Source organism: Dipodomys merriami, unplaced genomic scaffold (assembly GCF_024711535.1).
Source record: "Dipodomys merriami isolate MVZ:Mamm:240054 unplaced genomic scaffold, mDipMer1.0.p SCAF_48, whole genome shotgun sequence".
Classification (NCBI taxonomy): Eukaryota; Metazoa; Chordata; class Mammalia; order Rodentia; family Heteromyidae; genus Dipodomys; species Dipodomys merriami.
The window spans coordinates 9,140,530-9,284,355 of NW_027206046.1; the positions used below are offsets into that span (position 1 = coordinate 9,140,530).

Here is a 143,826-nt window from a genome sequence, read left to right on the forward strand (position 1 = left end):
AAGGGACAGCACCCTGTCTCTGAGTTCAAGCCCCAGGACCAGTACAAAAAAAAAAAGTCGGCTACAATGCTTGGTAAGAAATGTACTCATTATCTTGCCCATGTAATTGTAACCCTCTGTACAGTATTTTCACAATTAAAAAAAAAAGTTAAAAACTTTGCACCCACAGGGAATACCAGTGTATTTACTTACTAGTACTTCCTCAGCTTGCTGAACCAGACGAGCTGTTTTGGCCTCCAATTCTGCATTCAAACGCCTAAAAATAGAAAAGCAATAATTGGGTTAAGCTGAAATCCCAATAAAAAATAAACGTCAGCAATAACGAGTTACTAAGTAATCTAATCAACACACTAGAAGATACACATGACGTTTTTATCCAAACATGAACACAATGATCAGTACTCATCTCTGACTTATGCAAGTCTTCCTACCTGTGCAGGAATTTGCAGGGCAAGTCTTAGCCATTCCACGGCCTTAGCCCAGGCCTTCAACGGAAGTGACTTAGCTGAGGAAAATTTAGGAAGAAGAAAGTGGGTGTGCTTAATTTTTCCTGCCCAGGCTGGCTTCAAACTGTGGTACTCACATCTCAGACTCCTGGTGGCTAGGATTTCAGGTATGAGCCACCAGTACCTAGCCTTATGGTTCTTTTGAAGATATAAAAAGCTGACAAGTCAAAAAAAACCTTGTTTTTTTCAGGCAGGAGAATCAGAAATAACATGATCACCTCCATCTCCATGCTCAGGTTGCCTTAATAGTTTGATAGTTTAAGAAATATACTTTATGTATATATACATTTTCTTGATCCATTCATCCACTGAGAGGAATCTGGGTTAATTCCATATCCATCAGAAAGAATCATATCGCCCTATTCATAAGGAAATGGAAAAAATCATATTAAGTGAAGTAAGCCATACCAAAAGAAACATAGGCTCCATGGTTTCCCTCATTGGTAATAATTAGTATACGCCTAGGATAGTCCTAGCAGAAAATTACAATAGCTCAATAGCCATGCATGACCATATAAAATGATGTTAATCAAAATGAACTCCAAGATGTAGAAACAAGAGGTTTTTGTTGGTTTTGGTGTACTGTTTGCAGTTATTTCTTTTTGCTTTCATTTTTTCCTTTGGTTTATTCCCTGCTTTTTATTTCGGCACCCTTTGTCTTGTATAGAAGTTTATCTGATTTGGAGAAGGGGAAAGGAATCACAGAAACTATTGGACCAAGGGTGAACCAATGCAACAGCAATACTCACCAAGACACTGTGTTGGAAATAAACTTTACAATTTGAGGGGGAAGAGAGTCAGAGGGGGAGGGAAAGCAGGAGAAAACAAGGAGGGGGGAATACTGTTCAAAAATAAATGTACTCATCACCTGACTTATGTAACTATAACCCCTCTGAGCATCACCTTTAGAATAAAAAATAAAAGATTGCTTGGTTAAAAGAACAATAAGAAGGTCAGGCGCCGATGGCTCATGCCTGTAATCCTAGCTACTCAGGAGGCTGAGATCTGAGGATCACAGTTCAAAGCCAGCCTTGATCAAAAGAGCTGAGGGACAATACCCAGGCCCTGAGTTCAAGCCCCACAACTGACAACAAAGAAAAAGAAAGAAAAGTAACCTAAGTGGATTTACTATAACAAACCATGCTAATTGCAAAGAAAAATGAACGAAACAATAGAAAAGCTCAGCAATGGAGTCTCTCAAAGAAGGCCACTCAGGAAGAGCTGGTCATTTCCCTGGAGAAAAAGAAAAGCTTGCAGAAATGAAGGACTAACAGGTTTTTAAGCAATAAAGGATAGGAGATCCAATAAAGGATAGGAGATCGAGCTGTCAAGATCTTGAAGGGGAACAGGAAAGCATTTTGGCTTTTTTTTTTTCTTTTGTTGCTTTGTGCTAGTCCTAGGGCTTGGGCACAGGGGGGTCCTGGGAGCCGTCCCTGGGCTTTTTCACTCAAGGCTTGAGCTCTACCATTTGAGCCCCAGCCCCGTGTCTGGCCTTTTGGAGCTTCATTGGAGATAAGAGTCTCATGGACTTCCTTGCCCTGGCTGGCTTGGAACCTGACATCCTCAGCTGTCAGTCTCCTGGGTAGCTAGGATTACAGGTGTGAGCCACCTGCGCTCGGCTCGATCTCGGCGTTTTAAGGGAATGGAATAACGTGACCAAATCTAAAGATCACCCGGGCTGCAAATGAGAGGCATGGAAGCTCACCAAAAAACACTTTTTTTTTCAGGAAGAGTTGCTAATCACGCTGAGAACGCAAACTCCCGCAGCTCCTTTCCCCAAACCTGATTCCTGACTCCCCACCCCCTTACCTCCTCCCCCCCAAAAAAATTGCTTTCCATTTAGAAAACAAAAAAGCACCTTTTTTTTTTTTTTTTTTTTTTTGCCTAAAACTCTGCAGCTGGTTTGCCCTTCATTTCCTGAGGCGGGGGATGGGGGGGGGGGAAGAAAGCACCCGAAAGTACCCAACGACCACTTCCAGGAGCTTGAAATTGACCACACGACTCTACAGTCATTCATTCATTCACTCATTCATTCCTACCCGTGAGACCTGAGATCGAAGTCGCCTTGTGCAAAACCTTTGCGGTGGCTGACGACGGTCTTCGACAAGCGTCGCTCAGTCATTGCTCTCCCTCCCTCCCCACTCATCCCCCCCTCCACTCCCCCACCCCTCCCCCACACCCCCCCCCCACTTCCAGGCATGCGCCGCGCCATTCACAGGTGAAAAAGATCAAGGCGGGGGGGGGGGGCTCTGGGGGAAGGAGAGAGCTTCCCAAGAAAGAGTCACAATAATGAAGGCAGCAGGGGAGGAGGCGGCGGTCCTCACTTGTATTCCTCCTCCTTGGCCAGCAGGTCCAGGCGCGGGGCCGCGGGCCGCGCAGCCCGGGGCGCGAGCCGAGGCCCGGGAACGCCGCCTCTCTGCAAAACAGGCAGAATCGTTCACAGACCGCCAACTGGACGGAGCCTCAACCCACCACGCCGCCCGCACGCAGGAGTCTGCCATTCAGACTGACCCGATCACCTCGGCTCCGTCCCTCCATCTTGACGCGACGCGGTTACCTAGGCGACAGCGCATCCTCGCGTATCTTCTCGCGGGAGTTTCCAGCCGCCTCCCGCCAAACTAGACCCACTTCAGGCTCGTGAGCCCAGAGCTGAGGCTCTGCCATCTGGTGGTAGAGATGTAGTACTACACGGACCTGCTCCCAAGGTCCACAGAGGATTGAGCGCTGGAACCTGGTATTTATTCAATTTGAGGGTGACAAGGTGTCAATCAAGGCAGGCGGGTCTGTGTATATCTAAGTATTAGTAATCAATGGGTAGGTCTATTTCTAGGGAATAATTAGGGAAGCTCCCTACCCTGCTGTGCTTTCCCAAATAGAAGTAGCCAATCCTACCTCATTTGTTTTGTTGGAAATGCACTTAAGGGTTTGGTCCCAAAGTTCTCATTGCCAACATTTACAGCATGACTAAGACATTAACTTGGGCACCGGTGGCTCACATCTGTCATCCTAGCTACTCAGGAGGCTGAGATCTGAGGAACCCAGTTGGGAGCCAGACCAAGCAGGAAAGTTCAGGAAACCACCGCAGAGCCAGAAGTGGAACTGTGCCTCAAGTGGTAGAGCACTAGCCTTCAATGAAAAAGCTCAGGGATAGTGCCCAGAACCTAAGTTCAACTTCTAATACCAGCACAAATAAAGAAATAAATATACTGTGAATGTCACCATCAAGAGACTATGTTGGAGACAGACTCTACCTTACAAGAAGATCAGTCCCAGTGAACTGCAGACAAAAAAAAAAATTACATCCCTCTCAGCACAACACAGCCAAAATAGAAGAATTCTTTGCAGTATTGAAGGAAAAATCTCCTGACTAAAATATAGACACTAATGCCGGCTCTGGGTAGCTCAAGTATTACTTGTTACACAGTATGAAAATGAGTCTAAGAATCTGTGAGGTCTTCTGAAGTCTTAAAAAACAATGCATCAGGAGCTGGGAAGGTGGCTCAGTGGTAAAGTGCTTGCCTTGCATGCATGAGGCCCTGGGTTCCATTCCTCAGTACCACATAAGCAGAAAAAGCCAGAAGTGGCGCTGTGACTCAAGTGGTAGAGCACTACCCTTGAGCTGAAGAGCTGAGGGACAGCACCTAGGTCCAGAGTTCAGGCCCCATGACTGACCAAAAAAAAAAAAAACAAAACAAAACAATGCAGCAGAAACTACATTGGCTGATGTGGAGCCAAATGTTCAATGTGTATGAAACTTTTAGATACTACTGAGGCCTTTCATCTATAAGGAGGCTGAATCAATGCCCAGGTTCTCTGTGTGGGTGTGGGTGTGGGTGGGGTGCATGTTCTAAAGCTTGAACTCATGGTCTGGACACTGTCCCTGAGCTTTTATGCTCAAGGCTAGCTTCTTCTTTTCCCAGTCCTGGTGCTTTAACTCAGGGTCTGGGTGCTATCCATGAGTTTGTTGTTGGTTTTGTTTGGTTTTGTTTGGTTTTGTTTTCCTCAAGGTTGGTGCTCTAACACTTGAGCCACAGCTCTGCTTCCAGCTTTTGGTGGTTAACTGGAGATCAGAATCTCAAAGGCTTTCCTCCCCAAGCTGGCTTCAAACTTCGATCTTCGTATCACAGCTTCCTAAATAGCTAGGCTTACAGGCATGACCATCTTGCTTCAACTGTTTTTAATCTACTGCTAAATTCTTCCCATACCTGTGACATAATATCTGTATACAAAATACTAATTTAAATTCAGCTTAGCTTGCTTCTTTCTTTCAAGGTAGGAGAACAACTTTTAAGAAAAAGAAACTTCCTGATTTTTTTTTTGTTAATAACATAGCTTTGTTATTTTGACAAGAATTCTTTAGATGTCAGACTCACCTATATTCAAATGTAAGGGCAAAAGCACTTTGAAGACAAATATAATTTATTTCTAAATTACTCAACCTCTGCTTCTACCAATACAGACAACTGCAGTGAAAAGGGATACAAATTTTGGCTGGCAATTAACTTTTTATAGGAGTTGGCAAATGCTATAGCTAAAAGAGATAAGATATGCACTTATTAATAATTCTTTTTCACTGTTGCCTTTAAAATAACTTGAAATTTGGGTCATAATGAGTGATTCTTGAAACATCCCCAACTAATTTTAATGCTCCAGCTTAAATAAGGCTGAAACACAATGGCTTCATCTTGAAAATTTGACAACGAAATTGATACTAATTAAAGCAACTTGAGCAATTTTCCTAGGGCTCTCAAACAAAACGGAACTCGAAACCCGGCAACAAATTAAAATGTCTGTCACAAAATTAGGTAATTAGAAGATCTTAAAAGAAGCATGCATACAATAAAGCATAAAGAAGGTAGTTTTACAAGATATTCTATGTGGAATATATAGTTCATGTGAACATTTTAGAAGATATAATGCCTGGTTGTATTTAGCAGGGCTGATGTGTATAGCAGCTTGGCTCTGAGGTATACTGGGACCTAAACTGGGGCTGAGACAGGAAGAGAAATTAACCAGTTATAAGTTGTGTCATTGAGTAGCAAGGTTGAGTTCAAATGGAAAATTCACCATCCATTCAAACTGGCATTGGAATTGGGCCTATTCCAATGGACAGAGGAAAACAAGAGAATAGAAGATGAGCTGTGTGCGGGTAGTTCACACCTGTCATTCCAGCTACTCAGAAGGCTGAGCTCTGAGGATCTTGATTCAAAGCCAGCCTAGGCAGGAAAGCCCAAAAGACTCTTATCTCCACCACCAAAAAAGCCAGAGGTGGGGCAGTGGCTCAACTGGTAAAAGGCTAGCATGAGCAAAAACAAAAATCAGGGACAGCGCTCCAGCATGGGTTTTTGTTTCGTTTTGTTTTTTGTTTTGTTTTGTTTTTGTCAGACATGGAGCTTGAACTCTGGGCCTAGATGCTGTCCCTGAGCTCATCAGCTCAAGGCTAGCATTCTACCACTTGAGCACCCAGCTTTTTCTATTTATGTGGTGCTGAGGAATCGAACTCAGGGCCTCATGCATCCAAGGCAAGCACTCTACCACTGAGCCACCTTCCCAGCCCTAGCCTGTTTTTTTTATTGTTGTTGTTTTTTTGCTAGTTAATTGGAGATGAAAAAACCTCATGGATTTTTCTATTTGGGCTGACTTTGAGCTACAATCCTATAATCTTAGCCTTCTGCATAGTTAGGATTAAATCCTTTTGTACAATAATTTACACTAATAATTTTTTAATTTAAATTAAGAAGAAGAAATAGTTTATTATTATGGAATAAAATAATGTCATTTATTACCAGTTAAGCAACTATTTATATATATTTATATACCTTTTAAATTTTTATTAATATTTTTTATGTGGTACTGAGGAATTGAGCCCAGGGCCTCATGCATGTTAGGCAAGTAGTCTACAAGTAAGCCACATTCCCAACCCTAAAATATATATTTATATATACAGTGTAAAAAAGTTTTTTTTGAGGGGGCGGGTCCGGTCATGGGACCTGAACTCTGGGTCTGGGCGCTGTCCCTCAGCTCTTCAGCTCAAGGCTAGCGCTCTACCACTTGAGCCACAGCGCCACTTCTGGCTTTTTTCTTTTTGCTGAGGAATCAAACCCAGGGCCTCAGGCATGCAAGGCAAGCGCTCTACCACTGAGCCACCTTCCCAACCCCTGTAAACAAGCTTAATATGAATATTACATACCTCACCATTGTGGTGTTCTAACATCAATTGTTCCTTTGTGTGTGATGTGTGTACTGATCCTGGGGTTTGAATTCAGGGCCAAGGTGCTGTCCCTTAGCTTTTTTTTTGCTCAAGGCTAGCACTCTACCACGTGAGCCACAGCTTCGCTTCAGGTGTTTTGGTGGTCAAATGGAGATAAGAGTGTCACAGACTTTTCTGCCTGGGCTGGCTTTGAACCTCCATCCTGAGATCTCAGCCTCCTGAGTAGTTAGGATTACAGGTGTGAGCCACAGTGCTTGGCTTTGATCCATCTTTTCTTAATGGGTATTAAAGAAATCTTCAGAAAATGTCTCTCCTTGTGAGTCTCTGTGTTGGTTCATTTGTGTCTTCTTTTTACTCTCCCAATGTAGTGTATATATTATCCCAGTTCTTAAACTAATCCTTAATGAAACAGACGTTTTGTTTAACATCTGCCACTACACAAATTCCAGTGTAGATTTTCTCTGGATGTTTGGGTCATACCTAGACATTGCCATCATATCCTCTCCCAGCATCTCAGCAGCTCTCCTGTCCTCTGGCACCTGATGGCTGGAAAACCAAGCAATGAGGTAGATAACATCAGCCAGGGTGACGAAAATGTAGACAAAAATTACCTGAGACGGGCTGGGAAGGTGGCTCAGTGGTAGAGCGCTTGCCTTGCATGCATGAGGCCCTGGGTTCAATTCCTCAGCACCACATAAGCAAAAAGAAGAAAAAGCCGGAAGTGGCACTGTGGCTCAAGTGGTAGAGCGCTAGCCTTGAGCTGAAGAGCTGAGGGACAGCACCTAGGCCCAGAGTTCAGGCCCATGATCGGACCCACAAAAAAAAAAAAAAAAAAAGAACTCAAGAAAAAAAATTAGCATGCAACTAACAAAAAAAATTACCTTCTTTAGGGGTGTGGGGAGAGGATGGGAAGGGGAAACAAAGGAGGAGGCTACAATGCTTGATAAGAAATGTACTCATTATCTTGCCCATGTAATTGTAACCCCTCTGTACAGTATTTTCACAACAAAAATAAATAAATAAATGATTATAGGCATGTGCTAACACACTAGGCCAAACCTTATTTTTAGATGTATGTCTAAATTATTTATAACTAGATACATTATTTTTACACCAAATTTAAAATTCTTTATCCGTATTTAAAGACATTTCATTCATTCATCATGTATTATAATTATTGATAATTCATACTTTCCTTTGTTCCATTTAGTTAAGTTGTCTGTGTGTGTGCATGTGTGTCTGTGTAAGTTCATCATGCTTCTGTTTCTTTTTTATAGCAATTTTTTTGTGATTAAGTGATTACATAAATTTCACAAATTTCACAGTATTGTGAGATAGTGATACCTAGTTAAAGTCACAAACACATTCAAACCTTCATAGAACAAATTCTCTTTATTGTGGTCTATAAAGTTTATGAGTTCTATGAGCTTAGATAATACAGTGATTTCTTCCACATGGGGTGATATGTACATTTCTTTCCTTTGTCTTAGTGTCAGCTGTTCCCTCTTTCCTGCTCATTCCCTCCCTCCCATGGCTGCCATTGAGTTGCTTAGTTCATTTTGATCAATGACCAGTGCAGCTGATGGTTCTCGCCCAACGCTTCTGTTTCTAAGATCACTATTTGCCCCATTTTCATAAGCATCCTGAACCTCTTTGGGAATAGCTGCTATAGAAGTAATATAGGTCTATACTTTATTTATAATAATTATACCTTTCTTAAAAGTATAATTTTAAGAAAAAAATGAAATAAAATTTGAATTTGCTTTTTTTCTTTCTCTGTGCCAGTTCTGAGCTCTTCCTGACACTTTATGCCCAAGGCTAGCACTCTACTTTCTGCTTTTTTTTTTTTTGAGGGGTGCTTAATTTGAGTGAGAGTCTCACAGTCTTTCCTGCTTAGGCTGGCTTCAACCGTGATCCTCAGATCTCAGTCTCCTGAGTAGCCAGGAGTTGTCTGTGTGTGCATGTGTGTGTGTGCATGTGTGTCTGTGTAAGTTCATCATGCTTCTGTTTCTTTTTTATAGCAGACGTGAGCCATCTTGCCCTGCTTTCCTTTTTTCTACTTATTAACTCTTAGATATTATTTCTTCTATTTGAGGAGCTTGGTGTCTCCGTAAATATGTAGTCTGTTGTATTTGATTAGACTTGTACTTTACATATAAGAATCCCTGTGAACTCTACTTCTGTTTAATTTGGGCTGAATAGTGAATAAAGTATTTGGGCTGAATAGTGAAAAAAGTATTTCTTTTGTTTTTGTGCCATCACTAGGATTTGAACTCAGGTCCTTGCCCTTGTTTGTTTTCTCTTAAGGCTGGAGCTCTACCACTTGAGCCACAGCTCCATTTCTGGCTTTTTGGTAGTTCTTTTTTTTTTTTTTGCCAGTCATGGTGCCTGAACTCTGGGCCTGGGCATTGTCCCTCAGCTCTTCAGCTCAAAGCTAGCGCTCTACCACTTGAGCCACAGCACCACTTCCAGCTTTTTCTGCTTATGTGGTGCTGGGGAATCAAACGCAGGGCCTCATGCATGCAAGGCAAGCACTCTACCACTTAGCCACCTTCCCAGCCCCACTTTTTGGTAGTTCACTGGAGGTAAGAGTCTCACAGAGGGACTGGGAAGGTGGCTTAGTGGTAGAGTGCTTGCCTAGCATGCATGAAGCCCTGGGTTTGATTCCTCAGTACCACATACACAGAAAAAGCCGGAAGAGGTGCTGTGGCTCAAGTGGTAGAGTGCTAGCCTTGAGCAAAAAAAGCTTGGGACAGTGCCCCGGCCCTGAGTTCAAGCCCCAGGACTGGCAAAGATGGAAAGAAAGAAAGAAAGAAAGAAAGAAAGAAAGAAAGAAAGAAAGAAAGAAAGAAAGAAAGAAAGAAAGAAAGAAAGAAAGAAAGAAAGAAAGAAAGAAAGAAGGAAAGAAAGAAGAAGAGAGGGAGGGAGGGAGGGAGGGAGGTAGGAAGGAAGGAGGAAGGAAGGGAGGAAGGAAGGGAGGAAGGAAGGAAGGAAGGAAGGAATAAGGAAGGAAGGAAGGAAGGAAGGAAGGAAGGAAGGAAGGAAAGAAGGGAGTCTCACGGACTTTCCTGCCCAGGTTGGCTTTGAACCTTGATCCTCAGATCTCAGCCTCTTGAGTAATTAGGATGACAGGCGGAAGCCACCGGCGCCTGGCCAGGGCGTTTGTTTACAGCATGAGGAGCCCTGGTCTGGACTCCTTGCTACTTCTTTCTTTCCACTTCCAGGCTGCTCTGGGTGCGGGACTTTAAAGGTAGACATTAGAAGCAGATGAGGAGAAGGGAATTCCCAGTGTCTGAATGAATCACTCTGGTCCCTCCAGCAGGCCCTCCTGTTCACTGAATTTGCTCTTTCTGAACTTGGCGCTTCCCCCAGATTTCTACTTTCTTGGCAGCTGGCAGCCTGTATTTGTAGTACAGTCGCTCTGGTTTTGTTTTTCCAGGGTTTTGATATCTCTTAAAACTACAGTGATGGTACTTTGGTTCCTTAGGCTTGTCACCAATTAGTCTCTCTCCGGCTCCCCACCCCACCCCCACCCCCATCTTCTCAATCTTTCCTGTGATTTTTCTAAGATTCCATAGAGGTATGTTTCCTGCAGTCTGACATCTTGATTTAATCTTCGGGCACAGGAGTTTTCAATTAACTCTTTCAAAACACCGTGAAATATAATGTCTGGGCGATAACCTATGATCTTGCTGTTTTCATTTCAAAACATTTTCAAGACAAATCCTAAGTATCTTTGACAAGGAAAGAAAACTCCAGCCTGCTTTTAGTAACCTCATGGAGGAGATCCAAAATGATAAAATGCCTTTCATTAAAAGGTATATTTAGTCATTTTTCTTTTTTATTTTTTTGTACCCGTCCTGGGGCTTGAACTCAGGGCCTGGGTACTGTCCTTGAATTGCTTTTGTTGCTCTAGGCTGGCACTCTACCACTTGAGCCACAGCTCCACTTCTGGCTTTCTTGGGGGTAATTTAGTGAAGATAAGAGTCTCATAGACTTTCCTGTCTGGACTGGCTTTGAACCTTGATCCTCAGTAGCTAGAATTATAGCTTTTAATACAGATCAAGGGAATCCTTAGAATGTCTAGAAAGTATAAGCCCTGACCACTGCAGGCATGCTTATTATCTGGGTATTTAAGTCCCTCTGAAAAGTATCTAGTCTCACCAGATGCTGGTAACTCAGGTCTGTCATCCTAGCTACTCAGGAGGCTGAGATCTGAGGATCTTGGTTTAAAGCCAGCCTGGGCAGAAAAGTCAGTGAGACTCTTCTCTCCAATTCACCACCAAAAACCTGGAAGTGGAGCAGTGGCTCAGGTGGTAGACTGCTAGCTTTGAGTGAAAAATCTCTAGGACAGCATCCAGGCACTGAGTTCAAGCCCAGGACTAGCAAAAAAAAAAAAAAAAAAAAAAAGTATCTGGTTTCATTTTCTCATAGGAACCTTGGTTTGGATTTTTGTTGTTGTTGTTGGTCCTAGGGCTTAACTTGGGGGCCTGGGTACTGTCCCTGAGCCTCTTTGTGCTCAAGGGTAGTACTCTATCATTTGAGCCACAGCATTGCTTCTGGCTTTTTCTGAGTAGTCTATTAGAGATAAAGAGTCTCACAGATTTTCCAGCCCGGGCTGGCTTTGGACTGTAATCTTCAGATCTCAGCCTCCTGAGTAGCTAGGATGACAGGCGTAAGCCACCAGTGTCCAGCTCTTGGTTGGGAATTCTTATATGCATAACCTGAGATTGTTCTTCTTCTGTTTTCTTGGAGGCATTTTCTGTACACTAATAACACTTCATATGAAGGCATCAACAGACTCTCTCGATTTGCTTTGCAGACAATTCCTCCCACCCCTCTCCATATCCTAACCCCACGCCCAACCCGGTCAGGCAACATTGGCATGGCTCACTATCTGTTGTGCCCCAGTTTCAAACTGGCAAGGTTTAAATGTCTTGCCATGCTCTGTTCAAAAACATCTCCTGGGGGGCAGGGACATCTCTGGGATTGGATGGGCTTTTTATCAGCTTTGAAAAAGTGATAGCACTGGATGACCCTGTCACTTGTCATTCTGAAGGTCCTTGTCTTCAGCCATCAGCATATTCTTCCCTTCCACTCTCCAACTTCCCAGAAGCAAAAAGGAAAAGAAATTCACAGTTATGGCTCTTAAAGAGTTCAACAACCAGGTGGTAGTGGCTCATGCCAGTAATCCTAGCTACTCAGGAATTTGAGGTCTGAAGATCACTGTTCAAACCCAGCCCAGGCTGGAAAGTCTATGGGATTCTTTTTGTTATTGTTGTTGTTGTCAGTTGTGGGACCTGAACTCTGGGCCTGGGAACTGTCCCTGAGCTCTTCAGCTCAAGGCTAGTGCTCTACCACTTGAGCCACAGTGCCATTTCTGGCTTTTTCTGCTTATGTGGTGCTGAGGAATCGAACCCAGGGCCTCATGTATTCAAGGCAAGCACTCTACCACTGAGCCAACTTCCCAGCTCCTCTGTGGGATTCTTATCTGCAATTAACTACCAAAAAGCCAGAAGTGGAGCTGTGGCTCAAGAGGTAGACAGATGGCCTTGAGTAAAAAAGCTAAGGGACATGAACGCCTAGGCCTGGGGTTCAAGCCCTAGCACCAGCACACACAAAAGTATTTTAGTTTTGTTTGTTTTGTTTTGTTTTTTGACTGTCCTGGGGCTTAAACTTAAGGCCTAAGCCTGAGCATTTTTGCTCTACCACTTTGAGCTACAGCTCCATTTCTAGTTTTCTGGTGGTTAGTTGATATCTTCATGCCAGTGCTAGTGGCTCTCTCCTGTAATCCTAGCTACTCAGGAGGCTGAGATCTAAGGATAGTGGTTCAAAGCCAGCCCAGGCAGGAAACTCCGTGAGACTCATCTCCAATAAACCACCAGAAGAACTGGAAATGGTGCTGTCATTCAAGCGGTAGAGCGCTCACCTTGAGCTGAAGAGCTGAGGGACAATGCCCAAGCCCAGAGTTCAAGCCCCACAACCAACAACAACAACAAAAAATCAGCCTGGAGCTGGTGGCTTACACCTGTCATCTTAACTACTCAGGATGCTAAGATCTGAGGATCATGATTTGGAGGTAGCCCAAGAAGGAAAATCTGTGAGATTCTTTTATCTCCAATAAACTACTCAGAAAAATCAGAAAACACTGGCCGGGTGCTGGTGGCTCACACCTATGGTCCTAGCTACTCAGGAGGCTGAGATCTGAGGATCATGGTCGAATCCAACTTAGGTAAGAAACTCTGTGAGACTCTTATCTCCAATAAACAACTAGAAAACCAGAAGTGGTACTGTGGCTCAAGCGCTAGCCTTGAGCTGAAGAGTGCAAGGACAGCGCCCAGGCCCAGAGTTCAAGCCCCACGACTGACCAAAACAAAACAAACAAAAAAAAAGAAAAGACGAAAAAGAAAATCAGAAAACACTGGAAGTGACGTTGTGACCCAAATGACAGAGCACTAGCCTTGAGCAAAACAGCTCAGGGACAGGGCCCAGACCCAGAGTTCAAGCCCCACGACTAACAAACAGTCTCTCAGACTTTCCTGCCTGGGCTGGCTTTGAACCATGACCCTCAGATCTCAGCCTCCTGAGTAGCCACAATTACAGGCATGGGCCTCCAGCGCCTGGCTTAAGAACATTTTTTTTGTGCCAGTACTGGTGTTTGAACTCAGAATCACTCCCTCTCACTCGGCCTTTTCACTCAAGCTTGAAGCTCTATCACTTTAGGCCCAGCTATACTTTTGGATTTGTGCTGGTTTATTGGAGATAAGAATCTTATAGACTTTTCTTTCTCTGTGTGTGTGTGTGTGTGTGTGTGTGTGTGTGTGTGTGTGTGTGTGAGTGTGTGTGTGTCGGTCATGTGGCCTGAACTCTGGGCCTGGGCACTGTCCCTCAGCTCTTCAGCTCTTCAGCTCAAGGCTAGTGCTCTACCACTTGAGCCACAGCCCACTTCCTGTTTTATTCTACTTATGTGGTGTTGAGGAATGGAACCCAGGGCCTCATGCATGCAAAGCAAGCACTCTACCACTGAGCCACCTTCCCAGCTCCTCTTACAGACTTTTCTGTTCAGATTGTTTTCAAATCAAGATCCTCAGATCTCAGCCTCCTGAGTAGCTAGGATGATAGCCATAAACTGCTAATGACAGTCTCTATACTCTCTCTCTCTCTCCCCTCTCTCTCTCTCTGTCTCTTCTGTCTCTCTCTGTCTGTCTGTCTCTGTCTCTCTGTCTCCGTCTCTCTCTTTGTGCCAGTCCTGGGGCTTGAACTCAGGGCCTACGTTCTCTCCCTGAGCTTTTGTGCTCAAGGCTAGCACTCTACCATTTTAAGCCACAATTCCACTTCTGGCTTTTGGTAATTAACTGGAGATAAGAGTCTCATAGCCTTTCCTGCCTGGGCTGGCTTCAAACCACAATCCTCATAATTCAACCTCCCAAGTAGCTAAGATTACCAACATGAACCACCAATGCTGGCTTCTGTTTTCATTTTTTAAGAGAAGAAGAAAAAAGAGGAGGAGGGAAGATATGGAACAGATCTTTTCCATATCTGGTAAGCCACCATAATTTATAGTAATGAAATGTACAGTCAGCACTTAACCAATATTTACCAGTGATTAAATTTGTTTTAGACTTCATTTTCTTTAGACAGAACAATCACCTATGAGTAACACGGAATATAATGTTGTCAAATGGACTTGTGCCTCCTCCACCTCCTCTCTCTCCACATATTCCATTAAGGATCTGGTAGCAGAACTAGCTCTGTACTACACATTATTCATCTGCCTGCGACCTTTCCTAGCAGACCCCAGAGCTCACATTCTTCCCTTTCCCTGAAGCCTTGCTACTTTAGGACTCTGCTATTTAATTCCTATTTATTCAAGGAGACCCAGAAATAAACAAACAAAAGGACGCCATCCACAGGCCCTGAGTTCAAGCCCCAGTTGTGGCACGAGATAAACAGAACAATAAAAATAAAATGCTTGATTGTGGAACACGATGAATTATACAAGACTCTAGGCATTCATATACTGTGAGACCCAAAGAAGAAACTCTTAGGAGAGGAACACAAAGTACAATGCTTCTGTGCCTCTGATCTTATAAAACAATACTTACGAAATGAACTCCAGGAAATGGAAACAAGAGGTTTTATTCTTCATTGCTGTGTTTGGTTTTCTTTTTGTCTTGTTTATCTGTCTTTGGAAGGGCACGATATGGAGGGAACAAAGAGTGAACAAACGCAGCAATGGTACTCACTAGATACTAGGAAAAGTAACTATACAACTTGTGGGTAGGGACAGGAGGGGAAAACTCGGAGACAGTGAAGGAAGGGGTGACATTGTCCAAAAAGAAATGCACTCATTACCTGACATGTAACTACAATCCCTTTGTATATCACCTTTATAACAGGTTTTAAAAAAGTGCTTGAGAGTCCTCAGTACAGGATTTCACCACCACAGGGGTAACACATTCTGAGAGGCATGAGGCTACACTTTTGCCTTAACTCAGAGTCTCTTCTCTGAATTTGCCAATAGTCACTTCATCCTGAACTCTTGTCATCTCTCCTGTCATCTCCCTGCTCTTCCCCCTCTCCTCTAAGGCAATTAAAGGCAAGACTGAAAACTCAATCACATGCTAAGCACTGGGACTCACATGTACTCTATTCCCAAATGTTAAGTGAGCAGTGTGTTCCGGCCTGGCCTCTCCTGAAAGGCTGTCCTACTGAGGCGATCAGATTGTCTCTTTGGTTTGATACGATCTGATATCCCAGTCATCTTGAAGTTGGACCTAAAAGTTCCAGATGTCTGTCTGCTCTGGAACTTGCTGGTCTTTTGAAGGCCCAAAGGCTCTACCACACACACTGGTGAGAGCCACTGACAGCGGCCATCAGCTCATCCACGCACCCTGGCGGCCACTGTGGGTAATAATGCTACTCTTTCATGGAACTCCTTGAAAATTCACAAGTTGCACTCTGAGGAAGTCAGCTTGGGTGACACCCGGGAGGGAGGAAACTTTTCAGAAGATACTTTCGGTTCTCAGCTTCCTTGTCTCAAGGTCTTTAACAGGTGGCAATTACCATCATTCTCTTTCCCCTTAAGGATCTCCCTCGTCCAGGGTGTAGCATGGGAAGCCACCAAGCTCTCTTAGTAATAAGGGGAAAAAATTAGAATGGGGGGGGGTTCCTAAAAATTAGAACCTAGGATCTAAAAAGATCTAAAAAGATCTTTTCATTTTATTTTGCCCATGATATAAAACTTGTTCCTAATGCATTTAAGACTTCCCAGCTTACCCCGAGCTCCAACATGGCCTGCAGACTCCAGATTGAAAGGCTAGCATTCTACCACTCCAGCCACAGCACCACTTCTGGCCTTTTCTGTTTATGTGGTACTGAGGAATGGAACTCAGGGCTTCATGCATGCTAGGCAGGCACTTTACCACTAAGTCACATTCCCAGCCCTATTTAACCTCTCTTAAAACTTGTCTCATCTGTAAAAAGTAGGGTCATAATAGTAGTATGGTATACAGAATTAAGGCGTAACATCTCTGATAACCTGCAAAAGGTGTCAGTTTGGCACACTGAAAATATTAACAAACACTAGCTATTTTAATTCTCCAAAGCTCATTATCAGTTTGGTCTAGAAAAAAGAAAAGGTATATAAGCAAAATAAATTTCATGAAGAGCTTACCATTTCCCAAAGTGGCTAAACTCAATTGTGACCTTAGGTTATAAAAAAGGCGTCTTAGCCGGGGACAGTGGCTCACACCTGTCATCCTAGCTACTCAGGAGGCTGAGATCTGAGGATCATGGTTCAAAGCTAGCCCAGGCAGGAAAGTCCATGAGACTCTTATCTCCAATAAACCACTAGAACACCAGAAGTGGTGCTGTGGCTCAAGTGATAGAGTGCTCGCCTTGAGCTGAAGAGTACAGGGAAAGCATACAGGCCCAGAGTTTAAGCCCACGACTGACAAAAAAAAAGGGGGGGGGTCTTGCTTGTGGAGTACAGTCCAAGCAATAAATATCTGGAGGGAAAAACAATTCCAAAAGGCAAATCTTTGGCAGAGCCTTGCTTTACACACACGTGCCTTCTACCCCACCCTTCACACACAAGTGCCTTCAAGCCTTCGCACACAAGTGGCCTCCACCCCACCCCACCCCTCTGCCTCCATGTACAAGCATTCAGGGTGAGTCTGGGCCTGGTGTCTTTGAACCAGGCCTGAGGACCGCGTGGCTCAAAACAAGAGGGTTTCAGGCCAACCCCAGGGAACTGAGATCTCAAAGGCCAGGCAATCCAAGCCAACCAGGTTCACTCCCCTCTAGGAGTCTAAAAGCTGGCAGAGCCTCATGCCCAGCTCAAAGTCCAGGCAAAGCAGAAGGTGGCCAGGAAGTGTGACAGATTAAAAGAAAAAAAAAAACCCAAAAAACAACCAAACAACCTGATAGAAATCATGTCAGAAAACATAAAGCTGACAGGTCCAGGAAAAAGATTAGTCTGAACTGAGCAGTTATGCCATCCGGAGCCAGAGGTCTTGGCTATGTCCAAGCAGATCAGCCCCACCTAGAAAGGCCACTGCTTCTGCTCTTCAAGTGGTGGCAGGGCTCCACTTGAATGGCACAGCTCTCTCTTTAAGTATGAATGGGAAGAGAGTGGTACAGTCTGGTTGGGCGTGGGGGGGGGTTCACTGGCTCCCAAGGAGGGGAGCTAGTAGTTGAAGCTGTGCCTCCTTCCATATTGCCCATGTGGGTTTTCTAACAGAGACAGGCAGGGGCCTGGGCTGCCAGCGACCCTGACAAGCCACCACTTGATCTATGCCTGACAGGCTGGGTTGCCTGGGGATCGGTCTACCAGGAGGGAGGGAGGGAGGGCACTCCTGGGGAAGGGGGTGGGGTGGGGAGGGAAAAGGGGCGGACAGCCATGAGCAAAGGCACGAGGGAAGAAAGAATCTGCTGCGCGATTGAGGATGGCATGGAGACTTCACTGATTGGAGCTAGGAGTTCTTGCAGGGGAATGGAGGCAGCTATGATTGGACAGCTAAAGTGGGGCCAGATTTGGAGGGCTTTGAATGCCCGACTGAGGAAGAGCCCTCAACCCAGCTCCTGACTTGCCATTTCTGTTCAAGATCCAATTCAAGGGTGGTTAATTCCAATCAGGAGATTATTATTGTTTTTTTGTTTGTTTGTTGGAGGTGGGGGGGGAGGGAAGGGGGTGGCATGCTGCAAACTCAGCTTACCTGCTTGCTTCAGATAGAAGGAAATCAATCCTCCCTGGTGCAGAAGTGGAGTGTGTGTGTGTGTGTGTGTGTGTGTGTGTGTGTGTGTGTGTGTGTGTGTGTGTGTGTGAATCATGTTGGTGAATGTCACTTGACTTGCTTTGAAGATAGCAAAATAAAAATAAAAATGCCATTTGCAAGCCCGATATGATTACATCTCCTCCAGCCCCCCCCCTCCTCCCACGAGTTGTTTCTCTCAGCCCTTCCTCCACGTTTTCCTCCTCCCCCCCTTCCCCCCCCCCACCGGGACTGGATCTCTGGCGGCGGTTTCCCAGCCCTTCCCCCCCACCAACACACACCACAGGGCCCTACCGCCCCCGTGCGCCCCCCTGTGGACCCCCCTCCACGCCGCGCCCGGCCGTCCACGCCCCCCCTCCATCCCCCCCTCCCCTCCCTCGGCTGAGCGGTCGGTGCTGCGCCGTCTGCGCCGGGCCGCAGTGCGGCTGCGCGCGCTGGGCCGCTCCGGGGCAGCGGCGGCCGCGGCGGCGGCGGCGGCAGGGCCCGGAACGAGCGGCGGCGGCGGTGGCCGAGGTGGCGGTGGCCGAGGTGGCGGCAGCGTGGTGGTGGTGGTGGTGGAGCGGAGCTGGGGTGCAGCAGCGTGGGGACCTCGGAGTAGGAAGCCCCCCCCCGGTGGGGGGGCGCGAAGGGAGGAAGGAAGGAAGAAGGCCGAACCCCCGGGGCCCCGGGGCCGGCGTCGTCTTGGGATTTAAGGGGGGCCCTGCTCCCCCGCACCCCTCCTCCTCTTCCTCGGCTTCACCCCACCCCTCCAGCATACCCCCCCCAAGTCCCGGCCGCTGACGAGAGGAGGCGGCGACGGGGGGCTGCGGGGCGCCGCCATGCTTCGGCCGCGGTGAAGCCGAGGCGCTCGGTCTCCCCGGTGATGTCCCCCCGGCGGCCGGCCGGAGCCGCGCACTCGAGCCCCGGGGTCTAGGCCTACGCTTGCTCCGGCCTCCTTCCTCTTTCCTCCTCCTCCTCTTCCTCCTCCTCCTCCTCCTCTTCCTCCTCCCCCTCCCCCCGCCGCCTCCCCTCCCCCCTCTCCCCTCCCCCTTCCCCCGAACCCCCCCCTTCCAAAGCCGCGATGGCAGAAGAACAACAGCCTGACGCCCATCAGCAGCTTCCCCCCGGCACCCCCAACCCGGGGGTGGCCCTGCCCGCGCTGGTGCCCGGGCTGCCAGGGACGGAGGCCAGCGCGCTGCAACACAAGATCAAGAACTCCATCTGGTAAGAGGATCTCCTCCATGGCTGGTGGAGGGGAGGGGAGAGGAGAGGGAGGGCGTGTGCGTGTGTGTGCGCGTGTAAAAAAAAGAATAAAAATAAAACAGGTCCAGTATCGTGGCTGCTGTGGCCAAAGGGGGGGGGGAGCCGAAGGGGAGGAGGAGGAGGAGGAGGAGGAGGAGGAAGGGGGGAGGTGGTGTGCATTCATTCAGTGGTGGGTTTCCAGGGTTGCAGATGTGTGGAAGCTTTGGGGTGGGGGGGAGCGGGAGAGGCGGGGGGATTTTGCAGCTAGCCACCTTGGATTGCTTTAATCCAACCCCTCCCCGCCCCCCCCCGCGCCCTCCTCCTCCTGCAAACTAAGGTGGTGTTCCCTCCTCCCCCCCCCCCACACCTCCTCAATTTCAAGTGCAGATAAACAAATGTTGGTGCTTTGGGCCGGGTCGGTGAGGAATTGGGTCAGAAGGCAGTCGCCGCACGCCGGCGGTGGCTTGGATGTGGAACTGGGAATGGGAAAAATGTGTTTACTCCCCTTTGTCGCCGCCGCCGCCGTCGTCGTCGTCGCAAGGGGAGGAAGATGTGTATTGTGAATTTTCACCCAACACACATTGTGCGTAAGAATATTCATAGGCAGCACAAAAGCTGATGGAGCCCTTCCTTGCAGTTGGCTTGGCTGCTGCGTGGGGTGTGCGGTGCGGGTGGTGTGTGTGTCTCCTTTATGCTCACGTTAAGATCTCTCTTCTGGGGCAGTGTATTCTTTGTATTGGTTGTGAAGAAATTGCTTCATTAATATAATTTTTGTGGAAGGTGAAGGTAGGTAGTGTTACACTATTTTTTTTTTGAATTAAGAAAGAAGGAATCAAATAAACGTCTTGCCATTTCGTCTATTTTTTTTTGAGAAATACCCTTTGCTATTCTGTATCTTCCTTGTATGAGAATTTCCAATATTTCCGCATTAGACTGAACTCCTGAAATAACTCCGGTGGGAATCTTCATCATGAAACACACTGAGTTAAGACCATCAACTGTAAGAGCCAGTGATCATGTTCTTTGAACGTGAACTTGGATTGTTTTGCAGGATTAACTGCTCTGTGTGTGTGTGTGTGTGTGTGTGTGTGTGTGTGTGTGTGTGTGTGTGTGTGTGTAGGAAGTGTAGCCTTTTAAGTGGAAAGCAATATTTAGAATTTGGTATAAGCTTGCTTTTCATAGGCGTTTTACAATAGAATTAAATGTGGTGTTAAAATAAAAGTCTTGATTTTTGAATGAGAATCTGGCTGGGCAGTCATTGAGTATGACTTATAAAATATCAAAACTGCTTACTTTCACATTGCCACTTAAAAACCGGCGTGTCATAAAGCCAGTTGGCATCATGTTTATGGTATTTACTCATTTCAAAACAGTCACATATTTTAAATACAAAATAAAGGTTTATTGTATAGTAATTTCCATTATTGTTTTGGCATGTGTCCATGTCGGCATGCTCTGAAGTATGTCAGTGCAGGCTTTACTAGTATTTTACTAAACAATAGTTGGCACGGGAGAGCTTGGTTTCAGCTTTAATTTTAAGATAAAGTTTAAGTATTTTAAGAGAGAATAGGTCTTGATAACTTGAATAGGTCTGCTAGGAGTTATGTATGTGAGAGAGAGCACACTTTATTCTTCAGTGGAATCCTTCAAGAACTCCTTCATAAAGCTGTGTTTTAAATGAAGAGATAGTTTCCTACATAACTATCAAAACCAATTCTGTTTTTTTTTTCTTTTTTAACCCCTGCGTAACGTAACAAGTTATCTGAAATCACAGTTGAATTGAACTCAACTCCATTCAAACAGTGAACCAACCTCCATGTTAAATGACTAAAAAAATCTTGTGAGAAAGACAAATCTTACAAGTTGAATTAATATATTTGAGTTTATTATGAGAACAGAAAGGGGAAAGAATATATATTGTTTAAAAATAACAGTAAATTGTCCTTGTGCCAGTGGCTTATGCCTGTAAATTTGTAATCCTAGCTTACTCAAGAGGCTGAGATCTGAGGATCTCAGATCTGAGGTTCCACACAAGCCAGGGCAGGAAAGTGTGTGAAACTCTTATCTCCACTTAACCACCAAAAGAGCTAGAGGTGGAACTGTGGCTCCACTGTGTGGAGCCTTGAGCAAAAAAAAGCTTGAGCACAGGTCCTGAGTTCAAGCCTCAGGACCAGCACTAAAAAATAAAAAAATAAATAACACTAAGTTGTATTAGGTACTGAGTATATGGGCTGGGGGTGTGACTCAAGTGGTAGAAGGCCAGCCAAGCCTGCACACTAGTCTAGGGAGCATGAGGCCCTGAGTTCAAGCCTCAATACCAGGAAAAAAAATAGATAATTGGGTAGTGAGTAAAGTGGTTGAATAATGACTACTAAGTGCTTTGTTGTGATTTTTAGTAAATTATTTAATAACTTTATTTTAGTAAATCATGGTTATGCATTCATCACAAGTATATTGCTAACTTTCATGTGAGGAAAAACTTTTTTTTGGGAGGGGGTCTGGTCATGGGGCCTGAACTCTGGGCCTGGGCGCCTTTTGGATCTGGTCATGGGGCCTGAACTCTGGGCCTGGGCGACGTCCCTCAGCTCTTCAGCTCAAGGTGAGTGCCCTACCACTTGAGCCATAGCACCACTTCTGGCTTTTTTTCTGCTTATGTGGTGCTGAGGAATCGAACCCAGGGCCTCATGCATGCAAGGCAAGAGCTCTACCACTGAGCCACCTTCCCAGCCCCTGAGGAAAAACTTCTGAAGTCTAGTGTACTTCACTTTTTGGTACTAGCTTTGAAAAATAATGGGCAATAAACACCTCGATCCCAAAATGATTCATTTAAGTTCTTATTTAGAATTATACTGGCCTATTTACTAACATTTAGTTTTCAACTTGAGAAGTTCTATTTGCACAAAGCATTTCTATGTAGTTAAAAGATTAACCTCAGAAGTATGTGGTACACATTAATGGATATATTTACTCTGTAGTCCCATAACCCCAGTTCCACAAGATAGGACTACTGGATTCAAAAGCTCCTTCACTGTCATGTTTGCATGAGAAATGGTATGTGTTAAATTTAAATCATTTAGAAATCATTTTAGTATAGTGACAATTCTTTTAGTTATTTCATTTTGTGCTTTTTGAGGTAATATCTTCTTGACCCATCTTTCATCACCTGTTATGTCCTGAGTGCTTGTCTTTTGTACAACTTACCATATCATCTTTTGGCACTGTTACTATCAAGAATTTAAAATTAGATTCAAAAGAAATGTGTCATTTAAAAATTATCAAGTGGTTTTGCTTTTAGGTTGATCATAGTTTCTAAATGACTGGGCTTGTCGATCACAAACAAGTTTGTACTTGCCCTCCTACTCTACAAAGTATAAATATAGTATGTGATGTAGGCCTTTGGCTGGACAATGAGTTATTTATTATCTCTGCTCACAATTAAGTTACTCTGTTTTATTAAACTAAAATGCTATTTGAGAAAAGTATTCCATTGTCATTTCAAGCAATAAATATGTCTTTGCAGAAAAGATTAAGCGTTCTGAGTTGAAGCTTTATTTATTTTTTTGGCGCCAGTCCTGGTGCTTGAACTCAGGACCTGGGTGCTGTTCCAGAGCTGTTGTGTTTAAAGTTAGTGCTTTACCACTTAAGCCACAGCTCCATGTCCAGCGTTTTGGTGATTAATTGGAGATAAGAGTCTCATGGATTTTCCTGCCCAGGCTGGCTTTGAATCATGATCCTCAGATCTCAGCCTCCTGAGTAACTAGGATTACAGATATGAGCACCGGTGCCTGGCTAGAAACAAAATTTTAAGAGTTGGAAATACTATGTTTTTAAAAATAATATTAGAAAACAAAGATGTTGCTAGCTTAATAGTGTTGTGTTAATATGTTTTGTGTTTGTGTTAATATGTCTGTGAATGCTTTCAACTTCAATCCAGGCTAAACGAGCCTTCCTCTGGGCTTCCTCATTCCCACTGCACAGACAAAAGGTCTGAATCACTCTTCACCCTGGGTAGGAGATTTATTTATTTATTTTTATTTTTGTCAGTCCTGAGGCTTGAACTCAGGGCCTGGGTACTGTCCCTGAGCTTCTTTTGCTCAAGGCTGGCACTCTACCACTTGAGCCACAGTGCCACTTCTGGCTTTTTCTGTGAATATGGTACCAAGGAATTGGACCCAGGGCCTCAAGCATGCTATAGGCAGGCATTCGACCACCAAGCCACATTTCCAGCCTGAGGAGATTTATTTATGAAGGTGTTTTAATACCAAATATATATGTGTATATACCATACATATACATACACAGGCTGTCAAAATGTTAGTATTTTCTAAATAGTAGAATTATAAAGTAAACTTTTTATTGTTTTTGGTCATCGTGGGGCTTGAGCTCTGGGTTTGGGCGCTGTTCCTACGCTCTTCAGCTCAAGGCGAGCCCTCTACCACTTACCACAGTGCCACTTCTGGTTTTCTGGTGGTTAGTTGGAGATAAAGAGTCTCCGTGGACTTTCCTGCTGGGGCTGGCTTGAACCGTGATCTTCAGATCTCAGCCTCCTGATTAGCTAGGATTACAGGTGTGAGCCATCTGTGCCCGGCTCTAAAGTAAACTTTTGAAAGAAAGTAACTAGAAAAACCCTATTTTTTCTTTTTGTATTTTTGTGATAGAGTTTTGTTGCGCAGTTTCAGCCTGAGTGGATTTTAGGTGTGTGTGTATTACCATGACTAGCTTCCGTGTCCTTTTTCTAAAGGAGGGAATACTCCTATTGTAACCAACCTTTCAGCCTTGTTTAACTAAGTTCTTTCATTTTCCTTGCACCCCAATAAGGATACTTTAAAAAAGTCATCAAAGCAGGCTTTCCCTTTCTCTTACCTCTTAGTCTTCCTATTTGTATTTTTTTTTTAGATGTATGAAAATTTGGGGCTGGGAAGGTGGCTCAGTGGTAGAGCGCTTGCCTTGCATGCATGCGGCCCTGGGTTCAATTCCTCAGCACCACATAAGCAAAAAGAAAAAAGCCGGTAGTGGTGCTGTGGCTCAAGTGGTAGAGTGCTAGCCTTGAGCTGAAGAGCTGAGGGACAGTGCCCAGGCCCAGAGTTCAGGCCCCACGACCGGACCCCCCCCCCCCAAAAAAAAAAAGAAAATTTGTATTTAACAAAAATATGCTTTTTTTTTTCCCCCTTTCCTTCCTTCCTTCCCCCCTTCCCCTTCTTATTGGTTGTAGGGCTTAAACTAAGGACCTGAGCACTATCCCTGAACTTTCTTGCTCAAGGCTAGCAGTCTACCACTTTGAGCCACAGCGTCTCTTCTGATTTTCAGCTGGTTAAGTGGAGATAAGAGTCTCATAGACTTTCCTGCCTGGGCTGTCTCTGAACTGCAATCCTTAGATCTCAGTCTCAGGAGTGGCTAGGATTACAGGTGTGAGCCACTGGTGCCTGGCTTTCCTTTTCTTTTAAAAGAAGCTTTACTTGAAACTGTGATAGAGTTAGAATGGAAAAGAAGTAGTATAGAAAACATTACATTTGCAATCTCTCCTGCTTGTTTGTAGTGTTACAAAAAGGCTGGAGTGTGATTCCATGGTAGAGTGCTTGCTTAGAATATGCAAGATCCTGGATGGGATCCATCACTAGTATTGGTGGGAAATGGTCAGTAGATCATACTTACAAGAGAAGTTTGTAATGTGCATAATAAACTTTACCTGGAAATTCAAAAGCTTTTACATTTATTGTAGAGAATATTCTGTTAAAAAGCCAGTTCAAAGATTATTAGCAGGGTTAATTGAACCAATTGTGGTTTATATTTCTATAATTGTGTTTACAGGTAAAGCAATAGAGATCTTTCAGAGAATGGTGAACTGGTAGCAGGGTATTTATAGACTCCTGGATCCTACTGACCATGCAAGCCATTTCTGGGCAATGGGTTTCTTGTCTTTGTTCAATCTTGTAGGGCTTACAGACTTTTGAATCTGGGACATTTTCAATATAGAATGTAATTTTAAAATAGTTTTCTGAGTCACTTCTGGGTATTTTCTCTCTCCCCTTCCCTCCTCCTGGGGCTTGAACTCTGGCCTTAGGTGCTCTCTCTGAACTCCTTTTTGCTCAAGGCTATTACTCTACCACTGGAGCCAGCACCACTTCCAGCTTTTTCTGTGATTAATTGAAGGTGAAGTCTCACTTTCCTGCTTGGTCTGGCTTTGAACTGTAATGTTCAGATCTCAGCCTCCTGAGTAACTACGATTACAGGCAGGAGCCACTGGCACCCAGCTTCTGGTGTATTTTTTTTTTATTAGTTCTTTAACCATGACTTAACAAGTCTTCCATACCCAGCACACAAAAAAAAGATTTAGAATGCTTTTGTTGTCAGTACTGAGACCCTCTTAGTTGGCAGTGTCCCAACGCTGTTTTCTCTTTCCAGAAAGAAGCCAGTGCTTTGTCTTCTCTGTTGATCAGAAAGACAGGTTAAACAATTTCAAGCCTGTCAAGTTTCTGCTTTTGTTTAGCTTAGGTATGTATATAAATAATCAACCAACTTGCTCTTTCCATTGGATAATGTCTTGAATGACAGCCTGTGCCAGACTGCCGTGATTTCTGTTCCACTTCTGAGTTTTGGTAGTAAGGGGGAAGAATGATGATCATTGGTAGGAAGGACAAAAATGTCTTTGTTTTTATAAAAATCAGTCTTTGAGTAATAATTGTACATACTGAATCAGTTAAATAATTTAAATTAAAAGTGTACAAATGAAATTTAAACATTGTTATTTGCTCAAATTTGAACATCTCAAGAAGGAACAGCACATAAGTACTCAACTGAGAACCTGTTATATACAAAGTACCATGCTAATGACTGGCATTTGAAGGATATTTATTTGCTTTATAATACTAACCTTGTAAAATCAATTATCCTAAGCAAAAATGTCAGAGGACATCTATCAAAATATGAATTCCAGGGAAAGTACACTTTATTTTCCTCATTTACAAAATGAGAGGGTATACCAAATGACCTTATAGATTCCTTTATCTTAACTTTCTGTGGATCTGTAACTAAGCTAATATTGACAACAATAATAAAGCAGACATAAGTATGATTAAAAACTAGTATAATTAACTTATCACAGGTCGTTGGAGAACATTTTCACTCAACAGCGAATTAGGATTTGTCAGTATTTCCTTGGGTGTTAGCCCAGGAGGACTGTCAGACTATTGTTACCTTGTTCAAGTGTTCTGCAAATATTTATCAACATGTATTACACACAAAGTATTGTAAGCGCTGTTTATTATGCAAAACTACACTGGCTATGATGTAATTCTGATCATTGGTTGGGGACACTACTAGCTACTCTACACACATACACACACACGCGCACACACACACACACACACACACACACACACACACCTCTTTTTGGAACTATTTAGTGTAGGGTTGGACTGTCTATATCAAGAATAGGAACTTTACTGAGTAATTTTTGTAGTGTCTTGTAAGTTACAAAGAACAAGAGGCCGGGTGCTGGTGGCTCACGCCTGTAATCCTAGCTACTCAGGAGGCTGAGATCTGAGGATCGCGGTTCAAAGCCAGCCCGGGCAGGAGAGAACGTGAGACTCCTATCTCCAATAAACCACCAGAAAACCGGAAGTGGCGCTGTAGCTCAAGTGGTAGAGCGCTCGCTTTGAGCTGAAGAGCTGAGGGACAGCGCCCAGGCCCAGAGTTCAAGCCCCACGACCGAAAAAAAAAAAAAAAAAAAAAAAAAAAAACAAAGAACAAGAGAGTTAGATGGTTACTCCACAGGCCTGACCAAATCACATCACTCTTACCCACTGCCTCCATTTTTGTCTGTTTAGCTTTTCATTGCTTTCTCTTCCACTTTCTGAAGGGTTCTAAGAGTTTATATTAAGAATGAGTAGCATAGCTGAGTGCTGGTGGCTCACGCCTGTAATTTTAGCTACTCAGGAGGCTGAGATCTGAGGATCACAGTTCAAAGCCAGCAGGGTCAGGAACATCTGTGAGACTCTTATCTCCAATTAACCGCCAGAAAACCAGAAGTGGCTCTGTGGCTCAAGTGGTAGAGCGCTAGCCTTGAGCTGAAGAGCTCAAGGACAGTGCCCAGGCCCAGAGGTCAAGACCCATAACTGACAAAAAAAAAAAAGAATGAGTGGCATGGGTTGATAGTGGGGAGAATCTTAGTTTGGGTAGGATGGTAGAATAAAAGATGTGCAGATCTTAATGCTTTTGCTTGCTTTTAGATTAAGATACCATTCAACTTTAACTGACAAAAACCAAACTTTCATGTTTTCTTTGTTCCTGACACTATAGGTGTGTACTTTTTCATGGCTTTTATTTTCCTTTTGATCGAATGGGTTTGAACTCACAGTCTTATCATTTGTTAGGCAGATACTTTACCATTTGAGCCACACATCCAGCCCTAGACATGTACTTTTTTATTTAATCAACTGTATATCTTCGACAGGGATATAGAAGAGAGATTTACAGTGAAATTTGGTTAAATTATGTGTGCTTTCTAATCAAGCAGTACTTTCCACAGAGAGAGAAGTAGGTTTTCTTCTTCCCTGTATGTGAGATTAAAATGAAATGTTTGGGGCCGGGAAGGTGGCTCAGTGGTAGAGCGCTTGCCTTGCATGCCTGAGGCCCTGGGTTCGATTCCTCAGCACCACATAAGCAAAAAGAAAAAAGCCGGAAGTGGCGCTGTGGCTCAAGTAGTAGAATGCTAGCCTTGAGCTGAAGAGCTGAGGAACAGCGCCCAGGCCAAGAGTTCAGGCCCCAAGACCGGACCCCACCCCAAAAAAAGAAAAGAAAAGAAATGTTCATCTTCCTTGCTCTCTGAGTCTGAGTTCAGATGGTGAGAGAGGTTGCAGAGTGAGTGACAGATTGCAGTCTGCTGTGGCGTTTTGTGAGGTCGAGAGCCTCGATGGTGTGAAACACTGTCTCCTTCAAATAGTCTTACCTAGAAAAAAGGCTTTTTTTTTGGCAGGACGAGGGAAAGGGGTGGGTATTGTTCAGTTGTGGGCTTTGAACTCGGAGCCTGGGTGCTGTCTCTCAACTCTTTTGCTCAAGGGTCATGCTCTACCACCTTAAGCCATAGCACCACTTCCAGTTGTCTGGTGGTTAGTTGGAGATAAAGGTCTTATGGACTTTCCTCCCAGGCTGGTTTTGAACCACTATCCTTAGATCTCAGCCTACTGAGAAGCTAGGATTACAGGTGTGAGCCTCCAGTGTCTGGCAGAAAAATCTTTTTATCTAAGCTCATTTGTTTAAGTTTGGGTACTAGGGGTTTGGGTAATGAACCGTATCTTTATAACTCATCCAGCATAGGATCAGCATGTGGATTTGAACTTGCGTCCAAAGTCTGATTGATGAACAATGCCTGCCAGAGGCATGGGAATAGGAAGTAATGGTACAGTATTTACTTTTGTCATTTAGACTGGCCCTATTGAGCTGTAGTAACTTTTTATGAAACACTTGGAGTAAAGTTGGGAAACATACCCCAACAAGATGCTTCAATACATGTAAATGAGTCACTTTCCTAATTTGATATAGTCCTTAAATCTATTAAAAGTATGCATGTATATATATCATATATACACATATAATATATGATATATATACTATATATATATATATATATATATATAAAACCTGAAATAAAACATAAAATACCTGATTTCCCCCCTCCCTTTTTTTTTCTGAAGCAAGAGCTATTAGGAAGGACATTTGGGAAAATTTCCAGAAAATAAGAAAATGGAAGATAATCCTAAATTTATAGAAGCACATGGCCAAGGAATATGCATTAAACTCAGTTGAGCAATATACATCTCCTACATGCAAAATATAGCAAGACAAAAAGTAAAACGTTTACCCCTGGGTCACTCTATGTATCACTAATGGAATTTAACAAAGGTAAGTCTTTGTTAAATGTAGTAATGGTACAATTTGTGGTATAAAGAAATACAGTTAGATGAGGGAAGGATTTAGTGAAGATAGTATCCTTCTTTTGGCAAATTCAGGAATATGAAAAAAATCAAAGGATAGGGTGTGTGTGTGTGTGTGTGTGTGTGTGTGTGTGTGTGTGTGTGTGTGTGTGTGTGTGTGTGTGTGTGTGTGTGTGTGTGTGTGTGTGTGTGTGTGTGTGTGTGTGTGTGTGTGTGTTTAAGCTCAGGGCCTCAAACTAGCTTGACGTGCTTGCTTGACTGATGTTCTACTTGAGCCACATTTTGGAGATGGAGTCTTATAGACTTGCCTACCTAGACTGGCTCCAAACCACAGTCCTCCCGAATGCAGCTTCCTGAGTAGTTGTACTACAGACCGGAGTCATCTATGCGCAGCTATTGCTACGACTTCTTAATTTTCACTGTCTGGAAGTAGATTTAGTTGTCGATGATAGTGAACCTTCCCAACAATGTGAATATAGGAATACAGAGAAAATTTGTTGGAGAATCACTAAGGAGAGGGATTTCTAACAACCCTCTTATCTAAATTTTTTTGGGGGGGTCCGGTCATGGGGCCTGAACTCTGGGCCTGGGCGCTGTCCCTCAGCTCTTCAGCTCAAGGCTAGCACTCTACCACTTGAGCCACAGCGCCACTTCCGGCTTTTTTCTTTTTGCTTATGTGGTGCTGAGGAATGGAACCCAGGGCCTCAGGCATGCAAGGCATGCGCTCTACCACTGAGCCACCTTCCCAGCCCCTAAATTTTTATTTGCAGAGGTAGAAAAGAATATAAAAATAATAAATGGATGGAGGTAAGGGGAACTTGGGCAGAAGAGTAGAGTACAAATAGCCACCATTGCTGTTGCTTTTTTTTTTTTTTTTGTCAGCCATGGGGCTTAAACTCAGGCCTAGGCACTGCCCCTGAGCTCTTTTGCTCAAGGCTGGCACTCTACCACATGGAGCCACAGCTCCATTACTGTTTGTTTTGTGTTGTTTTGACTGGTTAATTGGAGATAAGAGTCTCCTGGAGACTTTCGTGCCCAAGCTGGCTTCCAACCACAGATCCTCAGATCTCAGCTTTAGCTGGGATTACAGGTGTAAGCCACCACGGGTTTGACTAAACTTGACCATTGCACAGCAGTTTTCTTCCGTGCCTTGGTTGCTCACCAATACAATTTGCTTTTTTTTTTTCTAGTTATTCTGTTTATTTTGACAGTAGATAGCAATAGATCTTCTTCTTCTTCTTCTTCTTTTTTGGTTGGTCATGGGGCCTGAACTCTGAGCCTAGGCGCTGTTCCCTCCACTCTTCAGCTCAAGGATAGTGCTCTACCGTTTGAGCTATAGTGCCCACTTGGGCCTTTTCTGCTTGTGTGGTGCTGAGGAATCGAACCCAGGGCCTCATGCATGCAAGGCAAGCGCTCTACCACTGAGCCACCTTCCCAGCCCCTGGATCTTCCTTTTTTAATCAAGCTGGCAAGACTGATTTCACCTTTGACTTTTCTCATGTCTATGCCCAAATATTTTAACTAGTTGCCTAGTTTACCATATAACTTAAATTTCTTTCTGTCTTGCTGTTTCCTCTGCTAGAACCATAGCTAGAGCTTCACCATCCTGGATTACTGTAGTACACAGAGCTTCCCTCAGCCCTTTGGTGATGTGCCCCCACAAACTATCCTGTGTGTTGCTATCAAAACAGTTACTCTGGGGCTGGGAAGGTGGCTCAGTGGTAGAGCGCTTGCCTTGCATGCATGAGGCCCTGGGTTTGATTCCTCAGCACCACATAACCAAAAAGAAAAAAAGCTGGAAGTGGCGCTGTGGCTCAAGTGGTAGAGCACTAGCCTTGAGCTGAAGATCTGAGGGACAGCGGCCAGGCCCAGAGTTCAGGCCCCATGACCGGACCCAAAAAAAAAAAATACCAATTACTCTAAAACGCCTGTTTTCATATGGTCTCTTTCTGAAAGCATACTGGAATTTTGTCTTACTCATCCTATCATGTGGAAAGATTCCCATCCGGTTTCAATGACCTAAAAATAACTTAGCCCCCTACAGTCAATCTTGCCCCGTTTCCTGCCATTTACCCACATGTAGCATCCACCTGGATCCAGCTAGTGCCTTAGTATTCTGTGGTCCTACCTCCATTTCCTTTGTTTATGTTCTGTCTCTTCCCTGGGACCCCCACTTCCATTTCCAAACCCTGCTGAATCCATCTGAACCCTTTGTAAGTTGTAGCCCAAATCATTGTACTATGAGAATTTCTTAGCTGCTCTAGTCCCTTTTAGTCTTCTTGACCTCATACTGCATAGTAAGTCTATACAGTTAAGCACTTAATCACTCTTAATATTTTTCTTGTACTGTCTTAATGAATAGTTGATTAGTCCCATGTTTTCTATTTTGCATGTATATTTTTAAAATAATATATGAGCCAAGTGGTTGCTCTTGTATCCCACATTTAAAAAATACTGTAGAAACAACTGTCAGGAATTTTAGTAACCTTTCATGCCTGACTACACAACAGAACATAGTTAGGTCTTTGTGGGCCAATTCTATGACCCAGCCTTCTTCCTAAGAGGTAAACTTGGAATTTTAAAGATACTTTAACTTTGAATCGGAGATGGGTCCTTAAAGTCTGATCCTCCCCCTCCTCTTCCTCTACTCCTTTTCTTCCCTTCCTTCTCTTTCCCTTTCTTTCTTAAACATAGAGTGCATTCAGTTTTGATTCACCTTATTAGAAGGCAGATGAACACACATGTGCATACATATTACTAATGATCCATTTGTGGACAAGACGGTATAAGGTGCATAACCTACGAGTCAGCAAACTTTTATGCAAAAGGCAGACAGTTTGGCTTAGTAGGGGATGGGGTCTCTGTTGTAGTTTTCTTTCCATTATACTAGGAAAATAGCCAAGACAGTATACAAATGAATAGGTACAGCTGCATTTCAATCCCAGTAGTTTGTGAACCCTTATAACCCCATTGAGAAAACAAAGAATACATGTAATAGGAGTCTGTTTTCTCTCCCTGATTAGATGACTCAGTTTTGAATTGCCATAACAGACACATGAGACAGCTAACTTAAAAGGAGAAAAGGAGGGCTTAGTGGTAGATTGCTTGCCTAGCATGCTTGAAGCCCTGGGTTCATTTTCTCAGCACTGTGGCTTGAGCCACAGCACCTCTTAGGGTTTTCTAGTGAGTGGTGTTTTTCTTTTTTTTGGTCAGTCGTGGGGCTTGAACTCTGGGCCTGGGCGCTGTCCCTCAGCTCGTCAGCTCAAGGCTAGCACTCTACCACTTGAGATACAGTGCCACTTCTGGTTTTCTGGTGGTTTATTGGAGATAAGAGTCTCACAGACTTTCCTGCCTGGTCTGGCTTTGAACCATTATCCTCAGATCTCAACCTCCTGAGTAGGATTACAGACGCGAGCCACCGGTGCCCAGCGAGTTGTTCCTTTAATAACAGTCTTCTCATGAGAACTTAAAGGGTCACTCAAGTTGTACCTCAATCCCAATGACCTAAGGACCTCCTACTGGGTAGGTCAGTTGTCCAGACACCAAGCTTTTCATCACGATGGACTTGTGGGGGACACTCAGACTGCACAAGAACCCTGTTCTCCTGTTCATCAGCAACAATGGATGACGGTCGTTTATCTGCTTGCTGTTAATTGTCCTGTAATTCTCCCTTGTGGAAGCCATGGACTCTATGTAGATGAGTGTTATATTTCAGGATAGTCTTAACTCAGTCCCTAATAATACATCAAGAACTTCACACCAAGGAAAACGTTGAATATACTGAAAGCCAGAAGCTCTTCTTCAGTTGCCTCAGAGATCTGAAATTAAGGCAAGGTGCTGCCAATCCTGGAGAGAAGGCTGTGTGTATAATGACAGCTACCCATAGGCCAGAAGCCCACAGCTTGCACCTGTGTGGGAAAGATGTTTTAAACCATTGTTGGCAAACTGCTGCAGGCTGAGTGTGGACCCAGGAGAGTTCACTTTGCTGGGCAGGGACTCACACTCTCCGTACTTTCAGGAGGGCTGGCTGAGTCTGTGAAGAGCAAAGTGAAATCCTTGTGTTTCCAGCAGCAGGAAAAGTACTCATTTTGAAATATGTTCACAGTTGTCTGTTCTCTTTAATAAGGCCTGCCCTCAAAGGAAACATTTTTTTTTTTTTTTTTTACCAGATCAGCTGGGATTTTACCAAAGCCTGACTGAGCTAAAGGAAGGGCCCAGCTTTGGCCCTCTCCAACTTTCCATTCCAGACAAGGGAAAGGAGTCTGCTTAGGCTCTCTAAAAGACTGAGATTGGTCATAAGACTGTAGAATTCCTGCTACTTCCTGCACACTAAACCACCTCAGTAAGGCTCCAGTATAACCACAGGGGATCATACCTAGAAGAATTGTAATTTCTCCCACCCTATTGAAAGAGTCTCGAAGGAAACCTAAAGACAGACAGTAGGGGCAGAGGCAGGGAAACAAGGACACTAGCAGAAATCAGCGTTCAACACCATAGAATAACAATAAACACAGCCTAACTCTTAAACCTCACATAAAGGATCTATCTCAGTTCACACACCCTATTTAGAGTCTCTAAGGAAACCTAAAGACAGTATGGGAGGGGCAGGGAAACAACCACACTAGCAAAAATCAGCGATAGCCAGGCTCATGCCTATAATCCTGGTTACTCAGGAGGCTGAGATCTAAGGATCATGGTTCCAAGCCAACCCCAGGCAGGAAAGTCCGTGAGACTCTTATCTCCAGTAAACGACTAGAAAGCGGGAAGTGGCTCTGTGGCTCAAGCGGTAGAGCTCTCACTTTGAGCTGAAGAGCACAGAGACAGTGCCCAAGCCGAGTTCAAGCCCCATGACCGACCAACCAAAAAAAAAAAAAAATCAGTGTTCAAAACCCTAGAATAACAATTAATAAACACAGCCCAACTCCCAACCTCACATAAAGGATCGATCTCAGTTTCATATCATTCCTGCCTTTCAGTAAAATCAGGGAATGGGAGTCTGGAAGAGGTAAACCAAGCATAGGAATCAGATATAACGCATTCACATTTTGACATTATCAGACTGGGTATTTAAAATGATTAATATCCTCAGAGCTCCTAAATGGGACAACATGTAGACTAGATGGGTAAGAAAAGGAGAGACAAAATCCACAGGAAATGGTAGAAATCAGAAACACTAGACTGGCTCCTCTGTAGTTGGATCCTCTCAATAGACTGGACATGACCCAGGGAAAAAAAATAAGCAAGAAGATGTCAAGTAGAAACTTCCTGGGCACCAGTGGCTCACGCCTGTAATCCTAGCTGCTCAGGAGGCTGAGATCTGAGGATCAAGGTTCGAAGCCAGCATGGGCAGGAAAGTCTTCAAGTAATCTTGAGTTTAAGCCCCATGACTGGCAAAAAGAAAAAAGAAAAAGGAAGAAAGAGAAAAAGAAAGAAAGAGAAAAGAAACAAATGTAAAGAAAACAAAAAAAAATGAGAAAAAAAAAGAACAAAATATGTAAAATGTGACAGAAAAGGGTAACACAATAGGAATGACAAGCAGAAAGACAGAAAGGTACAGAAGAAATGTTTGATCTGTGGTAATGACTTAAATTTTTTCACAATTAATGACAGACACCAAGCTATAGATCCAGGAAGCCTTAGAGAAAACCAAGCAGATTAAATACTAAAAAACTGGTATGTAGGCATATTTTATTTGAGCTGCAAAAAATTAAAAACAGAGGAAATCTTGAAATAAGAGAAAAACATCTCTCTTGACATCATGTGTTGTACAGACACCATTAAAGCATTTTCATAGTGAAAAAAAAAAAAAGAGAAAAACATCTCTACCTACAGAGGACTAAGGAGAAGAGTTACATCAGACTTCTGAAAATGTGGAAGCAAAAAGAATAGATGAAGTGAAATATGTAGTATTGGGGGAAGGGCAGAGAAAAATCAGCTTATTTCTGTGTCCAGCAAAATATCCTTAAAAAGAAGGAGAAACAAAAATGTCAAAGAAAAATTGAGGGAGGCTGGGTCCCAGTGGCTCATACCGGTAATCCCTAGTTACTCAGGAGACTGAGATCTGAGGATCCTGATTTAAAGCTAGCCTGGGCAGGAAAGTCCATGGAACTCTTTATCTTCAATTGACCACCAGAAAATTGGAAGTGGTGCTGTGACTCAAAAGTGGTAGAGTGCTAACTTTGAGTGAAAAAGCTCAGGGACAGCACCCAGGTTCTGAGTTCAAGCCCACAACCAACAAAAGGAAAAAAAAAAAAAAAAAGGAGGGAATTTATCATTAGTAGACCTGCTTTGCAAGAAATGGGGAAAAAAATTCCTTTGAGAGGACAGTGATGTAGTTAGAAACTCAGAATTACAAAAGGGAGAGCAGTAAGAAATAAAGGCAAAATAAAAGCTTTCCATTTTCTTATCATTGGTTGCATGAACACAAGAATGACTTCCTGGACAAAGCAGTGTATAGTCAGTCCATGGATGATCTGATGTGAATGACACCAGTGTGGCGAGATAGGATGGAGTTGGGAGTGTTATCATAGGTACCTGCACTAACTTGGATAGGATGGAGTTGGGAGTGTTATCATAGGTATCTGCACTAACTTTGAGGCGATGCAGTGTTTTTCAGGAAATACCCAGAGAATTATTTCAAGTGAAAAAGGCCAGTCTCAAAAGGCTCTTTGCAGTCTTACCTGTGTAACACTGATTATTTGTCTAGATTGGTCCTCAATTATTGCTGAATAATAGTCCACGAACGTACCACAGTTTATTTAACTATTCACCCATTGAAAGATACCTGGATTACTTCTTAGGTTTTTGTGAACACGATCTTCATTTCTCTAGGGTAAATTTTAGCTTGAGATTGGAATTGCTATGTTGAATGGAATTTCCTTGGTTAGTTTCTTAAGAGGTTACAGAACTTTCCCAGGGTCATTGTACCACTTACATTCCCACCAACAGTGAATGATCCAATATCTCTACATGCTTGCCAGTATTTGGTTTTAATACTCTGAACTTGGCTCTTCTTTTAGGTAATGGTAGTTCATTGTGGTTTTTGTTTGCATTTTCCTAGTGGTTGGTCATATTATCTTCTCCTGTGCTCTTTGCCATTTATAGACACTCTGTGATGATGTATTTCTTCAAATCTTTTGCATATTTCTCATTGGATTGTTTGCTGGTGAGTTTTGAGAGTTTAAAAAAAAAATATATATATATATGTATATACATATATATTCAGTCTTCTGTCAAATCTAAGTATGACATGCTTTTCTTACTCTGAAAGTTATTTTATTTTTATTTTTTTATTTTTATTTTTGGTCCAGTCATGGGGCCTGAACTCTGGGCCTGGGCGCTCTCCCTCAGCTCTTCAGCTCAAGGCTAGTGCTCTACCACTTGAGCCACAGCACCACTTCCGACTTTTTTCTTTTTGCTTATGTGGTGCTGAGGAATCGAACCCAGGGCCTCATGCATGCAAGGCAAGCGCTCTACCACTGAGCCACCTTCCCAGCCCTGAAGGTTATTTTTTTAACTAATTTTTCGGGTATTGTTTTTTGTTTTTGTTTTTGGGACCGGTCATAGGGCCTGAACTCTGGGCCTGGGCGTTATAACTAATTTTCCATAGATTATATCTTTAGAGCATTTTAAGGTCACTTAAAATATAACACTGACTTCACACTACATAGCCTCCTTTGTTAATCCTGTGCTAGAATGGTGTGTGCTAAAGTTGATAAACTCACACCAACACATTATCATGTGATATGCTATATTCTATAGGTTAGGACAGATGTCTAAGATGTATCCATCAACTCAGGCCTGGTAGTGAACTGCTATAGTCCCAACTCCTTTGGAGTTGTAGGTAGGAGGATCACTAGTTTGAGGCCAGGCAGGACAAAGTTTGTGGGATCCTTTCTTTAAAACAACATAAAGCTGGTGCTGGTGGCTCACACTTGTAGACTTAGCTACCTGACGTCTTGAGCTGAATGTGAGTACATTTTATTAATTTTAATTTAAAATAGTTTTGGTGCCTTCCCTGGGCCTTTAACTCTTGGCCTGGGTGTTGTAAGAGTTCTACCACTTGAACCATGTAAGTGGAGCCACTTGAGCTCCACTTCTGTCTCACTGGTGGTTAATTGGAGATGAATCTCAGAAACGTTACTGCTTGGGCTGGCTTCAAGCTACTGTCTCAGATTTCAGCCTTCTGAGTAGCTAAGATCATAGGCATGATCTACTAGTGCCTGTTGTAAATGAATTGTTGACCATCATTCTCATTTGGTTTCATGAAGCTATTTTTTTAGGTTGTAGGAATATAAGATTTTTTTTTAATTGTGAAAATACTGTACAGAGGGGTTACAATTCCATGGGCAAGATAATGAGTACATTTCTTATCAAGCATTGTAGCCTCCTCCTTTGTTTCCCCTTCCCATGCCATCCTCCCCCATCCCCCACCCAACCCTCCCCCCCCCCCAAGTAAGATTTTTTTGAGGGTAGAATTTCAAATAAATTTATCCTATATTCCATAGCCATTGTTTCTTGATTGTATGGAGTGGATATTGTAGTTATAGACAGATCATTACCTTTTGTTTATTTATTTAATTTTATTTTATTTTTTGTCAGTCATAGGGCTTGAACTCTGGGCCTGAGCGCTGTCCCTCAGCTCTTCAGCTCAAGGCGAGCACTCTACCACTTGAGCTACAGCGCCACTTCGGTTTTCTAGTGGTTTATTGGAAATAGGACTCTCATGGTCTTTCCTGCCCAGGCTGGCTTTGAAGCGTGATCCTCAGATCTCAGCCTCCTGAGTAGCTAGGATTATAGGTGTGAGCCACCAGCGCCTGGCCTTTTGTTTATTTTTTGCCAGCCCTGGTCCTTAAACAGTGGGCCTAGGTGCTGTCCCTGAGCTACTTTAGCTCAAGGCTAGTGTACCTCCACTTGAGCCATAGCATCACTTCCAACTTTTTCTGTGATAGTTGGAAATAAAGAGTATCGTAGACTTCCTGCCATGGCTGGCTTTGAACCGGAATCCTCAGATCTAAGCCACCTGTGTAGCTAGGGTTACAGATGTGAGCCACTGGCGGTGCCCAGCTCAGATCATTACCTTTTGTTGTTGATGCAATTAAATATGTTCCTGATAGCTGGAGATGTAAGTCAGTGGTGGAGTTCTTGTCTAGATGCAGGATGCCTGGTGTCTAAACCCCCACACCTCAGCCGAGAAGGGGGAGATAATTCAGTTCTTAAGGTTTATAGTAGATGATTGCTGGAAGTAGACCTTCAACGTTTTGGCTCAGGAGTACTCCTCTTAACCCCCACCACGAATACTCTTGTCACCGTTTTGTTCTTGAGTTAAAGGGAGTAGCCTTATCCTTATTAGAACTTCTGACTCAGCCTTTCTCAACCTGGGATAGTAGGTACTCAATCGTCATGAAAATAAAAGGTTCTTCATCCAGTTAGTTTGGGAAATGTTCCATAGGCTAACTCTTGGTATTCAAATGGATACACAGTGCATGCTAGAATATTGAGCTCCATAAGCAATCTTGTACTATAAGGGTGGAGAAACTTAATCCTTAAATTAGATTAAAATCCTGTTTGATTTTGTTTAACCAAGCATTTTCTGAATTTGCTTGCATGTCAGACACTTTTTTCCCCCACAGGTATCTATACATATTGGGAGGAACAGTCCTCACAAAATACACTTCTAAAATATGATAATCTGTCGCTAATCTCTAGTAATTTTATCATTTTGTCTATTCCAGGTGATCACACACCTGTGTGTGCCTTGAACGTTTCCTGCTCTAGCATGTTTTGTATCTGTCTTTTGCCTATGTCCTGTCATAATTCTTTTCTGAATATAACACATAAATAACTTTTATTATCCGTACCTGTGATTGTTGGTTTAAAGTGGAAAACAGCATTTGCTTAGTAACTTTTTGGGTGGACAAATACTAAGATATGGATCATCTTATCGTCCTAGTAAAACCTAGAAGGGAATTACTCTGCATATACTGTGGTTGATGGCTGTCTACACAAGTGGATTAGACAAAATATATTTTTTTACATGAAAGTCCTATAATTAAAAATAACAAATGGCCTGTTTAGTCTCTGCATGCTGCCCTCTGAAGCAATCTTCACACTTTCATACATTCCTCAGGATATAATTCATAGATATTCTGTGCCATGGATCTGTGCCACTTAGTTCAGTAACCACTAGTTGCATGTGGCCAAGGATCACTTAAAATACGGCTAAATCAAAGTGGATGTGTTTAAAATGAATGTACACATTAGACCTCAAAGACAGCATCAAAAAAGAATCTGAAATATTTTGTATTTACTATGTATTAGAATGGTAATGTTTTGATATTTGAGTAAAGGTGATTTTACCTTTTTTGTCTTTTTACTGTCATTGTAGTTAAAATTTAGAATGTGGCCTGCATTGTATTTCTATTGTATAGTGAAAGTATAGACATGATTCTTATTAAATGATTAGGTTCAGAGACAACTTTACTGTCCAAGTTTTTTTGTTTTGTTTTGTTTTGTTTTTTGTTGGTCAAGGGCTTGAACTGTGGGCTTGGGCGCTATCCCTCAGCTTTTCAGCTCAAGGTGAGCACTCTACCACTTGAGCCACCGCTCTACTTCCAGTTTTCTAGTGCTTTATTGGAGATAAGAATCTCACGGACGGGGCTGGGAAGGTAGCTCAGCGGTAGAGTGCATACCTTGCAAGCATGAGGCCCTGGGTTCGATTCCTCAGCACCACATAAACAGAAAAAGCCGGAAGTGGTGCTGTGGCTCCAGTGGTAGAGCGCTAGCCTTGAGCTGAAGAGCTGAGGGACAGCACCCAGGCCCAGAGTTCAGGCCCCATGACTGGCAAAAAAAAAGAATCTCACGGACTTTCCTGCCTGGGCTGGCTTTGAACCCCGATCCTCAGATCTCAGCCTCCTGAGTAGCTAGGATTACAGGCGTGAGCCACTGGTGCCCGGCTTTGTCCAAGTTTTTATACAGCTTCTGGCTTAGGGAAAAATTCTGTTTTTAAAATTATTGTGTGTGCATGTTATAACTTTTAATCTTATAGCAAGCTGATCCTTTATCTCATGTTTCTGAAGTATTCCAAAGAGAGATTCTACGTGGAATTAGGCTTTGAGCACAGGAGAAAAATGTAGGCCGACCCTTCCTTCCTTCCTTCCTTCCTCCTTCCTTCCTTCCTTCCTTCCTTCCTTCCTTCCTTCCCTCCCTCCCTCCCTCCCTCCCTCCCTCCCTCCCTCCCTCTTTCTCTCTCTCTCTCTTTCTTTTTTTTTTTTGGTACGGTCATGGGGCTTGAACTCTGGGCCTGGCTCTATCCCTTAGCTCTTCAGCTCAAGGCTAGCGCTCTACCACTTGAGCCACAGTGCTACTTCTGGCTTTTTTCTTTTTGCTTATGTGGTGCTGAGGAATCGAATCCAGGGCCTCAGGCATGCAAGGCAAGCACTCTACCACTGAGCCACCTTCCCAGCCCTCTCTTTCTTTTTTTGCTAGTACTGGGGCTTGAACTTGGGGCCTGGGCATTCTTACCACTTGAACCAGAGCACCAATTCCAGCTTTTCCTGTTTATCTGGTACTGAGGAATCTAACCCAGGGCTTCATGCATGCTAGGCAAACACTCTACCACTAAGTCACATTCCCAGCCAAAAAAATGTACCTTTCTAACTACATTTTCAATGTATTATTTTACCTGTCCCCATTGATGGGTGTTTTACTTTCTTTGTGGTGCTAGCGATTGAACCCAGGATCTCACACATAGTAGGCAAGTATTGTAGTGTGCATGCCACATAGCCATACCCCAAATCACTGAGCTATGTACCATACTACAATTCTGTCTTTAAACCATATTAGTCTTGATACCTTCTCTTAAAGCAGAATTTAATCATTGAGATTAACTGACAATTTCTTTGATCTCCTTAGCCTTCTAGGATATAGATTGGAACAACATTTTTAGGCCTTTGAGTCACCTTTGAGTCTCTTAATCCTTTGTGGGAAGGAATTTTACTATTAACTTTCAGATCGGTTTTCATACATTTTGCCGTTCATTATGAGCAAAAGACGATGCTTCCTGAGTTTAAGTGGAGAACAGACATTGAAATTGGTTACTTCATTTTTCAGATGCCAAACTTTTCTGTCCTAATAAATTCTATAAAAGAATTGTAAGTCATGTCTCATAAGGGTACCTAATGAGCATATCAATTACAATTTTAAGAAACATCCTTTCATTAATTTATAATGATCATTGGCATAGTGTCTCTCATCTGGATACCCAAGTATCTTCGGAAAAATCATTTTCATTGCAATGCTCAATGGCACTCTCAGTTTGGTTTCCTTCTCTTATAATCCATTAAGCACCTGATAATGAATATTCTTAAGTACTTTTCAGTTTAAAAAGACTGGCACATACATCTCCTGTTGATGATGCCGAAAGTATATCCAAAGACAATGAGGTCACATGCTTTTATTACTTCTTTTTCAATTTAAAGGTTAGCCATATTAGCTTCATACAACTATTTTTCTGAAACTATGGGATAAAGGAAGATATTTCTTCCACTGGACTATCCTGCCTTGTGTTTTGTTTTAAATTTGTATGTTTTTCATAAAATTTAAGCAGTGACTAGTCAAGCATCTTTGGTTTGTGCCTGTAATTGTAACTATTCAAGAGACTGAGAACTAGAAGATACTGGTTCAAAGCCAGCCATGCAGAAAAGACTTCAAGACTCCATCCCCAGTTAACCAGCAAAATGCTAGGCTTGAGTCATGCCTGAAGTGGTAGAATGCCAACCATGAACAAAAAAGCCGAGTGAATGTGTGAGATTGAGTTTAAACCTTTATATAAGCATACATAGTGCCTGCACATGCACATGCACACATGCATACACACAAGTTAAGCAGTGACAGAAATTGTAAAAATATTTTCTAAAGTTTGAAATGAAAGTGAAACCTCAAAAATTTCATCTTTCAGAGAAAATAGTCATCCTAATAGATGGGTCTCTGTACATGCACCTGCCTCAATGTTCAATTCATATTTTTATGGACTGACCTATAGATGAAGTAAGTGTGTTTGGAACCTGAAGCTACATCTGCAGGTCAGCACTAGAGAGCATTGAAACTCAGCTGTGTATGTCTTGGGCCCTATCTAGAACCTTCATCCAGCTCACTTATTGGCAATACATAATGAATTTATAAGAGCCTGTTTCATGCTACTTAATAAAATAATGGCTTCTATAGAAATCATCTTGTTTAATCTTTACAAAGAACTCTGGGAGTGGTATACCACTATACTATGCCTCAGAGGAAGAAATGACTCATCTATGTAAAGAATCTATATAGTTAGTACTTGCCCAGTTCGAATTCTCCCTTCAAAGGCCATAGTTTTATGTTGGTATATACACTGTGGTGTTTCTTATTAAATGAACTTATGTAAATAAAAGATATTTATTTTTAAAAGTCTGTATACATATGCACACACATATATACCTTTATATATGATATATACTATTATGTCAATATATAGTATATATATTATATATATGAGTAAACATGTTCCTGTTATGCATTTGTACTGCCAGAAAGCTTTTTTAAAAAAATTAAGAGCAAAGGAAATACTAAATGAATAGAATACTTTCACTGAGGAATCTGAAAGTTCTATCAATATGACCAGTGATCAAATCACAAGTAACCTGGTGATAAAGTTCATTCTTCTGATTAAAGTAGTTTTTATATTTAGAAGAAGAAAATTGATTATACGATGAAATTAACAAACCCTTTTAACGGCCTGTGTCAAAAGCAGAAAATCTCACTTTCCATACCAAAACAACTTAGAGCTTTTGAAATGACTTGTAGATGAAAACAGTTTGACACCAAACATCCTGTAATGCAAGAGACACCTGTAGAGAAGGTGCCATTCAAAGGGTCATTGCCCCATTGGGAAGCACTCTTCTGTGGGTCGTTTCCTTTCAAAGTCCACTGCAGTGGAAATACTAAGAAATAGTCTTTAGGCAATTTCATTGCATGAACATCATAGAATGTGCTTACAAATTAAAGTGGCTATGATGTCACAAAATGTTATAATCTTACAGGACCACCTGTATGGTCCATCGTTATATAGTATATGGCTGTATGTCCCCTAAAAGTTCTGAGAACAAGAACTGTGAACTTTGTCTAATATTTTCTTTTTGTGCTGGTCCTGGGGCTTGAACTCTGGGCTTAGGTGCAGTCCCTAAGCTTTTTTTGCTCAAGACTAACACTACCACTTGAGCCCCAGCTCCACTTCTGGCTTTCTTGGTATTTAATTGCAGATAAGCATCTCCTGGGCTTTCCTTTTCAGGTTGGCTTTGAACCATGATCCTCAAATCTCCACATCCTGAGTAGGTAGCTAGGATTACATGTGTGAACCACAGAGCCCTGCTTTTTTTTTCTTTTGAAGCACAATCTTATATGTACACCTAGGGCTCACTATTGAATGGTAAGCATATATTTATGCTTATTTTTCAAGCTGCTGAAACATTTTCTTAATCTTGTCAAAGTGTAGTGATCAAAAATATGTCTAACTGCAAAGATATTCTTCTGACTCTTACATCCACAGATCATCCCATTCCTTGTTAGCTATGAGGGATTTTCATATGTTTAATTTTCATTAGTTGAAGTTTTAGATACTTATAATGAGTCAAAAGCTATTATAAGATTTGCTAAAAATAAACCAAAGTTCCCCAACCACTAAGTCACTGCATTCAAACAGAGCTGAAGCCGGGCACCGGTGGCTCAGGCCTGTAATCCTAGCTACTCAGGAAGCTGAGATCTGAGGATCACAGTTTAAAGCCAAGCCCTGGCAGGAAAGTCCAAAACCACTAGAAAATCAGAAGTGGTGATGTGGCTCAAGAGGTAGAGCGCTTGCATTGAGTTGAAGAGCACAGGGACAGCACCCAGGCCCAGAGTTCAAGCCCCACAACCATGAACACTGCTTTTTTTTTTTTTTTTTTAGTCAATCTTGGGTCTTGAACTCTGGGCCTGGGTGCTATCCCTGAGCTCTTCACCTTGAGACAAGTGCTCTACCACTTGAGCCACAGTACCATTTCCGGTTTTCTGGTGGTTAATTGGAGATGAGTCTCATTGAATTTCCTGCCTGGGCTGGCCTTGAATTGCAATCCTCAGATCTCAGCCTCCTGAGTAGCTAGGATTTACAGGCATGAGCCAACCACGCCTAGCCTATGAACACTTCTTTTAGCAAGATATATAAACAAACATGTTTACCAGGTACTTCTAGAAATCCAGCAAGACACAAACCACACTAACTTCTTATACTATAATGCCAAACAGATAAACATGGTGACAGTAATTAATAGAATGCAGAAACCAGCATGTTTTAGAGTTTAAACTGTCCAGCATTTTGTATAACTTGTACTTTGCGCTTATGTGTAGTAACAAAATTCAAATGATAAACTTTTGTACAAGCTTTCACTTAGGATGTATATAAACAATTAAATTACATTGGTAGTTGGGTTACATTTCTGTGTAGTGGCTTTATTTATATTTTTCTTTCTAAAAATAGTTTTCCATTTTCCTGATTTGTTACTGTAATAGTTCTTTTTTATTATTATTTTCATGTATAGGTATTTCTGTTACTAGAATGTGTGCGCGCATGCATATTTGGATGGCTGTGAGAAAATGGTTTTATGTCAAGTCTTTAAAACCTATAGAGGATATTATGTCATTGTGGCTTTTAAATGCTAAGTAAGTTAATTGTGCATAGTTGGAAGGTCAGGCCACAATTATTTTAAAATCTGTATCCTGTTTCTAATTATAATATTCCACCTATATTTATATACCATTAAATACTTAACAGTGTATTCAAAACATTTATAGTGTCACAGCAGTTGACTGAAACAGTAAATTGAGATATTGTGATCCTGCTTTAGAATTGAGTTTAGCCCAGTGAATGGGACATAGATTTTTGGTTTGCTTTGTGAAAGATCCAGTTTGGAGATAACAGTGACTAATATTAGTAACAAGCTTTTTCCCCCATAACAAACAGGACTGATTACCCTATCTGTTTGAGAATATTTTATGTATTTAGTACGCTTACTAACCTAACTTTCTTTTTCTTATAGCAAAACTGTACAATCTAAAGTGGACTGCATTTTGGTAAGTGAAATACCTAAATTTTTTTTTTTAATGTAGTAAGGCTTTTACCCCTGGATAAAAATCCCCTTCTTAGTAAATGCTGACTCAAAATAACTCCCCTTTAGTGAACACAATATGGCATTTAGGTGTATAACCCTGTTGGATGAATTAGTTCTAAGCTACTTGCATTATTGTCCTATATCTCATCAATAAAGAAATCAGTTTGAGGTAATTACATAGTTGTGAATCTTACTGTCCTTTACTGAAAGATTACTTAAAGTACTTACTCAAACTGGCTATTTATTTTCCTATCTACCAATTCTGTGAGAATGTGTTTAATGAAAAGATTTTAGATATATGATAGATTACTTGTGTTATAGCAGTTTTTTTGTGATTTGCTTGCTGGGCTGTAGGAGTTAAGCCACAGTGGTGGTTTAAATTTAAGTTATTCTTAGGGAACTCTATGAAATTTTGCTTAGAGAAAAGCCTTTAACAGACTTCATGTGTGAGACTTTTTTTTTTAACTATAATATACTTTTCATCTTTAGGCTTCAACTGTAAGGTTTTAAGGCACATACATAGTTTAAATATAGATGGTATCTGTGATTCCTGAGGTGGTCTCTAACCATTGGGGAGGAAGCCAGTTGCACTGATACTGACTGCTCTCAGAGAGTCTCTCTGGCTGCACCCCAGGCCTTAGAGCACTCAGTGGTGTTGCACCATTCCATTACCAAGTGTTGGCAGGTGTCATAATTCTTTTTCTTTACTTGTGATTTCACAAGTTTTTCTTATCCTAGTTTGAGACCTATAGGCTAACTTGACTTTGTTTTTTTTTTTAATTTTTTGTTTTTGGGTCCAGTCATGGGGCCTAAACTCTGGGCCTGGGCACTGTCCCTCAGCTCTACCACTTGAGCCACAGCGCCACTTCCAGCTTTTTTCTTTTTGCTTATGTGGTGCTGAGGAATCGAACCGAGGGCCTCAGGCATGCAAGGCAAGCACTCTACCACTGAGCCACCTTCCCAGCCCTAACTTGACTTTGTTTGATCTTTAGTGTCTGGTGCTGAATCAGTATGTGATACCTTACCAATTATTATTTGTTAGCTTATAGATAGGAGAATAGATAAAAATGATTCATAGGAGGGTAATTTGATCATTTCTTTTCTCGAATAGAATAAATAATAATATAGAATAATACATAATAGGATAATATATAATAGATAAAATAAATAATACCTCAAGGAGGATTTTGTAGAGTTATTCTTTCTTTCCTTTCCCTGACCCCTTCCTCCTGACTTCCTTTCTTTTCTAATGACGTTCCTTTCCTTTTCTTTCTTTTTTTCTTTTTTTTTTTGTCTGTTGTGGGTCTTGAACTCTGGGCCTAGGCACTGTCCCTGAGCTCTTCAGCTCAAGGCTAGTTACTACCACTTTGAGCCACTCCACTACTTCCGATTTTAAGAGTCTCAAGGACTTTCCTGCCTGGGTTGGCTTTGAACTGTGATCCTTAGATCTGAGCCTCCTGAGTAGCTAGGATTACAGGCGTGAGCCACTGGTACCTGGCTGTCCTTTCCTTTTAACTGTCCCTCCTTCCCTTCTTTTTTGTTATTGACTGACAACAGTCCTCCAAAAAGGGTAAACTTACTATTTCCTTTTTACAAATAAAGTAACTAATACTCCTAAATTCCATTGAAAAATTCATTGAAGACCTTTTGTCTGTTAATGATGCATGTAAAGAACATAGCAATGGAGGGCTACTCATTTTTTCTCATAATTGAGAATAGAGAGGCAGAAAAGGACTAGTATAAATTATAAACCATGGCATTTAACTGAACGTGGTGGTCACACCTGTAATCTTAGCTACTTGGGGCAGAGATCAGAAGGATTGCAGTTCAAAACCAACCTGAGTAAAGTTAACAAGATTCCCATTTCAACAGTATAACCCCAGCTACTGAGCAGGCATAGGTAGATCACAGTCCAAAGTTGAACCCAGATGGAATAATAACCTTGTCTGAAAAATGAAGAAATAAAGGGGATGAAGAGGACTGGGGCCCGGTTCAAATAATAGAAAACTTTTTAGCACTTCCTAGCAAGGTTTAGTAAAGCCCTGAATTCAAACACCAGTACTACTAAAAAATAAATAAATTTAAAGGCATTTATAAAATCCAGATTAAGGACAGAAGGGTTTAGTTTAGTTTTGCTTTGCTCTAGGTTTTTTATTTTGGTTGTAGGGCTTGAACTCAGGGACTGGGAGCTGTTCCTGAGCCTTTTCGCTCAAAGCTAGTGCTCTGCCACTTCGAGCCACAGCTCTGGGACTTAAGTGCCTGGGCTGGCTTTGAACCATGATCCTCTGATCTCAGCCTCCTGGATAATTAGGATTATAGGCATGAGCCACTGGTGCCTGGCTTGACAGAAGGGCTTTTTAAGAACAGCTTTGAAGAATTTTGAAGTGTTTATACATTATTATAAAGTGTGTGTGTGTGTGTTATTCTGTGACATTTTTAATACTGTCTTAACCCAGGATGTTTAGTTATTATAAACAGGAAAGTAAGATCTCGCTCCTTAGGATCATTTCATTTGGTAACATAGGCATTGCACCAGTAAACAAATAAGATATTGATAACTACTGTTACATAATTTTAAACAAGACACAAAGAAGCAGGTTGATTGTGGCTAGGGTAAGTGAGCAGAGAGCTAGAGAAGAGGTCAGCCTAAATAATGATCTGCTGGAGACAACATCCTAGACAGAGCTGCACAAAAATTCCAAAATAGAAATGGGGTTGTGATAGTGGAGGAGTATTAGGACCCAGTGTGCTCACACTTAATGAGGAAAGGAGACAAGGGCTGCAAAAGTCAAGTGGACAGTAGTTAATATATGGCATGTTGACCTATGACAATCCCAAGTACATGGAGAGCCATGCAGGACAGCATGATCTGACGTTAAAAACATACTGTTGGAAGCATGGACAATAGCGGCCTGGAACGAAAGTACAGAAACAGACTGTTGCAACAGAAACATAGTGCAGAGCTCAGACCCTTGCTCTGTGAAGGCATGGAATATATTACATTGAAAAGAAGAGTTCCACGCACGTTTGAGATATAAAGCTTGCAGGCCTTGTTTCCTGGTATATTGAGTGTGAAAGGAGAAACAAGGAACCAAGGATAACTCTTTGTTCTGCAGCATTTCTTCTAGCATTGCCTTTCAGAAGAAAAGGAAAGTGAATGTCTTTATTTTGCTTTTAGTCTTGAAGGATACTTTTTTTTGGGGGGGGTGTCTGAATTCTTGGCCTGGACGCTGTCCCTCAGCTCTTCAGCTCAAGGCTAGCGCTCTACCACTTGAGCCACAGCGCCACTTCCGGCTTTTTTCTTTTTTGCTTATGTGGTGCTGAGGAATCGAACCCAGGGCCTCTGGCATGCAAGGCAAGCACTCTACCACTGAGCCACCTTCCCAGCCCTTGAAGGATACTTTTTGCTGGGAATAAATTCCTGTTTAATATTTTGTTTTTCTTTGGTTGCTTTGAGTGCATTACTCGGTTGCCTCCCAAACTTTGTTTCTGAGTACAGGTTAGCAGTTAATTCCATCACTTTTTCTGTATATGACAAATTATTTCTCCCTTGTTGCTGTCAGTGTTTATTTTGTTTATTATTTGTTCCCATATGGGCTCACTCTGGCTTCAACACTTGGACTCTTATATGTGTGGTTTGATTGCTTGTGGCATCCTGTTTAGAATTTGTAGATTAGTTGTGCTTGTGGAGTTTAACATCATTAACTCCTGGAATACTTTCTCTGTTCTTTGAATTCACTTCCCTTCTAAAACTTGGATGGCATTTGTGTTGAGGTGACTGGTGGTATTCGGTTCATCTCCCAGGCTTGCTCTTTCTTATCTTTTTCTGTATCCCTTATCTCTCTGTTTACTAAGACTTTTTACCATGTGACTCATTTTCCCCAGGTTTTCCTCCATATGTTTGAACATGGGCAGCCTCATTTGGCAGCACTCCTGGTCAGGTCTTGGGAGCTAAGTCATGGCAAAAATAATGAAGACTCACAGTTACTACCTGAATTTGGGTGGTTTTCATATCATTTGCCTTTAGTCACTTTCCAGACCCGTGCAATTGTTTTTTCTTTTCTTTGTTTTGTTTTTTGTTGGTCATGGGGCTTGAACTCTGGGCCTGGGCGCTGTCCCTCAGCTCTTCAGCTCAAGGCCAGTACTCTACCACTTGCCACAGTGCCACTTGCAGTTTTCTGGTGGTTAGTTGGAGATAAGAGGCTCACAGACTTTCCTGCCCAGACTGGTTTTGAACCACGATCTTCAGATCTCAGCCTCCTGAGTAGCTAGGATTACAGGCATGAGCCACCAGCACCCAGCTGACCACTTTATTTTAAATTCTACTCCCAATATTTTTTATTCCCAGCAGTTATCTTCATCGTGTAAACAAATTACGTTTGTTGCCTAGAACATAGTGAGCACTCAATGCTGAATGACTGAATGGTCTCATTTAATTTTTAAACTTTCCAAATGTTAGTATAAATGAGACCTATTTTGTTATTGTACTTACTGGTAACATGATTGTGTGAGAACTTAATGCTATCTGGATGCTAAGATACAGGATATCTATACTCTGACAACTAGACTAATACAGAACCCAGTCTTCTAGGAGAGGACGTCCTCTTAACGATCAATTTGAGTTGTTCACCCAAGTGAGTAAAATAAACAGCTCCTCGCTTATCTTCTCAGACATTCCCTAACAGTAAAGGTTTCCCTTTCTCCCTTTCCTTCTTCACAGGAGAAAAAATGCTTGCTCCCTCAGATCTGTGCTGAAATGAATGCTTGGTTGTTGACCAAAGTTGTGAACCAGACTTGATAAACTTAACTTTGCAGTACTTAATTAAATTGTTGTTGTTGTTGTTGTTGTTTTATCATGGGACTTGAACTCCGGCCTGGGTGCTGACCCTGAGCTCTTTTGCTCTAGGCTAGTGCTCTAACACTTTGAGCCACAACTCCACTTCCTTTAGTTAAAATTTACCAGGCTGGGAAGGCTGAGTGGTAGAGTGCTTGCCTTGCATGAATGAGGCCCTGGGTTCAATTCCTCAGCGCCTCAGCTGGAAGTGGTGCTGTTGATCAAGTGGTAGAGTGCTAGCCTTGAGCTGAAGAGCTGAGGAACAGCGCCCAGGCTTAGTTCAGGCCCACGACCAACCAAAAAAAAAAAATTTACCATGGCTTGAAATGAGTTTTTGGTTCTAGGGTAAGGTTTATCTTATGATGTGCACTAGGATGATATAAAGATGTATCAGCTTTCAGTTACTTGGTGATACAGACATAGGTGATTTTCGAAACCAATAATGTGTTTTCCTAGAACTTGAGTGGTAGAAACCTAGCAAAGATGCTAGATTTAGGACGGGGGTTTTTGTTTTTTGAAAATTACAGAATAATTTATATAAGCCCACAACAATTGAACAATTGATAGGATCTTGAGCCTTTTTCCTTCTTTTCCATTAAACATTTCAGTTATTTTATCCTTTCTTAGAAATGGGAGGAAAACAGTTTATGTTTTGATTATCTCTGCTGTTGGGAGGACTCTAGTGGAGCAAGTTGTCATTAAGCCCAAATTTGGGGTTCTGGTAACTTTTTGATAATTATAAAGAACGTCCTAGCCATTGTCAAGTAGCTCTCAAATTTACTTTATTGTCTTAAAGAAAAATCAGAAAATATATGATGGTATATCTAGGTAATCTGTATAGAAAAAACTCAGTTTTCACTAATATTTTTATATTGAAAGCCTGACATAATACACCAAAGTGTACTCTGATAGAAAACAAATGTTTGTACTCTAATTTTTCTTTGGACTTTTAAGTCATTTCAAACTTTCAAACACATACAAGCCTGCTTTCTCTGCTTGAAATACTTTTTGGTGCTTCCCATCTGGGAGACTGAATTTGTACAAAATAGGAGCTTCAACCTGGTTGAAGCTGGTTGTACAACTGATACTAGGAAAACATTATTTAAAAGAATGCTAATTGAGAGTAATTGAGCATAAATTGAACATTTTCGTGAGCAAATACTAGGACCGAAAGTAGAGGGAAAAACAGGCTTATCATAGATAGGACCATGTGTATAAAACTTATTAGAGTTGAATTTTTTTTTTTTTTTTGTCGGTCGTGGGGCTTGAACTCTGGGCCTGGGCGCTGTCCCTCAGTTCTTCAGCTCAAGGCGAGCGCTCTACCACTTGAGCTACAGTGTCACTTCCGGTTTTCTGGTGGTTTATTGGAGATAGGCGTTTCACAGTCTTTCGTGCCCGGGCTGGCTTTGAACCATGATCCTCAGATCTCAGCCTCCTGAGTAGCTAGGATTACAGACGTGAGCCACCAGCGCCCAGCTTAGAGTTGAATTTTTAACTGTTTTTTTTTTTTGTTGTTGTTTTTGTTTTTTTTGTCAGTTGTAGGGTTTAAACTCTGGGCTTGGGCGCTGTCCCTCACTCAGCTCTTCAGCTCAAGGTGAGCGCTCTATCGCTTGAGCCACAGCACCACTTCCATTTGACCTTGCTCTATAATAGCTAATAGATTTACAATTATACCCTGTATAGCTCTCTCCTAAAGGAAAAATGAAACAAACAAAACCATGAGATACTACCTTACCATCTCAATTGTTACTTGTCATCACATTCTTCCTCTCGTTTCCAAAGTGTTTGGTTTTAGAGTCTGCTTAATTTACCTTTTCTTTTTATTTGTGTTTGTGGGGGGGTGGGGGCTGCTGAAGGTTTGAACTCGGGTCTTGCGCTTGCTAGGCAGGTGCTCTATGGCTGTGCTATGTCTCTAGCTCTTTTTAGCAGTGGTTATTTTAAGACAGGGTCTTGCTTCCTGCCAAACATACAAACTTGGAACACAAGCCTCTTACATTTTGCTCCCCAGTATAGCTGGGATGATACAAGTGCACTTCCATGCCCAGCTTCTTCCTTTGAAATGCAGCCCTGTGAACTTTTTTGCCTGGGCTGGCCTTGAACCATGTTCCTTCCTGATCTCAGTCTCCCAGGTAGCTAGGATTACAGGTGTGAGCTACCAGAGCCCAGCTAATTCTGTTCTTTATGGTACATTTCATTTACTTAGACCTCTCTTTACCCTGGAAGTTTTTCAGTCTATTTTCATTTTCATCTTCACTGCCATCAGATTATCTAGGTTTATGTCACTTTCAACAAGGTATTTACTCATTACTGTAATCATTACTGTTTTTTTCTGTTTATGTGGTACTGAGGAATTGAACTCAGAGCTCATGCATACTAGGGAAGCACTCTACCACATTCCCAACCCTGGTTTGTTTTTTTCCCCCCTAAATCGTAGTCCATAAATTATACAAATTAATTGGTTTATCACTGGATTACACAAAGACTGAACCCCACACACTATAGATAAACAACGGAAGTCCTAAAGTGCACTTAAGATCACACATAACTGAAGTGTCTCAACACCTGGTTTCTAAGCCTCCAACTTCTCCCCACTTTACTATGCCTTAAATGTGGCTCTAAAATCGTTCAACGACTCTCTTAATCCCCAAAATGCGTACCATATTAAACCAAGGAAGGCTAGCTTACAAAAATAACATACATAGCTGGGCACTGGTGGCTTATGACTGTAATCCTAGTGACCTAGAAGGCTGACATCCTGGATCATGGTTCAAAGCCAGCCAGGCACAGCCAGCCGGAGCAGGGAAGTTTGTGAGACTCTTATCTCCACTTAACCACCAGAAAAATCAGAACTGGAGCTGTGGCTCAAGGTGGTAGAGTGCTAGCCTTGAGCAAAGAGCTTAGGGTCAGTGCCCAGCCTTGGATAGATTGTGTATTTCACTGGTCAATATGGCCTCCCAAACAAGTCTCACTGATCTATGCAAAGATCCTCACATCTTGCTTGATTAGCAAGACAAAGAGTGTCACATGGCAAGTATGTAAAACATCAGATTACTAGATGTGTTTGTAAAAATTTAAATGTCAGTAAGTGGTCATTTACTTGGGAGGCAGAGGTTGGAAGGATCTTCATTAGAGGACTTGCCCAGGCTAATCACAGTTACTGAGGCCAGCTCAGGCAAAAAGTGAACTGCACCTCAACAAATAAGCTGGGCTTGGTGGCCTGTACCCATAATTATATGTAGGCAGGAGACATAGGAAGGAGGATTGCGGTCCAATTTAGATTTAGGAACTATGTGCATGTAATTCATAGATTAAATTATCTGTGAACAAAATCTGAGTGAACTTTTATGGTGAATTTTGATAAGAATAAAGTAAGACTAGTTAAAAATGTTTTCAAAAGTTGGTTGGGGGTCTGGGAATGTGGCTCAAGTAGTAGAGTGTAGTCTTGAGCAAAAGAAGCTTAGGGATAGTGTCCAGGCTCTGAGATCAAATCCCAGGACTGGCCAAAAAAAAAAAAAAAAAAAAGTTGGTTGGGCATGGTTGCTCTAATTTGTAATCCTAGCTACTTAGGAGTCAGAAACCAGAAAAATCATGGGCAAAAAAGTTAGTGAGATCCTGTCTCACTAAAATGCCAGTTGTGATTGTTCACGATTTTAATTTCATCCCTCTGTGTGGGAGGTAAGAATGGAAGATCATAGTCTGAGGCCACATCAAGCAAGTTCAGGAGACCTTCTCTAAAAATAGCTCAGGTAAAAAAAGGTTTGAGATATGGCACAATTGGTAGAGTACCTATCTAATAAGTGCAAGACCTGCATTTATAAACACCAGTATAGCAGGAGGAGAGAAGAGAGCTCTTTGTTTAAGCTGTGCCTTAAGAATAAATTCTGCCACCAGGAATGCTAATAATGTCACCATGGTTTCCATTGCAATGGAGTTTTGCTTGAATTAGGCTACCCTGATTTTGCTATGGTATTTTTATTGTAATGGGATTTATGGAACATTTGATGCTGTTATGTAGTATAGAAAACTTAGATGGGAAAGAAAGCTCTAAAGAGAATGCAGAATATTTTTAAATGACATTGTTTTTCAGGACAGTAGTGTACACTTTTTAAGCTCATTCCATCCACAGGAAGTAGCAGCAGCAGCAGTCATACAAAGGTAGGCATTTGAAAATCAGAAAAGGGTGCTAGAAGTCACTTCATCCAGTTTACGGTTGTAATGAAGTGGAGTTAATGATTAGGCTAAGACTGACTAAGGAGGTTTCTCTTGGCTCCTGCAATTATTCTCCTATAACACAGGTAGACTTGCCTTCTTTAAACATAGCTAAAATGAGAAACTTTTGTATTAACCTACAACTTTGTACTTTTAAAAAGTAATAGGGAGTGAGGGGAATGTCTGTGGTTCATGCCTTTAATCCTAGTTACTCAGGAGGCTGAGATCTGAGGATCATGGTTCAAAGCCAATTCAGGCAGGAAAGTCTATGTGGCTTTTATCTCCAGTTAATCACCAAAAAAGCCAGAAGTGAAACTGGCGCAGCGTGCTTGAACAACAACAACAACAAAAGTCAGGGACAGTGCCCAGTCTCTTAGTTCAAGCCCTAGCCTAGAGAGAGGGAAGGAGGGAGATCATTTTTAATTTGCAATAATAGAACCCAACAGCTCATTGAGTTATTTTAGAAATGAGAAAAATGTAGTTTTGTTTTGATTGGTAGGTGAATTCATTTCATCTGGTTTCGATTTAGACAGTATTTTATGGAAGATAATAGTAAATTTAGTAGGAGTTTTAAATACTGATCTTTCACTGGGGAGATTATGGGTTATGGGGAACATTTTTATACACCATTGGTAGGAATGTAACCTCTGTATGGAGGTTCCTTAAAACACTAAAAATAGGGGCTGGGAACGTGGCTCAGTGGTAGAGTGCTTGCCTAGCATGCATGAAGCCTTGGATTCAATTCCTAAGTACCACATATACAGAAAAAGCCAGAAGTGGCACTGTGGCTCAAATGGTAGAGCGCTAGCCTTGAGCAAAAGAAGCTAAGGGATAGTGCTCAGGCTCTTGAGTTCAAGCTCCAGGACTAGCAAAAACAAAACAAAAGCAAAAAAAAAAAACCTAAAATAAAAAACTACCACCACTCTTGAGCATTTACACAAAGATACAAAAGAGACATTGCACACTTAAGTTTACTGCAGCACTATTCACATAGCCAAGCTATGGAAACAGTCCTACAAATGATGATTAGATCAATAAAATATGGTGTGGGGTGTATGTGTGTGTATCCAACTAGTTGATGGTAATAAATAAAAACTAAATAAGTGAACGAATAAATACTTAAAAGTTTTTAAAAACCCTGATCTTTCTTTATAATTAGCAAGAAGTTGAGAAGTTTACAGACCTAGAGAAACTCTACCTCTACCTTCAGCTGCCTTCTGGTCTCAGCAATGGAGAGAAAAGGTACACCTATGTTTATGCTTCTTATTGACCATTCCTAGGATGCATGTATGCTGTGTTGTCACTGTTACTGTGTTAGAAAGTTTCTAAAGCTGTTAGTAACAGAATAGTAGGCAAAATAGTAGGGTTTTTTTTTTTGTGGGTTTTTGTTATTGCTGTTTGTTTTGTTTTTGTCAGTTGTGGGGCTTGAACTCAGGGCTTAGTTGCCTTCCTTGGGCTTTTTTGCTCAAGGCTGGTGCTTTACCACTTTGAGCCACAGTGTTACTTATAGTTTTCTGGTGGTTAGTTGGAGATAAGATTTTCATGGACTTTCCTGCCCAGGCTAGCTTTCAACTGTGATCCTCAGATCTCAGCCTCCTGAGTAGCTAGGAGTAGGTTCTTTGATAATTCAGTTGAGTACTTGCAATTTTTACTAATTAGTTTATGCAGTCGGGTAAGTACTGTGTAATGCAATTTAGGTTAATTTTTTTTTTTTTTTTTTTTTTTTTTTGGGTCCGGTCGTGGGGCCTGAACTCTGGGCCTGGGCGCTGTCTCTCAGCTCTCCAGCTCAAGGCTAGCGCTCTACCACTTGAGCCACAGTGCCACTTCCGGCTTTTTTCTTTTTGCTTATGTGGTGCTGAGGAATCGAACCCAGGGCCTCATGCATGCAAGGCAAGCACTCTACCACTGAGCCACCTTCCCAGCCCCTAATTTAGGTTAATTTTTATGGACACTTTTTTTTTTTTTTTTTTTTGTCGGTCGTGGGGCTTGAACTCTGGGCCTGGGCGTTGTCCCTCAGCTCTTCAGCTCAAAGCGAGCCACTCTACCACTTGAGCTACAGCGCCACTTCCGGTTTTCTGGTGGTTTATTGGAGATAGGAGTCTCACGGTCTTTCTTGCCCGGGCTGGCTTTGAACCGCGATCCTCAGATCTCAGCCTCCTGAGTAGCTAGCGTTACAGGCGTGAGCCACCAGCGTCCGGCTGGACACTTTTTTTTATGCAGCATGAGAAGTTGTGAAAACTGAACAGAAAACAAAATACATATATAAGTATTAGAAGAATTCAGGTGCTGTCCGGTCAGTACATCACAGAAAGTAAAAGGAAAAAGTAAAAAATGAATGTCAATTCATGATAAATATAAGTTGTTTTAAGTACTTGATATTGCTTTAGTTTCATCATTAAAAAATACCTCTTCTAGAAAATGAGAAAAACGGTTCTTCAGTCATACTATTAAGAGAATTTCCTTGCCCTTAGTATCTTAGAGTTCATTGCATTTATACATCTTCTTTGAAAAAGTTGTACCTAAAAAGAAATGGCAATGAGATAGGCACAGATATATAGATACTGAGCAGTATCTTCTGGGGATGGATTCAGTGTTCTTAGAAAGGTAGCTGTGATGAGAGTGAGAATCAGCACAACAGCTTCCTTATATTGCCTATGCTGTCCTTACCAGGGGGACTATTTACAAATTATACTTCTTTTTTCGGGGTGGGGGGTCCGGTCGTGGGGCCTGAACTCTGGGTCTGGGCGCTGTCCCTCAGCTCAAGGCTAGCGCTCTGCCACTGGAGCCACAGCACCACTTCCGGCTTTTTTTTCATTTTTTTTTTTTTTGCTTATGTGGTGCTGAGGAATCAAACCCAGGGCCTCCTGCAAGCAAGGCAAGCGCTCTACCACTGAGCCACCTTCCCAGCCCCTACAAATTATACTTCTGAGCCCCAAAACTTACCATGTCCAGTGGACAGCTAGATGGGACCTACTTGGAGTAGTTTTTCCTTTCAAGACCTTTCCCATGAATTCTACTCTGGAATTAGAGGAATTTAGTAAGATTTCGTTGTTGTTCTGCATTGTATAATTCTTTTAGTATGCTGAGCAAGTAATAAATAAACTCATTTTAATGTTTGCTTTTTTAAGTTTCATGATTTGGTTTAAACTCTTTTTTGGGGGTGGGGAGATATTGGTTGTGGCTTTAACTCAGTGCTTGGGCACTGTCCCTTAGCTTTTATACTCAAGGCTAACGCTCTACCACTTTGAGCCACAGCTCTCTTTCCTGTTTTCTGAATAGTTTATTGGAGATAAGAGTCTCATAGACTTTCCTGCCTGTGCTGAATTCGAACTGTGATCCTCAGATCTCAGCCTCCTGTATAGCTAGGATTATAGGCTTGAGCCTGGTACATAGCTTAAACAGTTTCTCTCTCTCTCTCTCTCTCTCTCTCTCTCTCTCTCTCTCTCTCTCTCTCTCTCTCTCTCTCTCTCTCAATGTTTATTTTTTAAAAGTTTCATGGTTTGGTAAATGTGGTTAAATGGACAGTCAAGTAAACCCATAAATATCCACTGTGAGGTATTTTGATCAAAACCAATACTAAGTTTTGTCATTACTCTGGCACCATAGAAGTCATAGAAGGGGTACAACCAGCAGTAATTGCAATCTGAGGCTAGTTGTAATTAACCACTCACAGCCACAGCTGGACAATTTGTATATCTATCACTTGGTATTGTCAACAAGTACTAAATTCTGCTTGGTCATTTATAATGCTTGTACATAGTGTGTAAACCTCACTCAAAAATCCGTAAGTGAGTTACGATCTAGTTCAGCTAAATATGTTTCTATTTTCTGACTAGTGATCAGAATGCCATGTCATCGAGCCGGGCACAGCAAATGCATGCCTTTTCTTGGATTCGGAATACCCTGGAAGAACATCCTGAGACTTCTCTCCCCAAACAGGAAGTCTATGATGAGTACAAGTAAGTGTTGTGTGTGTGAGACAGATTGTGATACGTTAAAATATATATTAACTGTGATTAAATACTATATGCAGCTACAATGTTTTTTATCACTGATGAATATCAAGCTGATATCTGGGAGTTGCACTTAGAAATCTGTAACATTCCTTCCAGTTCCTAGCTTCTGTAGTAGTGTATAATACAGGGCAAGATTACTGAATAAAAGGACTTTTCCAGCTGGTCACTCAATAGTGGCATATCCCTATAATCCTAGCTGCTCAAAAGGCTGATCTGAGGATTGTGGTTCAGTGCCAGCCTGACCAGGGAAGTCCCTTGAAACTTATATCTCCAGATAAGCACCAAAAAGCCAGAATTGGTGGTTCAAATGGTAGAGAACTAGCCTTGAGTGAAAAAGCTAAAGGACAGCACCCAGGCCCTGAGTGCAAGCCCCAGTACCAGCACAAAACCAAACAACAGGGGCTGGGAAGGTGGCTCAGTGGTAGAGCGCTAGCCTTGAGCTGAAGAGCTGAGGGACAGTGGCCAGGCCCAGAGTTCAGGCCCCACTACTGGACCCCCCCAAAAAAAATAAAAAAACAAAAAAGAAAACAAAACAACAACACAGAAAGCCCATGTAACTTGGACAAATGTCATATTGTAAGTTAAAGATGCATGAGGTTTTTTTAGCTCTAAAATTATAAAAGTTGTCTGAAACAGGAACTTTCCAAATGACATGCTAGTTTGCAAAAGACAAACTGGGCAGATGAATTCATGACATTTTTCACAGTAAGAGAACCCAGGATATTTGTATATTCAAAATATATTGTTCATATTGCCAGAGATAAGGCCAGTAGACCTGGTCCATGAAAGCAGTCTATATTTTCCTAAAAAATTCCTACTTTGGGTAAGACATGGTTATATTCTTCTATAATACTCTGCATTTGTCTTTCTTGTAAAGGTCTTTCAGAGACTAAATTTTTTTTTTTTTTTTGCAAGTCTTGGGGCTTGAACTCTGGGCCTGGGTGCTGTCCCTGAGCTCTTCAGGCATCAGCGCCACCTCGGGTTTTCTGGTGGTTAATTGGAGATAAGAGTCTCATGGACTACTTTCCTGCCCGGGCTAGCTTTGAACTGCAGTCCTCAGATCTCAGCCTCCTGAGTAGCGAGGATGACAGGCGTGAGCCACTGGCGCCTGGCTTATCAGAGACTAAATTTTTACTCAAGTGCAGATGGCAGCAGCTAGGCATGTCGAATCAGATCTGAGGACAGTCCGTTTGTAAAGCGCCCTCGAGGCCCCTTTTTTTTCTTTCTTCAGCCTCATCTTTTCTTCTCTACCTCATCTTCCATTTTTTTTTTCCTGTGAATCACTTATTGCTGCCAAATAGTTTTGATTTTCAAAAACTCACTTTTTCATAGCATACCCTCCTATTTGGTGGTTGTAATTAATGTCTCCCCATATCTTTGAGAATATACAGCAGAAGAATTCAGGAGTTAGGTTTGCTTAACTCATTTTTATTTCTACAAATAATATGCAAATATATTCTTATAAGAAAATTGGAAGTGGCGCTGTGGCTCAAGCGGTAGAGTGCTTGCTTTGAGCTGAAGAGCGCAGGGACGGCGCCCAGGCCCAGAGTTCAAGCCCCAGGACCGACCAAAAAAAAAAAAAAAAGAAAAAGAATATTGGAAGTATAGCATTAAATTAAATTCTTTTTTATTCCCTTCAATTTTCTAATAGATTTAAATATTAGCTTTATTTTCTATATATGAGTTGCATTAATTTTTAGTAAATTTTGCCTCTTATTCTTTTTACTTGAAGTGAAAACATTATATATGTTATATATATTGTTGGGGTTTTTCTTTTCTTTTTTTTTGGGTCCGGTCGTGGGGCCTGGACTCTGGGCCTGGGCGCTGTCCCTCAGCTCTTCAGCTCAAGGCAAAGCGCTGAGCCACAGCGCCACTTCTGGCTTTTTTCTTTTTGTGGTGCTGAGGAATCAAACCCAGGGCCTCATGCATGGAAGGCAAGTGCTCTACCACTGAGCCACCTTCCCAGCCCCAGGTGGAACTTTTTTAAGTCTTCTATTGATAGGCATTTAGGTAGCTCCTAATTTTTTTTTTTTACTAGAATATAGATTTTTATACTTGTATACTGAAGTAATATATTGTTGAAGTAATACTGAAGTGTAAGTCTTGTATAAGGGGAATCATTGGATCAAACGTTGCAGTTTTGAGCTGGGCGCCAGTGGCTCACACCTGTAATCCTAGCTACTCAGGAGGCTGAGATCTGAGGATCATGGTTCAAAGCCAGCCCAGGCAGGAAAGTCCATGAGACTCTTATTTTGCAATAAACCACTAGAAAACCAGAAGTGGTGCTGTGGCTCAAGCGGGAGATCGCTCACCGTGAGCTGAAGAGCTGAGGGATAGCGTCCAAGCCCAGGGTTCAAGCCCCATGACCAACAACAACAACAAAAAAAGCTGCAGGTTTGAGGGCTAAGGCTCTAGCTTAGTGGTAGAGCATTTGCCTTGTAAGCACGAGGCATGCATGAGGCTCTGGTTCATTCCCTAGCACTGAAAGAAAAGTAGCCACAACTTTTTGCCAATTTTCTGTTTGATTTTTAAATGATTACAATATTCAGATGGTTGTAAAAATAAAAAAAAATAAAAGATACACAGGGAAGAAATTCCATCATACCTTTGCCATCTCCATAACAACAACTTTGTTTCTTGTATATTATGCCAGCAGTATTTTATGATTGTGTGTAAATAAAAACACGATTACAAACTTTTTCTTTTCACAACTGACAGCATGCTATATGTTTCTGTATTTGAATTTCTTCATCCAGCACCATAACCTGTGATCATTTCATAATGAAAATTAATTATACTTAATAATTATGGTACTTAGATATCAATTGATTTACATCTTGTTTGATTATAACCGCTTAGTAATAGAAACACTGATGCTGTGAGTGAACACATGTATCCTCAGTATCTCAGTAACCTGAATTCTAAAATGACTATATTCTTGAGCATTGTAATTTGGGTAGCAGTTTCCTGACATGTAGGAACAGTCATTTTTTTTTTTTTTTGGTCTTTCATTTCCTGCTTTGTCTTTACTTGCCCTTTTATTGCTATTCTTAGCTTTTTCACTTTTTGTTCTCTCTGTGTAGGAAGTTGTCTTCTTGGGTCTAGTGATCTTTTTGTTATCTGTTTACAGTCTCCATGGAAAGCATACCTTTGGAAGTGCCATGTTTCCCAGATCTTGTCCTCTGGTGTTTTGTGTGTGTTTGTGTGTTTGTGTGTATGTGTGTGTGTGTTTGTAAAATGTAGATGCATTATAATGTAATCACATTTTATATTAGATCTTTTTTGCCTTGTACATGGCAATTTTTTATATATTCAGGGTAATTTAATCCTAAATTAATTTTGTTGATTTCAAACAAAAGCAACCCTTCCCACCTATTTTTCATTTGTGTGGTTACCTAAAATTATTTTTCAGGTGAATATCTGATCTTAGTTTAATCTTGCCTTAATAAAACTTCTCATGAAGGCCTAAAGTAAAAGATACTGTAAGCAGTAGCATCTTCAGCCTTGTACAGCTATGCTACCCTTGGGATACTGTTCTCAGGTGTCATACCAAATGCCGGAGCCCGGGGGACTTCAGCAGGTCTCAGTCACATGTCACTGCCCAGGACAGGTTGCAGTATGACAAAGACAGAACGAATGGTCAAGAACAGATACTTCCAGATTTTGCTTTTCTTGAAAGTTTTGGAGGATTTCAGTAGCTATTCCACTTTGAATGGAATAGTGAATTCTTCATTTGATCGTATTACTTTTCCTTCTTTTGATTCCAGACTATCTACCAAATGTATTGTTTAACACCTTAAAGAAAACAATTCTCCCATATCTTCAGAACATCCCTAAATTTCTTATATTGTGATCTGTACTACCTGAATGCTGGGTCACTAAAATCTTAGTATGATTTAGCTATAAAGGAGCTTTGATTGGAGAAATGACAATGCTTAATACGTCTTTCTCTTTATAAGTATTTGATATGGTTTTAGTTACAGCCCAGGCATTCATTACACTTACAGTTATTAGCAATAGAAGTATGTACAAAAATTGAATGAGATTAGACCAGTTAGATTCTTTCCAGCTATCCTTCTCTATACAAGTTCTTCATCTAGAATGTGTATTTAATAGGCTGAGCAAGTGGTTCACACTCTCTACTTCCCAGCTACTTGGGAAGTAGAGATTGGAAGGATCATTGTTCAAAGCCAGCCCTGGCCTTGAAATAAATGGACATGATATGGCACAGCTATAATTCCAGCTACTTTGAAAGCCTGCATGGTCTGAGACCATCCCCGGGCAAAAATTCAGGACCTTACCTGAAAAATAACAATGGCAAAATAGATCAGGGTATATGGCTCATGTGGTAGAATGCCTAGCTATGAATCATGAGGCCATGAGTTTATATCCCTTATACCTCCCTAAAAACACATGCCTGCCAACTACATTTTTGTACCATTAAACAATATTTGCCTTCAACTTTTGTAGCTAATATGTAAGTGACATGAATAATAAGTACAAGGTTGAATTGGTACCATAGATTTTGAGTGGCTTATTCATGATCACGTCGAATATTAGGTTAGCTTTCATTTTTAAAACATAATTTAAAATAAATAACAAGAAAAAAATATAATTTAAGAATAACATTCAAGTATTAGCTATCTTGTGAACAGAACATTCTTTGTTCCTTACTTTTTTTTGAGTCTCACATAAATATAATTTGATGCTGAGTCGAGGTGTTAATTGATACATATCTTGCCTAAACAACCTGCAATTAAAGACTGAAGCAGGAAAATGAGATGTAAACTAACGAAGGTCTCTGCATGGCCTGAAATGACCTACAGCTTGAAATGAGAGCACTGGTTTCACTATTATGAAAAGATACCCTGTAAATGCTTGCTAAATTACACTTAAAACAGAATCATTGAATATGTTCATCTTTCTAATGGGAAAGAGGCGCTAACCACAGAATACTTTTTCTTTAAAGTTTGAACCACTGAGATTTAGACAGGCCATCTCACAACATAGAGCTATTCCATCAAGGGAAGTGTTCATATTGAGGTGTGACCCATTATTGGGAGTGTGCTCATTTCCACATACGGCAAGAAATGGAACTATATAACTTCTGAATGCATTTCCAGTTCTAAGCTTTTGCAGAATTAAGGAAGTTAGGGAAGAGAGGTGGGGAGAACACTAGATATTAATCTTATCAGTAAAGTAAGAAAGTTAGTACAGATCTCTGAGGTCCCTTCTAGTCCTAGTGTATCATGTTCCCACATCTTAAACCATCTAGTAGACTCATCTAATGCCCTTCATGCTTGATGTTCTGTTAAAAGTTGTACTGGTTGTAAGCCTCATGATTGTGAAAGAGCCCTATCAGATGGGCTAGATGTACTCATACAGAACACAAGTTGAAGTATGCTTAGAAAGCTTTGTATTCTATCATACTGCAAACGTCCTGGATACTGTTCAAAGCAATGCTGCATAGAGTGAATCCAGCTAATTAAGTCTGAGCTAATTCTAATTCATGTCTCCAAAAAGTGGTGATCCCATAAATTGTGGTGGATTACTGGAAATCCATTGTTCCCTTTGTCAAAGGGATAAAATTGTATGTAGCACCATGCTGTGGAATGATGACTTCTATCACTCTCTCAACTGGTCCATCCTTCTTTTTGCAGGAGCTATTGTGACAATCTTGGTTACCATCCCTTAAGTGCTGCTGACTTTGGAAAGATCATGAAAAACGTCTTTCCAAACATGAAGGCACGGCGTTTGGGCACTAGAGGCAAATCTAAATATCCTTCACCAGAATGTTATCAGTAGCTGCTTAGGGTCTCACTTGTAGTTTATCTACCATTAAAGTTCTATGTTTAGAAATAACTTGAAAATAGAAACAATGTACCGAGCCCAGCACCGGTTACTCATAATCCTAGTTACTCAGGAGGCTGAGATCTGAAGATCACAGTTTAAAGCCAGCCCAGGCAAGAAAGTCTATGAGACTCTTATCTTCAATATACTACTCAGAAAAAAACAGAAGTGTTGCTGTGGCTCAAGTGGTAGAGCGCTAGCCTTGAGCTGAAGAGGTAAGGGACAGCGTTCAGGCCCAGAGTTCAAGCTCCATGACTGACAAAAAATAAGAAAAGAAAGAAAACAAAATACTGAGTAAAATACTTACCAATGTTACTTTCCCAGTCAGTAACTAAAGTAGTGAGATAGTAATAAATTTTACCTTTCTCTGTGACTGGAAAGTTTTGGTCTCCTTTGCTCTAACAATAAAAATTAGGGAGAAATGACGTATTTTCAGCAATTGCATATTACATTAAAAGAAGCAGAGAAATATGTTAGCCTCTCTCCTTTCCCTCCTCTAATTTAGTAACTACATATCTCCTGGGTAGGAGTAATAATAATGTTACAGGAGTGATGATGATAATGCAGATAATGATGCATTCAAAGTCATTCTTACGAGATTGTACTAAAAATCAGTGTTTAAAGTAATTTTCAGCCAGCTATTTAAGGCCTATATTAAAATTAAAAGAGGGGCACAGAAAAGGTCCCTTTTTTTTTCTTTTCTTTTTTTGTTTTTTTTTTTTTTGTTGTTGGTTGTGGGGCTTTAACTCAGAGCTTGGGCGCTATCCCTGAGCTTTTGTGTTCAAGACTAGTGCTCTACCACTTTGAGCTACTTGCATTTTTCCAGTGGTTAATTGGAGATAAGAATCTCACGGATTTTGCTGCCTGGGCTAGCCTTGAAAACCATGATCTTTATATCTCAGCTTCTGGAGCAGTTAAGATTACAGATTACAGGCGTGAGCTACTGGTGCCTGGCAGAAAAGGTCCTTCTTGTGACAAGAAGACACACAGGAACAAACAGAAGTAAGGAAATGAAAATTCAAAATTTTTAAAAAATGTTTTCACTCTTGGGAAAAGGTTGTAAACTAAAGGGTCTCTGTTCTGTGGAGGAGCTGAGGAAGGACAGGCAGAATGTGGCCGTTCTACAGGCGTTTCCAGGTGTTGTTGAGACACTTGCTACATGACCTAACCTTGTGTCTGGAACACAGAATGTCTTGATGTGTTTTTGGCCTGTTACCGGTGATAATCCTGTGTGATTCAGTGGAAAAAGAGAAATGAAAAGGTTAAAGCCCTTGTGACACTCTCTTACGAGCTGTTTTTGTCCCCGTGCCCTGAGCTAAAGTTTCTTTTCCCTGTGCCAGGTTTCCATCTTGGCTATTCCTTTACTTCTGACCTGTTTGTTACTCGTGGCTGGAATAGCATCTTTGGAACAGTAATTCTTAGTATTTGTAACACATGAGAATAATTCAATCGACAACAGTAATAATGCACATTGTCTGAGAATAATTACAGTTTTAAAAAGTGTCCTGAGAGGGCTGGGAAGGTAGTTCAGTGGTAGAGTGCTTTCTTGCATGCAAGAGGCCCTGGGTTCAATTCCTCAGCACCACATCAGCAGAAAAAGCCAGAAGTGGTGCTGTGGCTCTAGTGGTAGAGCGTTAGCCTTGAGCTGAAGAGCTGAGGGACAGCACCCAGGCCCAGAGTTCAAACCCCATGACTGACCCCCCCCCCCAAAAAAAAAGTGTTCTGAGAGGGTAGGCACTGGCGGCTCACACCTGTAATTCTAGCTTAGCTACTCAAGAGGCTGAGATCTGAGAATTTTGGTTCAGAGGCAGCCTGGGAAAGTCCATGACACTCTTATCTCCAACTAACCACCAAAAAGCCAGAAATGGAGCTATAGGTGAAAGCGCTAGCCTTGAACAAAAAAGCTCAAGAGCAGCACGCAGGCCCTGAGTTCAAGACTCACAACCAACCAAAAAAAATACATATATATCCTGAGTTTCTGATATTCAGCTTAGAAAGTAGGTATTACCTCATGCTGGGGTTATGTGTCTCTATAGGCAGTCCATTTTCTTTAGTGTACTTCCAACCTTAACTCTCTGTTACATATTGCTACAGTGGACTAAGGAAAAAAGCTTTTGTTCATATGCCAACACTGCCCAACCTTGACTTTCACAAAACTGGAGATGGGGTAAGAATTCTACCATTTCTTTTCAGTAAGTAGAATCACACCTTTGTAACAATTGAAAAGCACCTTGCACAGTTGGATTTGGATAAAACCAGGAACTGTGTGCCTTTTACAGATAATTGAGCAGAAGAAGGTATTAGTGTGTGTGCTCTACATCATCATGAAAATCAGGAGAACAAAGACTTAAAGTTGTGTCTTAAAGATGTGTCCATGATAGGTCTTGACTATGTGTGAGAGAGAGAGAGAGAGAGAGAGAGAGAGAGAGAGAGAGTGTGTATGTGTGTGTGTGTGTGTGTGTGTTCAAGAAGGAAAATGTTGTAAAATAGCTGTTGTATAGTATGTATAGGATAAAATTGTAGAAAATGTAGCTATTAGCATAATTGGATTTTTCACATGAGCCAGTGCTTTTAATTTAGAAAGACCAAACACATCTGGGAGTTCCCATAGATGTTTAACAGCCACTTACAGTGTTGTGTTTACCATGTGCTGGTGGTCAGCTCTGCCAGTAGTCACTCCCACTGTTTGACCCTTCCGATTCAAATTGTATCCTCTCTTGAGAAGGCCAACTTTTAATGTGCTTCAGTTATCTCTCTGAACTTTTTTTTTTTTTCTTATGTTAACTTTTCCTTTTTCCTTTGTTTAGTTGGAGGGCACTGAACCTTCTGGGCAGCTTCAGAATATTGATGAGGAAGTTCTGTCTTCTGCTGGCCGACTTGTGTGTGAATGGGCCCAGAAGGTGTTAAGCCAGCCATTCGACACAGTCTTGGAGTTAGCCCGCTTCCTTGTTAAAAGTCACTATATAGGTACCAAGTCAATGGCAGCACTGACTGTCATGGCAGCAGCACCAGCAGGTAGGAAGTTATTGCTAAGCAGAAGGTGTGCTCGAAAAGGTCGTACGAGTTGGACTTGAGTTCATTCTTTCTCCACTTTACACGAATCGCACATGGGTTTGTGAAGCCAGCAATCAAAACAGTCCTTTCAGAGTAGAGCTTAATAGAATACTTGCATAACTGCTCTGCTGCAACATGAAACTATTTGGATTTCCCCCTACTGATTATTTTCTTATTGATGTTTTTTTTTAATGTGAAGAATGTGTATCTAAGTACTTTGAAATCTGTTTACCGGATTACATATTAGAAGTAAAATAAGATGAAATTTATAAGTGATATGCTTGACTCCTGTCGCAGAAACGAAGCTTATAAATAAAGTGGTCTTTGAACATAATGATTGGTAACTTGGTCTCAGAAAAGGCAAACTGTGAAGTTTTAGTATAAAACTCTATAGATTGATACATAGATGACTCTCTCCTAAATTAATAATTGTGTAAAGTATCAGTTCAAATGAACATAAAACTTGTTTGCCAAGATGATTTTCTAAGTGCTAACTCTATAATAGGTTTAATCTACAATAGATTTATTCTGTCCATAATTTTATGGGATTTGTATGTATGTGCATGTAATCTGTCCTCTTATTTTATAATCAGCTAAGACCCAGTTTCAGAAAAATAGTTTCTTTTAAGAGCTAGTCATAACTTTGTCTGAATGTATGTAAACTGTGTATGTCTTAAAACTTCATTTGCTTAAACTTACACACCAGCAGGACAGTGCTTGATCAGACACGAAGCTGGCCATGTAGCTGACATGTGTTAACTCATTTCATTCCTGAAACATTCCTGTGAAAGATGAAATTTTCATTCCTGACACACAGATCAGGAAACAGATTCCAGAAGTTAAGTAGCTTATCCATGGTCAGATAAGGGATGGGGCCAGGATTTGAGTCCTGATATGTTTGTCTCCACAGTCTAGGTTAATTCTGTTATATCTATTATCTTTTCTTCTGGCAAAGGTATGGGCCCTGTAATTTCCTTTTTCTCTTTCTCCTCCTCCTGTTGGTACTGAGAAGATACTAGAACATACTGAGGAAGCATCAAGGGGAATTATCTGTTATCTCCCACATTATTCACAAGTCTAACTCAAATGGTGAATGAAGAGAATGAATTTCCAAGGCATAAGAGTAAATAAACAGTTCTTTTTATTGTTAAAAATACTAAAACATACACATATAAACAGGTTTTCAAAGCAGTTAGCTAGGAACATTATTTTACCAGTTCTATCATTAGTTAAAATAGTTTTTTAGTCCCTTGAAATGCGGATACAAGACCTTATTACATTATTATATATATACATTATATATATATATATATATCTCCTTTTTGGTAAATCAAGTTTTGTTTTTTGAAGGCAAATTTGGATTTTTTTTGTAAATACGGTCTCCAGGTGAAGGAGAGCTTGTGTTACAAATGTCCTTTTTGTAAGTCAGCTGCTTGGATCTCACTCCTGTCTAGAAACCCTGGCAGGGGGAAAAGAGCCAAGTTGTGAGCCATTGGCAGAGGCCCTCCTGGGTGCAGGTGCTCCAAAATGGAACTGAGGCTGGGCCAGGGCAAACTAATACTCAGTGGTAAAGATGGCCAAGAGATGAGGGGCAAGTGACCTAAGAGAGAGAATGAGTAGATGGGAGGGGGCGGTGGTTTCTTCCTTCTCTTCCCTGTCTTCCAACCCCTTCTCTCCATTCTTTTCCTTCCCCTCTCCTTTGTTCCTCACCCCTCTGCTCCAGATTGTTGCTGTGCACTAGAACTGCCAAAATGCAGACCAGCTGGGGCAGGCTAGATAGGGTTACCAGCATCAGCAGGATGGTGCTTCTCTCCCCTTCCCATTTGACTGCCGTACACAGCTTACTTCTAATTACCGTAATGTTCTCTACGTATGAAAAGTGCTTTTGAAAAGATTACTTTTATTATATAATCCATCTTTCTTAAGCTAAAATTTATATCTTACTGGAAATGTGGCCCAGCCTTGTAGCACTTTGCTTAGCCTGAGCCAAGACCTTTGGTTTGATCCCAAGCATCAAGAAAAAAGTTACATGTCTTGCTTACTGAATCTTGTACTGAATTCTCTCGATATAAGATATATAGATGTAGGTATGCAAACACATCAGTCACCTTATTACTTTTCAAAAACATTTCTCAGTGACACTTTCCAGACTAACTTAATAGTCTTACTATGAAATTCTGCTTCATGAATTTTAGATCATACTATATCATAGCAATTATAATGGCAGTGCCTATTTCTGTACATTTCTGTTAAGATTAAAAATTTACTTTGGCCTGCAGACTTTTTTCCCCCTAAAATAGGGAATTGTTTCAGCAAATACTGAGTATTCCTGGTGGGCTGAATATTAAAAGTCATGAAAATGCATGAACTTCATTCTAATTAGAAAAATTGACAATCTGATAAAATGTAAAAGTGCTCTCAGCACATATTTGTGCTTCAGCTTTACACATTTATGGCATAGCGATTCTTTGTTAACTGCTATTGTTGATTTAACTGAAACTGTCGCCCTAGTCAAACTATTTTCAGATGTCAAAACCGTGTTGACACATGTTTATAAACTGAAGTCTGATAGTTAGCTTTGTAAAGAAATATAGTTAAAATCTGCTGTCTCAGTAGTTTTGTCCAGTAGATGACTACCCTTTCAAAGAATATGTAACTTCCTTCTACAAAAGAGAATGTAATATTTTACCTTTCCTTTCTGCTTATTTTCAGGAATTAAAGGAATCACCCAGCCTTCTGCTTTTATACCTACGGCGGAAAGTAATTCCTTTCAGCCACAAGTGAAGACTTTGCCATCCCCAATTGATGCTAAACAGCAGTTGCAACGGAAAATCCAAAAAAAGCAGCAAGAACAGAAACTACAATCCCCTTTGCCAGGAGATTCCCCAGCAAAAAAATCGGAAGGCACTTCCACCAATGGAGTGGCTAATCTTCCCAATGGAAACCCTGCGATCCTTTCTCCTCAGCCCATCGGCATTGTTGTGGCAGCTGTCCCCAGCCCCATTCCGGTAATAAGACTAAATATTAGTGTTGGTCTCCTGGGAGGGTAGGACATCAGTCATTTACTGAAAAGTGGCAGATGAGAAGATAAGTATATATGTAGAAACAATTATAAACTGGCTTTTTAGTGCCAGATTCCCCTTTAATCATGATCTTTCACTCGGAATGGATATTGTTGATTTAATAAGATGCTACAAATGAATGTAAGTAAAAATATGAAGATCCAGCCAGGCACTGGTGGCTCACACCTGTAATCCTAGCTACTTAGGAGGCTGAGATCTGAGGATTGTGGTTCAAAGTCAGTTGGGCAGGAAATTCTGTAAGATTCTTATCTCTAATAAACTCAAAAAAGCCAGAAGTGGCACTGTAGCTCAAGTGGTAGAGTGCCTACTTTGAATGAAAGAAACAATAGGGACAGCACTCACATCCAGAATTCAAGCCCCAGGACTGGCAAAAAGAAAAAGAAAAAAGAAGATAAACCAGCCCAGGCAGGAGATTCTTATCTCCAATTAACCACCTAAAAACTGGAAGTGAAGCTGTGGATCAAAGTGCTAGAGTGCTAGCCTTGATCAAAAAAGCTCAGGGACAGTGCCCAGAGGGCACTGTCCATAAACAACAATGAATAAAAAATATTTAAAAAATAAAAATAAAAAAAAGATCCAGCCAGGTGCTAGTGGTTCACACCTGTAATCCCAGCTACTCAGGAGATTGAGATCTGAGGATTGTGGTTTGAAGCCAGCCTGGGCAAAAAAGTCAATGAGATTCTTAGCTCCAATTATTCACAGAGAAAGCTGGAAGTAAAGCTCTGGCTCAAGTGGTAGTGCACTAGCCTTGAGCCAGCAACAGTGCTCAAGAAGCTCAGAGACAGTGCCCAAGCCCTGAGTTCAAGTCCCAGGACCAACACAGAAAAGATCCAAGATATATAAATTGAACATATAACCAATCAGAGCTTTAAGAGTGAGTTATTATCCAAGTTGTTTCATTCCTGGCTGAATTAGGAAAGTATAACTATAACTCTATCTTTGACTTAAACTTTTTTTTTAAGATTCATGTGGATCATGTGTTGATAATTTAATGTAGGCCCTTCTCTGTGGCTAGCTGGAGATAGAACACAGGGCAAGTCTTATAGCTACGCTGAGTTCATTTCCTTCTCTACAAGTGGAATTATCTCCTCCTCTCCTGTCTCACACAACTGAAGTTATGATGAAGGGGCTGTAAAGTGAGAGTACATGCTACTAAAGTAAAGTGATTTCATTATTACTGATAACATTATTTTTTATTTATTTATTTATTTATTTTTGGGTCCGGTCGTGGGGCCTGAACTCTGGGCCTGGGCGCTGTCCCTCAGCTCTTCAGCTCAAGGCTAGCGCTCTATCACTTGAGCCACAGCACCACTTCCGGCTTTTCTTTTTGCTTATATGGTGCTGAGGAATCGAACCCAGGGCCTCAGGCATGCAAGGCAAGCGCTCTACCACTGAGCCACCTTCCCAGCCCCTGATAACATTATTAAGGAGACATTTGTCTTGTTGTTTTTTCTCTTGTCAATACCTTTGCCATTGTCATGCCATTAAGTAGCAGCTGACCATACTGTTCACTGTAGAGCACACTCCATCCCAGTTTTGCCTGAGACTTGAACCACAATGGTTTAGTTGCTGAAGTTCAGGGTAGACCGATTTATAGGATGGTATGTCTCCGAGAGTAAACCTTCTTCTTGGCATGAGTACCACATACTTGATACTGTGATCCTCAGATTTTATCTCTTCTTCCTAAAAAATCATTCTTTCAGCAAGCATTTGCCCCAAATCTGAAGCTCTTGGTCTTACTATCTTAATAGTCTTCCTCTGTACTATTACATTGTCTAAACATGTTGCATTGAGCTTACATACCAGTATGTGAGTGCCTGGTTGTATAGAACTGATCTGAAAAGGAGTCTCTTCTATATACAAATGGCCTTTTTTTCTTTGTACCATTAACATTTAATAAATGGCCTAATGCTGTAGGCATGTGCGTTACTATTTCTAGCCTAGACCAGATAAATCTAATATTTTTTCCCCCCACAATCTCTGTTCTCAGGTCCAGCGGACCAGGCAGTTGGTAACTTCACCAAACCCAATGAGTTCTTCTGATGGCAAAGTCCTCCCCCTCAATGTACAGGTGGTCACTCAGCACATGCAGTCTGTGAAACAGGCACCAAAGACCCCTCAGAACGTTCCGGCCAGTCCTGGCGGGGACCGTTCTGCCCGCCACCGTTACCCTCAGATCTTACCCAAGCCAGCCAGCACCAGTGCGCTCACCATCCGCTCTCCAACCACCGTCCTCTTTACTAGCAGTCCCATCAAAACCGCTGTTGTGCCCGCGCCACATGTCAGTTCTCTAAATGTGGTGAAAATGACAACAATATCCCTCACACCCAGCAGCAGCAATGCCCCTCTCAAACCTTCTGCCTCAGTCAGCAGTGCTCCAGGAGCGACAGAAGAATCCAGGAGCATCCCACAGATCAAGAATGGCTCTGTTGTTTCTCTTCAGTCTCCTGGGTCCAGGACCGGCGGCACTGGGGGAACTTCTGCTGTGGAAGTCAAAATGGAACCTGAAGGATCATCAGATGAGCATCCCACGCCATGCCAAGAGAACTCTGATGGGACTAAAGCTCCCCAGACAGCACCCAGTGTGCTTTTGGGGCAGAAAAGCAATGCAGATGGAATGGGACAGAAGCCCTCAAGTGAAGGTATTGCCGAGGGGAAAGCTGCAAGCAAGGCCTGCGACCAGAGGACCAAATGTAAAAGTCGCTGTCATGAAACCCTGCCGGGCGCCTCACCAGGCAATAATCAAAGCACTGTCACGCTCTCAGTTGCTACTCAGAACTTACCTTTCACCAGCACCAGCTCACCAACCAATGGTGACTCAATAAATAAAGACTCTAAATTATGCACTAGAAGTCCCAGAAAACGACTGTCTTCTACACTGCAAGAGTCCCAGGTGCCTCCTGTCAAGAAACCAATCGTGGAACAGCTTCCCGAAGTTGTCATGGAAGATCAGAAACCAGGCAGTGTTAAGAACGACCAAAAGGTTCCACATTCAGGTAAAACTGAAAGTTCAACAGCAGGTGCTCCAATTCCTACCACACTGTCAGTCAGTATCGATTCACACATGGTAGAAAATCAGCCCTTGAGTTCTTCTGCTCTTACTGCCAGCGATTCTACTCTGGAACAGCAAATAACACCATCATCATCTCCAGATATAAAAATAAAACTTGAAGGGAATGTCTTTCTCTTGGACCGTGATGGCAGCTTTAATCCCAATGAATGGCAGCAAGTCACCAAGGATTCTGAGTTCATGTCTGGCAGCTGCGAACCACAGCAAGATATCAGTGTTATGGCAATTCCCGAGCACTCTGATATCCACGATTTAGAGAAATCTGTTTGGGAATTGGAAGGAATGCCGCAGGAGACATACAGTCAGCAGCTACATAGCCAGATACAAGAATCTTCTTTGAATCAAATACAAGCACAGTCTTCAGATCAGTTACCTCTGCAGTCTGAATTGAAAGAGTTTGAGCCTTCTGTTTCCCAGACAAATGAGAGCTACTTCCCTTTTGATGATGAACTGACACAAGACAGCATTGTGGAAGAGCTGGTGCTTATGGAGCAGCAGATGTCAATGAACAATTCCCACTCTTACGGTAACTGCTTGGGAATGGCCCTTCAGAGTCAGTCGGTTACTCCAGGAGCGCCAATGTCATCTCATGGCTCCAGCACGCACTTCTACCATCCGATCCACAGCAATGGCACTCCAATTCACACGCCCACCCCTACTCCCACCCCCACCCCCACCCCCACCCCAACTCCAACCCCGACATCTGAGATGATTGCTGGGTCTCAGAGTCTGTCACGGGAGAGCCCATGCTCCAGGCTGGCTCAGACTACACCTGTGGATAGTGCTTTAGGAAGCAGTCGACATACACCCATTGGTACTCCACACTCAAACTGCAGTAGCAGCGTCCCCCCTAGCCCCGTTGAATGCAGGAATCCATTTGCATTCACCCCAATAAGCTCCAGTATGGCATATCATGATGCCAGCATTGTCTCCAGCAGTCCTGTGAAACCTATGCAGAGGCCTATGGCCACACACCCTGATAAGACCAAGCTTGAATGGATGAATAATGGGTATAGCGGGGTTGGTAGTTCGTCAGTTTCTGGCCATGGCATTCTCCCCAGCTACCAGGAACTGGTGGAAGATCGTTTCAGGAAGCCTCATGCTTTTGCGGTGCCTGGCCAGAACTATCAGTCTCAGTCCCGCCATCATGACACTCACTTTGGCCGTTTGACTCCTGTCTCCCCTGTGCAGCATCAAGGTGCCACTGTGAACAGTACCAACAAGCAGGAGGGGTTCGCGGTCCCCGCCCCCCTTGATAATAAAGGAACAAATTCATCTGCCAGCGGCAACTTCAGGTGTCGGAGCGTGAGTCCTGCTGTCCATCGCCAACGGAATCTTAGTGGAAGCACCCTCTATCCCGTGTCTAATATCCCAAGATCTAACGTGACCCCCTTTGGAAGTCCAGTCACCCCAGAGGTTCATGTTTTCACCAGTGCGCACACAGATGCATGTGCCAACAACATAGCTCAGAGAAGCCAGTCGGTTCCCCTGACCGTCATGATGCAGACAGCGTTCCCAAACGCTCTCCAAAAGCAGACAAACAGTAAGAAAATAACCAACGTTCTGTTGAGTAAACTTGATTCTGACAGCGATGATGCAATGAGAGGTTTGGGAATGAACAACATGCCCTCCAATTACACAGCCCGGATGAATCTCACTCAGATTCTGGAAACTTCTACTGTTTTTCCTAGTGCCAACTCACAGAATATGATTGACTCCAGCACTTCTGTTTATGAATTCCAAACACCATCTTACCTCACCAAAAGTAATAGCACCGATCAGATCAGTTTTTCTCCTGGAGATAATCAAGCACAATCTGAAATTGGAGAACAACCATTAGATTTCAATAGTACTGTTAAAGACCTGTTGAGTGGAGACAGCTTGCAAACCAACCAGCAGCTGGTAGGCCAGGTAGCCTCTGAGCTCAGCAGTACTGCGTCAGATTTCTCTAGTGACATCAGGTTGTCTTCTGACCTCTCAGGCAGCATCAACGATTTGAACACCTTGGACCCAAATCTACTGTTCGATCCAGGTCGCCAGCAGGGACAAGATGACGAAGCTACACTGGAAGAATTAAAGAATGACCCTTTGTTTCAACAGATCTGCAATGAATCTATGAACTCAATGGCTTCATCGGGCTTTGAATGGATAGAAAGCAAGGACCATCCTGCTGTTGAAATGTTGGGTTAAATTGTGTTTTATAATATGTAGCACACTGTATCTAAAGACATATGTATTGTATTTGTCTTAATGGAAGTGCCTCCCGCAGCAGAAACACTTACTATTAATTGTGACATTTTTAAAAGCGTTTGCTGCAGAAGTGGTTTCTTCGTCAGTAGGAAAGGAAATGGTTAGACTCGCCTCAGTTCTGAACACGTTTCTGAAGACAGTAGGCTGTAGAAGAACAAGTATTAGGTTTTAAATTTTCTGATGTTCCCCCATTTAATCACATTGTTTGCTAGTAAAGAATTGACTTTCCAGGTTTTACAAGAGCAGTCTAGGGCTTTATTTTATATAAGTTTGTTTTAATTCATCAGTTGCATACCCAGAATTTAGAAAGTAGCATCAGTTGTAGGTATAGGGTCTCCTCTTGTCAGCATTGTTTTGTAGGTATGAAATCATAGGCCCCTCCCCCCACCCCCACGTGAAGTGTAGACAAGCGAGTCCTCCTCGACACGGATAATATTCAGGTGATTATAAATATTGAGGCTTGAAGCATTAAAGCTACTGTAGAAGGAAAATCTCTGTAGGACTTTTCTCGGGCTTCAGTACCATTCACTCCCACAATGAAGGGCTTACTCAGAAGATGATGGGGAATCAAAATGCTAATTTAAGGAAAGTGAAAGCTGCACTAAAATTTTTAAGAGGAAAACAAGTAGCCATTTATATTTGTGATTTTAAAACACTGATTTTAACATGGAGCTAATGTGTACACACACACACACACACACACACACACACACACACACACACACACACACACACACACACACACACACACACACACACACACACACACACACACACACACCCCTCTCTCTCTCTCTCTCTCTCTCCAGATGTTGTCATTTAAGAGGCATATTGGAAAACTTCCATGTTTCAAGATTTACTATGTAGTAGTTGAGAGGGTTTGTAGAAGGAAAGGAAAAGCATTTTCTTAGTTTCATCACAAAGGCCGCATATACATATTGAAATTTTATTTAAGATTTCTTTTGAAATGTTTTCACTATGCTACTCTTTAGTAACCAGCGTTGTTTTTTCCTCTTGGGTTTGCTGACTGACTCCTTTGTTCCTCCTGAATGTGGTAATAAAATTTGATTATGGGATCCGCTTAAAAAAACAAGCAGGAAGGAGGGAACATTAAAGCCGAGCAGAAGAAAACAAACAAACAAGCATTTCACCACCTAAGGTCTGAAGCCACAAATCTTTATATCTCTGATAAAACAAAGGGGATAATAATAGTACTTGAAAAAGAGGAACGTTTTATTACATGCTTAATTTATTTATTGTGATAAACACAATTGCAAAATAAGCAAAGCACTCAGGATTTGTTTTAAAATGTTTCTCTCTATAGCTCCCATTTTGTTTTATAAGTAGTATTTATGAATTTCATGTCGACACAAAGCTCCTCGCTAGTGGACAGCTCCATTTAGGTGAGTTTCAAGATCACCTCTAAAAGAGATTTTTTAAATTGACGTTAAGTTTTGAAAGCTAACATTAAATCGTTTGCTATATATACTACCTTGAACCTAGCGCTAGCTAAGCTTTTCTTTACCTTAATTCGTACACTGATCAGAAAACTACAATCAATGAATATTTAATAGATGTGATGAAGGGTTTCATTTAATAAGGTTTCGCTGTTGGATAAATTTGAAGGTAGGGTATTAACATATTTTGATAAATAAATGGTGCTAGGGTTGGCTCAGAGGTTTATATGTCGCTATGTCCTAGTTATTGGCATTTGTGTGTGTTCGCTGTTAACTTGATTTCATGCTTTGTTAGATTGTTTCTAGATGCTAGGTATTTCTTCACTGTACATCGAGACACAGCACTACTGCGCACCAAAGTATGCAATACCCAAAGGAAACTGTGTGACTTCTTTTACAAATGATGGGAGCCTTTCTATATGAGATACTCTGAAAAGGAGATTTTTGAGGCCATTCTAATCCCTTGTTTACATTATTAGCTTCCTACTAATAAAAATAATGAAAATCTTTTTTGATAAAAAAAAAAATTAGAGAGAGAGAGACTGGAGGATTTTTACCCACCATGTATAGTATTGCAGCAAACTCTTTGAATTTGGCTGAATTCGTCCAGCAAACTTTCTGGGGTTCATATATTGCACTAAATTTGTTGAACCTGTGGTAGGCACATCTCTTAGGATAAATGCAACCAGTACAGTCCACAGATTAAACTTTTTAAATGTGTTTCATTATGAAAAAGACAAAATGTCATCCAAGTGACAGATGAAATTGTCTTATGTAGCAATGTGCATTGATCTCAATGAGATATTTCTATTTCTTATTCTCTTACACGAGAATATTCCAGCAGGAAGAATTAAGTTTAGTTTGCTTCACCATGTTAAATACATGCTCACAAATGTGCATGAGTGTTATCGACTTATCTTGTACAGTACTAGGAATTCCTGTAACCACTTTTCCCCCCCTTGGCTGTATTGAAACTGGTTCATTGTTAACCAGGAAAGCATAGTTATTCACAAGTTATTTACTTTTTTTATGTTTACTAATTCTACTTAGTTGTTGAATACATTCTTGGATTCTTTCCATCATTTTGATGTTTCAAACATTTTGCATACTGTTTATCATGATAAGACTTCATGAAGTAAATAATTTTGCATATAATTGCAATAAGCACTGACTTTTGAACTGAAAAGAAGGAAAGTGGGGGTTTTTTTGTGTGCAGTGCATCTGAGGTTTCAAATAATAGTCTTGTACTACAATGTGCTTTACTACACCATAAGAGACAGAAGCAAGCCCTGTTTCATGTTTTCATTGAGTGCAAAAGGTCAGACTTCCCCAGTGTTCTGTTGTCTGTTGTACCTGCTGAAATGACAGTAGTTGATATTGCAGTAGCATTTCAGTTCTCTTTTTTTATTAAAAGTGCTCAAAATTGTTTTTTAAATGTTTTCAAAGATGATTAAAGACATTTTATATTAAACTGACTGGTTCTTAAGGTGTTTTGTGCAGTACATATTGTATAGGCAGTAGCGTATGCCAGTTTGCAAATAGGTAGCATACTTCCCTTCAGCTTATGAAACTTGGGGGTGTAGATAAGAATGGCACCAGGCCAGGCCATGGAGCTGGTGACTCAATGCCTGTAATTCTAGCTATTCAGGAAGCTGAGCTCTGAGGATCACAGTTCAAAGCTGGTCCAGGCAGGAAAGTCTGTGAGACTCTTATCTCCAACTAACCAACAGAAAATCAGAAGTAGGGCTGGGAAGGTGGCTCAGTGGTAGAGTGCTTGCCTTGCATGCATGAGGCCATGGGTTCGATTCCTCAGCACCACAGAAGCAGGGGGAAAAAAAGCCAGAAGTGGTGCTATGGCTCAAGTGGTAGAGCGCTAGCCTTGAGCTGAAGAGCTGAGGGACAGCGCCCAGGCCCAGAGTTCAAGCTCATGACTGGACCCCCCCAAAAAAAAAAAGAAAGAAAGAAAATCAGAAGTAGAGTTGTGGCTCAAAGTGGTAGAACACTAGCCTTCAGCAAAGGAGCTCAGGGACATCCCTGGGCCTTGACTTCAAGCACCATGACAGACCCCCCCCCCCAAAAAAAAAGTGGCACTGGACAGAATAGACCTGCTGATCTACTCTGCTGTGAATCCCAGGGAACTGAGGGATCTTATTTTATTCTTTGGTTTTCTGTTTCTCACTTTGCTTTATGTTGGCGAGAAGCCATCTTTTCTTTTGCTTTTTCACATGATAGTTGCTTGCAAGTGTTGGTATGGGAAGTGCCTTGGATGTGAATCTGAACCATTGAATAGAAAATACGAAATGAGCCAGACTCTGTCTGGTAGCTCACTCCTGTAATCCTAGCTACTCGGGAGGCTAAGATCTGAGGATCGTGGTTCAAATCCAGCCCAGGCAGGATAGTTTGTGTGAATCTTACTTACAACTTATGACCAGAAAACTAGAAGTGGTACTGTGGCTCAAAGTGGTAGAGTGCTAGCCTTGAGCAGAAAGGCTCAGGGATAGTGCCCAGTCCCACCACCAAAAAAAGTAATAATAATAATAATAATAAAGGCCCAGTTACAGGCAATACAGGTGTTGCCATGACCAGAAATAGAGAATTATTACAAGCAGGCAGAAATTTCACTTCCTACCAAATAATGAAACCAAAACCTGGCATGGAATGTGCTCATTCTTGAAAGCCAATGTCTACGACTGCATATACATGTGGTCCTTCAGTGGCTTGTATGCAGGGGGAGATCTGATTTGCTGTGTCCTATCACCTTTAGCTTTGCTTTATTGGGCAAAGCACAGAATAGTCATGGTCACAATATGGCTTCCAAAACTCAAATGTATCCTTTACATCCCAAGTAGGGTTACGAAAGATGGTTCTCATGGCTTTTTATCTAAAAGGGGGGAAAATCTTGAGTACCCCCACTGGGCATTCCACACATCCTTGTAGTCTCATTGGACAAACATTCACCCGGAGGCCAATTGCGTAGCTTAGCTTCTTGATTTACCCTTCCTGGAATGACAAGGAAAATTCAGGAGACAGTTAAGAAGCTTGGTCACTGTGTGTGTGTGTGTGTGTGTGTGTATCATATGATACGTATTATGAAGTATATATGTATACTTCATATGTATATATGTATATATGTAGAGCAGTTACCTTCTGATAAACCCAGAAAGGTTTTGATAAGGACTGTAATTGGAAGTCTAAGTTTATAGTTTAGATACCACAAGTCCTAGGGTTTGAACTCAGGACCAGGGCTCTGTCCCTGAGCCTCTATGGGCTCATGGCTAACGCTCTACCTCTTGAGCCACAGTGCCACTTCTGGCTTTTTAGATGTGGTACGAAGGAATCTAACCCAGGCTTCGTGCATGCTAGGCAAGCACTCTATCACTGAGCCACATTCCCAGCCCCTTGCCACCTTTCCATAAGCTGAAAAGTTGGGCATTCTCCTAAGGGCAAATTTCCTCAGCTCCTATTAGTATTTGGAAGACCACATTTTTCCTTTGGTTATAAACGTGTGAAGTAAATGGATTCCTATGTATTCTTTATGAGTTTTTAAGGTACACATTTGAAGAAGGAACCACTTACTATATAACTTGAATTTGTGTTGTGTGCCGGTCCTGTAACTTGAACTCAGTGCCTGGTACTTTCCTTCAACTTTTCTCAAGGCTAGTGCTATACTATTTGAGCTACAGCTCCACTTCCAGCTTTCCAGTGGTGAATTGGAGGTAAGAGTTGCAGACTTTTTTTTTTTCTCTCAGTCATGGGGCTTGAACTCTGGGCCCGAGTGCTGTCCCTCAGCTCTTCAACTAAGCAAGCACTCTACCACTTGAGCCCAGCACCACTTCCGGTTTTCTGGTGGTTAACTGGAGATTAGAGTCTCAGGGACCTTCTTGTCTGGGCTGGCTTTGAACCGTGATCCTCAGATCTCAACCTCCTGAGTAGCTAGGATTACAAGCATAAGCCATTGGTACCTGGCTTTATCCTGAAAAAAATTTAAGAAGTGCCATTTCTGGAGCTATAATATAGGAGAGAATAGGAAAATATTTTAAAAATACCTTTAGCCCCTGGTTCTTAGCTGGAGAGCCATCTGAATGAAGCTTCTCTTGTAGCTAGATGTTGAGTCCAGTAATTCTACTATCTTTGAAGTGTTCCTGCCCCTTCCCCACTTCTGGAATGCAGCTTCCTTGGACTTTGAGGTTTAAAAAAAAAAAAAACACAGCTAAGAATGGTGACACAGGACAGAAGGAACTTGATGGTTTTGTGAGGGAAGCAACCTTTGCTAATCCTAACTTCAGGATCTCTTTCATGAGAAAGAACAATGTCTTTTTTGCCAGTCCTGGAGCTTGAACTCAGGGCCTGGGCACTGTCTCTGAACTACTTTTGCTGAAGGTTATAGCACTCTACCATTTGAGCCACAGTACCACTCCAGCTTTTTCTGTGTATGTGGTACTGAAGAATCAAACTCAGGGCTTCATGCATGCTAGGCAAGCACTCTACCATATTCTCACCCAGCCAGAACAATTTCTTTGTCGTGTAAGTCGTGCTTGCTTTTACTTCAAATTACTAATTCTTCAAGAGAAATCCAAATTCTAATCAACAAAGTCACCAGCAGGCTTACAGGCAGTGGAGGTAAAGAATGTTAGGTTAGAATGACGATCAGTATCAGAGGTTGTCTCTACCACCCAAGAAACTGGCCGGCAGAGTGTAACTCTTTATTATTGGGATGGATAAATCAAAAGATGACCTTTGAATAACCCTGATTTTAGCACAGCATTTGAATACTCCTTGGGGGGTGGAAGAGATTAGGTGGACTGTAAGCTGCTTAAACAGCTAAAGAGCATTAATGGAGCAAATTGAAAGGCAATCTAGCCTTCTGGTCATTGGTGTCAGACCTGCTCTGCCAATTACAACAGTGACCCTAGGAAAGAGCCTCCTTGCCTGGCGATATACTGTGGTTGTAGGCTGCTCACTATTTGTTTATCTATCTTTTAATGGCTCAGCAAATGTGGATTGACTTGCTCAATTTCTTTTTTTTTTTTTTTTTTTTTGTGGGGAGAAGGGGGTCCAGTCATGGGGCCTGAACTCTGGGTCTGGGCGCTGTCCCTCAGCTCTTCAGCTCAAGGCTAGCACTCTACCACTTGAGCCACAGCGCCACTTCCCGCTTTTTTTTTTTTTTTCTGCTTATGTGGTGCTGAGGAATCGAACCCAGGGCCTCATGCATGCAAGGCAAGTGCTCTACCACTGAGCCACCTTCCCAGCCCCTCAATTTCTTTTCTTTTTTGTGCCAGTCCTGGGTCTTGAACTTGGGGCCTGAGCACTGTCCCTGAGCTTCTTTTTGCTCAAGGCTAGTGCTCTACCACTTGAGCCACAGGGCTACTTCTGGCTTTTTCTGTGTATGCAGTACTGAAGACTGGAATCCAGGGCTTCATGCATGCTAGGGCAAGCACTCTTACCACTAAGCCACCTTCCCAGCCCAACTTGCTCAATTTCTATTTTAGGTTCTTCCTAGCATGTAGAGGCTAGAGAGCTAAAAATGGCATTTCCTGGACTTCCTCACAGCTTGGGTTCTGCATGTAAATTACATTACACCTATTAGACTCCTTTTTGGGAGATCTGAGGTGTGGAAATGAGGCAGAAGCCATCTTCCTACCACTTCCAAGTGACCTTTTCTTGCAAGCAAGCTCATGGATCCCCAACTTCTTCCACAGCAGGGCCCTAGAGTACAGTCTTGTGATTTTTAGGAAGCAGGAGCTATGTTCCCATGCCAGACAAGCAGTCTAAGACAGATGTGGAAGGATAGTCCTGTGATCCCTGCAACTCAGAAGGTAGAGCTAGGATCGCTGCCTAATACTAGCCTGAGTAAAAAAGCACGAGACCCCCCCCCCCCATCTCAAATACGTAACTAAAAGGAGCAAGGCTCGGTGCATGGCTCAGTGATAGAACCGTAGCAAATGGGAAGCCCACAATTCAATCCCTAATGTGGGGGGTGGTAAAAGGGCCAGCTGGGGTGCTGAGGATGGTTGGTAGCAGGGCTAGCAACTTCCATCTGTCTCCTGTGGCTGGAGGAAAGCCAGGGATGAGTTCAGATAACTCCCACTCCCTGGCAGTTGTCTCTACCACGTTGTTCCTTCCAGGAGTCATTTCTGGAACGACAATCTGAGGCTGCTGTTTCCATATTTTGACAAACACACAACTCACTTCATTAAATCCTTACCTCTTTATAAGCATGTCCTGTATTTCACTAATTCATAATATGTGCTTGGATTTCAGTGGAAGAACATAAGACTCTTGCAGGTGAGAGATCAAGAACATCCCTGACCCAGGCTCAGTACTTGTCAATTTTTATTTTTTTATTTTTGCAATATGGGTTTTGAATCTAGGGCCTTACACTTGGTTGGTGCTTTCACGCTTGAGCCATGCCTCCAGTAAGACTTTTTGCTGGTTGACTAGTAATGGAGTCTCCAACTTTCCTGCCCAGGCTGGCTTTGAACTTGCAATCTTCAAATCTCAGCCTCCTTAGCAGCTAGGATTTGCAAGTGTGATGCCACTAGCACTTGGCCAGAAATTCTTATAGCTCTACTTGATGGCTTCTTCTGTTGTAGTTTGAATACAAAATGTTCCCCACAGGCTCCCTCCTGGCTTTGTTGCCATGTGATGGGCTTTGGAGAAATAATTGGATCCTAAGAGTCCTGACCTAATAATGGATGGATTTTTTTCCTTAATGAATTCATACGATAGCACTATTGGCAAAACGTAGAAGATGGGGGCTGGGAAGGTGGCTCAGTGGTAGAGTGCTTGCTTTGCATGCATGAGGCCCTGGGTTCGATTCTTCAGTGCCACATAAGCAGAAAAAGCCAGAAGTGGTGCTATGGCTGTAGTGGTAGAGCACTAGCCTTGAGCTGAAGAGCTGAGGGACAGTGTCCAGGCCCAGAGTTCAGGCCCCTTGACTGGCCAAAAAAAAAAAAAGAAAGTAGAAAATGGGGCCTAGTTGGAGGAAGTAGCTCGCTGTGAGTGTGTTGGTAGTTTATCTTGCTCTACCACTTCCTGTGTTCCTTTCTCCACTTCCAGTCTGCCATGACGTAAGGAACATTCCTTGCCACATACTTCTGTTGCCCATGTGTTCTGTCCAGTCACATGATTCAACCATAGAATGCATTCTGTGAAAACAGGTAACAGGATCCTGGCCCAGATCTTGAGTTCAAATCCCAGTACTGCCAAAGAAGAAGAAAGAAAGAAAGGAGGAGGAGGAGGAAGAAGTAGTCATATTAACCTGGGTGTGGTGGGGTTTGTCTGTAATCGCAACATTTGGAAAGTTCAGACAGGAGGATTTTGAGTTTTGAGTCCAGCCTGGGCTACATAGCAACACCCTGTCTCAAAAAAACAAACAAGGTCATGTTCAAGTTCATCTTAAATGAACAGGTGGGAGTAAAGTACAATGTTTATAGATGCACATGTGGGTGGTAAAATCAAGACATCAGCAAAGCAATTATTATCATGAAAGAATAAGTGGACTCAAGGGCTTTTGGGATGGCTGCCAACATTCCATTTGCTTGCTTAGGTGATAGCTATGAAGAATTGTTTGCAATAATTCATTGAGGCATTAACTAGTTCTTTGTGACTTTTTTTTTTCTTTCTTTGTCAGTCATGGGGACTGAACTCTGGGTCTGGGCACTGTCCCTCATCTCTTCAGCTCAAGGCTAGCACTCTACCACTTGAGCTACAGCACCACTTCCAGATTTTTCTACTTACGTGGTGCCAAGGAATGGAACCCAGGGCCTCATACATGCGAGGCAAGCACTCTACCACTGAGCCACGTTCCAAGCCCCCCGCCTTTTTTTAATGGCTTTCTGTGTCTGTGTCTGTATTTTATTTTTCAATGTTAAAAGATTATGTAAAAAAAAAACAAAAACGAGAGAAGTGAGATCTTGAAAATTGGCCATTCTAAGAAAATTTTCTTTTCCTAGACCAGCTGTACTTAGGATAACCAAATAGATATTTGACCCAGGGAAGCTTTTTTTTTTTTTTTTGTCAGCCGTGGGGCTTGAACTCTGGGCCTGGGCACTGTCCCTCAGCTCTTCAGCTCAAGGTGAGCACTCTACCACTTGAGCTACAGCGCCACTTCTGGTTTTCTGGTGGTTTATTGGAGATAGGAGTCTCACCGTCTCTCCTGCCTGGGCTGGCTTTGAACCGCGATCCTCAGATCTCAGCCTCCTGAGTAGCTAGGATTACAGGCGTGAGCCACCAGCACCCGGTCCAGGGAAGCTTTTCTTTTATAGGAAATTGTAAGTAATGATGAAATTAGAAAATGAACACTTTGTAAACACTAATGAAACAGATTTTCTCAGGCCAACATTATCCATCAACAGATAAAACCAGTCGTTAGCTGGTAGAGTTGAAAATCTTAGAAGCATCAGGCTGTCGTCATCAGAACAATTTGAGCAATATTAATAAGTATTTTATATATAATAAGTATTTATATATATTATATGGGGAAAACACACTGGGTAATACCTACTTAATTATGGAGATAAAGTAAATTTTAAATTATACAACAAGGAAGGAACCAGATATAGGCAGATTTGGAAATACTCTTTTTTTTTTCGGGGGAGGGTCGGTCGTGGGCTTGAACTCTAGACCTGGGTGCTGTCCCTTCAGCTCAAGTGCTCTACCACTTGAGCCACAGTGCTACTTCCAGTTTTCTAGTGCTTAATTGGAAATAAGAGTCTCACAGAGGGGCTGGGAAGGTGGCTCAGTGGTAGAGCGCTTGCCTTGCATGCCTGAGGCCCTGGGTTCGATTCCTCAGCACCACATAAGCAAAAAGAAAAAAGCTGGAAGTGGCGCTGTGGCTCAAGTGGTAGAGCGCTAGCCTTGAGCTGAAGAGCTGAGGGACAGCGCCCAGGCCCAGAGTTCAGGCCCCATGACCGGACCCAAAAAAAAAAAAGAGTCTCACAGACTTTCCTCCCCAGATGTCTTGACCTTGTAGTGAATGATGTTTGTACATCTGAGTCTTGCTGAAAACTGCCATCTGTGGGGAAGCTCTTGCCTGTCTCTATCTATTGCAGTAAAAAGATTCTGCTTGGGGCTGGGAAGGTGGCTCAGTGGTAGAGTGCTTGCCTCGTATGCATGAGGCCCTGGGTTCGATTCCCCAGCACCACATAAGCAAAAAGAAAAAAAGCCAGAAGTGGCGCTGTGGCTCAAGTGGTAGAGCGCTAGCCTTGAGCTGAAGAGCTGAGGGACAGCGCCCAGGCCCAGAGTTCAGGCCCCACGACCGGACCCTCCCCCCCCCCCAAAAAAAAAAGAAAAAAAAATATGGTCCTTCATAATAGCTAAGAAACATACCATGATCATTACCTATCTTGTCTATTTATGAAAAATCTGTCAATTTTGTTTTAAGGGCTAGATGCTATAACCAACTTATCTTCAGCTAACAAGCCTTCTCAGAGAACTGTAGGGGGAAATGAAGATGTGTTTGCATCTTGAAATATGTTATTTTGTTTGCCAGCCACAGCAGATGGTCACCCTTGTTGCTTGGAACTGAAATTTTAACTGATTTGACAATGGCCTTATGGTCTTCCTGGGCAAATGCCAGATATTTGCATTAAACTAAATTTTGATTAAGCAACTGTTTTTACTGTTGAAGTCTATGATTGGGAACATCGTCAAATCAAAACAAATTTGAATAAAGTATTTTATAATTTTAGTTTTAATCTGATGTGTAGAGTCTACTATATGCAGTCTGTAAAAAAAAATTATGTTTTGCAAAGTCAGGCACCTGTGGCTCACGCCTGTAATCCTAGCTATTCAAGAGGCTGAGATCTGAGGATTATGATTCAAAGCCAGCCTGAGCAGGAAAGCCCATAAGACTCTTATCTCCAATTAACCACCAGAAAACCAGAAGTGGTGCTGTGGCTCAAGTGGTAGAGCGCTTGCCTTGAGCTGAAAAGCTGAGGGATAGCACCGAAGCCCAGAGTTCAAGCAAAAAAGTGATCCTCGATTTCACATTCTTAGCTGTGACCATCTACGAACAACCCTCTTAAAGGCATCCTTTGCTTCTGGTATAAAGTGGGTCTATTTAAATCACTCTCATCTTTCCTCATTCTTCATAACTTCCATCTCTATGCTTACATTGGTGCACACACCTGTAATCCTGGCTAGTCAGGGGGGCTGAGATCTGAGTATTGTAGTGCTGTCAGCATAGGCAGGAAAGTCCTTGAAGCTATTATCTCCAATTAATCACCAAAAAGCTGGGAGTGAAGTGAAAAGGCTAAAGGACAGTACCCACACCCTGAGTTCAAGCCCCAGTACTGGCACGTGCACATACACAGTGCTGTAAGAGGGTTTATGCCTGTTTGATAGGTCACACTGCTCATTGTCAGAAATAGATTAAGGTTGAAGTAATCTGTAGTGTAAGTAAGGCACCCGGTGTATTCTTTTTTACTATCAATCCCAGGTTTACATCAAAATTAAGACCAAAGCTACATGTAGTTTCACAGTGTTACCACTAGGTGGAGAGAGTAACTTCCCACCAGTTCAAGTGCACAGCATTGTACAGTATACCAGGACAAGATACAGATAAAGCCATAAAGGTCCCATAGGCTATCAGGGACAAGACAAGAGCTCAAGAAGCTGAAATGCAAGAGATTTATTTTTTATTTCATAAAAAATATTGTATTTATTTATTTTATACTTTCATTTACCTTTTTTTTTAAATTTTTTATTTTCTGTCGGTCATGGGGCTTGAACTCAGGGCCTGGGCATTCTCCCTGATCTTTTTCAGTCAAGGATTGTGCTCTACCACTTTGAGCCACAGCAGCACTTACGGTGTTCTGTTTGGATAATTGGAGATGAGTCTCACGGACTTTCTGGCCTGGGCTGGCTTTGAACTGTGATTCTCAGATCTCAGTCTCCTGAATAGCTAGGGTTATAGGCGTGAGCCACTGGTGCCCGGTAAATTTACAAATTTTTAAACATTTGTTTTTCCATCCTTATGTTGCCCTGACTGATTTTTATTTTTTTCAGTCGTGGGGCTTGAACTCTGGGCCTGGGCGCTGTCCCTCAGCTCTTCAGCTCAAGGCTAGTGCTCTACCACTTGAGCCACAGCACCACTTCCAGTTTTCTAGAGGTTTATTGGAGATAGGAGTCTCACGGTCTTTTCTGCCCGTCTTTTCTGCCCGGGCTGGCTTTGAACCACGATCCTCAGATCTCAGCCTCCTGAGTAGCTAGGATTACAGGCGTGAGCCACCAGCGCCCGGCTACCCCTGACTGATCTTGAACTGTGTATGGCTCTAATTATCTTCTTGCCTCAGCAGGGACTACAAGTACACTTCACCATGCCCAGCTTCATGCTTGACCACATATTCTATGGAAACTCAAAAGAAAAGAGTTAACTCCAAGAAGTGAGAAGATTTAACTGAATGCTAGTAACTCACATCTGTAATCCTAGCTACACAGAAAGCTGAGATCTGGAGAATCACAGTTCAAATCCAAACTTGGGCAGAAAGGTCTGAGAGACAGCAAAAACCTGGGCTGGAGGCATGGCTCAAGAGTGTAGAACCCTTGCCTCCAAAGTACAAGGCCCTGGGTTGAAAACCACCACAACAAATCTGCAGCAGAGGAAAATGGCATGAGAGATGGATCCTCCCCCAAATGGAAAAAGACCGGAAAGCAAGGGATGATTGGTGAAGTATGCCAGACATTAACCACATGGGCAGGGCCTGAGGGACAAGGTCGACCCTATGGTCACTACCCAGAAGTTGGAGCCACAAAAGGATAAAGCAACTCTTGCCAGATACTACTCAGACTGAAGGAACTTCAACTTGTCCCCACCCAGTGCCGTGAACAGCAGCTGCTTGCAGCCAGTGATCATCCCATAGGGTCTGAAGGCATCAGGAGCCAGGCCAGAGGTCTCAGCATGGGAAAGCGTCTGAGGAACCCACAGGCTCAGAACTTGCTAGGCCAGATAGCAGCTCAGCTCATTGGCTCTTCCCCCCCTCATCCCCCCCGCAGGCTTTGGTTCTGTCTTTGACTCAGAAGACATTCTCTTCAAATATCAAGATCTGTCAAGGGGTAAGTTGAAAGCTTATCAATCATATACAGTGTAGGACATGAGCTCATGGCAATTTCCTGCCACACCAAAAGGTAATAAAACCCTTTCCTGGTTTGGGTGGTGGCGCCTGGAGAGAAGGCTGGGGGAGGCTAGAATTCTCCAGGCTTGTGCCTGAGAGTCCTAGAGCGGGAGGAGGTGGGGGGAGGGTGGGTCTAGGGCACACTTGCTGTCTGGAGACTTAGAAGAGCACCCCCATAAAGAACAGAACACCCCTGCAGCAACATGGGAATGCTAACACAATAGCCATGGTGGGTTGGGATGGCTGGGCTGATCGTGGCTTGAGCTACCTTTTCCAGCGCTGGGGGTGTCCTGGACAAGATCTATAGGCTTTGTGCCTCTGTGTGGGGTGCCCATGAGGACCTGTGAACCCCAAAGGACTAGATTCAGTAAAGAAGCAAGAAGGCAAGGCGAGCTGGGCATCAGTGGCTCATGTCTGTAATCCTAGCTACTCAGGAGGCTGAGATCTGAGGATCAAGGTTCAAAGCCAGCTTGGGCAGGAAAGTCCATGAGACTCTTATCTCCAGTAAACCACCAGAAAATCAGAAGTGGCGCTGTGGCTCAACTGGTAAAGTGCTCGCCTTGAGCTGAAATGCTGAGGGACAGCGCCCAGACCCAGAGTTCAAGCCCCATGAACAAAAAAAAAAAACAAAAAAGGCAATCAGGACCAGGAGCCAAGGGGCTACTCATCAGAGAATAATACATCTTAGCAAGGTACACTGGGCAGTGTGGGTAGGCCAGACTGTCCCCTCCCCCTGTGCAGGGTTGGGTGTCACCTGTCACCTGAACTCTGAGCACAGCCCTGCAGGCAAAAGGAAAAAGATTTCCAAAGCCTTAACAGATTTTTGCCTCTGAATCACATGAATTTGAATCCTGAACTGGTTGTTTTCCTGAAAGAAAGGCCATGTTGGACCACAGGTATGTGAATTTCATGAGCAGGGCAGGATGAAATATTGCCACCATCTGTGGAAATGGGGAAGAGGGGCTTTTTATGTGCTTATTATGTATTTATTTTATATAAATATTCTCAGTAAGAGGTACTGAGTTGTTTCTTCCTGTTCACCCAAATGGAATAGTGTGTGGACCTTAAATGTATCTGCTTCCAGGTTGGGTCTCAGACATGAATCAAGAGGGCTGGGAAGGTGGCTCAGTGGCAGAGTGATTGCCTTGCATGCATGAAGCCCTGGGTTCGATTCCTCAGCACCACATACACAGAAAAGGCCAGAAGTGGTGCTGTGGCTCAAGTGGTAGAGTGCTCGCCTTGGGCTGAAGAGATAAGGGACAGCGCCCAGGCCCTGAGTTCAAGCCCCAGGACCGAAAAAAAAAAAAAGAAAAGAATCAAAAGAAGGAGGAAGAATCCACATGTAAGAAATGTATTTAACAAGTTGCTTACAAAGTATTTATCTGCTCTTAAGTCTCTGCAACCTACAGCTAGACAAGTTGGTGCAGGTAGCTGGGACTTTTGGCTTCATTTGTAAATGGTTGCCTGCAGAAAGCCTTCAGCCATTCCATCGCTTACCATCTCTTAATAACAAAACTGGAATGTTAATCTGTATTTGGTAAGAAAACTTGAAGAGTGTTTTTCTCAGTGGCTTAGACGTTTGAGATTTGGGGCTTATTGCTCCTTAAACATAGTTTCTTAGCCAGTGCTGGTTGCTCACACCTATAATCCTAGAGACTTAAAGGGCTCAGATCTGAGGATTGAAATTCAAAGCCAGCCAGGCAGGAAAGTTTATCACATAAAAAAGAAAAAAAGAAAGAGGCTGGGAAGGTGGCTCAGTGGTAGAGTGCTTGCCTTGCCCTGGGTTCAATTCCTCAGCACCACATAAGCAGAAAAAGCTAGAAGTGGCAGTGTGGCTCAAGTGGTAGAGCATTAGCCTTGAGCTGAAGAGCTGAGGGACAGCGCCCAGGCCCAGAGTTCAGGCCCCATGACCGACAAAAAAAAAAAAAAAAGAAAGAAAAAAAAGGAACTGGAATAGGGTTAAAGAGCCCACAAAAGCAATGTCTCATTGGCCCAGAAAACTATGCGTGATATTTTGAATGTCAAGCTCTTTTCTCTCTTTTCAATAAGTTAAGGAATTATCAGATGAAACCTAATGCTTCTAATACTCAACAAGACATTGTAGAAAGGCCATACATATATCTATACATATATACATGGTCTTTCTACGGTAACTATATGTATATGTATACTGGTAGTAATTCATTTTGTCACTCAAAAATGGTTAAAACTGGAATGTCTTTTGGAGGTTTACTTTATATCTAAAAGATAAAACAAAAACATCAGCTCAAAGATTTTTTTGTTGGGGCTGGGAAAGGTGGCTCAGTGGTAGAGCGCTTGCCTTGCATGAGGCCCGGGGTTCGATTCCTCAGCACCACATAAGAAAAAAGAAAAAAGCCGGAAGTGGCGCTGTGGCTCAAGTGGTAGAGCACTAGCCTTGAGCTGAAGAGCTGAAGGACAGTGCCCAGGCCCAGAGTTCAGGCCCCACGACCGGACCCAAAAATAAAAAATAAAGATTTTTTTGTTTTTGTTTTTTGTTGGTCCCGGGGGGCTTGAACTAAGGGCCTGGACACTGTCCCTGAGCCTTTTTGTGCTCAAGGCTAGTGCTCTACCACTTGAGCCACAGCAACACTTCTGTTTTTTTCTGAGTAGGTTATTGGAGATAAGAGTCTCATGGCATTTCCTGCCAAGATTGGCTTTGAACCTTGATCTTCAGATCTTAGCCTCCTGAGTAGTTAGGGTGAAGGTATGAGCCACCAGTGCCCAGCAGCTCAAAGGCTTTTCTTTTTTTTCTTTTTTGGTCATGGGCCCTGAACTCTGGGCCTGGGCACTGTCCCTCAGCTCCTCAGCTCAAGGCTAGCACTCTACCACTTGAGCCACAGCACCACTTCCAGCTTTTTCTGCTTATGTGGTGTTGAGAACTCGAACCCAGGGCCTCATGCATGCAAGACAAGCATTCTACCACTGAGCCACCTTCCGAGCCCCAGGTCAAAGGTTTTCAACTTCAGAGATTTGAGATTTAACAGTATAGATACAACTCAGCCATGTGTAATAAGAAACCAGACATAAAATCAACAAATATAAAGATTGTATGAGGAAAAGATCACTGTTACACATACTACTTTATATTCATTTACCATGTTTCTGGCTTCTTCATAGTCCTTGGTAAGATAGTACACATAATTATGCCTATATTCAGGGAGCTCCTAGAGTAATTAGGAGACAGCTAGCAAGGGGATTATAAGACAGTGTGTTAAGTGCCATAAGGGTAGTGTGAATAATTTTATTAGAACAATGAAACCTGATTACAGCAAGGAAAAGTGAAAATAGAAAGTTGTGTGATAACACCCAAAACAGCAGCTCATGTTTGGAGAGGCTTCAAAGGGTGGATGGTATTTGAGCTTGACTTCCAGCAGAGAGACAGCATGGGTAAAATACAGACATCTCCCCTGGAAGCAGTTAAAGAGACGTGTGTCTCTTGGAGCTCATGGGTGGACAGTGGTTGAAAGTGCTGAGGATCTTTTTTTTTTTTTTTTTTTTTTGGAGGGGTCCGATTGTGGGGCCTGAACTCTGGGCCTGGGCACTGTCCCTCAGCTCTTCAGCTCAAGGCTAGCGCTCTACCACTTGAGCCACAGCGCTACTTCCGGCTTTTTTTTCTGCTTATGTGGTGCTGAGGAATCGAACCCTGGGCCTCAGACATACAAGGCAAGCACTCTACCACTGAGCCACCTTCCCAGCCCATGCTGAGGATCTTGAAATCCTGGTGTCATAAATTGAATAACAGCCACTTGAGGACATCAAGTCCTAGTCCCTGAACCTTACAAATGCTGCTTGATTTGAAGAAGGATCTTTGCAGGTCTGTATTTAAATAGAAATTTGGAGATGAGATTATTCTCAAAGACTCAGGTGGGCCTTCAAGGCCATCACAAGTATCTTCAGACAGGAGAAGGAAAAGAAGACAATACAGAGGAGAGAACACTGTGGAGTCAGGCTGGAGAGAGATGCAGCCACAAGCCAAGGAATGTCAGTAATCACCCATAATGGGAAGAAACAAGGGACAGAAGAAGTACAGACTGATGACACCTCGGTGTTGAAGGTTTGACTTTAACAATGGTAAGATACACTGATATTTGTTATGGCATCCCTAGGGAATGAATTTGCCTAGAGTCCCTGGGACCCTTTTCACTGATGGAAGTGATGCCCAACCAATGATGGTCCTAAACCAATTACCCACTGGACACTGCCTTTTAGATTACTAACCCTTGCTGTGTGTGTGTGTGTGTGTATGTGTGTGAGTATGTGTGTGTGTGTGTGTGTGTGTGTGTGTGTGTATGCCAGTTCCAGAGCTTGCACTTAGGCTGTCCCCGAGCCTTTTTGCTCAAGACTAGCACTTTACCACTTGAGCCACACCTCCACTTACACATTTTTGGTAGTTGATTGGAGACAAGAGTCACATGGACTTTCCTGCCTGTGCCACCTTCAAACCGCAGATCTCAGCCTCCTGAGTAGTAGTTAACAATTTCAGGTATACAGGTATGAGCCACCCGAGCCTGCTGGCCTATTTTTTTTTTTAAAGGATCAAAGGTGACCATCTCCCCAAAGGCTCTGGAGCTGCTAGACTAAGGGGCAGATGTAAGGGTGTATCCGATCCCTCTTATAGTCCGGTCCTCTCGACTAACTCTTGGCCGGTTACAGCAACCAGCCTTGTGGGGAAGTAACCAGGTAACAACTGGCTTTTATTGTTCAGCAAATCTCTCTCTTTCTATCACTGTACTGCTATTCAAGATGACAGCAATACCAAGTCAGCCATTATACACACACACACACCCCGAAATGTAAGAGAGTTAATACACTAGGACACAACCCCTGACCAACAAGGATGGAAATTAATAGAGAAACATCCTTTTTTTTGGCTTTTTTTTTTTTTTTTTTTTTTTGCCAGTTCTAGGGCCTGAACTCTGGGCCTGGGTGCTGTCCCTCAGCTCTTCAGCTCAAGGCTAGCGCTCTACCACTTGAGCCACAGTGCCACTTCCTGCTTTTTCTGCTTCTGTGGTGCTGAGGAATCAAACTCAGGGCCTCATGCATGCAAGGCAAGCACTCTACCACTGAGCCACCTTCTCAGCCCGGAGAAACATCCTTTTTTGAAAGGACAATTCTGAGTTGAAATCCGTATGATTCCCTGGGGGTCCTTAGTGAGACTGAGTCCCAAAATCAGCTCAATAATACAGGTCAGACTTAAGAACTGGCTGCTGTTGTTGTTTTTTTGGTGCAGATTGCTGGTGTTTCTTCAGGTGGGGTTTGGTTGGGCAAGGACAAGCATGGAGGCCATGTTGTGTGGTCCCTGCATTCTACAGGAATGGAAGATTCTGTTCATCCTCTTCCTGAGGTCTACTTGACCATGTGATTAAGTTGCTCTGGTTCAGCTTTTTTTTTTTTTTTTTTGGTTGGCCATGGGGTTTGAACTCCAGGCTTGAGCGCTGTTCCTGAGCTCTTTTGCTCAAGGCTAGTGCTCTACTACTTTGACCCATAGCTCCACCCCTGATGTTTTGGAAATAAGAATCTCACCAGGACTTTGAACTGTGATCCTCACATCCCAGCCTCCTGAGTAGCTAAGATTACTACCAGAGTTCAGCTTTCAGCCTTTTTCATCTCTCCACATTTAGTATTTTGTGAAAAAATAGAATGGACTCTTAAAAAAAAATCTCACTTGTTGACAAACTTTGATTGCAATTTATATCCATATGAAATCATGGCACCAAACTGATTAATTGGCTTTTAGCCTGCTGTTATATTATTCTTTTTTTGGGGGGGGGGTCCAGTCGTGGGGCCTGAACTCTCGGCCTGGGCTCTGTCCCTCAGCTCTTCAGCTCAAGGCTAGCGCACTACCACTTGAGCGACAGTGCCACTTCTGGCTTTTTTTTTTCTGCTTATGTGGTGCTGAGGAATCGAACCCAGGGCCTCATGCATGCAAGGCAAGCACTCTACCACTGAGCCACCTTCCCAGCCCTCTATCATTATTTTCTGGTATAACAAAATATTTCAATCTCATCTGTTGCTTTTCCTATCTTTATCCTGGATCCAGACACTCTTCCAGGGACCCCCTAGTTCACTGAGGTAAAGAAAGTAGAGTGCTTGCCTTGCATTCATGAGGCCCTGAGTTCTATTCTCAGCACCACATAAGCAGAAAAAGCCAGAAGGGCGCTGTACCTCAAGTGGTAGAGCGCTAGCCTTGAGCTGAAGAGCTGAGGGACAGTGCCCAGGCCCAGAGTTCAGGCCCCACTATGGACAAAAAAAAAAGGAACAGAAAAGAAAAAAAAAAAAAAGATCAGGGTGGGGAATGTGACTTAGTGGTAGAGTGCTTGCTTAGCATGCATGAAGCCTCAGTACCACATAGAAAAATTTGGAGGTGGGCTGGGAATGTGGCTCAGTGGTAGAGTTCTTGCCTTGCATACATGAGGCCCTGGGTTGGATTCCTCAGCACCACATAAGCAGAAAAAGCTGGAAGTGAGGCTGTGGCTCAAGTGGCAGAGTGCTAGCCTTGAGCTGAAGAGCTGAGGGACAGTGCCCAGGCCAGAGTTCAGGCCCCACAACCACAAAAAAAAAAAAAAAAAAGTTGGAAGTGTCACTGTGGCTCAAGTGGTAGAGTGTTAGCCTTGAGCAAAAGAACGTCAGAGACAGTGCCCAAGCCCTGAGTTCAAGTCCCATGACTGGCGGGGAAAAAAATAGAAAGAAAGAAAACAAAAAATAAAGATTTGGTTGTACAGTATATTTACTGCTTATAGGGTGCCATTGCTCCCAAACCCTCTTACTGTGTAAAATCTGGCAAGGTATATCTGTATATCTAGGCATAGACATCACTTTTTTTTTTTTAATTGTTCTAGTCCTGGGCTTGAACTCAGGGTCTGTGCACATTATCTCTGAGCCTTTCTGTGCTCAAGGCTAGCACTCTACCACTTGAGCCACACTGCCACTTCCAGCCTTTTCTGTTTATGTGGTACTAAGGATTTGAACCCAGGGCTTCATGAATGCTAGGCAAGCACTCTAACACTGAGCCACATTCCCAGACCATATATTTTACTCATTTTTTTTTACTCATTTTTTCCACTGGTTTGAATAATGCTACTTATCATTTTCCCCAGTCTTTTCTATGGGGGTCTTGCTGCAATGTGGTAGGACTAAAGCCCACCACACATGGCACAGGAGACTGTCCAAATTATTCTCCTTCTTTAATACTTTCCATCTGTGATTAGTTAGCTAAGGAGTCTGTGTGGTTAATTGTAGCCTGGATGGTGTTGGTTAGCTTTAAAGATGACCATACGCGAGTAGTTTATGAGTCTGTGCAGTTTTACAAATCACAGGGAGAGTTCCCATCCCGAGTTTAAGACCAATGAGGCGGGGGTCTGGCCTGTCCATTTCTGCCCCACTCAGGCCGCAGTGGGGTAGGTAACCAGGGTGCACCTTCTATTAGAATCAGCAGTGGAATCCATGCAGCGCTGGAATTTTCACTCGGGGATTTAGGGTGGGACTAAACACGACTCTTTGTAGGAGTCTACAGAGTCAGGGTTCTTTCATTATTAGATGAGGATAATGATAGCACCACTACAGGGGTTTGAACTGAGGCCCTGCTTTGGCTAAATAGGCTCTCTACCCCTTGAGCCACACCCCTTACAGCGGGAGCTATGCCCTACCCCCAATGAACCACGCCCATTGTGTAGCCACGCCCACGAGCTTCAGCTCCGCCCTGGCGCGCTGACCACGCCCCCTGGCACTTCCAGGACGCCGTCACGATGGCCACGCCCCCACCGCTGGAGCCACGCCTCCACGCCCCACCCCACCTCTTTTTTTTTTTTGTTTTTTTTCTTTAGTTATTTTTCAGCTAGGGCTTTACTTTTAGCCGGAGCCTCCTACCTCCGCCTCCCACGTGGCTGGGAAGAGCCACCCTGAGGGCCTCGGAGGCCAGGTCGAAGAGAAAGTCTTTTTTTCCAGGACCGGCTCTATGCAAATGAACGGAGGGAGGGGTTTGAGAGGGGCGCTGCGGGATTTCCCGGTGAGCCTGTCAATCACCAGTCCCGTCCCGCCCTCGGCCTGCACGTGCGCGCACGGCCTTTTCCCGCCGCGCGGCCCGGTGCACTGGCGCCCACGGGCCGCGGGAGGCGCTGCGCGCGGCCCCAGCCCCTTCCCCCCTCCCCTGCTTCCTCCGGCTCCTCCCGCCTCTCCTCGCCGCCTCCTCCCCCTCACTACGGTTCCCAGCCCCGGGGCTGGCCCAGGCGCGTCCGGTTTGGTGGGAAGCAATGGCAACTTGCGCCGTGGAGGTGTTCGGGCTCCAGGAGGACGAGGTGCGGGGACCCCCCACCCCTCCCCGAGGGTGGCGGGCGGGCTTCGCATCCCGGAGGGAGGAACTGGGGTGCCCGGAGGCTCCGCTCTCTGCACACCCCCCCCAGTCCACCCCATGGCTGGGGAACCCCGGGAGGAGGGCGTCCGGGCGGAGAGCCCTCCCCGGAGCGGCTTCTGTGGAGAAGCGGTGAGGGAGGGGGACGAGGCGGGGACCCGGTGCGGGGGGGGGGTGTCGCGGTCCGCAACCCCTCCCGGCGCCTTCCTGCCGGGCCCCTGCCCGCCTGGGGTGCGGCTAGCTCCGGGAAGGGGGGGCGGAGGGGGCGGGGCCCTGGTCCCCGGGGCTCAGCATCCCGTCCCCCCTCCCCCCCTGCCCAAGGCCCGGCACCCCTGAACTTCAGAATCTAGAGACTGGCAAGGGCATCGTCAATAGCTAATTGATCTTGTCGTTGTTGTTATGGATGGCTCTTTTTCATGTTCCCCTGAATCATCCAAAGTGGAGACCGAGATAGGGAAGCCGGCAGAGAGAATTTTCTTCTACTCAGCAACAAGTGTCCAGCGGTGGGAAGTCCACCCTTTTATTATTATTGTTATTATTATTAATGTTTAAAAATAGGAAAACAAGGCTGCGCGCTGTGCACTGTGCAATCTAAGGCTCTAGGGTTTGAAGAAGATCTTTCTGTCTCTTCTTGGCTTTGATGACTTAGTTATTCTACGCCCATGGGTGTCCCAGTGTGAAGCTCTTGGCAAAGGTTAGTTTTGAGTGATATGTGGTTGGGTCCCCCAAAATAGGAGCGGGAGATAGATTCCAAGACTCAGATTGAGGGAGAGAGAGAGAAAAAAAATCCCACGTGTGTGTTTCTGGTGGTTGATTAAACTGTCCTGGGTACCTGTTATCCAGATGGCATCCCATTGGCTGGAAATCCCTGGCCTCCTACCTTTGGCTGATCTAGGTGACTTCTCAGGAGATGTTTGTCTTAGTGTCTGTGCTGAGCAAGTGGGTGTCCTTTGGTGCTTTTCTGGAGAACGCTAACACAAGTGGGCAAATTGTCAGATAGGCACACAGCTAATTTCAGAGCACTTGAAGAATGTGTATGAGCTGCGATTCAAATTTAATTTCTTATGGGATTAAGACATTCAAAGCTCCGCCCTCCCCTTTCCCAGAATGTACATGTATGTGCAGTGAGGTTGGAAGTTGGAGACAGACAATATGTTAAGCAAAAAGAAGCCTGGGTAGAAGTCCTGGGGTGCATATATATTTCAGAATGTTAGAAGAAAGGAGGTTGAATGTCTTACCTTAAAGAAATAATAAATGTTTGAGACAATAAGTCTAATCTTCTTTAAAATACCCTTCAACAGATACATGTATCAAAGTCACCCAGTGACTTGTAAATATGTGTAATGTTTGATGGAGGAGTTTAAAAATGGGTTTTTTGTTTGTTTGCTCTCATTGGAGCTTGAACTCAAGGCCTGGGCACTGTCCCTTAGCTTTTCAATAAAGGCTGTCACTTGAGCCACACCTTTACTTCTGGCTTTTTGGTGGTTAATTGGAGATAAATGTCTCACCAACTTCCCTGCCCAACCTGCCTTCAAACCAAGATGCACAGATCTCAGCTTCCTGAGTAACTTTATGATTCATCCATCTTTCTTATCTCACTTCCTTCCAGCAGAGACAACTGATCACAAACAGAAATTCCAGAAGTATCATGTGCTATGTGTTTGCTTGCTCTTGGAACAGATCTATATTCTCGATGATCTCTTTTCACCTCCCTGTTAGGCTGAAATAAAACTAACTGTGGCAGTGAATGGGTAGCCATTGGCAACTGAGGCCAGAAACTCCACCCCTTGAATGAGTATTTCCTGAACTCCTTGAAGAATATGTAACTTCTGGGAAATGATGGCATGGCCCATCCCCTATTAGTATGATGACATCTGGCTGTGACTTTCATGATTCCAATATCTTTCCACTTCTATTTTGCCTACATAAAGGAAGAACGTGAAGACAAGAGAAGACAAGAGACATCATGACAAAGTCTTCCACTTGTTCTTTTTGAATTGGGTTATTCATTCAACCGACATTCATTAACTCTGCAGTGTATCATGCACCAGACTGGGTCCCAGGGATACTGAGAAAAGAGATTGTCTGAGCTTTGTTGGAGTTCACTGTCTGGGGGAAAGAACAAACATTGCTTGTTTCTGTGTATGATGGTGGGGGTATATCACTATCTTTGTTATTATTTTCTGGTCCATCACAACAATTGAAAGATAAAGACAGGGTAGACTGTTTCATGTCTATAATGCTGGCTACACAGGAAGCAGAGATCTGAGGATCATGGTTGGAAGCCAATGTGGGTAGGAAAGTCTGAGACTTTTTTTCCTTTTGTGGATGGTGGGGCTTGAACTCAGGGCCTGGGCACTGTGCCTGAGTGTTTTTAGTCAAGGCTAGCACTGTACCACTGTGAGTAACACCACCACGTCTGTTTTTCTGGTGGTTATTTGGAGGTAAGAGTCCCACTGACTTTTCTGCCTGGGCTGGCTTTGAACCATGATCCTCACATCTCAGCCTCCTGAGTAGCTAGGATTGCTGGCATGAGCCACCACTGTATGGCTCCTATGAGACTCCTACCTCCAATTAACCACCAAAAAGTGGGAAGGGGAGTTGTGACTCAAGTAGTAGAGTGCCGGCTTTGAGTGAAAAAAGCTCAGGGATAGAACTCAGGCCCTGAGTTCAGGCCCCACTATTGGCGCATGCGTGCACACACGTGAGCACACACACACACACACACACACACACACACACACACACACACAGAGTTAAAAGATCCTTGGAAAATGTAAACATAATTTATTGGGCTATAAATGTTCCCTTTTTTGGGGGGGGGGGTCTGGTTGTGGGGCCTGAACTCTGGGCCTGGGCGCTGTCCCTCAGCTCTTCAGCTCAAGGCTAGCACTCTACCACTTGAGCCACAATGCCACTCAGGCTTTTTTCTTTTTGCTTATGTGGTGCTGAGGAATCGAACCCAGGGCCTCAGGCATGCAAGGCAAGCATGCTCTACCACTGAGCCACCTTCCCAGCCCCTAAATGTTCCTTGATTTATATGTGCCTTGTGAAATGATTAAATCAGGGTAAACGTATCTATCTCCTCAATCAAGCATTTATTTCTTTTATGATGAAACATTCAAACTCCTTCAAAGGTACGCCCACACCCACCCACACCCTGTGCTTTTAAAAGAAAAATATTGCAGCTAAGTCACCTCTGGAACTCAGACTCATTTGAGAATTGGCAGCCCTCTGCTGCTGAGGAAAAGTAAAGTAGCTTTTCTGTAAGAGCAAATGAAACAAGGTGAAGTGAAACATGAATAGAAGCAATAGAATGTAGAGAAAATTGTGATTAAAAGGCAGGCACCAGCCGGGCGCCAGTGGCTCACGCCTGTAATCCTAGCTACTCAGGAGGCTGAGATCTGAGGATCGAGGTTCAAAGCCAGCCCAGGCAGGAAAGTCCATGAGACTCTTATCTCCAATAAACCACTAGAAAACCAGAAGTGGCGCTGTGGCTCAAGTGGTAGAGTGCTTGCTTTAAGCTGAGGAGTGCAGGGACAGCACCCTGGCCCAGAGTTCAAGCCCCATGACTGACAAAAAAAAAAAAAAAAAAAAGTCGGGTACCAGTGGCTCAGGCCTGTAATCCTAGCTACTCAGGAAGCTGAGATCTGAGAGTCGTGGTTCAAAGCCTGCTCGGGGCAGGAAAGTCTGTGAGAAAATAAACTACTCAGAAAAAGCAGGACGTGGTGCTGTGACTCAAATGGTAGATTGCTGACCTTGAGCAGAAAGAGGCCTAGGGACAGTACCCCAGGCCCTGAGTTCAAGCTCCAGGACAGACAAAGGAAAAAAAAAAAGAAAATTGTAATTTAATCAATACACTGTAAATAGGGACTGAATCACACATATGCATGTCTATTAACACTACAATGTGCTGGAGTTTAGCTACTCATACCTTCCACTTTTCACCGTTTTTGAGCCTCCCTTCCACAGTAAGCCTTTCTGTTATAACCTTTATACATCGCTTTTCTTTTTCCCTTTTTTTTTGGTCAGTTGTGGGGCTTGAACTCAGAGCCAGGGCACTGTCCTCCTCAGCTTCTTTTGCTCAAGGCTAGCTCTCTACCACTTGAGCCACAGTGCCACTTCCGGTGTTTTTTTGTTTTTGTTTTTGTTATTTTGCTTATGTGGTGCTGAGGAATTGCACTCAGGGCCTCATGCGTGCAAGGCAAGCGCTCTACCACTGAGCCACCTTCCCAGCCCAGCTGTAGCTTTCCTTCTGTTTGAGTAGTATCTTGTCTTGAACTCAAATGTGGCCTTATACCCAGTCAGCTTTCTTACTCACAGTTGGTGCTCTACTACTTGAGTCGTGCCTCCAGTCTAGCATTTTGCTGGTTAATTAGAGATCCAGCCTTGCAAACTTTTCTGCTGGTCAGACTCTGAACCTCAATCCTTAAGGTCTGAGCCTCCTGAATAGCTAGTATTACAAATATTAACCACTAGCACTTAATTCTATGTAGCATTTTTGCCATTCAAGCATTTATTAGCTCTACATTTGACACCCAGTTTACTCTTGACAATCACTTGGGATTAGCAGTAGAGAATAACTCATAGCATTTTTGTTGGGGGGGGGGTGATTAGGGGAGGGGCAAGGGAGAGTGTGTTGTGTGTTATATTTGGTGAGAGAAATTCAGCATCCTTTCCAGTCCTGAAGAGGCTAGAAGAGTAAACATCATGCTGCCCACACTTGTAATTCATGTTCTGGATGTGAACTAGATTCCCCATCCCTTCTTATTCAAGATGTGGGTGGGGCCAGGTGCTGGTGGCCCACACCTGTAATCCTAGCTACTCAGGAGGCTGAGATCTGAGGGTCGAGGTTTGAAGCTATCTGGGACAGGCAAGTTTCCCCCCACCCCCCTCCAACCCCATGAAACTCTTCTCTCCAATTAACCAAAAACTAAAAGTGATCAGAGGGGCCCATCAGCTGCACTGGACATTGATGAAAATGAACTAAACAACTCAAAGGCAGTGATGGGAGGGAAAGAGGGAACAGCTAACACTAAGCAAAAGGAAAGAAATGTACATATCACCCAATGCGAAAGAAATAGTTGTATTGTCAAAGCTTATAGAATTCACAACCTTTATAGATCAAGATAATGACAGTTTGCCTTGTGAAGGTTAAAATGGGTTTGTAGACTTTTAAGTATCACTATCCTACAATACTGTGTAATGTGTGAAATTTATATAATCACTTAATCTAAAAAAAATTATTAAAAAAAAAAACTGGAAGTGGTGCTGTGGCTCAATTGGTAGAGCTCTAGCCTGGAGCACAGAGAGGCTCAGGGACAGAGTCCAGGCCCTGAGTTCAAGCCCCACAACTGACCAAAAAAAAAAAATGTGGTGACTATCATAAAGTGGAGTGGAGGGCTTCATTTCTTGGCCTTTTCTGCAAGTATGCTCGTATAGACAGTGAATTTTCATGGTCATATAGATAATATATCTTGTAATACGTGGTTGTGTGGTAATGTTCTATAATTTGTCTGGTGGAAATAGATAAAAAAGTGTGGCTTCTAGATGTTCAGGGTGGGAGATTGGTTCTGTTTGTGTGTGTCCCCTTGTCAGTGTCCACGTGCATCAGTACTGGGCTTGAATTCAGGGCCTGGGTACCGCCCTTTAGCTTTGTTGCTGACACTCTACTACAGCTCAATTTCCAGCCTTTTGGTGGTTAAATGGAGCTGAGACTCTCATGAACTTTCCTATCTGGGCTGGCTTCAAACTGCAATCTTCAGATGTTAGCCTCCTGAGTAACTTAGAATTACAACCATGAGCCACCAGCACCTAAAAAAGATTCCTCTGATTTAAATTTCCTAGTTAGTTATTTTCAGCTGAATTATAGCTACATGAATATAAACGATTGATTTTTATATTTCAGGAAAATTCACGAATTGTGAGGGTAAAAGTTATAGCTGGAATAGGCCTTGCCAAGAAAGACATCCTGGGAGCGAGGTAAGGTTTCACCTTTGCATTGGTTGATTAGCATTTTCTTTTTTCTAAACTCTAGTTCAGTGAACATTTGAATATTACTAGTAAATACGTGTGCAAATTTACTAGAATAGCAAATCTCCAGGGTTAGTGTTGTTTTTTTTTTTGTCTTCAGTTGTGGGGCTTGAACTCTGGGTCTGGAGGCTGTCCCTGTGCTCTTCAGCTCAAGGTGAGTGCTCTACCACTTGAGCCACAGCGTCACTTCTGGTTTTCTGGTGGTTAATTGGTGATAAGAGTTTCACAGATTTTCCTTGTCTGAGCTGGCTTTGAACCACTATCCTCAGATCTCGACCTTCCTCAGTAGCTAGGATTTTTTTTTTTTTTGGTCGGTCATGGGGCTTGAACTCTTGGGCCTGAGCACTGTCTCTCAGCTCTTCAGCTCAAGGCTAAAGCTCAAGCACTTGAGCTACAGCGCCACTTCCTGTTTTCTGGTGGTTTATTGAAGATAAGAGTTTCACGGACTTTCCTTCCCCGGGCTGGCTTTGAACCTCGATCCTCAGATCTCAGCCTCCTGAGTAGCTAGGATTACAGGGGTGAGCCGCCACCGCCAGGCCTGAGTAGCTAGGATTTTACAGGTATGAGCCACCGGTGCCTGGTGTGTTAGTGGTTTTTTTAACTAAATCTTTTGGTATTGGAATTTCTGCATTTGTCCGGTGGTGGTGGTTGGATTTACTATTGAGCTCTGTCTCCAGAAGTTCATAAAACTCAAAAGACATAAATTATAAAATTTAACCACAGAAGTTATAGAAATTTTAGCTATTCATATTTAGTAACCCAGTAAAGAAATTAAACTTGTTAAAAGCTTTCCCACAAAGTAAATTTGAGGCACAATGGTTCCCTGAATACCTCTATCAAATACATAGGCAAAACTAACATGAACTCAGAAAATGAGATACTTGTAACCGTTTTGTTAGATCATTTAACTTTGATCCCTAAACCAGAAGAAAGCATCTCAAGAAAACCAAAGACTGACACTCCTCATGAATATAGATACAAATTCTCACTAAACTTTATTTGTGTGTGTGTGTGTGTGTGTGTGTGTATGTGTGTGTGGGGTGTGTGTGTGTGTGTGTGTGTGTGTGTGTGTGTGTGTGTGTGTGTATGTGTGTTGATCCTGGGGCTTGAACTTGTACCTGGGAGCTGTCTTTTGAGCTGTGTGATCTACCACTTGAGCCACAAATCCACTTCTAGCTTTTTTGGTGTTTAATTGGAGATAAAAGAGTCTCACAGAGGCTGGGCATGTGGCTTAGAGTGCTTGCCCAGCATGCATGAAGGTCTGGGTTCGATCCCTCAGTACCATGTAAGCAGAAAAAGCTGGAAATGGTGCTGTGGCTCCGGTGGCCTTGTGCAAAAGAAGCTCAGGGGTAATGCCCAGGTCCTGAGTTCAAGCCTTAGGACTGGCAAAAAAAGGGGAGTCTCACAGATTTTCTGCCTACACTGGTTTCAAACTGCAGTCCTCATATTTCAGCCTTCTGAGTAGCTGGGCTTACAGCATCTGGACTGTTCAACCTTTTTTTTTTTTTTTTAGAAGCTGAGTACCTATAATTCTAGCTACCCAGGAGGCTGAGATATGAGGATCACAGTTCCAAGCCAGCCTGGGCAGAAAAGTCTGTGAGACTCTTATCTCCAATTAAACAACAAAGAAGTTGGATGTAAAACTACATTTCAAGTGGTAGAGCCCTAGCCTTGAGCAAAAAGAAGCTCAGAGTCAGTACCTGCACTCTGAGTTCAAGCCCCAGGACCTGTACACACACAGAAAAAATTTAAGATAGATTTATTGTATTCGTATAGTAAAGAAGAAAAATGGGCCAGTGCCAGTGGCTCATGCCTGTAATCCTAGCTACTCTGGAGGCTGAGATTAAAGCCAGCCTGGGCAGGAAACTCCTTGAGGCTCTTTATCTCCAATAAACCACTAGAAAACTGGAAGTGGTGCTGTGGCTTAAGTGGTAGAGTGCTTGCCTTGAGCTGAAGAGCACAGGGACAGCGCCCAGGCCCACAGTTCAAGCCCCACGACTGACCAAAAAAAAGGTATAGTGGAAGAAAATCACACAGTTAAATTCAATTGGGGCGTAATTTAACAAATCCAATACCCAGTCATGATAAAAAAAAAATTACTGAGCAAACTTAAGATGAAAAGTTGGTTTAATGTCTGAAAAATTAATTTAATTCATTGTAGAAATACAGTTTAAAAAAAAAGAGGAGCCAGGTGCCGATGGCTCATGCCTATATTCCTAGCTACCCAGGAGGCTGAGATCTGAGGATCACGGTTCAAAGCCAGCCTGGGCATGAAAGTCCATGAGACTTTTATCTCCAATAAACCACCAGAAAACCAGAAGTGGCACTGTGGCTTAAGTGGTAGAGTGCTAGCCTTGAGCTCAAGAGTGCAAGGACAGTGCTCAGGCCCAGAGTTCAAGCCCCATGACTGACCAAAAAGGAGGAGGAGGAGGAGGAGGAAGAGAGGAAGACGAGGAGGAGGAGAAGAAAACAGTTTTTTTAGACAGTGTCTCTTTATAATAGTCCAGACCTATAGCTTAGTCTCACTTAGTACTGGAATTACAGGTGTGAACCACCATACTCAACTGGGTATAATTTTTAACAGACTGTAGAGATGACTATAATTGCTTACTCTACATACAGAATAGCAACTTGTAAGTAGGGAAAATAATTGAAGCATTTCTTCACCAGGAAAACTCTGTGGTTAATTTGCATAGTCTAAGATTGGGCTAAGTAACAATTAAACCTTTTTCTTTTTTCCTTTTCTGTTTTTAATTTAACAGTGATCCTTATGTGAAAGTGACATTATATGACCCCATGAATGGAGTTTTTACAAGTGTGCAAACAAAGACCATTAAAAAGGTGAGACTTGGCAGTACTGAAAAAACATTTTAATGGACTTTTTTTAATATGACAAACTATAAAAAATAGTTATATTATATTTATTATCTTTTAGTCTTTGAATCCAAGATGGAATGAAGAAATACTGTTCAGAGTAAGTACAAATATTTTTCTCCATAGGTTAGAATTCTGGGGTTCTCATTTAGCACATTCAGAAATATGCCTTAGAGGTTTTATTTTTTTTATAGAATGTTACCATTTTAAAAAGAATTAAAATTAAGGACCCCCTTTCATGATTAGTTTTCCTGGAAAAAAAATATATAACCTTATATATAATGTATATAATCGTATATATAATATATATGTAAATTTTTTTCTTTTTTTTTGACAATACTGGGGCTTGAACTCTAAAGTCTAGGACACTTTTCCTTTAAGCTCTTTTACTTAGAGATGGTGCTCTACCACTTGAGCCACACTTCTACTTCTGGCCTTTGGGTGGTTAATTGGAGATAAGAGTCTCACAGACTTTCCTGCTGGGGCTGGCTTCAAACCATGATTCTCAGACCTCAGTCTGCTGAGTAGCTAGGATCAGAGATGTGAACCTGGTACTTTTGTTTCTTAAATTTTCTCATTGTCTTTTGGAGCAATTTCTCTGTACTTTTGTGATTTCTCATATTCTGCTTGAGCCAAAGAATGATAAAAGTAAAAAGAATTTATAGACGTTCTTAAATACTTATATACGTCGTTATATACAGCGCCATTCCTATTCTATGTGCTGTGTGGAATTTCATACCTGTCATGTCACAGGATCAGCAATTAGAGCTGTAAAGCACGGGGTCCGATGCTCTCATTTTTCCTTCCTTAGGTCCATCCTCAGCAGCACCGACTCCTTTTTGAAGTGTTTGATGAAAATCGATTGGTAAGTTTTATTGCATAGGGAGGAGAAGGGAGAAGAAGAGTGGGCTTCATTGGTTCAGCCCAGGGAAGTGAGAGAGCTGCAGAGAGCTGCTTAGGGAGACACAATGTTTTCTCTGTTTCCTGGGTTACTCTCTCTGCTCATTCTCTTAGCCATCACCTCCTCTGTTTCTCATCAGATTATGAATTCTCACCCTTGGTCTGTGGTGTCAGGAGGTAACAGCAGCAGGATCGCTTTATCTTGCCTTCCCTTCTAGTCTTCCCTGAGTCTTGATTTGTAGCCAAGGCTCCAGAGCCTTCACCCTGAGTATCTTCTGTTTTGTGTTCCTGGCTTTTCGTGAGATAACCTTACATCCAATTTCAACTTTACTTCTCTCCTCTCTTAACTCTGCCCAGGACATCTGTATGCTACACTGATAAGGAAGGATCTGATAAAGTCCTCTAGGAAATTGGCAGCTTTTACATGGGTCAAAAGGCAAAGGCAGTCTGATTTCCTTTTTATAGAATGATTGTTCTGATCCCTAAATTATCATGAAGGTCTATGCTTTGTCCTCATTTTAGCTCATTGGAAGGGTGTGTGTGTGTGTGTGTGTGTGTGTGTGTGTGTGTGTGTGTGTGTGTGTGTGTGTGTGTGTGTGTGTGTGTGTGTGTGTGTGTGTGTGTGTGTGTGTGTGTGTGTGTGTGTGTGTGTGTGTGTGTGTGTGTGTGTGTTCTGATCCCTAAATTATCATGAAGGTCTATGCTTTGTCCTCATTTTAGCTCATTGGAAGGGTGTGTGTGTGTGTGTGTGTGTGTGTGTGTGTGTGTGTGTGTGTGTGTGTGTGTGTGTGTGTGTGTGTGTGTGTATGTGTGTGTGTCCTGGGGCTTGAACTGTCTGAGCTTTAGGGTTCAAGGCTAGTGTTCTACCCACTTGAGCCACAGTTCTATTTTTTGTTGTTGCTGTTGTTTAATTGGAGATGAGTCTCATGGCCTTTCCTGCCCAGGCTGGCTTCAAACCTCAATCCTGAGATCTCAGCCTCCTGAGTAGCTGGGATTACAAGTGTGATCCACCAGCACCAGGCTTTCTGATGTCTTTCTTTTCCTAACCATTTTTTATTTAGCATCTTACATTTCTGTAAGCTATATTAGCTTTCCATCGCCAAAACAAAATATTTGAGTACTTAAAAAGGGAAAAGCTTTGAAACAGGCCCTGGAAGTTCAAGCTTTTAATCCTATCAGCACAGGAGGCTGAGAGCTGAGAATTGTGCTTTGAAGGCAGCCACAGTGAAGTCTGTGAGACTCTTCTTTCCATTTGATTACCAAAAAGCAAAAGTGAAGCTCTGGCTTAAGTGGTAAAGCACTACCCTGGGGCAATAAAGCTCTTGGACAGTGCCCAGGCCTGAGTTCAAGTTCTAGGACCAACAACGCCCCCCCCCCCCCCCACACATATACACACACAAAAAAGAGAAAAAAGTCTTATTTTTGTTATTAGTGTGAGAGGCTTCATTTGGCTCTGTTGTTTTTGGGCCTGTGGAGAGGCAGGACACCAAGGTAAAATGCATGGTTGACAAAGAAAGAGATTGCTTTTTTATCAGTGCCTATCACCCTTACCCTTAAGCTATGAATCTGTAAATAGACTCATCTTTTTATTCTTTTTCTTTTTCCTTTTTTTTTCTTTCTTTTTTTGGTCTGTCAAGGGGCTTGAACTTGGGGCCTGGGTGCTTTTGCTCAAGACTAGTGCTCTACCACTTTGAGGTACACCACCATTTCTGGTTTTGTAATGGTTAATTGGAGATAGAGTCTTACTTCCCTGTGAAAGTTCTCAAAAAAATCGGAAGTGGTGCTTTGGCTCAAAGTGGTAGAGTGCTAGCTTTGAGCAAAAGAGCTCAGAAACAGAGCCCAGGCTCTGAATTCAAGCCCCACAACTGACCAAGGTAGAGTGCAAGGCAAGCACTCTACCACTGAGCCACCTTCCCAGCCTCTATAGATTCCTTTTCTTATCTTAAGACTGGAGGTTTGAGGGGGTAACAATGCTCAATAGGAAGTGTACTCATTACCTTGCTCATGTAACCCTCTGTATAGTATCTTTACAATAAAAAATTAAAAAAAAAGACTGGAGGTTTGTAAAATACAATCATTCTGGTGATGGTTATGGTGGTGATAGGAGGCGGTACCACTTCATAATGGTGTGTCCTAAAAAAAAAATCTCAGCAGTGTAGAAATTAGCAGTATGTGTCAATGCTCTAAGAAATACACCTGCACACATTCAGCCCTGGAAGGGTTTAGGAAATGTCTGGGTTCCGGGTGGGGCCACTGCACTTGTGAGTTTTAATGGTTGCATTGATTAGGGTTGGAGACGGAGGGAGGGAGAGACGGAGATTTTAAGGGCTTGATTTATGTGTTTGTGGAAGCTGGCAAGTGTGCTATCAGTGGGAAAAGCCAGGAAACTGGGAATATAGGCAGGCTTTCTAAAGTGGAGAGTTGAGGCAGAATTGCTTCTTTGGGGAAACTTCTTGTCTTTATGGCCTTCAACTAATTGGACTATTTGCATTATGGAATACAATCAAATGTCCTCAAAGCTTGGCAATTTCAGTGTTAATCATATCTCTGGTATTTGTTGAGGGGGTGGTTTACTGGGGCTTGAACCCAGGGCCTGGGAGCTGTCCCTTAGCTTTTTTTGCTCAAGGCTGGTACCCTATCATTCAAGCCACACCTCTACTTTCAGCTTTTTGGTGGTTAATTGGAAGTAAGAGTCTCTTGCTGGGCACTGGTGGACTTATGCCTATAATCCTAGCTACTCAGGAGGCTGAGATCTGTGGATCGTGGTTCAAAGCCAGCCATGGTAGGAAAGTCTTTGAGACTCTTAACCTCTTAAGCAACAGAAAAGCCAGAAGTGGCAGTGTGGCTCAAGTGGTAGAATGCAAGCCTTGAGCAAAAAAAAAAAAAAAAAAGTTCAGAGACAGTGCCCAGGCCCTGATTTCATGCCCCCAGGACTGTGACTCTCCCTTCCCCAGGAAAAAAAAAAAAAAGAATCTCATAGAGAATCTCACAGACTTTCCTACCCAGGCTGGCTTTGAACCTGGATCCTCTGATCTCAGCCTCCTGAGTAGCTAGGATGTCAGGTATATGTCACCAGTACCTGGCTGTTATTTTAACTTCTGAAATACCTTCAGAGCAGGGCCTAAACTAACATGTGACCAGAAGTAAGGCACCATGACTGTGTGCATCTAGTTGCTGTGTGCAGTTAACTATCACAGTGGACTTGAGCCCTTAAGGTTCGTCAGCCGTTAGCATTACCCAGAGCTTATCCATGTCATGTCGTTCTTCATCATGTCATTCTGTGTGTAAATAATAACAACACAGCTCAGAGTGGGGGGTCCCGTGACCTTTAGTCCTACCAGGAATAGGAAAATCTGTAGGACCACTATGGATGCCTCCTCCTGGGTGAGGGCTATCACTGATGCCCAGGCCCCCTGCCTTGAGATGAGGCTTGACTACTCACCTTGCAGCCTCTACGAGACTGAGGGGCAACATTTGCCCCAGGCTCTGATTCCCGGCATGGCTGCACTAATTGTAGTTCAGATCCTAGAAGTACAGGATTCTCAGTCTTTCTGGAATCAAAGCTCTAATGAGAGTGCTAGAGAGTACACAGGATTCTCTTGCTTTACTTTCTCTTATCTGAAACTCTCTCTCTAAATCTTTCAAGTATCATTCCTTCTTGTCTAGCTACAGAGTTTTGTTTTGTTTTTTTTTTTTGTCTTCCTCTTCTCCTCCTTTAAATTTCTTTAGAAGCAGCAATGGATCATCTTTTTAAAAGAAATCATAAAACAAAGCATGAGGTAGCTCACACCTATAATCCAAACTACTACTTAGGAGGCTGAGAGCTAAAGATTGAGGTTCCAAGTTAGCCCAGGCAGGAAAGTCCCAAGACAAGCTCTTATCTCCAGTTAACCACCAAAAAGTCAAACGTGAAGCTGTAGTTCAAATGATATAGAGCATCAGTCTTGAGCAGAAAAAGCTAGGGGACAGCATTCAGGCCCTGAGTTCAAGTTTCAGTACTGGCGCGTGCGCACACACACACACACACACACACACACACACACACACACACACACACACACACACACACACACACACACACACACACACACATATACACACACACACACACACACACGAATAAAGAAAAAACAAGGGTATTTATTAAAGTCTTTAAAATCATAAGGAAATAGGTTTTATAAAACCAATGTACTGTGATAAGTGTATTACTAAGTTTACAACCATTATATACCTTCTTAGACAGAAATGTCTCCTTTGAGTCAAATAAAATTCAAGAAATTCCTCTTTATGTTTTATCATGTCTTAATTGATTAAAAATTCTGTTTAAAAATGGTGATTAAAAACAGACCTAACTTCAGCCATTTTCTTGTTTAAACAAAATACGGGTATATATTTTACATATTTGCTTTTACTTAGGGTGAAAAAAAAAACTTAGAAAAATACAACTGGGGTGTAGTTCCATGTGGTAAACAGCTCAGCTGTTTTCCTTTTTACTTTCCTATGAATGAGCCAGTATATATTTATTGCTAGACTTTCAGCTATAAAATTCAGGTAAGAGGTTTAAATATACCCTAGAGTATTATTTAAAAATAAATTTGTTTCTTCCAAACAGAATACCAACCTTGGTCTATGACATTTGGGAGAGAAATTAAAATATTACACTTTATTGCCCTAGTAAACTGAAAATAAAGGTTAAATAAATACAAAGCCAAAAAGGAAAAAAAAAAATATATATATATATACACACATACACATACAAAATCCCAACCTCTGGAAAGACAAACAGCCTACTGTTCCCTACAGTGAGAGTTTTATCAGCATGGGTAAGCAATTCCACCTTGAGGCCAGCTCAAAAATGTAAACAAGTATGCACTCTGTTTATATAAAGAAATATGCATGGGTTGTATTTCTTTATACATATCAAACAGCGACTTGGATTGTTTCAAAGCACCGGTAGGGGGCAGCAAAGAGCTCCCAAGCGGGTTTTTTTTTTTTTTTCCCAGAACAGAATTGGCATTGAGATATGTTTATTTGATGTGTGAAACCCTGTTTAGACTTCTTTATGTACCTCCCTCTTAAGTGAATATATTGCAGAGACAGTGGAATAAAATATCCAGTGTGTTCAGACTAGATTGGGGTATAGTTTTTCTGTCTAATCTGCATATGTTTTTAATGGAATGTTTGCTTTGGCTATTTCTTGGCAAAGTTTTTAATAGTCAAAATATAAATGGCATCATTTAAACACTGTTCTAGTTGGCAGCACAAGGTCTTAAAATTACAGGAGAAAATAACTTGGTGACAGCGTCTCTTAAAACTTTTTTTCTTTTCTTTTCTTTCTTCCCCCACTTTTTTTCCTCAGTTCTGTGCTCCATGCTGGAAGCAGTCTCAAGAGGATCATTTTGTAGTTATATCTGTTAGCTTTCACTTTTTATAAGTGGTATTTTAATGCTGAAGTCCTAATTCGCCCTGCTGCTTTGGCTCTTTCCAAATTTATACCACTTGTTTGAATAGATTTCATTAAAAAAATTTTATTTTAATGCTTCATTTTCCTTTCTGCATTAACTGACGACTCGATTCCTAGTTACGACTACTATTTGGAAATTCAATCTTTGATTTGATACTCAATTACATGGGAGTTTCATTCCTACCCACTTCCTGTAATTCTAAACCTTTGGAGAAAAATATTAGTGGTCAGACTCTGCTGGAGAAAGTATTGGAAGTGTGATTCTGTGTGTGTGTTGGGGGGCGGTGGTAGTGGTGGTTAAATGTTCATTTAGTAGAGCTGGGGTTAAAAAAAAAAGTTTTTCGACTTGAAATGCTAGAGGATTGTTGTCTTTGTGTTAGTCATTCATGCAAATTGGAGAAGGTATACTGGAGCAGTGTTGGCTGTGTTTTGAGTCAGGGCTGCGGCTGAGCTCAGCTGAAAGGTCGCATTTGGACAACAAGAGACTCAAAGACATTCTGGAAATATCAGTCTGCGGCATGGACCGTCTTTTTCTCTCTCTGGACTCTGGTATATCATGTTTTACTTAGGAGAAAGACTACTGCCAGATACTGCTTCTTCCCCCTCGCCCCCCCCCTCCCTGCTTTTTTTTTTTTTAAGCCACCACAAATGATTTTTTTCCCCCTCGTTGGGATGAGTGCAGCTGCTTCCAGCCTCTCTACGGGACAGAGATCTTTGTTTGGACTTTCCAGCTCTTAATATGTTCGGAAATGCAAACAAATGGCCCAGAGCTTGCGACTGCACTTCACAGCAAGAAGAAGCAACACTTACCCTCTGTCGGAAACTCCAGAAGATGAGCTGGACAGGCGGCTTCCCGGGTCCCTCCAGACCCCAGCACGGATTTCAGCCTCGAATGTAGTTCAGATGAACCTGACCCCTAGGCACGCTGCCTTCGCTGCTCCGTTCACACAGGACCATGGGAAGCCTCGGGAAGTAGCATTTGTCCCTTCCTCCGACAGTGTGCAGAAGAAGACCAGCTGCCTGCAGATTTCCCTCCAGCCCATAAGGTACGGTGGAGGTCTCCAGTCTAGCCACGTCTTAACCGAGGGGGAGGATGTCTTATTTGCTGTGATTGATCATGAACTCCACGATGCTCCTGCCCCCGGGAGTGGGAGCCTCAGTAACGTGTCAGCCAGTGACAATGGATCCTGCAGTAGCACTGGTAGCGATTACGGCTCCTGTACAAGTATCACGAGTGGAGGTTCGTACTCAAACAGTGTCCTCAGTGACAGTAGTACGTGCACTTGCCCACCAAGTGATGAGACACTTTTTGGTGGCACTTTATCTTCCGACAGCACCTCGAATACAACCAAACCACACAGGAGCACCCCTCCCTGTGAGATTTTTTCCAGAAGTCCCAGTGTGGTCCCCATCATCCAGGATGGCTCAGAGCCTGGACTAGACGTGGTGAACTCGCCTGTGAGCAGGAATACAAAAATCCCACTCAAGCGCTGTTCCTCCTTAGTCATTTTTCCTAGGAGTCCTTCAACCACGCCGCCAGCTTCCCCCACCACCACGGGTCTTCTCCCAAGCAGAGGAGCCTACCAAACCTCTCACCAGTTGGTGGTTTCTCCTAATGAGCCTGGACATCACGAAGATGGCACCAGTGCCAAAGGATTCCTCTCCACAGCTGTCAATGGACTCCGATTATCCAAAACACTCGGGACCCCGGGAGAAGTGAGAGACATCCGGCCACTCCATACATCACCAAAGAGAGTTGTTGTTTCAAATCATAACAGGCCAAACCCGACTCTGTGTGAGAAGTCGGCCGAAGGGTATGCTTGCGTTTCAGTGCAGTTCACCCAACAGACAGCAAGCCCGTTAGATGGTGAAACAAAGGGTGATCGTCAACCAGAGAGGTCAGAAATGAAGTTTCCTTCTGAGTCCCAGCATCCCAAGTTCCCACCTAGGGCACCATCGGCTTGCCTACCGAATACCCCCAACATGGATTGCCAAGTCAGTATCAGTGGAGAGTTGGAAAGACCAAAGCCGCAGACGCACAGAAACCACGCTACGCTACAAAGAAGTATTTCATTGGGAGGAACGTATCCAAATATTTCCTGTTTATCCAGCCTGAAGCACAATTGTTCTAAGGGGGGACCATCGCAGTTACATATAAAATTTGCATCTGGAAGTGAAGTTAAAGTTGATAATTTATCAAGAGAGAGCAACAGAGATTTCACAGGCCAACTGTCTCATTCTTACAAGGTAAGTTTCCTTAGGTCCGATCATTAAATGCTCATTTATGTTAGAATAGCGGAATGACACATTTGGTTGCAATTGATTATAACAGCAGTTTATAGAGGTTCCTAGTTGTTAGCTAGCAAAATTTTTGTAACTACCACTTTTAATTGGAAATCAGAAGAAATCCCCCAAAAAGGTTTTCACTGTATTATTTCCTTAATGGACAAATTATGCATTTTTTTAAAAAAACAAACCTTTTCTAAGTGATTTAAGCTGTAAAATGCTTCTGTAAACAATTTTGTAACATTTTATCTTGCTATATTTTTCTTTCAACAATTTTAATACATTATTACTATTAGCATTGGTAAAACTATTAATATTACACAATACTTAAATATATTACACAGTATTTTAATGTATTATTAAATGTATATTATATATTATACACACATAACATTACACAGTATTTTGTATATTCATGTATTACTCCTACTTCCAAATAGGGATGATATATATTATAATTTAAAATGTAATAGTATTTAATAACATTCAGTATTCCTATAGTTTTCCCTTTCTCCTTAATCATTGTAAAATAAAGTAAATGGTTATTTAAGATATGAAGCAAAGCACATAAATATATGATGATCTTGTTATAAAGGCACATAGGAATATTTCTTGATCATGCATGTAGACATAAGATCATTGATAGAAACTATTATAATTGCATACTTAAACAGAGAAAAAGAAATGGTATTGGCATTTGTATATACTCCAACCACAGGAATTTTGTTTCTGCCCTATTTTCCTTCAGCTAATAGTTAATATTGGCTTCTAAAATTTAGCTCACTCTCTCAACAATATTGATTTCTAAGTTTTGTATGTTTGAATTTGCCTGAAATCACTCAGCATTTTCCATAATTTTCTATTTACCATGTTAATTTCTTTTTTGGGCAAATTTATTATATAGTAATTTAACTCTAATGAATCTTAGTCAAAGCAGTTCAAAAGTACTTAAAATAGTTTGGACTGAAATAGTTTTGTTTTTGTTTTCTTCTTTTTAATTCTGTGTTTGGAAGGTCTTGCTAGATAGCAGGAAACAAATTTTTTTCTGACTAAATTTATCTTAGTTTATCTTAGAATATAGTTTTATTTGAGGGGGAGTGGGAGAGTGGTCTCTACCTGCTTATCTGTATTTATATATCAGTTAATATTTATATTTATGTTTCATTCAATATCTGTACTAAAGATTAGGAAGGGGAAAAAAGACTAGATAAGTAGCTGAGGCAGACAGAATACTAAGTACTGGATCATTTGTTTTTTCTCTTTTGAAATCTGACAAATATAATTGTTATCAATGTCCAGATTGTTAATCTAACTACTGAAGATGAAAAAAAGAGATTACATGTCACACTCCAATCTATGTTTTTTGGATTATTGATTCCATTTAGAAAACCTTCTGAACTAGCCAGGAGAAGAGTATAAGGCATTTAACTGTCCTCTTTTCCCAAGAGACGCATTAACCGGTACTTAGTAAGAAACAAAGGAACCGTTAATTGAATGACTGTTACTTATAAATTTATTTTACATTTAATGAAATAATCTGAAAGGAATAACTGACCAAAAATTAGTTATAGCAATATCCTTAACATAGTTGATTTTGAGTTTCTTGATACTTTCCACAGAGTATTTGTTGTTGGGTTTTTTTTAACAAGTTTATTCTTCTAGATCTCAGTTTATTATTCTTTCTGTCATTTAGGGAAAGAAAAGGCTACATCCAAGTTTTGCTTCAATGTATTTTAAATGAAATGAATGCCTTTTATATTGCCAAAAATATACATTTTCATGGTGCTTAGTTTAACATAGGTAAGCTAACTAATAATTGGAGGACAACCAAAAGGACTAGTTTCATGCCAGTTCTATTGGGGGGGAGATTATTGGATTATAGAATAGTTGAAGTGTGCAATTTGTTGGAGGGTTTTACATTGTTTCTTCTTTCCATGTTCATTGAACAACTTTTTGTCATAAAAGTATGATAAATACTGTGATAACAGTTAAATTCAATGCAGGCTGGGTCTAAATTGATTGAATTGATAAATAGTAAAACAACAGCAACTACAACACACCAAAGGCTTATTTTATTGAGGAGTCATAGTACAGTTACCTTTTCTAAACACAGCAGTGGCAACAGTTACAAGATTGTAGAAATAATCCTGTGTTTATCAATAATTATATATTAATCTAATTATAGTGGTATATTGTAACTCACTTATAAATAAACAGCTCCCAAAATATTTCCCATGTCTCCAGTGAGTCTGGGTGCGTATTCTGATATGCTGAGTCTGTATTCACTTTTAACAAGTTGATATTAGAGTAGCATTTAGTCATGTCAACTATCTGTACCGGGCAGCCGTGAAATTAAATCACTGCTTTGGTCAGAGACCACTGTTTCCTAAGGCCTGGAAAAAGCTACAGATTCTTTGCTTTGTTTTGTTACCAGCCTGTACCCACAGCCTAGTTCCCTATAATCAACAGCTCATTGACGATGAAGTTTTAATATCTAGTGAAAATTTTTACCTAGATGGGAGACACAGAATGTGTGCTCTGTTTATAGCTTAGGAGGAAGATGGGACTTTGGCTGAAAATGTTTGTTTATGCCATAATAATAGCAAGGATAAAGTTTGTAATGCATGCCTTTAGAAATTCAGTATCGCATTTGTAAAGGCAGTCAAGTGACCTTTGATCTACAAATAGGAATTTTCATGTTTTAAGGTTGTGTGAAATAGTCTGTCAGCTCAACCCATGAACAGGTTAAGGATTGTTACTATTGAGAGTTCTCAAATCTTTCTAGTACTTAGCCTACTCTAAGTATCTTTTCTCTATCTGTTGTTTAGTGAAGGTCTAGGTTCTCTGTTTGATATTATGACTGTGTCATTCAAGGCCTTAGACTTTTACCAAGCTTACACTTCTTCTATCATTTACTTACATATGTGTTTTTAAATAGTTTTTTTATGTTTTCTCTTTTGCTTATTATCTATTACTTATTCCTGAATAGGAAAGACCTTTAGGTATAATACAGAAGAACTTTTGAAAAATGCTTACCTCGCATTACACATTTCAGTCATTTATTTGGCTATTTTTTCAAGGTAAATGTCTTAAATATATACCTATTTTAGTGTCCTATTATTTTCGCACTCCTGATCTTATAAGAACTTTATGTCATCAAGCCAGATTGCTTGAGATAATGGGTTTCTGTGAGCCACACGTACTCAGTCTTTCCTAGAAAAAGCAATGTTATTCATAATGATGCAACAATGTAAATGACCAGGTTTGGAAATGTGATTATATATAAATATATATACTGGTTATATGGTTTGGTTATAAATATTTCTATATAATACAAATACATATATATGAATGTATATTTCTTCAAACTTGAGAATTACAATATTGACTACAGGGAGCTGGGATGTTTGCTTGGAAATACTTTGTATTCTCCACAAACAGATCTTCATTAATTCATTCATCAAGCATAGATTTAAATGCCAACCACTAAGAATAAAAAAAATTTAAAATTTGGGCACTAGTGGCTCATGCCTGTAATCCTAGCTACTCGGGAAGCTGAGATCTAAAGATTGAGGTCTGAAGCCAGCTCCATCTCTGAGATTCTTATCTCCAATTAACTAGCCTAAGCCGTGGTAGCTCATGCCTGCAACCCTAGCTACTCAATAGGCTGAGATCTGAGAATCATGATTCAAAACCAACCCAGGCAGGACAGTTCATGAGACTCTTATCTCCAATTAACTACTAAAAAGCCAGAAGTAGAGCACAAGTGGTAGATCATTAGCCTTGAGCCAAAAAAACTAAAAAGCGAAGGAACAATGCCTAGGCCATAAGTTCAAGCCTCCAGGCTGGCACATAAAATAATCAAATAGACCAAGTAAAGATCACCTATTTTGGGGGCCCTCCCTTCCTAGTAATGGGGACACACCAGTAAACAGAAGGATTGTCTTCATGCTAATTAGCATGTGGTGTGCTAGAAAGAAATATTGGATGATATTTTTCTGGAGGAAGGGACCTGTTTTAGCCAAGGAAAGCATCACCGGGCAGGTGACTGGCCAGCTGGGTCTTGATGGGTAGATTGGAGTTTGCCAGGCAGAAACATTGAAATTCCAGGGCAGGGTCCTCCCTCCAGCGCTATTTATGCCAGGGGCCTGGATACTTCATTGTCGTAGTACAGCCCAGTGTCCTCTAGGATGCTGAGCACAGGGCTGGCCTCCACCCACCCGATGCCAGAAGCACCCCCTCTCCGAGCCACACACTGAGTGACTCAGGTGCAGGTTAGCTAGGGATGCAGTAAGGAGTTGGTACACTAGAAGAGAGTTGGGGAGTCCCTTATGCTGAAGAGGCAGTAACTTGTCTCCAGCTAATAGTTAGGACTTAGGCAATAGGCAAGTTTCTCTCTGTCTCTCTGTTTGTCTCTCTGTCTCTGTCTCTCTTTGTGCCTGTGCTCAGGCTTGAACTCAGGGCCTGGGTGCTGTCACTGAGCTGTTATTGCTGGTAAACTGGAAATAAGAGTCTCACAGACTTTCCTGCTTGGGCTGGCTTCAAACCATGATCTTCCTGAATAGCTAGTATTACAGGCATGAGCCACCAGCACCCGGCAGAAAATCTTTATTCTTTTTGATACTTGTAGAGAGTAAGTTTTTGTGACGCCATGGTTATAAACGAATCGGCCTTTTCCTAGCTTGGATGCCTTGGTGAATGGCAACATTGTGAACAGAGGCAGGGAACTAAAGAGGGACCAGATTGGGAGGGGAATGGGAGGAGGGAGTGGTACGTTGTGTGTGTGGTGATGTTGGGGTGGTGGTATGGCTCTCAATGGGGCAACTGGAGGAATGGAGCCAGCCCGGGACAGACATGATTGCTGCAAAGCTAAAGTGACAGATGTGCAGTCAAAAGCCTCAGGTATCTGGGTGCTGATGACTCACGCTTGTAATCCTAGCTCCTCAGGAGGCTGAGATCTGAGGATCTTGGTTCAAAGGCAGCCCGGGCAGGAAAGTCCATGAGACTCTTACTTTCAATAAACCAACAAAAAGCCTGAAGTGGAGCTGTGGTTCAAATGATGGAGCACTAGCCTTGAGTTTAAAAAAAAAAAAAAAGCAGGGGTGGGGGAGATAGCGTCTAGGCCCTGAATTTAAGCCCCAGGACTGACATCCTAAAAACAAAGGGGGTCAGTAGACAGACGAGGCGAGCATGGTAGCTTAGAATCCTAGGAAGTGACAGAGGACAGTGTGCCTTCCCACTGGCTTTGAACATCCATTAGAGCAGTTAGGACATCCTTCAGGACTTTAGCAAGAGTTGGGTCAGAAATTACCAGGGTAGAAAGCCAATGCAATAGGTGAGGAGTCAGGAGCAGCTTTCCGGAGGTCCTACATGAGTTGCTAAACATCATGTTTTTGAGACATCGTGAGCAAGGTGCCATTTCAACATTACCACATAGCAGACACGGACTTTGTGGCCATTAGAGATAGAAGCCACATTCTTTCTCCACAAAGGGTATATACAGTGTCTTTTTTTTTTTTTTTTTTCCCAGAAGAGGGAGAAGTTGTGGCTCTCTTGTTCTTCCCTCTTGGAACTATTAGAATAAGTAGATCTCGGGCAGTGAAAAGTGAAATGGGAATCCAGTTAAATCAAACGAAGGAAACAGAAAATTGGAAACCTGACACTATCTATGAATAGTCACAACTCCTTAGGGACCGCGTTGCTGTGACTTTCGCCACCCCCTCCCAGCCACCAAACACAAAACAAAACGAAATACAGCTATGTAGAACAGCAAGGCAGCGATTCAAGGCCTCGTCCTAGAAACTACTTGGGGATGAGGTGACTCTGTCTCTGTTACTTTTAATTTTTTTTTTCCTTGTGCTGATACTGGGGCTTGATTTCAGGGCTTAGGTGCTGTCACTTAGCTTTTTCACTCAAGGCTTTTTTGGGGTTTTTTTTTTTTGGTGGTTTGTTGAAGGTAAGTGTCTCATGAATTTTCCTGCCTGGTCTGGCTTCCACATTCTGCCCTCAGATCTCAGCCTTCTGAGTAGTTAGGATTACAGGCGTGAACTTTTTTGCAAAGATTTAATCAAACTGCTGACATAGGGCATGTGGAAATCCAGTGTCTTTGTATCTGGGAGCTCAACTCAAGAGCCAGTTACAACAAAGAACACCATAAACAAGCAAATCCTAGATAGTTCCAGATAGACTCTGAGAGGTCAGGGAAGGAAGGAAAGAAGTATGCCTTCTCTGGATATAGAAATATTGCAGATCATGATCATGACAATTTGCCTTGTGAAGGTTACAATGTGTTTGTGACTTTAACTAAGTGTCACTATCCCACAATACTGTGAAATATGTGAAATTTATGTAATCACCTAATCTCAATTTTAAAAAAAAGAGAGAAGAGATGGGTTAGGAGGGATGGGTTGTTGTCAGACCCTTTGTACTCATATACTGTTTTGTAGAATGGGAACTTCTTTGTACAACCACTTAAGATATAATAATAAGAAAAATATAAAAAAAGAGAAGTATTGCAGAACCATAGCACTATGCTACATTTTGACTTCTCGTAATAGAAAAACATACTGTGGGGTTGGGAAAGATGGGGGAGAAGAATACAAGGGTAACATTGATAAGATACATTGTCCTCATAAACTGATCTGTTGAATTAAAACCCTTTTGTACAACTACTTCAAGATAATTATATATATACACACTTATGTATATATATATATTTATAGATATACACACACACATCACTACACAAAAATAAATTTTCAGTAGACTATTGATTGAACCATGGGTAATATCTCCTATGTTCAGATTTAGTTGATAATTAAGGACAGATTTTTTTATTCTTTGTCCCTCCCCTCACAAAAGGTGAGTAGACCATCTTATAATAGAGTTAAAATGATCCATGATTGATGCCCTTTTGGTTTTCTTCTTTACTTTTTCTGTTAAGTTTTTTGTTTATAGGCTATGTACAAACAATTTAAGAAGGATCCTCATTAAAGAATGACTTATTAAAATAGCATTTGAACCCAGTGCCAGTGGCTCACACCTGTAATCATAGCTACTCAGGAGAGATCTAGACGTTCAGAGCCAGCCAAGGCAGAAAAGTCTGTGAGACATCTTCTCTAGTTAACCACCAAAAAGCCAGGCTGGAGGCATGACTCAAGTGGTAACATACCATCCATGAGCAAAGAAAACTAACTCAAAGCCTAAGGCCTGGTGTTCAAGCCCTACTACCAAAAATAAAAAGTTAAAGATGGAATATAAAAGTAGAAAAGCAAGCAAGCAGGCAGGGAAAATGTTATTTTTTTTAATTGATCAGAAAAGGAGAGGAGATTAAACAAGTAGTTGTTGCTTTTTTTCTCAACTACCACTGACTAGAACACAATCCTCTAAATCAGCGATGTTTCTTCTCGTCTTGTTCCACATATCCTCAGGATGGAGAACAGTGATGGTCAATAAATATTTATTAAATTCATCAGCAGGCTAGAAATGTGGCTTAGTGGTATAGAGGGCTTGCCTAGCATGCCTGAAGCCCTGGGTTCAATTCCTCAGGATGACAGAAACAGAAAAAGCCAGAAGTAGAGCTGTGGCTCAAGGGGCAGAGTGCTAAAGCAGCTCAGGGACAATGACCAGGCCCAGAGTTCAAGCCCCAGAACTGGAAAAAATAATAATAATCAGCAAAGCCAGGGCTCCTGTGGAGTGGAGGCAGAGAGGCTTGCAAGATCCTGAGAGGCAAGGCTGAGCAGAGAGCCTTGTGCAGATAACCAAACTAGGCTATTTAAGTGATGACTGGTGCTCCTTCGTCGTGTGCATGGAAGAATGGCACTCTTAAATGAATACCTTCTCCCTGGGGTGGATGCCAGTGGAATATTCTGATCGTGACTCAACGATTCGTTTCCACAGTGGAGTCTGATTCATAGCCTACATATTCGAACTGGTACCGGAGAACCTACATATCTGGGGAGCAGCTCACATCAGGTTTTCTCAAAAAGACAATCCAATGGACAAAGAACTTCTTAGTGATATTTAAACAGAAAGTCATTCGATTTGCTTTAAATTTTGTCATGGGTTCATAAAAAAAGAACTTCCTTTCAAACTGGATGTCAGAGCTAGGATTTCCAGACAGGTTCCTGGAGTTTCAAGTAACTGTTTTAGCGATGAATGACCTTTACTTTTGTACCAAGGCTGAATCCTCTTAAAGAGTCACAGCCCTTAATGGAAACTCAAGTCGTCTTCAAAGCAAATTAATTTAGCAAGTATTTATCCGAAATAGAATATGCGCCTACCATAAGTGGAGAAACTTATTCCTGGATTTGTAGAGCTTATGATTGGAGGTGAGAAGATAATTATTGCTCACAAAAAAATGGGGTAGGACAATAGGTAATAATCGTGCAATGTCTACTTCAGGCAGGTTTTGAATACCTGACACCCGAACTCAAAGATGTGATTGTCTGTATACTGGGAATTAATTTAAATTTGACCTCAGAAACACATGTGCCTATTTTTAAAGCTACATGTTATTTCTCTAAAGAGTCCTTTATTTTCTCTATATTTCAGGTAGCATTCTTACCAAAGTTAATGACAGTTTTTCTTCCTAAATTCAGAGCACTTATTGTTCTACTTGACGTTAAAAAAAAAATGAATTTGCCAGGGGCTGGTGGCTCATACCTGTAATCCTAGCTACTCATATTCAGGAGGCTGAGATCTGAGGATTGTGGTTCAAAGCCAGCCCGGGGAAGGAAAGTCTGTGAGACTCTTATCTCCAATTAACCACTAGAAAACCAGAGGTGGTGCTGTGGCTCAAGTGGTAGAGCACTCACCTTGAGCTGAAGAGGTGAGGGATAGGGCTCAGGCCCAGAGTTCAAGCCCCACGTCTGACCAAAAAAAATTTTTTTTAATTTACTAACCTAACCACATTCACCACAGACATACTGTTTTGTTTTGTTTTTTGGGTCCTGTTGTGGGCCTGAACTCTGGGCCTGGGTGCTGTCCTTCAGCTCTTCAGCTCAAGGCTAGCGCTCTACCACTTGAGCCACAGCGCCACTTCTGGCTTTTTTTCTTTTTGCTGAGGAATCGAACCCAGGGTCTCAGGCATGCAAGGCAAGCGCTCTACCACTGAGCCACCTTCACAGCCCAACTGTTTTGTTTGTAAATGACCTGGCAGTCTCAGTCTCAATCCTTTCTCAGATTTTTCAGGCCGACCTTCTTAAATAACTTGTATTTTTACTGAATGCAAATGCCCTTTTCTGAAGAAAACGGTTTGCTGTTCAAACATAGGAAATAACTGTTGCAAAGAAATGCTTGGCATTCAGAATTTGGAACAATTGGTTGGCTAAGGAAACATTAATGAACATCACAGACTGACTGGCCTCCCAGGAATGAGTTTCAAGCTCTGACTTTTTTTTCCTTTGTAAATGGAAAAAGAACCTTTAATTGTCCTCTATTTCTACCAACCACATGCCCCAGACTTTCCAGGGGACCTCCCAGTTCCTTCCCAGACCATGCATACTGTCACTGAGTCTGGAAAATAGAGTTCTTTGGGGTCATTTGATTGGATGTGAAAGTCAATGAGCTGAATTCAGATCATTGGCCTTAAAGAAGGAAGATACTGTGTTATCAGATCTGTTTAGAATGTATTTTACCATTCCAGAAGTACTTGAGACAAGGAAATTCTCCCTGGGCGGGATTTTAGTTCTATAGTTTGGTGGTTTCAAGACAATCATTGAGGTCAGGCACTGGTGGTTTACAGTACCTGTCATCCTAGCTACTCAGGAGGCTGAAATCTGAAGATAACAGTTGGATGCCAGACCAGGCAGAAAAGTCTGTGAGATTCTTTTTTTTTTTTTTTTTTTTGGGGGGGGGGGTCAGTTGTGGGACTGAACTCTGGGCCTGGGCACTGTCCCTCAGTTCTTCAGCTCAAGGCTAGCACTCTACCACTTGAGCCACAGCACCACTTCTGGCTTTTTCTGCTTATGTGGTGCTGAGGAATCAAACCCAGGGCCTCATGCATACAAGGCAAGCACTCTACCACTGAGCCACCTTCCCAGAATTGTAGATTCATATCTACAATTAACCAGCAAAAATGCTGCATGTGGGGGTGTGGCTCAAGTGGTAGAGTGCTAGGCTTGAGCCAAAAAAGTTAAGGGACAGTGCCCAGGCCCTGAGTTCAAATCCTAGCACCAACTCACATAATCAACAAAAAGGAATATTGTTTGTCATATTTATATGGTCAGATTTAGTTGTCTCATTGGGCTATTTTTTCTGTTTGTCTCATCTGGGTTTTGTTTCCTTCTTCCTGCATTATTTTAGGTTAATCAAGTATTTGTAATGCTGCATTGAAATTCTTCCATTGGTTTTTTAGTTCTGCAATCAATTATTGCTTAATTTACCTAAGTCATACCATTTCATGCAAAACATAAGGGTCTAAAAAAGGGATTTATTTGCTCCACCTGTATTTTGTGAATGTCATTACATTCATGTATTTATTTTTGTTGGTCTTGGGGCTTTAACTCCAGGGCCTGGGTGCTATCCCTGAGCTTTTGTGTTCAAGGCTAGTGTTCTACCACCTGAGCCACAACTCCACTTTAGCTCTTTTTTGGTAGTTAATTGGAGATAAGAATCTTATGGACTTTTCTGCCTAGGCTGGCTTCAAACTACAATCCTCACATCTCAGCCTCATGAGTAACTAGGATTACAACTCAGGATATTTTTGTTCGCCTTTTTTTTTTTTTTTTGGTTGGTCTGGGGCTTCAACTCTGGGCCTGGGCGCTGTCCCTCTGCTCTTCAGCTCAAGGGTAGTGCTCTATCCCTTGAGCCACAGCGCTACTTCCAGCTTTTTCTGTTTATGTGGTGCTGAGAAATGGAACCAGGGCCTCATGCATGCGAGGCAAGCACTCTACCACTGAGCCACCTTCCCAGCCTTACTTTTGTTCGCCTTTGTAGTAGACACTGTTCTGTTTTTTCTGACTTCCATTGTTTGTGACATGTAATCAGTCCTTATTTGTATTATTGTTCCCCTGTATGTTTTTACCTGACTGCTTTTTTCCCCCATTCTCCTTTAGCATTTTTTTTCTTTTTTTTTTTCCTTTAGCATTTAATAATGATGTGCCCACATATGTTTCTTTATATTTATTCTGCTCTAATTCATTAAGTTCATTGAATGCCTAGACTTGTGTTTTTCCAAATGTGGAAAATCTGCCTGCTTTGTTGTTCCCCTTCTCCCCCCCAACTATGTTTCTGCGTATTTCTTCCTACCACTTCTTTTCTGGGATTCTAGTTACACATATGTTAGACTGCTTGAACATCCCACAAATCCTCTTTACTTTTTGGTTTGGATAAGTTCTGTTGATCTTGCTTCAAGTTCTTAGAACTTTTTTCCAGTCATCTTCAGTCATATGCCAAGCCTTAACTGATTTTTTTAAAATTTCATATATGGTACTTTTTTGTGCTAAAGTTTACATTTGACTCATTTTTATAGTTTCATTTCATTGATGAGATTTCTCCTATCTGGTCATTCATTACGACCTTATTTTCCTTTTAAGTTCTTGAACATCTTTGTAACAGCCATTCTAATTTCCCTGTTTATTTCAGGATTTGGGTCATCTTGTGCCAGGTTCCTATTGATGCTGGTGCATATTCTGTTCCATTTCATGTCTAGTAATCTTTTACTGTGTGCTGGGCAGTATATGTAGTATATAATGAAGATAATAAATTTTGTTCTTTCTCTGAAGAAGAATCAATTTTTTACTCGAGCAAGTTAACTTAGCTGGACTCCAAATTCTGTCTTTCCTTTGGTGAACTTTTTTTTTTTTTTTTTTTGGTCAGTCGTGAGGCTTGAACTCTGGGCCTGGGCTTGGTCCCTGACCTCTTCAGCTCAAGGTGAGCGCTTTACCACTTGAGCCACAGTGCTGCTTTGGTTTTCTGATGTTTAATTAGAGATAAGAGTCTCACTGCATAGGCTGGCTTCGAACTGAGATCCTCAGATCTCAGCCTCCTGAGTAGCTAGGATTATAGGCGTGAGCCCCCAGAATCTGTCTGGTGAACTATTTTTTTGGTCATAAGGCTTGAACTCAAGGCCTGGGTAGTGTCCCTGAGCTTTTTATTCAATGCTAGAAGTCTGCCACTTGGAGTCACAGTGCCACTTCCAGGTTTTTTTTTTGTTTTTTGTGTGTTTTTTTGAATGGTTAATTAGAGAGAAGCCAGCCTGGGCTGGCTTTAAACTATGATCCTGGGGGTTGGGAAGGTGGCTCAGTGGTAGAGTGCTTGCCTTGCACGGATGACCCTCTTGGTTCGATTTCTCAGCACCACATGAACAGAAAAAGCCGGAAGTGGTACTGTGGCTCAAGTGGTAGAGCACTAGCCTTGAACTGAAGAGCTGAGGGACAGAGTTCAGGCCCTACAACCGACCAAAAAAAAAACCCCCGATAAAACCATGATCCTCAGATCTCAGCCTCCTGAGCAGGTGGATTTTCAGGTTTGAGCCACCAGCACCTGACTGATTCTTTGGTGAACATTTCTTTTCTTTTCTTTTCTTTTTGTCAGTCATGGGGCTTGAACTCTGGGCCTTGGCACTGTCCCTCAGCTCTTCAGCCCAAGGCGAGTGCTCTACCACATGAGCCACAGCGCCACTTCTTAAAACACACTACTTAAAACAATATGGCTTAGAGACATGCCTCAGCTGGAAGAATGCTTGCTGGAGGCACTGAGCTCAAACACCAGTGCCATCAAGGAATGAGAGGGAGAGAGGGAAGAGAAAAGAAAAGGAAACGAGTGTCTACAATTCCATCAAACTTCAGGACAAATAATATAATTACAATATCATGAATATTATTCTTTTTCTTTTTTCTTTTTTGGTCAGTTGTGGGGCCTGAACTCTGGGCCTGGGCGCTGTCCCTCAGCTCTACCACTTGAGCCACAGCGCCCACCCCAGCTTTTTCTGTGTATGTGGTGCTGAGGAATCGAACCCAGGGCCTCATGCATGCAAGGCAAGCACTCAACCACCGAGCCACCTTCCCAGTTCCATGGTGAACATTTCTTGAAATCTGCTTGAGCTGGGCCCTAGTGGCTCACACCTTTAATCCTAGCTACTCCAGAGACTGAGATCTGAGGATCACGGTTCAAGGCCAGCCCATACCTCTAATAAACCACCAGAAAATCAGAAGTGGTGCTGTGGCTCAAGTAGTAGAGCCCTTGTCTTGAGCTGAAGAGCTCAGGGACAGTGCCCAGACCCAGAGTTCAAGCTCCACTACCGACAAAATAAAACAAAAAAAGAAAAATCTCTGCTTGATGCTTTCCACCTTGAAGCTGATACCTTTCACATGTGCAGTTCAGGATAAACTAGGGTTTTGGATAGAGTTTATTTAAAATTTGGAGGGCTCTTGTGATTTCCCTTTCTGGGATTTTCTCCTTCACTTTCAGTGATGCTGTTAATTCCAACCTTGGTCTACCAACTCATCCAAGCAGAGTGTAACACCATTCCTGCTTAAGTTCTAACTGCTTTGTTCTGTATGGACAGTGGGGTAATGCCAGGTGACAAAACGTACAAATATAATCCTTCCTGTGACAGGCTACGTGTATGAATCCCTTCCTCTGATAAGCCACACTGGTGAATCATAGCTATGTATTTCCTTTTATGAAGGATTTATTTCCCTCCAGTTTCTGCTTGGTTTTGGTCACTGTATTCTGCTTTCAAATATTTTGTCTGAGTACATAATCATTATCTGCTTATGTTACTGCTTATCATGATCAGAAGTTGTGTCACATTATGTTTTTTATTTTGCATCGATGTTGCCACTGACACTTTAATCCATTGATTGATGTTTAACCCATTGATTACTTTAATCACTAATCAATCAATCCATTGACTGATTTAATCCATTGATGTTGATTCCATAAGATTAAACAGCAAAGAAAATTCTGACATTTTCTGTGAAGGAGAGCAAGATCTCATCGAAGTCTTCAAATAAAATTAAATGTATAAGTAATTTCATTTCTTCTTTCTTTTATAGACAAGAGATGATTTCCTAGGTCAAGTGGATGTTCCTCTTTATCCATTACCGGTTGGTATAGGATCAGTGATTTTGTTCTTTATGTGTATTCTTTTTTCATTTAATATTTATATATACTAATAATGTAATTAGTTGATTTATAAAGTATATACTCTAATTCTTTTTCCTTCCTTCCTTTCTTCCTTTCTTCCTTTCTTCCTTTCTTCCTTCCTTCCTTCCTTCCTTCTCTCCCTCCCTCCCTCCCTCCCTCCCTCCCTCCCTCCCTCCCTCCCTCCTTTCTTTCTTTCTTTCTTTCTTTCTTTCTTTCTTTCTTTCTTTCTTTCTTTCTTTCTTTCTTTCTTTCTTTCTTTCTTTCTTTCTTTCTTTCTTTCGTCAGTCATAGGGCTTGAACTCATGGCCTGGGCACTGTCCCTGAATTCTTTTTGCTCAAGGCTAGTGCTCTACCACTTTGAATCACAGCACCACTTCTGGTTTTCTGATGGTTAATTGGAGATACGAGTCTCACAGACTTTCCTGTTCAGACTGGCTTTGAACTGCAATTCTCACATCTCAGCCTCCTAAGTAGTTAGGATGGCAAGCACCAGTGTCCACCAGCATGCCTCACTTCTTGTACAGGAGAGGGAAAGCACTGTGAAATGACTAATTATGCCCATTTAACAAACTAAAGCTGTTTTTCCTTTGTCGTATTTAATGTCAGTGATGCCTTAGGTCATAATTCATGAATATTCTTGAAAAGTACCTAACATTTTAATGTTACAGATATGTCTTGAAAACCTACTGTTTCATTCTAGACAGAAAATCCACGAATGGAGAGACCATATACATTTAAGGATTTTGTTCTTCACCCAAGAAGGTCAGTAATATAAAATCGAAGTATAATAAGGTATTTTTTGTTTTTGTTTTTTAATCTCTTCACTAAGCATAACAATAGCTTCTTTGGAAAAACAGGATTAAAACTCTTGTTAGTGAGCTACTCCTAAATATTATATTATTACATTTAAAAGTTTTATTGTTCTTTCTGGTCCTTGTACATTGCACAAGGATTCTGAATGCACAGAAAAGTGATTGTGCCCCTGTGGAAAAGATTTGTCCTCCTGATATTTGCTAAATAGGTGACTGAACTTCTTCATTATCTTCTATTTGTTTTTGATATTATAGTCTAAGTAATGTTGTCATTCTATTATTCTATCCAACTTTACATAGACAAATTTAATTTCAGGAAAATATCTTAATTTTGACGTGTGTGTGTGTGTGTGTGTGTGTGTGCACGCACACACATACGCCAGTCTTGGAGCTTGAACTTAGGTCCTGGGTGCTGTCTTTGAGCTTTTATGCTCAAGGCTATCACTCTACCACTTGAGCTACCACTCTATTTCTGGCTTTTTTGGCAGTTAATTGGAGCTAAGAGTCTTATGGACTTTCCTTCCCGTGCTAGCTTCAAACTGTGATCCTCAAATCAGCCTCTTGTGTAGCTAGGATTGCGGACATAAGCCACCAATGCCCTGCTAATACTTCTGCTTATAATTTTTTTTAGAATACTCAGATAATTAGAGCAAGTAGCATGAATAAAGAATGGAATTTAAAACCCAAATAGCCTACTGATAATTCTATTTTTTTCCTAAGCAGAATTATAAGAGTATCAAAGTTTTAAATTTCAGGCTGTAAATAAACTCCTTCCTCCTCTCTCCCCAATACTGAGGCTTTAATTTAGGTCCTTGTGCTTCTTTGGCTGGTGCTCTTACCAATTGAGCCAATCCTCCAGCAATAAAATTCCTTTTAATCTCTGTACCACGTAGTAAAATAATATCCAGTCAACATCTTTACTTCGTAAAGGTCTAAGTCCAATAGATACATGACATCAGTGAAAATAGTATTTGTATTATCTTCTATTCTAGAATGTATTAGGAAAATGTACTGTGAGGATTTTACAGGATATTTTTTCCATTTACAATTATTTCTGTTGGGCACCAGTGGATCACGCCCTAGCTATTCAGGAAGCTAAGATCTGAGGATTGCTGTTCAAAGCCAGCCCCAGCAAGGAAAGCCCAGGAAACTCTTATCTCCAATTAACCATCAGAAAACCAGAAATGGTGCTATGGCTCAAGTGGTAGAGCGCTGAAGAGGTCAGGGACAATGCCCAGCCCCAGAATTCAAGCCCCATAACCGACACAAAAAAAAATAATAATTTCTGAAAGCCAGTCACTGGTGGCTCACGCCTGTAATCTTAGCTATTCAGGAGACTGAGATCTGAGGATCATGGTTTGAAGCTACCCCAGGCAGAAAAGTCACCTTGAGACTCTTATCTCTGGTCAAAATGGTAGAGTGTTAACCTTGAGCAAAAGAGCTCAGGGACAGCATCTAGGCCTTGAGTTCAAAACCCTTGACACAAAATAAACAAATAAAGCAAAAAAAAAAAAAAAAAAAAAAAAGACTTCTGCCAGGCATTGGTGGCTCACGCCTGTAATCCTAGCTACTCAGGAGGCTGAGATCTGAGGATCATGGTTCAAAGCCAGCCCAGGCAGGAAAGGCCATGAGACTCTTATCTCCAATAAACCACTCAGAAAACCAGAAGTGGCGCTGTGGCTCAAGCAATAGAGCACTAGCCTTGAGCTGAAGAGTAAAGGGACAGCGGCCCAAGCCCAGAGTTCAAGCCCCACAACCAAACAAAAAATAAAGACTTCTAAGCAGAGCACTCACTCATAGTTTACATCTGTAATTGTAGCTTATTTAGGAGGCTGAGATCTGAACATCTTGTCTAGAATTACCTCAGGTAAATCCCTCAGTACTAGTAGGTGTTCAGTAAACTCACTTATTGTAATGCTTTTGTTTTTATTCAAGTTTTGTGAATAATTGTTTTCTTTTCTACAGTCATAAATCAAGGGTGAAAGGTTATCTGAGATTAAAAATGACTTATTTACCTAAAACCTGTGGCTCAGAAGAAGATAATGCTGAACAGGCAGAAGAATTAGAGGTGAGATGTTATAAATGTTTGGTAAAACTAAAAGAAAATGACTAATTTGATATTTTACTGTACTCTGAAGAAAATGACTACCCAGTAAAATTAATTTATGAAATAAATACTATGAAATATTTATTGAATTAATAAATTAATTTATGAAATAAATATTATTTACCTGAACATGCACTCAAAATGCACTCAAGCATTTATTAATAATTATTTTCCTCTAAAAGAGTATTTCTGGAGAAACAATGATGTTAAAGATTAGCAAGTCCGACCCCCCTCTTGGTCTTATGAATAAAGTCTGAGTGGCGGCAAAAAAAAAAAAAAGAAAAAAGATTAGCAAGTCTGCTGGGCACTGGTAGCTCATACCTGTAATCCTAGCTACTCAGGAGGCTGAGATCTGAGGACTGTGTTTTTAAGCCAGCCCAGGCAAGAAAGTCTGTGAGACTCTTATGTCTAGTTAACCACCAAAAAGCCACAGTGGAATAGTGGCTCAAGGGATATAGATCATCCTTGAGTAAAAAAGTTAAGGGACAGCACAGTGCTCACTCATGTTCAAGCCCCTGTACCAGTGTGAGCACGTATGTGTACACACACACACACACACACACACACACACACACATACACATTATAATCTTCGTGAGTAAAAGATAATAATGTTTAGGAACAAAAGCATTTCTTATAATGAAATCATTAACTTTCTCATCTACTTTTCTAAACCTATGTCATATTCTTTAAGAACACAATTATTGAATATTTGTCACTTGGACATTTTAAGAAACAACCAGGCTGGGAGGTAGCTCAATGACAGAGTACTTGCCTAGCAGGTGTAATGTCCTGGATTCAATCCCCAGTACCAAAAAAAAAAAAAAAAAAAGACAACCAATAAGAAATTGTTTTATGACATGTAATTCTTTTTTTTCTTAATTGAACTCAGGGCCTGGGCACTGTCCCTGAGCTTCTTTTTCTTCAAGGCTAGGACTCGATGACTTGAACCCTCAGTACCACTTCCAGCTTTTTCTGTGTATGTGGTACTGAGGAATCAAACCCAGGGCTTCATGCATGCTAGGCCAGCACTCTACCACTAAGCCACCTTCCCAGCCCTCTGACATGCAGTTCTTATTCCTTTTCCTGTTTTGGTGGAGAGGGGCCTGACAAGAAGGGAGACAAGTAGATTTCAGGTGATTGATTTCGAGTGATCAAATAAAAACCCACATTTATTTTGAAGCAAGTGGGATTTGTCCCAGTTCAAAGATGACAGCATAAAAGGAGAGGGCAATTCTGGATGGAGATCTATCATATGAGTGGATGTAGAGGTAGACTGTGTACAAAGCCACTTCTGGCATTTTTTTTTGAGGGGGGGAGGTGGCTGGTTAATTGGAGATAAGAGTCTCACACACTTCTCTGTCCCAGTAGGCTTCAAACTAACAATCCTCCAGTCCTCAGTCTTCTGAGTAGCTAGGATTACAAGGGTAAGCCACTGGTGCTTGGCTATTTTGAAAGTTGTTATTTTTTTCTTTTCTTTTTTTTTTTTTTTAGAAGAGATTTACTACCAAAGTTTCCCTCCCTGGCATGTTGGTAGCAAAGAGTGACTTGCATAATGGAATTCTGTTTGAAAGCCAGGATTTTGCTGTAAAGGAAGAAAATCCTTTAGTTAGTAACTTTAAAAAAATTGAGAACATACGGGAGCCCTGGTGTTAAGCACGTAGGTGTTTTTGCTTTTGTTTTTACAAAAGGCTCTAGGAATTCAAATACACAAATTTGTGCTTATTTATCTGTATAGTTAGTGACTAGAGAAATCTTGGTCTAGTCCTTTGACAGCTAGTTTGGGACTAAATGTATCAACTTTACTGTTAGAAGAAAACAATTGTAATTCCAGATGAGGTGCACTCTTAGGTAGTTTGTCTTCCTTGGTAGTATGACTGCAACATATAATTAATTATTGAACATTTGATTTTTGTACTCTGTTACTTTAGGGATAGTTGGATGTGTTTTATAAAACTAGCATATAACATTTCTTATAGCTCTGAAGTCAATCTTACTCTATTAGACAATTGGATGTTAGCTTTAAGACAGTAATTTGTTTATTATATTTTTATTTTTTGCTTTTTCTGCTGGTTCTGGGGCTTGAACTCAGGGTTTGGGCGCTGCCTCTGATCATTTTTTGCTCAAGGCTAGCTCTCTACCACTTGAGCCACAGCACCACTTCCAGCTTTTTTGAGTAGTTTACTGGAGATAAGAGTCTCACATGGGGCTGGGAAGGTGGCTCAGTGGTAGAGTGCTTGCCTTTCATGCATGAGGCCCTGGGTTTGATTCCTCAGCACCACATAAGCAGAAAAAGTTGGAAGTGGCACTGTTGCTCAAGTGAAGAGCTGAGGGACAGCACCCAGGCCCAGAGTTCAGGCCCAATGACCGACTTAAAAAAAAAAAAAAAAGAGTCTCACAGACTTTCCTGACCAGGCTGGCTTCAAACTGTGATCCTTAGCTTCAGATCTCAGCCTGTTAAGTAGCTCTGATTACAGGCATGAGCCATTGATGCCAGGCAATCTAGTAATTTAAGTAAAGGTCATTGATTTCTAGAAAATTATTTTATAGGCATAGAGGTATGGCTCAATTGGTAGAGTACCTGCCTAGTCAAAGCCCAGGATTCAATGCAGAGGGTGGGAAGGAGCAGATGAAGAGGGAGGGAGAGAGGGAGAGAAAGAGGGAGGGAGAGAGGAAAAGGGAGGAATTACTTTGTGGGCAATGTAGATAAATCATGTTTAATAAGGAAGAATTCTGTCTAAAAAAAATGAAGGGTGGGCTGTGAAGGTGGCTCAGTGCTAGAGTGCTTACATTGGATGCATGAGGCCCTGGGTTTGATTTCTCAGCACCACATAAGCAGAAAAAGCCGGAAGTGGCACTGTGGCTCAAGTGGTAGAGCGCTAGCCTTGAGCTGAAGAGCAGAGGGACAGCACTCAGGCCCAGTGTTCAAGTCCCATGACTGACAAAAAAATCCAGTTCACACACTTTTGAAATTCAAAGCAGGGAAATAAAATTTAACTGTGTATGCAAGTCTGTAGGGTGCTAGATCCTATGTTGTCAAGGGAAAGGGGAAAAAAAAGAAGAAGAAAGAGAAACATAGTAACAGTGACAAATTAAGTGGAAAGGAAGAAAATAGAGTTTGGAGAAAATTGACATTTTTGAGAGGTTGAATCTTCCTAAGATCCTGTTTTGTCTTTCCATTCATTACTGTCTGGGACCAAAACTTCTAGAATTCATCTTCAATTTTCCTTCACATAGGATGTGTGGAAATTTCTAAAAATCAAGCACTAGTGGCTCACACCTGTAATCCTAGCTACTGGGGAGACTGAGATCTGAGGATCACAGTTGAAAGCCAGCCTGAGCTGGAAAGTCCATGAGACTCTTATCTCCAATTAACCAGCATAAAGCCAGAAGTATGAAGGTGTATTTTACATGGGAGAACACCAGCCTTGAGCAAAAATACTAAACAATAGCAACCAGTTCCTGAGTTCAATCTAGCATAAAGTTAATTGTTCCTACTAGCTGGGCACTGGTGACTCACACCTGTAATCCCAGCTACTCAGAAAGCTAAGATCTGATCTGAGGATCAGGGTTCAAAACCAGCCCGGGCAGAAAAGTCCATAAGACTCTCATCTCCAACTAGAAAACCCAAAGTGGTGCTGTGGCTTAAAGTGGTAGAGTGCTTGCCTACCCAGGCCCAGAATTCAAGCCTCATGACCAACCAACAATAACAACAATGATAATTGTTCCTATTCTGTTTTGCAGCCTGGCTGGGTTGTTTTGGACCAACCAGACGCTGTCTGCCATTTGCAGCAGCAGCAAGAACCTTCTCCTCTTCCCCCAGGATGGGAAGAGCGGCAGGACGTCCTTGGAAGGACCTACTATGTAAACCATGCATCGCGAAGAACACAGTGGAAAAGACCAACCCCGCAGTATGTGCCACTGAAGCGCTTTCACGTCACTGAGAGAATTTTTTTTTTTATTCTTTTTGGTGGTACTGGGTTAATACTCAGGACCTGCCACTTCAGCCATGCCCCTATTCCTTTTTTTTTTTTTTTTTTTTGCTCGTTTGTTCAGCCTCCCACAGAGGTGGTATCACAGACATGGAACTCCATGCCCACCTGGTTTATCAGGATGAGGCTCCCTGTTGTGATGCCCTACCTCCCAAGTAGCTGGGATTACAGACGTGAACCACCACACCCAGCCCTCTGTGTACATTTTGACCATTCATTTTCTTTTTTGAAGTCATGTCTGAAATGAATGAATTCATGGTAGTGTAAGGATCCATCAACTGTAAAAAAGACCAAGACTTTTGTGACCCAGGTCTTAAAAGCACTAGTTCAGCTGGGCACCGGTAGTTCTCACCTGTAATTCCAGCTACCCTGGAGGCCAAGATCTGAGGATTGCAGTTCAAAACAGCCTGGGCAGGAAAGTTTAATCTCCAGTAAACTGTCAAATGGCTGGGAATGTGGCTTAGAGGTAGAAAGCTTGCCTAGCATGCATGAAGCCACATAAAACAGAAAAAGCTAGAAGTGGCACTGTGGCTCGAGTGGTAGAGTGCTAGCCTTGAGCAAAAAGAAGCTGAGGGACAGCACCCAGGTCCTGAATTCAAGCCCCAGGACTGACACTAAAATCTATCGCAGCTGTCTCTCTCTTTTTTTTTTTTTTTTTGGGTCTAGTTGTGGGGCCTGAACTCTGGGCCTGGGCGCTGTCCCTCAGTTCTTCAGCTCAAGGCTAGCGCTCCACCACTTGAGCCACAGCGCCACTTCTGGCTTTTTTCTTTTTGCTTATGTGGTGCTGAGGAATCGAACCCAGGGCCTCAGGCATGCAAGGCAAGCGCTCTACCATTGAGCCAACTTCCCAGCCCAGCTTATGTGGTGCTGAGGAATCGAACCCAGGGCCTCAGGCATGCAAGGCAAGCGCTCTACCACTGAGCCAACTTCCCAGCCCAGCTGTTTCATTTTTTTAAAGTGTGTGTATATGTGTGTCTGGGTGTGTCTTAGGAAAGGAACACCAAGGCACAATGCCTGTGTGCCTTTGATCATATACAATAATATTTGTCAAAACAAACTCCAGGAAATGAAAATAAATATATATACATATAGTTTATATATGTGTGTGGTTTGTTTAGGTAGATAGTTTGTGTATATATGATTACAGGAAGTGCAGCTGTAGCTCAGGTGGTAATGAACCAGCGCTGAATGAAAAAGCCAAATAACACTACCTTACTATGTAACTGTAATCCTTCTGTACATCAATTTGACAATAAAAAAAAAGCCAAATAGGAACATGAGATCCTAGTGTCAAGCTCCAGTACTGGCACAAAAACAAAGAAAAAAGAGATAATTAATATGCTAGATTTTTGATTTGGTAATTATACATGTATACATGTGGCCAAATATGATATAGTTCCCCAGAAGGCAATTATACAATTATTAAGTGTCAACTTAACACTGATGTGAAAACAAAGGCCAGGCATCAGTCAGTTCAAGTCTGTAATTCTAGCTACTCAGGAGGCTGAGATCAGACGATCCTTGTTCTCAACTAGTCACAGGCAGAAAGATATATAAGACCTTACCTCCAATTAACTAGCAAAAAGCTGGACAGGTAAGTAGAGCCCCAGCCATGAGCAAGAAAGTCGAATTGAGACTGTGAGGCCCAGTCCTGACAAAACTGAATAGAAGAGAAAATAGAATATCAGATGTGTTACAGGTTTCATAAAAGGTATCCCACAGGTGTCCACATGTCCACAGTACATGAAACAGAAAAGCAACCACTGGTGATTGAAGAGCTATTAAGCGTTTTTTAAATGATTCCAAAGTCTTTGACTCTCATTTTAACCATCTCAAGGTACACCTGATGACTCAGATTCCTTCCAAAACAGGGATGACCTAACAGAGGCTGAGGGTGGGGACATGGAGCTGCAAGCCCAGCGCGCGTTCACCACTCGGAGGCAGATCTCTGAGGAAGCAGAAGCCATGGATCCCCGGGATGCCTCTGAGGTACAGCTGCTCATGGTTCTCTTGGATAGGGATTTGCTGCCTTCCTCAGTCAGAACTGTGTAAGTTCTCCCTGCATTGGTAGCTAACACCTATTAGAATCCCAGCTACTCTGGAGGATGAGGCTGAGGATTGCCATTCAAAGCCACTGGTGGCTCACGCCTGTCATCCTAACTACTCAAGAGGCTGAGATCTGAGCAGATCACAGTTCAAAGTCAGCCCAGGCAGGAAAGTCCATGAGACTCTTATCTCCAGTGAATCCCCACCTTACCACTTCAGAGTGGTAAAGCGCTAGCCCTGAGCAAAATGCCAAGTGATAGCACCTGAGTTCAAGCCCCAGTGCCGAAATACACATAACTCAGGTTGCTTCTGTTCATTTTAGACCTGGGAAGTGATAAGAGAAGACGAAGCCGCCACGTACAGTGTTCAGCCTTTCCCATCACCACCAACATCGAGTAACGTGGACATGCATCCTCACCTTGCAGAAGAATTAAATGCTAGACTCACCATGTGTGGTGATCCAGCCACTAGCCAGCCCATGTCCAGCTCAGTAAGATGCTTTTCCATTCTCTTACAGCTTTGGGATTTTATATGATGAGTATTCCACTCGACAACGAATATTTTACATGAAGGTCTTGTCTTTAGTGGCATGCAGTGATAATGTGCTTTGCATTATGGTCGTTTTCCATCTATCCTTGGCAGATAGATCAGGTGGTACCTAGAGTCTCAGGCATATTCATGTCCTCTGGTCAAAAATATTCATACCAGGCAGTGCTAGTGGCTCATGCCTGTCATCCTAACTACTTAGGAAGCTCTGAAGATTGTGGTTCTAAGCCAGCCCAGGCAGGAAAGTCTGTGAGAGTCTTATCTCTACTTAGCTACCAGAAAAGCCAGAAGTAGAGCTGTGGCTCAAGGGGTAGAGTGCTAACTTTGAGCAAAAAAAAAAGCTTAGAGACAGCACCCAGGCCCTGAGTTTAAGCCCCAGGACCAACACACGCACACACACACACACAAGCACAAAAAGCTGGAAGTAGAGCTGTGGCTCAAGTGGTAGAGCGCCAGCCCCAATACTGTCACAGAAAAATTGTTAAAAAAAAATAACATAGCCGGGCGCCGGTGGCTCACACCTGTAATCCTAGCTACTCAAGAGGCTGAGATCTGAGGATCACGGTTCAAAGCCAGCCCGGGCAGGAAAGTCTGTGAGACTCTTATCTCCAATAAACCACTAGAAAAAAAACCCAGAAGTGGCACTGTGGCTCAAGTGGTAGAGCACTTGCCTTGAGCTGAAGAGTGCAGGGACAGCGCCCAAGCCCAGAGTTCAAGCCCCAGGACCAACAAAAAATAAATAAATAAATAAATAAACATATAGTATCTAAATAGCATACTACAAAGCAGCCATTGAAAATAGTGAGGCAGCTTTGAGTTTGTGCTATGGAAATCAACCTCTAAAAGATGTTGACAAATGAAATACAGTAAAGAATTGTACAGAATGATTTTTTGCATATACCATGTATATATATTATTTAAATGACAAAGATTAAATATGCATATATAAACAGGAACTGGTACTTGTTCAGAGAGAAAAGAATCCCAGGGGCAGATTTATCCTTTGTATCTTTTGAATTGATTCCCAACTATTGTTAAAAAAAAAAGTCAACTTCTACTGAGCACATCTGTAATCCCAGCTACTTAAGCAGCTGAGATCTAAGGATTGTAGTTCAAAGCCAGCCCAGGAAGAAAGTCTGTGAGACTCTTATCTCCAATAGACTACCACAAAAGCTAGTGTGGAGCTGTGGCTCAAGTGGTGGTGCACTAGCCTTGAGCAAAAGAAGCTCAGGGAACCAGGCCCTGAGTTCAAGCCCTAGAACCACCAGAAAAAAAAAAAGGTCAACCTCTGCTCTTTTGGAGACAAGTTTTACTTTTTCTACCCATGCTGACTTTGAACTTGTGATCCTCCTGCTTCAGCCTCCCAAATCAAACCAGGGATTACAATCATGCATATCATGTCAACAGCTCAGAAACAACTCTTATTCCTCTGTCTATTTATTTTGTTCATTTATTGAGGTAGTAGGGGTTGAACTTAGGTCTTCATGCTTGTTAACAGGCACTCTACCACTTGTGCCTGCCCTTGTTCTATTGGTTATTTTAGAGATAAGTTCTTGCTTTATACTCAGGCTTATCTTGGCTAGAGTTTTCTTTTTTCTTTTCTCTCTCTCTCTCTCTCTCTCTCTCTCTCTGTGTGTGTGTGTGTGTGTGTGTGTGTGTGTGTGTGTGTGTGTGTGTGTGTGTGTGTGTGTGTGTGTGTGTGTGTGTGTATGTGTGTGTGTGTCGCTCACGGTGTTTGAATTCTGGGGCCTGGGCGCTGTCCCTCAGCTCTTGAGCTCAAGGCTCTACCACTTGAGCCACATGCCACTTCTGGTTTTCTGGTGGTTTATTGGAGATAAGAGTCTCATGGAGTTTCCTGCCCAGGCTGGCTTTGAACTGTGATCCTCAGATCTCAGCCTCCTGAGTAGCTAGGATTACAGGCATGACACATCAGCACCCGGCTGGCTTCAGTTTTCTTAACTAAGTTTTTCCACATGGCTGGGGGTAACAGGTCAACACCCACTACCCCTTCATTGTTTGAGTTAGGGTCTCACAAACTTTTTGTTGCTTGATCGGTCCTGGAGCCATAATGTTCTAATCTCTCAAGGAGGTACGATTATAGCCTTGTGCTACAGCACCTAGAGGGCAATAAAAGTTTCTTGTTTCAGCAGGCCCTGTTCTATTTTCATACATGCATATAAAGCATTTCTACCATATTCACCCGCATTCACCCTCCCCATGAAACCCTCACTCTCCAGATACCCAGTCCTCCCAACAGAGCCTGTTTTGCATTTGTTTTCAAATCAAAAGTAGTCATCAAAGTCTTGACATTGTCCAAGTCATCCTTCAGATATTTGGGCCCCAGTCTCCTATAGAGACAGACTTTTCAATTGTTTACAATTCTCAGCTACTTCAAACCATCCTACAGTAGATATTTTGACTTAATTTATGTGAATGCATGGTAAATGTTGATGTCACTTAATAACAAAGCTAAGGTATTTCTGATCACGGAAACAGGATTTCAGATAGTGTGGCAACAGCAGGTACACAAAGGCAAAAGGAAAGGAAGAAGGTAGGATTTCCAGGAAATAAGTGATCTGGTTGGAATGTCCAGCTATCAGGCGGTGAAACAGGAAGTAGCCAAAGAGATCAGGAAGGGGCGGGGCCTGGAACTCAGGAAGTTGGGGGCGGGGCCTAGAGTTCAGGAATTATTGTATGTTGTGTCCTGATTTCATTTAGTGCCTGTCTCCCTCCCCCGGAAGGATGTCAACCAGAGTATGACAGGTCAAGATCTGTCACACAAGGCTCTCTGGCTGCGTCCTACAGCATGTGCGTAAGGCAATGAGATTTGAATACATTAGGGAAACTGATTCGGACCTTGCTGCTGTTAATCATCAAGATGACAATGAAAACTTGAATCTTCTTTTTTTTATTTTGTGAAAAGTACTACTTGTATTAAAATGGGGGAAAAAAAAGTTGAATGTATTGGAGAGCTAGTTCGGGGAGACTGAATAGAAAGAAATGGGTGTGGCTGGGAGGGAAAACCCATATGTAGAATGTGGACAGCTGGGGACTGGATGTTCAGGACTAGATGAGCAGGAGGCAGTGACGCCCTGGGATAGAAAGCAGGGCTGGGTAGGGCTGGAGTTTGGGGGAGAAGGGGGGACAACATTGCAGGCTGTACTGACAGGCTGATCCCCATCTATCACCTCAACTTTAACCTGCTACCTTTCAGCCCCCATTAACGCCCCCCTACTACCCCACCTGCCATTTAAAAACAGACTTAACAGTGTTATTTCCTTTTCTTTGCTTTTTTATTTTTTTACAAGAATCATTCCAGCAGAAGAGGCAGTTTACAAGCCTATACTTTTGAGGAACAGCCTACACTTCCTGTGGTAAGTTTTGAATAATCCTCTTCCCTTTCATCCATAAAAATACAACTTAACTTAGCATCTTTTATCATTTGTGTATGTGCGTGCATGCGTGTGTGCACACACGCTCTCACACCCACACGTATAGGTACTAGAGTTTGAATTCAGGGTCTGGGTGCTGTCCTTGAGCTTTTCCACTCAAGGATGGCACTCTACCACTGAGCCACAGCTCCACTTCAGATGATTTATTGGAGATAGTCTCATGGACTTTTCTGCCCAGATCTCAGTCTCTTAAGTAGCTAGGATAGTAGACATGAGCCACTGGTGACCAGCTCCAAGAGATTGTTATCTCCAGTTAACCAGCAAAAAGCTGGATTGACCAGGCACCCCTGGCTCACACCTCTAATCCCAGCTAAGAAGTAGCTCAGCGGTAGAGTGCTTGCCTCGCTTGCATGAGGCCCTGGGTTCCAGTCCTCAGCACCACATAAGCAGAAAAGGTGGCACTGTGGCTCAAGTAGTAGAGTGCTAGCCTTAAGCTGAAGAGCTGAGGGATAGCGCCCAGGCCCAGAGTTCAGGCCCCATGACAGACAAAAACAAATAAAGCTCAGGGATAGCACTCAGGTCCTGAGTTCAAGTCCACAACTTACTAAAAAAGCTGGACTCGAGACATGGATCAAGTGATAGAGTACCAGCTGTGAGCAAGAAAGCTGAGCAGCAGCAAGAGGCCCAAGTTCAAGTGCTGGTATTAGCAAATTTGAGAACATTTATGTATAGATTAAAAGACATGATCTGTCATACAGCACCTAGTATTTTGCCACAGACACAATTTCTTATTGTTTTAGCTCCTCATTCTTGTCTCAAGTGAAAGCCTGAACACTTCATTCTGTATTCTTTGCAAGGTGACCTAAAGTAGCATTCATGGTACTAAATTAAAATGTACCATTTGTCTGCTTTTCTAACTGTTATAGGCAGTTTTAGTTCCCCATAAAATGAAACATGGCTCAACTTTAGAGAGCATGTGGCCCTTCTTACTTTGTTTCTCCTCCACATGTAATTCTGGTGTTTTACATTTCAGCTTCTGCCTACATCATTCGGATTGCCACCTGGGTGGGAAGAAAAACAAGATGAAAGAGGAAGATCGTATTACGTCGATCACAATTCTAGAACCACCACTTGGGCAAAACCCTCCACACAGGTACCCATGCCTCCCTGCATGTTAACTCCTTTCCTTTCTTTATTTCTTGGGTTTGTTTTTGTTTTTCCAGTTCCATATCTTGAATTTAGGGCATCGTACTCTTGCTTGATTGCTTGTTCAGGACAGCGCTCTGCTCTTTGAACCACACCTTTAGTCCAGCTTGTTGCTGGTAAATTGGAGATGAGAGTCTCACAGGCTGGGCTGGCTCTGAATCTTGATCCTCTAGTGCTCAGTCTCCTGAGGGGTGGGGATGACAGAGGTGAGCCACCATCCCTGGCTTAACTTGTTTCCCTGTTTCCTTTCTGTATAAGCTGTTTTGTTACTTTCCGTTTATTCTGCATACTTTTTGTCATTCTTCTATGAAAGTTACCATTTGTTATTTTGAAAGTTTCAAATGAGACTGACAAGACTTAGTAAGACGTTGGATGATTTTGTAATTTGAAAGGTTAAAATCTTTTTTTGTGTGTGAGTATGCTAAAAGATCATGTTAGTGGACTAAT

The 143,826-nt window shown here is 42.2% G+C and overlaps 3 protein-coding genes across 10 annotated transcripts in view; 2 read left to right on the forward strand and 1 right to left on the reverse strand.

Annotated features, from left to right (window-relative positions):
• Tex9 (testis expressed 9) overlaps positions 1–3,067 on the reverse strand; it is a 23,725-nt gene extending 20,658 nt beyond the window's left edge. For all 3 annotated transcript variants that reach the window (XM_069995345.1, XM_069995346.1, XM_069995344.1), the window contains exons 1-3: positions 3,018–3,067; positions 2,831–2,922; positions 193–256 (exon numbers count right to left, since the gene is read on the reverse strand). In XM_069995345.1, coding sequence (XP_069851446.1) covers positions 193–256; positions 2,831–2,922; positions 3,018–3,044 — 183 coding nt within the window. In that variant the 5' untranslated portion in view covers positions 3,045–3,067. The remainder of the gene's footprint in view (positions 1–192; positions 257–2,830; positions 2,923–3,017) is intronic.
• A 15,489-nt stretch (positions 3,068–18,556) lies between these two features.
• Positions 18,557–78,609, forward strand: Rfx7 (regulatory factor X7). Of its 2 annotated transcripts, XM_069995347.1 has the most exons (9): positions 18,557–19,196; positions 45,250–45,283; positions 55,524–55,606; positions 58,201–58,323; positions 64,041–64,157; positions 66,313–66,397; positions 67,038–67,245; positions 69,997–70,292; positions 72,358–78,609. In XM_069995347.1, exons 1-9 carry the CDS (start codon positions 19,054–19,056, stop codon positions 75,625–75,627), a joined length of 4,359 nt encoding a protein of 1,452 aa, XP_069851448.1. In that variant the 5' UTR covers positions 18,557–19,053; the 3' UTR covers positions 75,628–78,609. The 2 variants fall into 2 exon arrangements, with proteins under 2 accessions (XP_069851448.1, XP_069851449.1); XM_069995348.1 differs by lacking the exons at positions 18,557–19,196; positions 64,041–64,157; positions 66,313–66,397; positions 67,038–67,245.
• Positions 78,610–97,487: 18,878 nt separating this feature from the next.
• The window catches only part of Nedd4 (NEDD4 E3 ubiquitin protein ligase), a 65,411-nt gene continuing 19,072 nt past the window's right edge, over positions 97,488–143,826 (forward strand). For 2 of the 5 annotated variants that reach the window (XM_069995349.1, XM_069995351.1), the window contains exons 1-9: positions 113,659–115,146; positions 129,189–129,239; positions 129,980–130,041; positions 132,057–132,159; positions 135,942–136,108; positions 138,061–138,178; positions 138,558–138,725; positions 142,090–142,155; positions 143,207–143,326. In XM_069995349.1, coding sequence (XP_069851450.1) covers positions 113,659–115,146; positions 129,189–129,239; positions 129,980–130,041; positions 132,057–132,159; positions 135,942–136,108; positions 138,061–138,178; positions 138,558–138,725; positions 142,090–142,155; positions 143,207–143,326 — 2,343 coding nt within the window. Of the gene's footprint in view, positions 97,576–99,237; positions 99,785–103,536; positions 103,611–106,423; positions 106,503–106,596; positions 106,636–107,346; positions 107,401–113,658; positions 115,147–129,188; positions 129,240–129,979; positions 130,042–132,056; positions 132,160–135,941; positions 136,109–138,060; positions 138,179–138,557; positions 138,726–142,089; positions 142,156–143,206; positions 143,327–143,826 lie in introns of those variants that run through there. The other 3 variants (XM_069995353.1, XM_069995352.1, XM_069995350.1) reach the window with 3 other exon arrangements.

Excerpts from the sequence above, each read along its gene's own strand:
- Rfx7 (XM_069995347.1), top strand. The coding sequence starts at position 19,054 with ATGGCAGAAGAACAACAGCCTGACGCCCATCAGCAGCTTCCCCCCGGC. Across the intron at positions 19,197-45,249 it reads AAGATCAAGAACTCCATCTG|CAAAACTGTACAATCTAAAG; the intron begins GTAAGAGGATCT and ends TTTTTCTTATAG. Across the intron at positions 55,607-58,200 it reads CTCAGCAATGGAGAGAAAAG|TGATCAGAATGCCATGTCAT; the intron begins GTACACCTATGT and ends TTTTCTGACTAG.